Source organism: Perognathus longimembris, chromosome 8 (assembly GCF_023159225.1).
Source record: "Perognathus longimembris pacificus isolate PPM17 chromosome 8, ASM2315922v1, whole genome shotgun sequence".
Taxonomy (NCBI): Eukaryota; Metazoa; Chordata; class Mammalia; order Rodentia; family Heteromyidae; genus Perognathus; species Perognathus longimembris.
Genome location: NC_063168.1, coordinates 8,161,053 through 8,305,231, shown reverse-complemented (window position 1 = coordinate 8,305,231; position 144,179 = coordinate 8,161,053). Strand labels below are relative to the sequence as shown.

At 46.8% G+C, this 144,179-nt stretch overlaps 1 protein-coding gene and 1 long non-coding RNA gene across 4 annotated transcripts; one reads left to right on the top strand and one right to left on the bottom strand.

Annotated features, from left to right (window-relative positions):
• Window positions 1–75,576: 75,576 nt before the first annotated feature.
• On the top strand, window positions 75,577–142,657 carry Fhl2 (four and a half LIM domains 2). Of its 3 annotated transcripts, none has more exons than XM_048352479.1 (6): window positions 75,577–75,743; window positions 117,502–117,685; window positions 132,433–132,607; window positions 136,345–136,514; window positions 140,001–140,187; window positions 142,062–142,657. In XM_048352479.1, the coding sequence occupies exons 2-6, from the start codon at window positions 117,530–117,532 to the stop codon at window positions 142,211–142,213; spliced, it is 840 nt and encodes a 279-aa protein (XP_048208436.1). In that variant the 5' UTR covers window positions 75,577–75,743; window positions 117,502–117,529; the 3' UTR covers window positions 142,214–142,657. The 3 variants fall into 3 exon arrangements, with proteins under 3 accessions (XP_048208436.1, XP_048208434.1, XP_048208435.1); XM_048352477.1 differs by lacking the exon at window positions 75,577–75,743 and adding an exon at window positions 104,237–104,282; XM_048352478.1 differs by lacking the exon at window positions 75,577–75,743 and adding an exon at window positions 106,114–106,369.
• On the bottom strand, window positions 105,570–120,883 carry LOC125356132. Its single transcript, XR_007211824.1, has 3 exons — window positions 120,514–120,883; window positions 111,380–111,384; window positions 105,570–105,611 (listed from the first exon to the last, which is right to left on the bottom strand). It is a non-coding gene; the product is annotated as an uncharacterized LOC125356132 (long non-coding RNA).
• Window positions 142,658–144,179: the final 1,522 nt, after the last annotated feature.

Genomic DNA, 144,179 nt, shown 5'->3' with positions numbered 1-144,179 from the left:
CAACAGCTTCTCCGAGGGGTGGAAATCAATTCAGGGAGACTCCACAGAGGCAGCCAGGCAGTTAGGGGCTCAGAGACTTTGCAAGTGGTTGTTTTGCTTTTGCTTTTAGGTTTTTGGATTCCCTGGGCACCTCAAGCCCTGAGGTTTGCTTCCCTGGCTCCCAGCACCCAGCCGGTTCTAGCCTCCTCCACCAGCCACCTGCTTTCACTGCCTTGTTGCTTTCATATTCATGGGCTTCCAGGGGACAGACTCGGCGGGGGAGTGTCGTTTATGCTAAGGTTAAGGGATGCATATGCATGAGCATGCCTCCTCCATAGAGCTCCTAGATGTGGGCCTCTCTGCATCCAGCCCCAACCTGATGACAACATGTCCCATCCCCTGGGAAAGAGATCCCTGCCCGGGATGCTCCCTCCAGTCCCTGGCATGGGAACTGACAGGTTCTTGTCTGCAGATGTGGACTTCTGCTGCTCTCTTACCTCTCCCAAGGCACAAAAGATACTGGCAGCCATGTAAGCAAAATTAAACCAGGCTGACTTAAGTCAATGTTTAAATACCTGGGATAGGAATTCAAAGTGTTGTATGAATATTACGTTGGACTTTTTAGCTAAATTAATCATGCTGTGTATTTTAAGCGTCTTTGTTTGCTTGCTCTTATCTATCTGCGCATTCATTTTTATCTCATAAATATTTATAGTCTGATTGGTGCCTGGTGGGGACACTCATGGTGATCAGATGTGTGTGGTCCTCAGAGGGTTGTGCCAACTATCTCACAAGGAGCTGACTGCCGTGGCAAGCGGAGCCTGGGGCTCCTGGGCACCTAACCAGGCTTAGAGACCCTCTACCAGGCTTGTTTCCGCACCTCTACTTCACCATGAGCAAGACGCAGGGTAACAGCCTCTAAGGAGAACTGTGCTTCTCTGCTGCCTCTCCTGATGAAGCTGGGGCCGACGTCCCATCCGCTTCCCTCAGCTGAAGACCCCATCCAGCCCAGACCCACGGCTCTAGAGATGATCTCAGGGAAGGAATCAGTGGTTCCACGAACAGCCTCAGCTCTGCTCACTGCTTCCAGTCACCTCAATGCATTTTGTCAGGAGGATTGCCAGATCATTGACGATCCCAGAACCCACACATGTGAGCAGCCAGAGACCTACGTGAGGGAAGGGAGAGAGACAGGGGGAGGAGCAGAGGGGAGAAAAGGGCCGAGGAGCTAGACCAGTGGAAGGAGCAGAAGAAAGGACAGAGGGGAAGGAAAATAGGAGGGACAGGGAAAGGAGAGGAAGAGTGAGGGGAGAGAGAGTAGGGAGGAAGAACAGAGGGAAGGAAGGGGGAAGAGGAGAGGGACGAGGAGGGGCATCTGCCGTATCTGCCCCTGGCTGGATGGACTAGGCTGCTGTGGAGTTCCCTGGGGCTTGCCCCTGAGCACTTGCTACCCACTGTGTGTGCAGATGCCCACCAGGGAGGCCCTAGCTCTGCAGCCACACCTGCCCCCCAAAGGTTCCTCACACACCCTGTCCTGGGCCATTCTCAGAACCAAACTCTGGGGGTGGATATTAGGCTCATCATTTTACAGATGAGGCAACTGAGGTTCAGAGCTTAGTGACTTCACTACGATTTCACAAATGACCAAGAGCTGGGACTTCACTGCAGGCTTCTCAGATGTGTCATGCTCAACTTGGCCTTCATCTCTGAATCTCTGGGAAGCAGATGAAGGCAACGGCAGACCAGTCAAATCAGAGTCTCCAGGGACAGGACTCCATGCCAACGATTGCATTGGGTATCCGTAGGCTTCTGTTTCACCCCAACACAACCAACATTCTCAGGAACCACTGTAAGGCAATGGGAAGTCTTCTGCAAATGGTTTTCTCAGGGGGTGATTAAAATATAAGACCTTGATTTCCCTTGAAACAGAAGCACATCCTGAGTACACAGCAGACCTCAGAGAGAGCATGCACACACCTTTCCTGAAGCCCACCCCAGTAAAGACACGGCTGCGTTAGTTAGGTTTCTCAAGAGGAACAAAAGCCATTGGAGTTTTACATGCCCATGACGAGATTTATTATAAGGAATTGGCCCTCACAGTGATGAAGGCTGAGAAGTCTCATGACAACACAAACCCAGGAGCCCCAGGTGGTATAGGAGGAAGACCTGAGAGACCTGAGAGCCAGAAACGTACTGGTGTAGATTTCAGTCCCCGTTGGAAGTCCTGAGAACCAGGAATGCCAAGAACAGGACAGATCTGCAGGGAAGAAAGGGAAGCGGTTAGGAAGAAAGACCTTTTTGTTAAAAACTGATCCTGGGGCTTGAACTTGGGGCCTGGGCACTGTCTCTGGGCTTTTCTGCTTAAGGCAAGTTCTCTACCACTTTGAGCCACAACACCACTTTTGATTTTTCTGGTGGTTAATTGGAGATGAGAGTCCCACGGACTTCTCTGCTCTGGCTGGCCTCAAACCATGATCCTCAGATCTCAGCCTCCTGAGTAGCTAGGATTATAGGCGTGAGCCACCGGCACCTGGCCTGATTTTTTTTTTTTTTAGATAGCAGACATAACACATGGTAGATGCCATGTGGTCCAACATGGTGCTTCTTGTTCACAGAGTGCCTTGAGTGCTCCAATGCTTCTTCTTCCCACAATGCTCTGGGTGTCCACTCAACCAACAAAATGAGTGCTGTGGTACGTGCACAAGCCATTGAGCAATCAGCACAAAGCTCAAGGAAGAAGCCTCCTTTGGACTCCACTTTGGGGCTCTTCTCATCCAGGAGTGTCTCTACTTTCCTTTCCTGGCTTTCCTTTCACTTTTAAATAAACTTTCTCGGTCTGCCTTAAACAATTTCCTGCCTTCTAATTTTTTAATTGGAGGAAAAGATGAATCGTATCCCTGGAGGGCATCGGATCCATGGCCCAATTCTGTCAGTCAGGTACTAAATTCAACTTTCCTTCACATTTTGCTCTGCTTTTGTTCTTTCAATGGATTGGATGATGCCCACCCACACTGGGAAGGCCTCCTCTTCTCTCAGTCCACTAATTCAAATGCTCACATCTTCCAGAAACATCTTTATAGATGCACCCAGAAATCATTCTTAACTAGGGTCTAGGCATCCTTTGGCCCAGACAAGCTAAACCATCGCAATCACCATGCAGGGAGCTGTTGTGCTGATGAGCCATGGCCTCGTTGTCTCCGAATACAAGTTTATTTTCCTACGGCAGAGAGAGGCCAGTGAGCCCACTATAACCCTATCTGACTATAACGAAGCATGCGAGACAAGCTCATCTTATGAAGGAAAGAGGTCTACTTAATTCATGGTTTTAGAGGCTCAAAGCCTAGGATCGGGTGGCCCCATTGGTTTGCCTCTTGGCGGTGCCACCTCACGGTGGATCATCTCACAGCCAATCGGTAGGAGCAAGTGTGCCAGCGAATGACCCCATCACCACACGGGAAGCCAGAGCATGATCTCAGTTCACCTAAAGGTCTCCCATCCAAGCTCTGCCTTGCCACATCTCCCCACCAGGACCAAGTCTCTAACACACGAGCTATGGGAGAAAAGTGCACGCAAGCCATGGCATGCCGTGTGAAAGGAGTCCTTACTTGCTGCTGGCGAAAGTTGTGACCTCACGTCCCCTGGTAACAATGAAGACTAGGTGTTAACTTGGGGAGAGCCTGAGAAAGGACCCTTCCTTACAAGGCCTGGCACTGAGGCAGGTGCTCAGTGCCTGGGGAAGGTGTCTTGGATTGGGTTGAAAAAGGAAATTCAAGGCAACACCCAGCCCAGAGGCACTAGAACTTGCTCAACTGGATCCCAGTTCTATTTTTAATCCCCAGCTTTCTCAGATGTTGTGTCTGTCATGAGAGGGGTGTTGACCGTAAGGCCGCCCGACTGTACTGGACACAGATGATGGGGGAAAGCATCCCACAGAAGGAATGACTGAGTGGACCAGGTAAGGATTTTAGAAGTAAAGCCACAGCTCATACACACTGTCCTGGGGGCCACAGAGCGGTCCTCCCACTGAATGATCAAGAACAACCCTCAGAAACTGGATTTATTCTCCTCATTTTGCAAGTGATGGAGCCAATGGCCCAGAAGCCAGCGCTGAGCGTAACCTTGCAGAGCCAGTGAGCACAGCCGCCGGGAGCCAGGAAGCCCCCAGATCTCTCAGAATTGGGAACTAGAAGCCATGGGCACGTCTATAACCCCAGCTGCTCAGGAAGTAGAGCTGAGGTCAACCTGGGCAAAGCTAATGAGGCCTGCCTCAACCAAAAATCCCTAGCAAAGGTCTGGGATTGTGGCTCCGGGGACGGAAGCAGCAGCTGTCGGGAACTGATAGAAGCCCATACGCAGCTATCCACCCCTGTGAGCATGCCCACACCCTCCTGGTGGTGTGTGTTGCCCCATCCCTGCCCCTCCTGCTGGATAGTGACCCACAGTCCACCCCCTTTCATTGTCTTCAATTGCTCAAAGTTAGGGCAGGGCTCCCTGGCAGGAAAAACATCGCTACTACAGAAATACAGGCAGCGAAGGCACCCCGGGATGGCACTGTTGTTCATCACAGTAAGTAGACAAGAGCTCCAACAGTCACGTAGCTGAATGCCTTACAGCTGACGACCGCGTTCTCAGAAAGAAGGCGCCTGCCATTCTGCCTCTCACAAGTTGTAGTGTGAGATGACTGTACACCTGTATGGGGCGCGGAGTACTTGGGGTGTCGGTGGTGAGGGGTAGCGCTGAGCCGCAGAACAGAGAGCTGGTATGGAACTGCGGTGTGCATGTTTTCACGGTGCGTGCCTTATCCCCTCCAGCCCAGAAGAAGGTGCCAGACACATCGCTTGCGGGTTTCAATAAGGCTGTGGTTTAGACACGACCCAAGGGGTTGGCACGTTAGAGGGTTGGTCCTCAGTGCGGCGGAGCCTGTAAGAGGGGGAGCCTCGTGGGGAAGTCCTGATGGCACCCAGCTGCCAGTCTCAGGAAGGAGGCTCTCTTTGTGGGATCCTGACTTCATTTCTACCTTCCCAGGCCTCCGAGTTCTTGTGTGGCAATATGAGCTCTCCGTTTCCCTATGTGCGCACCCCGACCGTGGTGCTAACCCTGACGGCACCATGCCCTCAAATCTCCTGAACTGTGAGCGAGGAGCCTTGATTCTCTGTAGAGGGATCGGCTATTGTTTTATAGCAACAGAAAATGAATGAGTGCAGACACTGAGGCTTACCTCGGCTGTCATTGGCTAAAGGCCCTCTCTGGTTCATGGCAAAACCAGATGGCAAATTGGGCCTTCCTAACGGTGCTTCCCAAAAGGAAGGGACCTGGGTGGGGATGAGGTGAGGCTTGCAGAGGGCACATTGGGGGGGGGGGGGAGGGAGGCAGCAGGGCTACCAGAGCCTTTTTCTGAGGCTTGAAGCAAGCTCCCAAGGTCCCTAACGCCGGTCTCTATGCTGCCTGATCTCACCTAGGGCCCAGCTGCTGCTCCTAGCGGAGTCCACCTTCCTGCATCCCAAAGCCCACTGACCCACCCAGCCACCGAGAACACAGGGGTCTGCGCCTTTCCTGTCACTCCTGTCTCTGCTCCGAGCTACTTTGGGGGGATGGACCCCAGCAGGACCCAAGTGGGGATGGAGCCCTGCATCTCACTGGCTAGGTGGCCTGCGGCAAGTTCATGGACCTCTGTTTCCACATCTGCAGAATGGGCTGTTAGGCAAACCAGACAAGGTCATTAGAACCCGTGAAGCAGGGCAGGCTAGCTGTCAGGAGCTTGGCTTTGATGATTACCCCAGGATCCTAGCTTTGTGATCCTGCGTCCTCGGTGTCTCCATTGCAAAATGGAGGCCAACAGAAGTAGCTATTTCCTCATATGATAGAAATCACATACGGTAATGTACTTACAGCTCCTGGAGGCGTATCGAAAATGGGCCTTTGCTCTCTGGGAGAGTTCGGTAAGGTTTGTAGACATCTGTGATTGTCATGACTCAGAGAGGGTGTTGTCACTGGAACCTAGTGGCTACATTGAGATGTTGCTAAATAAACTGCTTTTGACAGACTGGACATCCCATGACAAAGATTCCTCGGGTCCAAAGTGCCAGTGGTCATGGTCGAGAAGCTGCGGCCCATGGACCTGGTACTCTGGTCCCTTTGTGTTGAAAAAAAAGGCTCCTCTGTTCAGACAATGGATATTGGTGCCGGGACTGCGCGTTCAGAGTGACCAAGACTTGAAGACAATGCTCCAAACACAGGTGCTACAGAACGCTCCGTCCTCGGTCTCAGAGAGCAGCTGCTCTAACTGGCTTGTTTACTGTGTTGTTACTCATTGTGGCTCTTGTGCCGCACACATGAGTTGCTTTCTTTCCTCAGGGCTCAGGGAGTCGCCACGGTCCCTGCTGTGTGCATTGCGTTGTCTGGGCCCCTTCCTGGGAGCTCATTTCTGGACATGGCTAGATGCACACATATCCCCAGGGGTGGGTCTCAGGACTCTGGACTCTGGACTCAGCCTCGGGAGCTGCTAAAGAGCCTGCAGGTGGCTAAGAGCTTCCTGCCAGTGGGCTCCAAGCACACGGCTCTAGCTGAAAGTAGAAAAGTCTTCTGCTCCCACGTGGTTCTCTGGAGAGCTCAGCTTCCTTACAAGAAGGGACTGGTAGCTCCTCTTCCCCCAGGATGCCTTACACTGACCAGGTTTTGTTGGGGAGCACCCAGAGGGCAGCTCCCTCTCACTGGGTGATAGAGAGTTCCTACACTGCTTGTTCCCATCTCTGGGCTGGGTATAGAGGCCCAGCAGGACTGTGTCAGAGGCAGTCCACAAGAGCCCCAAGGCCTGTCTTGCTTCCCTCGTAGCAAGATCCAGGAGATTGGCAATGCCCATTGAGGGTGGGGGATCTGGAAGCTGCCACAGTGCTGGAAGGAAGTAGACCCTGCGCAGGGCGGGCCCAAACCTTCTCCTACAGCACGCGACTCCTGCTGGGGGGCTGGCAGGATCCGGGGTCACCATTGAACCTGCCATCACTCTGGTCCAGGCTTACCGTGCTGGTGGGTACAACAGGTGGCTGCCCAAGGGGGAGGGGCGGCAGAGAAGAAGGACCCTGCAAACGTTAGGACACCAGCATTACCCTGTGAGCCTTTTCCCTGAGAAGCCCCGGGCCTCCTGAATAGCCAGACTGCCGGCATGAGCCCCTGGCACCTGGTTTTGGATACGGAATTTTCCCTCTAGAATTCTCTCCTCTAGAACTCTAGTTTCCGGGGTGTAAAGTAAGGCTGCTTCTTCGTGTCTGTGGGACTCCACCTTGGACGCGGACCCCTGCTTCATGCAGATTTTTCTTTCTCCATCTGAACTCATTTTTGGTTCTCACCCCCAGATTGAATCACATCCCGTTCTCCCCAGCTCCTGACCCCAAAGCTGGCCTACAGGAACCACGCCAAGGGTTCCCAGGCAGCCTGGCTTCTGGGGGAGACTGATCTGCGGGATGGGGAGGGAGCCAGTCTAGAGGGCGGGGAGGCTGGGCTTGTGTCACTCTCCCTGGGCCTTCTGGAAATGGCCTCCTCTGCTGCTCTGTTTGCGCTCTCCCCTTCTGGGCTCAGGTGCCCACTCTCTCACCCCTTTCCTGGGGGACCTGCAGCTTGGGGGCTCCCAGGCAAGTACTTGCATCCATAGCCTAGAAAACCATCTCCTGTCTGATTTGCTCTGCTTCTGCACCATTTGCTTCCTGCGTCCCCACAGAGGGGACGCCATCAGTAAAAGCCTGTACTGTTCCCAGGCGCCGGTGGCTCACACCTGCAACCCAGCTGCTGAGGAGTCTGAGATCATGGTTTGAAGCCAGCGTGGGCAGGAGAGTCTGTGAGACTCTTGCCTCCAATTAGGTAGCAAGAAGCCAAAATGGAGGTGTGCCTTAAGTGGTAGAACATCTGCCTTGATCAAAAAAGCCGAATGAGAGCATGAGTCGCTGAGTCCAAGCCCTAGTTCCAGCGCACGTGCGTGTGCACACAGACACACACACACACACACACACACACGCGCGCGCAGAATTTAACAAAGCGAGCTTCTTGATCCTTGGGTAAATTGCCTTGTCTGAGTTTCCGTTTCCCCACTGGAGAACGCAGAGGGCTCTCATGTGTATTCGGTGAGGTACAGCACACGGACTCGCTGTTGATGTGAACGCCTGAGTGCAGCTGTCCGAGGACGGACCTGTGAGTTTGATCACTCTTGCAGGCATCGCTGGGTACCCCTCGCTCAGCCCCGCTCGGTTTCCACCCGGGTCCCAGGTCCCCGCCTCCCTTCATCTGGCGCCTCCAAGAAATACATTTTCGATTCAACACTGCAGCCCTCCCAGAGGGCTTCAGCCTTAATGTGCAGCCACTTTGATATAAAAGACTTGTCAAGGGAAATGTTGTCATCCTGAGCATGCATTTCTGGAGAAGAGCTTCGATTCATGGATTTGTTTTTCAGTCCCTGGAGAGAGGTGCAGCAAGAGAAAATGGCCATGTTTGCTTTTTGAAAGTGGCACAGTCCGACGGTGCACTCATCTGAGGCTTAACTCTGGCCCTAAATTGTTGGGTTTCTTTTCTTTTCCTTTTCTTTCTTTCTTTCTTTCTTTCTCTCTTTCTTTTCTTTCTTTCTTTCTTTCTCTCTTTCTTTCTTTCTCTCTCCTCTCTCTCTCTCTCCTCTCTCTCTCTCTCTTTCTTTTTTTGATGCTGGTACTGGGACTTGAACTTGGGGCCTGGGCTCTGTCCCTTCACTTTTTCATTCAAGGCTGGTGTTCTACCACCTGAACCACAGCTCCACTTCTGGATTTTTGACAGCTAATGGGGATAAGAGTCTCATGGACTTTCCTGTCCAGGCTGGCTTCAAACAGCGGCTCTCAGATCTCAGCTACCTGAGTAGCTAGGATTACAGGCATGAGCCACTGGCAACCAGCAACATCACTAGGTTTCTACCTCTGAGCAAATCATGAAGGACTCATTAGTTACTCTTTATAAAAACTAAGGAGGGCCAGGAGCCAGTGTGGCTCAAGTAGTCAAGCATCAGCCTTGAGCAAAATAGCCAAGCAAGAGTGAGGCTTGGATTCAAGCCCCCAATATCAGTATGAGAGAGAGAAAGAGAGAGAGAGAGAGAGAGAGAGAGAGAGAGAGAGAGAGAAAGAAAGAGAGAAGGAAGGAAGGACAGGGATAAGATGGAAAGGGAAAGACATGGAATGGGAAAGAAGAGAAAAAGTGGATGCCTTCTCTATCTGACCTCACAGGAAGTACAACCAGCCACTTCTGCTGGCCGCTAATCCATCGGTGGGAAGGCCAAGCCAGCCGCAGCAGGTGCAGGGGCTTGGAGCCAGGCCCGCTGTAGACAAGAACATCTCACCTGAGCAGACCGAGTGACCATCATGCAGAGGCTCGGCTGGTCCTTGCCGCCCTCCTATTCCATCCAGGCCTCTGTAAGACTTTCTGGGCATACAGCATTAAAAACCACCACCATGACACATTTCAGCGATGACTCATAGGTTTATAAAGGTGTCTTGTACCAAACATAGCACACAGCCTCGGCAGAAAATTCCACAAGACTCCTTCAAAATAATCAGCAAGAAGCCAGGCTTGAGGCATGGCCCAAGTGATGGAGAGCCGCTTGGAGCCCCGATAGCAGGAAAAGGAAACACTCACAAAGAAGAAAATAACAGGTACAGAACTGTAGCCCTGCCTTGTTGGCTCTGTTTTATAACAGGACAATTTTGGCCAGAAACTAACAACATATTTGCATGTTTGCACTCATAGAAAATTTCAATCACTATTAATTAATTTGCGGGGGGGAGGGGGAGGCAGCCCATGGAATAAATCCCTTTCCTGCTGAAATAATGGACTTCACAATTACAAGTCACTTAGACGTCTAACCAACATCTATCTTGCTTTCATGATTAGCATTACATAAGAACCACCAGTAATTTTCACCCTCTCTGGTGAAAGTCAGCTGATCTTTTTCTTTCTTTCTTTGCTTCTTTCCTCCTTTCTTCTTTCCTTCCTTCTTTCTTTCTTGTACTGGCCAGTGCTGGGGCTTGAACTCGGTGCCTCATATTCATGCTCAACTTTCTTGCTCACGGCTGGCATTCTACCACTTGAGCCACGCCCCCAGTCCAACCTTTTGCTAGTTATTTGGGGATCGATTCGTAAACATTTCCACCAGGGCTGGCTTTGGACCTCAGTTCTCAAGTCTCAGCATCCTGAGTAGCTAGGATCACAGGCGTGAACCACTGGCGCCTGGCTCCTTTGGCATTCTCTCTTACGGCACTGCCATGATGGCTGGTCTTACAGCGAGTGATCTGTACGCTCCCTTGGCTGCCAGCTCGAAAGGAACCTCTGCCTGATATCTTGTTTTATGGTTTCATCAAAAACTCCTGGTACTTTCGTTTGTTTTGTGCTGATACTAGGGCTTGAACTCAGGACATTGCCCCTGAGTTTTTCTCACTCAAGGCTGGAGCTCTACCACTTGGGACACACCTTCACTTCCGACTTTTTGCTGGTTAATTGGAGATAAGTGTTTCACAAACTTTTCTGCCCAGGCTGGCCTCCAATTTCGATCCTCAGATCTCAGCTTCCTGAGTAGCGAGCATCAACAGGTGTGGGCCACCAGCAGCTGGCACGTATTGTGTCTGTGAGCGTGGGTATTCCTGTGAACTTCAGTGAGATCCGAGGATTGACCTTTAGAGCCAGGCCAGGCAGTCCAATCGGAGACTCTCATTTCCACTTAACCAGCCAAAAGCTGGAACTGGAGGTGTGGCTCAAGTGGTAGAGTTCAAGAAAGAAAAGCCAAGTGAGAATGCGGGACGCTGAGTTCAAATCCCGGTATTGGCACCCACAGGGCAAACAAGAATAAACAAATAAAAGTGAGCCTTTGTCCGTATGGTAGAGGGCCCAGACGGTGCCCTGGGATTCCCACGTGGGGAAGGCTTGCTCTGGCTGCGGAGCAAAGGGAATTATCCACTCAGGACCACCAATCAGGACGCAGTCTTCCAGGAGAGGTGATCATACTTTGCTCTGATCCAATCACTTCACTTCTAGCCTTTTCTTTCCCCTCTTCTGGTAGCTCATGGGGCTTGAACTCAGCGCCTTGGCACTGTCCCTGAGCTCTTTAGCTCAAGGCTAGTGCTCTACCACTTTGAGCCACAGCGCCGCTTCTGGATTTCTGGTGGTTAATTGGGGATAAGTGCCTCACAATTATTTTCTGCCTGGGCTGGCTGTGAGCCACTATCCTCAGGTCACCAGCACCTGGCAACTTCTAACCTAGTCTAGAACCTAGTTTATGATTTAAAAAGCAAGACTAAGACCAGTTAAATGAGTTGTAGTTTATTTCTGCAGCAGAGTGATAGCCAGTTGTTTTTGAATTCCACCGTGAAGACTTCGTTCTGGGAGCTGTCTGTGGGAAAGCCACAGCTGACTGAGTTGTCATTGTGCACTGTTCTACACCTATTGAATTCCGGGTTTATATCTTTCTATACCAACTAAAATATATACAGAACTTAGCTGGGAGCCAGTGGCTCATGCCCATAATCCCAGGTAACCAGTCTGAGAGCTGAGGATCGACGTTTAAAGCCAGCCTAGACAGACAAAAGGATATGATAAAAGTTAGGACTTAGGCAATGGCCATGAAGATGAAAAAGAATGAATCAACTGCAAATTAAGTCCATCCCACATTGTATCCTTATACGAAAATTGCAAAACCTACTCTATAAAATGCATTGCAACTGATAATTTGTCAATTAAAATAATATTGATTTTGAAATGAAATGAGCAGGTGTTGAAAGGAGCTGGGCACACGTCCGTGGGAGCAGGTGGAACCCGGGAAGGGCACTGGTGTTTTGGCTCGGGTGGCCTGGAGAAGAAACAGGGAATACGAGTTTGGTGTGTTTGGGAGTGGAAGGGTGAGGAGAAGCCAGACACAGAGCAAAACTCATGACCGCAGATTGGACGCCATTGAGCCGGCAATTGAGCCAGTGCCAAGCGGAGCTGGATGTTCAGTTGGGCCCTGGAGCGGAGGAGCGTGGGCTGGAGGGCAACGTGAAGTTCAAGTTCCACAGGAACACGGGTGTCTGTCATGCAGTAACCAACACCAGGAAGATACCACAGTCCTCCTGCCAGGATTTTGATCTAGGAAAAACATGGTGGGGAGTAGAATCCTCTCCCCAACCAGCCTCCGTCACTAAGCAAATCAGCATACACACAACAATGCACCGAAAATGCCCTAAGCCTCGCTTTGTCAATAAGAAGCTTCTTGGTGTGATGGTTAAGGTATTGCCGAAATCGGTTTCTATCTCATGGAAGGAAGGAGCTCGCCTCACGAATGATTACAAATGAAAGGGCCACAAGTTGGGAAACATTTATTGGCATGTTGAGGTTTACATAACTGGCTCTTTATGGCTGGATGTCAGTGAATGAGAGGCCAGGGCCCACAGGAAGGCAGGAGTTCTGCTGTTGCTGTATCTGGAAGTCAGGCTTCTTCAACACAACATGGAAAGCAGAACATTAGGAAGTGATTGGAAAGAACGGCACTAGGCCCCAACAACCTTGGCTGTCTGCACTGGAGCTGATTCCAGGCGAATTCCCAAGCCCAAATTCCAGAAGTTTCAGCTGTCAGGTCCAGCCATCTGATCCTGTACATGAAATAAAGACATGGTAGGCTAGGCACTGGCGGCTCGCACCTGGAATCCCAGCTACTCAGGAGGCTGAAATTGGAGGATGACAGTTAGAAGCTAACCCAATCAGGACAGTCTGTGAGGCTCTAATGTCCAACACACACACACACACACACACACACACACACACACACACACACACGAGATATGATAAAGGGCAGAGAAAGATTTTTTACGTGGCAGTCACAGGAAGACAGCACTTTGGCATACTCTTCAGCTGTCTTGGGGGGACGGGGGTGGAGGGACGGTACGGACTTTAGGTTTTATTGACGAAGAACTGGGAGCAGTGGGTGAAAAGTCTGCATAGATAAAACAGTCCTAAGTCACAGGTGTGTTCAGAGGTGGTAGGATGCGGTGTCAAAGGTGGTCTGTCCCATAAGACACATAACAGAACACACACTGAAGAGAAACGGCATGAATGTCACATCTGTAGGAAAGCCTTCAAAAGGCCAAGTGTCCTTAAGACACATAGCCTACTGCACACTGGAGAGAAAGCCTATGAATGTCGCACCTGTGGGAAAGCGGTCACTAGGCCATCTTCTTGTGCCACACATGAGAGAATATACACTGGAGAGAAACCCTATGAATGTTACTTCTGTGGGAAAGCCTTCAGTCTGCTATCTAATCGTGCAACACATGAGAGAATACACACTGGAGAGAAGCCCTATGAATGTGGCACCTGTAGAAAAGCCTTCAGTCGGCCACCTCATTGTGCCTCACATGAGAGAATACACACTGCAGAGAAACCCTATGAATGTCGCACCTGTGGGAAAGCCTTCAGTCTGCCATCTGATCGTGCAAGACATGAGAGAATACACACTGGAGAGAAACCCTATGAATGTCGCACCTGTGGGAAAGCCTTTACCACGTCATCTTACTGTGCTGTACATGAGAGAATACACACTGGAGAGAAGCCCTATGAGTGTCACTTCTGTGGGGAAGTTTTCTGTTTGTGCTCCAGCCTTTGTTACCATATGAAAGTACACACTAGAGAAAAAAATGGTGCGTGTCATCAGTGAGTGAAATCCTTCAGTATCTCATTTAAACTTTGCCAGGATGAGAAATGAGAGCAATCACACAAATGCAACCTGGGTGTGGAAGGTTTTGGTACACCGTGTAACCTTCGAAAGTAAGAGCAATCCTCTCGGAGGGAGAACTCAGGAGACTCATCTGTGTGGGAAAGTCTTCAGTCAATCAACGCATCTACGACAACACCATAGGACATATACTAGACAGAAACGACCGATAGAAACCATCTTTGTGAGAGGCTTTAGGCCTGACTATCCCCGGGCGAGAAAAACTATGAACATCGCAGCTCTGAGAAAGCCTTCGGTCATCATGGAGGGTTGGCTCCCTCAAACAACAAACAGCGGAGAGAAACCGTGAGTCTCACACATGGGAAATCTGTGAACTAATCTACTCCTCTTATATAGAATCAAACGTTGCACACTGATGAGAATCCACAAGAACATTCTTCATGTGAGAAATCCTTCTGTCTATAGTCAGCCTTCAATGTCATGTGGGAATACAAAAAGGAAAGAATATAGCCGTGTGGGGTCTTATATCTTGCTTGTATATTATGCACATAAGAACTATGACTATGACTCAACCTTTAGTGAAAATTTATATATGATGACCTAGAACAAGAAAAGCCACCTAGAGACCCAAACTCAGTTTGGCTAGTCAGTCCCTATGCACAAACACATTTAAAGATGTATGTGTGTAATCTGCTTGGATTCTAGCAAATGTAGGAATCTGTAGTTACAATGTTAGTTTCAAATACCCTAAGGGCCTTAGCAGGAAGGAAACTCCTAATCCATCCTTAATGGAGAAATCTTTCCATCTATGATGTTTGTGTGTGTGTGTGTGTGTGTGTGTGTGTGTGTGTGTGTGTGTTTTGGTTCTTTGTTGGTTGGTCTTCTGGCTTGAACTTGGTGTGAGGGTTGTCAACTATCCTTTAGCTCTTTTTTCTCTAGGCTAGCACTCTATCATTTGAGCCACGGTCCCAGTTCTGCCTTTCTAGGCTAACTGGAGAATTTACCTGGCCCGGCTGGCTTTCAGTTTTGATCCTTAGGTCATCAGCCTCTTGAGTTGCTAGGATTACAGGCATGAGCCACAACACTGGGATACAATGTTATTTGTAAGTAATAGGAGAGCACATCACTTGACATACCTCATTTGTCTATAATTTTGTGAACAAATATTTATCTAAGCAGCAGTTATGGCATGGAAAAAACCCTGAAGTAACAAGTTCTAAAAACACTTAAGTATTCCATCTAAATGAATGATGAACTTTTGTAATTGATAGCTTTTTTATTTAACAGCCAACTTTGTGGTATATGTAATGTTCCATATTACATATGATGTTTAGTGTCATGAGTGATGAAAATCTCTGAGTGAATAATAATGTATTTTTCAACAGTAAGATTCACTAAGGAAGCTTGATTTTAAAAAGAAAGTGGAGTCATTTCTGATTTATTGGATGTCATAGTAACTTTAAACAATATATAGATATGTACAAATATATATATATATACAATAGTGAGATTGCATAAAATTAATAAGAGAAATCATCACATGTAGATTTGGACGACATCCAATCCAAACTAAAGGTCAACCAGACAGAACCTAACTTGCAGATAGAATTAGGAATACAGATTTCAAATGACTGAGAGAATAGTTTGAGAAGATCTGACATTTATTTTGTTCTACTTTTTATCATGAAGTTTAAACCAGAACATTGGATCCGAACTCCTTGATAGGTGGGAAGATATTCGGCCCATACTTTGGGCCATCCCTTCCTTCAATATCCTTTCCACTGAGATAATTTCCAACTTCTTCACGTTAGCAGAAATCCCCAAATGTGCTGAGAAACACAGCACAGGGTTTTCTCTCCTTCCCACGTGTCTAGGAATGCCACGACTATGTCAAATGTGAGTGCCTGGGTATGCAGTCTAAGGCATTTGGGGCTCCTCGGTCCTCCTCAGTACATGGGTGTTATCATGTCTGTTGGTCAGGCCCTCAGAATACTCTTGATATTTGTCCTTAAACATCTCCTTTGGGCAGAGTAATGGTGGGAGCTCCTCTAAGTCAGATCATCATGATAGCCCTGAAATAACTCACATAAAATATATGGAAACATATGTCATTCACTTCAAAAGTGCCTTTCCATGGTGTCTCAGATATGTAATCCCAGCTTGTCAGGAGGCTGAGAACAGAAGATTATTTTTTGAAGCCAGCCCAGGCAGGAAGTCTGTGAGACTCTTACTGACTGCCCCAAAGTCAGCTGTGGAAACGATGGCTCAAGGGGTAGAGTGCTAGCCTTGAGCAAAGAAGCTCAGGCCCAACACACAGACCCTGAGCTCAACCCCAAGGAATCAACAGAAGACAAGAAACAAAATGAGAGCTCATTAATGAGAGTTTACCGATTTTATGTAAGTAGTCACTGGTGTAAAATTTTCAATAATGTGGAAAAAGTGTCCTTTTCAATGTAACTTCTCAAATTACCTATAATCAGGTTACTGATGAGTGTATCTTTACAAGTAACAGAAGATGCCTAGAAAGTATGTTAAATAGCATTATAGTTTGCTGTAAGGTGCATGCATATTTTAAAAATTAGAAATAAATGACCAAATGTCAAGATTAAAAAAAAAAAAAAAAAAGGTGGTCTGTCTGTCTGCTATCCCATGCTTGGTCCGGTGGCCTTGGAAACTGTAGGAGCCACTGATGTCTGGGGACACCTGGCACATGGTCCTTTTTGATTTCCAAGATGGCTGTAAAGCCACTGCATGGAAGAACTAATTGGGACAAAGTTCACAGATACAACATGGCGGAGGCTGGGTGTCCAGCCTTGATCCTGTTCCCAGTGAATTCGGGGGCTTCGGAAAGCAGCTTTTAAGCACTTCTTACTATTGAAGTTAGACTTTGGAGCGGCAATGGCACCCTTCATTTTGGGTGGTTAGGAAGGACAGTCGCGTCTCAGCCTCTCCGTCCTTAGGTGCTCGTGGGTGACCGCAGGCCGCCCAGGTCACCTACTGATGCTTCAGGCCCTGCCACGGGTAGAGGGCACCCCACCGCACTTCTTCTCAGTGGCCGGGCAAGGACCCGGCCTGCCTTGTGGTCAACTGGGCTCCTTGTTTGAGCAGCTGCTGCTTCTGGAGGACGATGACGCAGGTGCTTTTCCTGTGCACACAACCGACTGTGCGAAAGTGACTCAGGCAAAGCTCAAGTCCTCAGAAAAGTATCACCTTGTAAAATCCACGAACAAATACACAAACCTCATCTCTCATCTTTAGTATGATACTAATTAAAACAACTATGCCAAGATCCAAAGAACTTCAGATTCTGAACAGCTACAGTATCGATTTCTTTTTAAAGCATGCACTGATACTATTTGAATTTAACCTCTGTTCAGTGTAGTTAGAAACGCTTAAGCTGTATATGTATTTTCCAAAGACAGCCAGGAGAGGGCGCGAATGCTTGAAATGTCGCTGGCAGAAACTGAACTAAACAGGGGAACCGGGAGAGACAGAGGGTACTTCCTGGGGTAAGAGGGTTTTAGATCAATAGTCCCAGAATCCTCTCCAGAAAAAAAAAAAGAAAAAAGTTATAAGCCTTTTCTGGTTGAAGAAGCCATAAGAGAAGCAGTATAGACAGAAGGAGAAAGGGAGGAAGGGGAAATGGTGGTGCCATTTTGTTTCATGGCTGGTTGTGGGAGAAATGCATAGTAATGAGATGGGCTGAGCTTCCGGGACCGAGGGTCGTGACTTGGCCGATGTTAGGATGTGCAAGTTGCTCTCCCATGCCCTTAGGTATATGTATGAGATGTGATGCATATGCATATGATGCATATGCATGAAGCCTTGAGTAGGAGTTTATTTACGAAAGTCAGGCTAGGATACAAAGGGTTTGGCTGGGCAGGCTCCTCCGTTTGGTGAGGACCTGAAGTTTTTCTACCCCTGCGCCCGGGAGAAATGCTCACTGCAAACTAACTGCTCCCAAATCTGCAAATACTGCTTAGCAGTTAGGACAAAACAGACGATGAATAGCCAATGATGAAGCATCAGGTCTGCGCCAGGCCCTATCCTAAGCGTGATCTGAACTTACCTCGCTGTTGGGCCCCCGAGTCCCTTGTGGCAAGCGTCCCACTCTGTCTGGGATCCTAGCTGTGCATCCATCCTTCACCCGCCAGGGACCCCCCCACACACACACCCTCCATTCTCATCTGTCATCTGAATTACCTCCATCTCTCTCAGCTGTGGCTTGTGACCATTTCATTCAAGATCCACCAGGGCAGAATGCACCGACCAGTGTTCATGTGGGACAAGCTACAAGCAAGTGCTTGTGTCCTAAAAATCCAGAGGTTCACAGTTTCAGGCTACTCCAGGAAAGGCAAGGTCTCAGGACACCGTTCTGATCCATAGTTGGGTGTAGTGGTGCATGCCTGTCATCTCAAACAACATGGGTGGATGGTGGTAGGGGACATCTGGGACCGGAAAAGTCTGTGCGACTCCCATCTGTAAGGAGGGAAGCTGGCCACAGCGCCACCTACCTGTCACACCAGCAATGGGAAGAAGCCTAAAGGGCAGAAGTCAGCGCAGGGTAGGAGGCCAGTCCCTATCTGAGAAAGAACTAGTGGAAAAATAGGATGGCAGGGGAGAGTACCAGCCTAGCAAGTGTGTGACTCTGTTGTTGTTGTTACTGTTGTTGGTGGTGGTTGATTTTGCTTTGGTTTTTCTCCTTCTGGGGGGAGGTAAAAAGGGGATGCAGAAAAAAAAAAAACAGGAGGAAGGGTGAGCAAATGCAATCCTGCTATTCAGCATGCCCTACGGGAAAAGGAGCCAGGTCACTGTGGGCAGGGCTGGAAGGAGCCACGTGAAGGGAAGCGTGACATTGCCCCAAGAAAGAAATGTAGTTATGTTTGAAAAGAAAGGGAGGAGCTCAAGCTCAGCTCTCGGATGCTGGCCGGGCCTCCTGGGCGGTACCTTTGCCCTCTCAGCCCGAGGAGCCTCACAAGGTCACCGGCTTCATGGCGTCCCCTGGGCACGGAAAGGCTGACCTGGGAGGAGACCCCAGCAGGCGCGATCGGCCCGGCTGGCCGTCCATCTCCCGACGCCTCGGTCTTGCTGGAAACCACGCTTTCTCAAGATCTTGCCGCATGGTCGCTTGGAAGCATTTGTGCACTTGTTAAAAGCCAGGGTTTCTGGTTTGCGAGAGAGTTCTAGTGAGCAGGTTTTCTAAAACAACAGCCAAGCTAGATCAGTCTCCAAAATTCACATGTTAGAATAATGTTTCTCAAATTATAGAGAAGTAAATATCCGTTTGTCTGTTCTTTAATGGACACTGTTGCACTTAGAAGTGTTTGTCCAGGTTGGACTTGGACTCTAATCCTCCTACTCTCATCGCTGGTATTTGAAAATTTCATTCAATGATAAACAGGATTTTCAAATATTTCAAAAGTTTGTGAAATGAAATGTAATTTAGGGGCCAGGAATGATATAAAAACATGGTCTTTAAAAAATTAGAATTAGGTAAAAATTGGATGTAGTCCTTGCAAAAGACCCTAAACAGAACATATATCAGTGCAGTAACGGAATTAATTCCAATCCTCTGGTTTTACAAACCTGCCACAGTGTCAGAGGTCTTAGTAATGGTGTTGCACATTATGAAGGGGTATTCTTTGGGGGGGGGGTCTGAACATCATTTACTTTTGCTATTAGTATATGTTAATTATACAAAGGGATTTCACTGTGATTTTCCATCAGTGATGTACTTTGCATTCACTTGCTCTTTACTCTCTAAATAATTTTAACAGGTTTCATTATTCTGTTGTCATGTCTGTTCATATTTACCCCCTTTCCTCCTCTTCTTTCACACACACCCTACTTGTTTTGTTGTTGTTGTTTTACCACCAAACAGAACTTGTTTGACATTCTTGTCATTCATTTTGAGGAACTACATTCTGCATAGACAGAACAGACAATAGTGTTCTTCCTCAATCTGGCTTATTTCATTTAACATGATGATCTCCAGTCCCGTCCACCTTCCCATAAATGACACAATTTCACTTTTTTTTTTTGTCAGTCCTGGGACTTGGACTCAGGGTCTGAGCACTGTCCCTGGCTTCTTCTTGCTCAAGGCTAGCACTCTACCACTTGAGCCACAGCACCACTTCTGGCTTTTTGCATTTATGTGGTGCTGAGGAATCGAACCCAGGGCTTCATTCATGCTACGCAAGCATTCTACCGCTAAGCCATATCCCCAGCCCCAATTTTTATGGCCAAATAATTGTGTGCATGTAATGAATCTTATTTATCCATTCATCACTTGATGGATGCCTAGGTTGATTCTGTAGCTTGACTACTGTGAATAGTGTTGCAATCAGCCTGGGTGTTCAGAGTGTCTCTATTGGGTGCTGATTTGCATTCCTTTGGATAGATGCCCAGGCGTGGTGGGGCTGAATCACATAGGAATTCTGCCTGTAGAGTTTTTCAGGAACCTCCACATTGCTTTCCAGAGGGGCTGCCATGATTTACATTCTCACCTACAGTTTATAGGAGTTCTTTTCTGCTTTTCAAATCATTCTAAACCATGTTCCTGGAGCTCTCTGAGTGGTAAAACGCATGATAGAAAAGCTGTTGGTGGGGATGTCGGGCAGTACAAGTCATTCACAATCCACCTGCTAGGCATCTGCCATTGGCGCACCTTGGCTCTGATTTTAGGAATTGATTTTGTTTCCCAGCTTGAGGTCTTTGGAAGAAGTGCAGGTGGGGTGATGGGGGCTGGGGGAGGAGGGGGGCTCTCTACCCCGTGTGACCTGCTTTGGGTTGTTTTTGTTTTGGTCTGTTTGTCTGTGCTGTGACTTGAACTCAGAGCCTGGGTGTTATTCCCAAGGTTTTGTTTTGTTTTGTTTTGTTTTGCACGAGGCTGGAGCTCAACCACTTAAGCCACAGCTCTACTTCTGGCTTTTTGCTGGTTAATTGGAGGTAAGTGTCTCAAGGACTTTCATTCTGGGGCTGGCTTTGAACCATGATGCTCAGCTCTCCGCCTCCTGAGTAGCTAGGATTGCAGGTGGGACCTGCCCCTTGGCTGCTGAAGCGTGAGAGCCGGTGAGGCGGCCTGGAATGCGGCCTGGGCTCTGCCGCAGCCCGGGCCCCATAGCTGCAGAGCTTCTGGGCTGTGGTTCTCAGTGCTTCGCCCCGTGTCCAGCCTTCCCTCCATTCGCGTTCTCTCGGCGTTGTGTTGGCCTCTGTCTCAGATGAGTGCCCATCCACTGGAGCCATTGGCTTCCTGCTGTTTTTCCCTGGTTTTTTTTCTCTAGGTGACAGGGCACCCCCCCCGCCCCCCCCCCCAATCCTGGGCCATCAGGAAAGGGGTTCGGCTACACCATGATGTCTCTGAAAGGCAGAAAAGCAGAAATTATTTTAGAGTCATTCCCAGGAACAAGTTTTAAAAACATACAACAAGCTGTCTCACCAGGGAAGCGGAGGACTATGCATGAACCCAAGATTTCACTGACACGGGGATCCCTAGAAATCCAGCGGTAACCCAATTGACTCCTTGGGATTTAAAGAAAAGGGAAGCTGTAATGACCAGTACTACCACCAGGTGGCAGAGTTGGCTCTCCTTTCACTTAAAAAAAAATTTAACATCAGTATTTGCATTATCAGATTATCCTCCTTTCACTTAAAAAGAAACAAAAAGCAGATTGTCCCCGAATCTCTGCTCATTTCATTGCAGCCTGGTAGCATTTGAATGTCATCAGGCTCACAGACCCTCCCACATGAGTGTGGGCACAATGGAAAACGTACTCTTCCTAGAGGAGAACTCCAAGCAAAGCAACGGGTATGACTTGGCTAGCTCTGCTGTTTTGCCAAAGGGATAAATATTGGGTGTATCTAATGACATCTGTGGTTTTCAAACTGCTGCTTATTATTGCATCGTTTTAAATTTTCTAACACACTACTATACAATGCATTGGCCTATCATTCCCTTCATTTCTAAAACTATTCGGTTTCCCAACCACATTAAAAAAAAAAATACTATGCCTACTATCTTCACCACTACAGGAAAACGAAATAGTACTTTTCTGTGATGTGTGTCTTTCTTGTCTTCACTATATCTCTTCCTTATTCACCCGAACAACAAAAACAAAAATGCTCACAGGAAAAAAAAATTAACAAAAGTTATGTTCACTCTACCTACTGTATCACAATCTAAGCTAGACACAGGAGGCTCACGCTGTAAACCAAGCTGCTCAGGAAGCTGAGATCTGAGGATCAGGGTTCCAAGGCAGACCAGGCAGGAAAAGTCTGGCACCACTGTCCATGGCTGACCTTCCCGCAGTCTTACACCTGTGGGTACAACCTAGGGATCAACAACAACAATGAACTAAGTTTGCAGAGAGGACAGAATGGGCAGTGTTGGGGCTGGGAATATGGCCTAGTGGCAAGAGTGCTTGCCTCCTACACATGAAGCTCTCAGTTCGATTCCCCAGCACCACATAAATGGAAAACGGCCAGAAGTGGCGCTGAGGCTCAGGTGGCAGAGTGCTAGCCTTGAGCAAAAAGAAGCCAGGGACAGTGCTCAGGCCCTGAGTCCAAGGCCCAGGACTGGCCAAAAAAAAAAAAAAGAATGTGCAGTGTCACAGGCCAAAGGCCCTCTTCCTGTCCCTGCTGACCATGGGTACCGATCACAAGCATGGGGCAGTGACAGTTCAGAGAACAGGCATGGCTGAGGGCTCGGGCACAGCCTCTCTGTACCCCACAACCCCCAAGGGCAATGTGATGGCTGTCTCTCTCACTAGGTTACCCAGGAGTCTCCCAGGGAGTTGGGGACCAGTGCAGATCCTGCCCCTTCTGAAGTCCTACGTTTCTTCTCTCTGCGAGTCTGGGTCTGCTCCCTGGAGCCTGTCACTGCAGGGGGAATCCAGAAGCTCTTCATCCCGCTTGTCCTGAGATGCGGAGGCCCAGAGGGCCGAGAGGCGGCCTCTGGAGCTGACCCTGCCGCTCTGGAGCGGTGCCTGCTCTCTGGGACCTCCTGGCCCCGGCTGGCGGGGCGCAGCTGCTGGGCCTGTCAGCACCCCTGGACGGGACTGGCAGCCGGTCCCTGCGGACGGGGACGCGCACGCGCCATTCCGCAGAAGGCCGGCAGCGTGGCACAGGCCCAAACCTGGCTGCCAGGCCCGGGCACCTGTCCAACATTCTTCTAGCCCTTCGGCTTGGCAGGTCCCTCGGTGCCTGACAGACTTTCCCAGCAGAAACGCCAAGAAGCCATGCCTGCGCCTCGGAGGACGGCGTAAGGCCTTGCAGGAAAAGAAGCACGTATGTGTCTGCGAAGGCCAAGTCCCGGCCTAGACGCGCCCTGCAAAGAGGCTGCTCCCCTGAAATGGCATTGCTGCACTATTATCTGGACATCAAGGTCAGGACAACTTGTAGGGAGGGAGAGAGAGAGAAAGGGAGGGGAATGGGAGGAGAAAGGGAGGGGAGAGAGCATATGTGTGACACACACACACACACACACACACACACTCATGGACACTTTGTTGGGAGACAGATCTGAGTCTGTGTCTCTTGCTGGGGCCAGCCATGTCCCGCCAGGAGCTGGAGCTGGTCACGGCCATCCTTCTCTTCGACAGACTGCCTGCCATTCACATCTGCTCATTTGAAATAGTAGTTTCCTCACAGAAGTCTTTCTCCCTAATTTCTGTCTAGTTGGCCCATCCACAGGACCACGGAGCCGGGCTCCCACTTGCTCCTGAGGTGCCATCGGTGGGCCCGTGGCACACCCTGGTGGGCTAGCACCTAGCTCTGACCCCTGGCCTTCTCCTTACCGGGATCCATGGGTCCCTTTCCCAGCTGGTGCACTGGTTCCTCAATTCACACGAGGGCAACACTCACCAGCTGTGGTTACTAAGCCTAATAAACCTCTCTGAGACACAGAAATACTTGTTTCTGCTGGACCTCACAGGTGCTCCATTTGCTTGCTTGACTGGCACCCTACCACATTAGCTACGCCTCCAAGCAGCTTGGTGCTGGTTGTTTGGAAGTCAGAGTCTCAGATTTTTCTGGCAGGATGGCTTCAGATCGCAGTCCTCCATGCCTCAAGCCTTCTCAGTCGCAAGGATTCCAGGCCTGAGCTACTGCTCCCAGCTTCTCTCCGTCGTAGACATTTTAACTGCCGAGCTTGATCACGCGTTCATCGTGGTGGCCTGCGATGCCATTGCATGCGGCAGTCCGGGCGGCAGCAAACCCCTCTCTGTCCATTCGCACTCACACTCCCCCCCCACACCTAACAGAAGGGATCCTGGGAGGAAGGGCCCAAAGGGACGTCTGTTGAAAGTGCTGGAAGGCAGAGGCGCAGTCTTGGACGAGAGGAGTCTTCAGGCGCATGGGCACAACCTGCAGAAGGGCAGTAAATAACAACGAACCCCCAAGGAAGTTAGTAACTAAAGCCTCTGCATTTGGGGACCAATAGTTACTTGGGGGAGGGGGGGTGCTCTCCCCAGGACAGAGGGGAGAATGACACAAGAGGGCTGGGCAGGCTGTGGCACCCTGCACCCCAGCTGTTCCAAGGCACCCAGGAGCCTGGGGGGGGGGGGGGCGAATGGAAACTGCCGCCCGCGGCCAGGGACACGCAGAAGCCCCTGGAGCCAGGCCCAGGCTGCCTGCCAATGTCACCCGGGGTATGCGCAGGTCAACACGTCAGCTCAGCACCTGAACAGGGAGGAGAGAGGATTTAAGTCACCCCAGGACAGAAGTCCTCGTGCAGGGGGCTCCTGCCCCCCAAAACCAAATGCGCAGCTGGAAAGAAACAGCAGAAAGGATCTGAAACACATGGATCCGAATCCAGCACCGCTATTTTCAAGTATGTTTCTGACCTCAGGACTCCAGATTCCGAATCTGTACGGCTTGTATGATTCAAGGGAAGGGACGTGTGCCAGAACTCTACACGGAACACTAGCCACAGGCTTAGATAAGCTGTTATTATTCCTTACGGATGGGTTGATGGAGCTTGTGACAGTACTGGGGCTCGAACTCAGGGCCTGGGCACTGTCTGTTGGCTTTTCCATGGAAAGCCACTGTTCTACCAGTTAAGGCACAGCTCTGCTTCTGGCTGTTTTGGTGGTTAGAAATGAGAGAATCACAGATCTTCAGATCTCAGGCTCCTAAGTAGTGAGGATTATAGGTCTGAGCCAGGTTATATTTTATATATATAAGCTGCTTACATTGAAATTTAAAGTAGCTGGGACAGAAGAAATAGCTACTCTTCCAATGAACTGAGAATGAAAAGAGCTGCCATTTAGTTTCAATTTCCAGTGTGTTCAAATTGTGGTTTTGAACTCTTTCAAGGAGGCAGTCCTGGGGTTTTGAAACCAGCATCCTTTGTCTATTAAGCAGACACTGCTACTCACCTCTAGTGCATACACTAGATTTGTGTTTTGTTAGTTTTTTGGAGACAGGATGTCACTTCCTGCCCAGGTACATGCCTGTAGCATGATCCTCCTATTTTATACTTCCCATAGTAGCTAGGATAACAGACACATACCATTAGACCCAGTTCCTTCTGTTAAGATGGAGTCTCTGTGATTATCCTAATCCCAAACACCCATGAAGCTGGGAAGACAGATGTGTGCCACAATATCCAGCTGTTGGTTAGGATGGAGTCCCATGATTATTTTCTTTTTCCCTAGGCTGGCCTCCAACCATAATCCTTGGGACCTTAGCCTCAGCCAAGAGGCTAGAATTACAAGCCTGAGTCATTGGTACCTGGCTAAAATTGTCAGCATCACAAAGGTGCCCAAATAATCCAAATTCAGTACACATCAGACCTCAAATTGTGATTTTGCTTCTTTTCCCAGACTAGCAATATGGAGTTCCATCCTCGGACTCCTGGCTGTCTGTAGGACCGAGAGCTGTCATCCCTGCCCAAGTAGGCCTGTGACTACTGGAGAACTAGAGAGTCTGTACAAAGTTTCTTGTTGCTGCACTCTTGTGTTATACAGGTGCCGTGGAGTCGAAGTATTTTCAACTTAGGATATTTCTCACTTACAATGGATTTGTCAGGGGAAGGCGTCCTGGGGAAATTCGTTGGATCTTGGTGCCAGCAGGGGTAGGATGGAAACAGGACAGTATACAGCTACTCGTGCCTACTGGAGATGGAGAGGATCCATAATGCTTAACAGTTCTTTCTTTTTCTCTTAATGTGCAGATGCTGAGGCTTGAACTCAGGGACTCATGTTCTCACTTGGTTTTTTCATTCAAGATTGGCATTCTGCCACTTGTACCACAGTTCCCCTTGTAGTTTCTTGGTGGTTAATTTTAGATAAGAGTCTCCCAGACCGTTCTGTCTGCATGGCTTTGAACCGTGATCCTCAGATCTCAGTCTCCTGAGTAGCTAGGATTACAGGTGCCAGCCTGGTTGCATAACAAATCTTGTGGCAAGGGAAATCATTCCAAGTGCCCCAGATAGGACTCCTGGGAGATGATGTCATAGTGAGACCGGCTAACAGCTTCTGCCACTGTGACATCATTTCCGCAGGCAAGAGGCAGGGCCAGAAGCACCCTGGAGATGGCTAAAGCTCAGCATTTCCATTCCCTGTACTTGACACATGAGCAGCAGCATGGCAAGGCTTTAAGCCACGTGGACAGTAAGTCCCAAGAAAGTCAAGCAAAGAGGAAGAAAAGAACGACAAGAGATCCGTTAGAAATGTCAAAAAGCAGAGCTCCCATGGCTCATGCCAGCAAACCTATCTACTCAGGAGGCTGAGACCGGGAGGACTGAGGTTCAAAGCCAATCTGGACAGACACGTGGGAGAAATTCTTATCTCCCAATAACCAGCTAAAAGATGGCTAGAGGCATGGCGTACATGGTAAACCAGCAGGCAGGCAAGGCAAATGAGGGCAGAGCCCTGAGTTCAAGCCCCCAAATGGCACACACACACACACACACACACACACACACACACACACGAAGGGAGAGGAGAGGGAGGAGAAGAGGGAGAAAGAAAAGAAGAAGCAGAGGGACATGCAATATATAAAAGATCAGGAGAGATACTTATTTCAATTAAAAATAATTTGGGAAAGCAAGACACTACGAAGTGGGATTTGTTTGCATCGTTTGTGTCTGAGTGGGCCTGATGGACAGCCAGGAGATTTGACTCTATTTCCTCCTCGTTCAACTTCATTCCATGTCAGATGGAGGCTGGAAGCCAACCCTGTAAAAACCAGCAGAAGTCAACTGGGTTTGGCTGCCAGGCTCGGTGCCCCATCCATGAGTTCTGGGTGAGCTGGGGGCTCAGAGGGCTGACTCAGGAAGAAAGGCCTGCTTCCCAAAATGAGTCTGTCATCTCAGAGAGGCCACTGTGGGAGAAGCTCCGCTACACTCCTGGCCAGTAAAAAAAAAAAATGTGAAAACATGGATTGCTGGGATTATGTGAATAAAAGCAAAAGAACTGACTTCCAGCCTTTGTGTTTTGATGGCTTACTGAGACTCACTAAGTAGACAAACCCACCCTAAAGACAAATTTCCTCAGGATACCAGCATAGCAGAAAGTATCCTAAGCATCAGGGAGCTTTATATTTAGCCAATTTAAACTGCACACCATCACCAGGCTAATTTTCCTTGCTTATTATGAGATCTAAAAGGAGTGACTTTTATCTTACTCGATGGACTTTCACAAGAATGCTTGGAATAAGAAGTTAATTTGTGGGCTGGGGATATGGCCTAGTGGCGAGAGAGCTTGCCTCGTATACACGAGGCCCTGGGTTCGATTCCCCAGCACCACATATACAGAAAACGGCCAGAAGTGGCGCTGTGGCTCAGGTGGCAGAGTGCTAGCCTTGAGCAAAAAGAAGCCAGGGACAGTGCTCAGGCCTGAGTCCAAGGCCCAGGACTGGCCAAAACAAAACAAAACAAAACAAAAAAAAGAAGTTCATTTGTATGTTCACATTTGTCAGGTGAGATGTGTGTGAGCTGAACACAGTGGTGTGGGTCTGTAATCCCAGCCACCGCAGAGGCTAGGCAGGAGAAGCTCAGGTTCCAGGCCAGCCTAGGCAAACTTAGTGACACCTTATGCCAGAAACAAAATACAGACAAAAGGGCTGGAAGTAGAGGTTGGCTGAAGTGATAGCTCACATAGCATATACAAGGTTCTGGGTTCAAACTCTAGTCCCATAAACAGAGAAAAGAGACACGTGTAAAAGGTAAAGGAATGAAGGAGAATTCCTCAGCCTCAGTAGCTCCTCACTGTCTAGCATTTAGGTCAAGTTTTTCATGTCATCATTGCATACAGCCACGCACGTGATACTGATGTTTCGGCCAGTGACTGTCTGGGCCTCAGTGGTCCCTTAAGGTTTCCTTGCCTCATGAGATGGCCATTTCACTTGGCACACGTAGCAACGAAATCACCTCCTATTTCTCAGTGTAACCCCTCTTTAGACAGCACGTGATTTCCATCACGTAGGATCTACATCTCAATGGAAGACGGCGGAGCTTGACCAGCCATGACTTTGCACTAGAGAGAATTACAGAGCGAGGCTTCTGGAAGGAGTCGAGGGAAGTGTATTTCCCCACGAGGAAGGTTTTTGTACTTTCTGTTTTTGTGGGAGGGGTTGCAGGGAAAGGTATTATAAGTATTCACATCCTAGATAGCATACTACTGATTGAGTGCCCCAGGGTCCTGGTTTTAGAAAAGAGGAGGGATGACTATTATATGCCATAGAATCAAGACAAAGAAATGCATGTGTCCGGAGCAAGACTTGAAGGACAGCGGAGAGCAGCAGTCCTGCATAGAAAGAAAAATGTAGTGTATTTTACAAATAGAAATGAGAGCATTCCAATATTTCACTGCAGGATGGAATGAAAAGCAATAACATGTGACTTAATCAATATTGGCAAAATATTTTTGATGATTGAAGTACAGACAGACTTAGATGACAGCGATAGCATAAGTTTTCTGAGAATAAATAATATTAAAGAACTCTAAAAATATTGAACTATCTGGACAGAGGCAGTATTGCTTAATACAGATTTAATAAGTCAAGCGTCTATGTTTTAATCTGTAGAGGAACCACTAAATTAAAAGTACAGCAAGCCAAGCCTGGTGCAAGTAGCTCACACCTGTAATCCTAACTCACCCAGCCGAGATCTAAGGACTGTGGTTCGAAGCCATCCTGGGAAGGAAAGTCTGTGAGCCTCTAATCTCCAATTAATCACCCAAAAGCCAGAAATAGAGCTGTGGCTTAAGTGGTAGAGCCCTAGCCTTGGGCAATAAATAAATAAACAAACAAATAAATAAAAGCTCAGGGACAGCCTTCAAGGCCTGAGTTCAACACCCTCCTCCTCCCCTCCCCACCACAAAAAGGTAAAGCAAGCCAAGTGTTGGTGGCTCACACCTGTAAGCCTGGCTTCTCAGGAGGCTGACTGAGACCTGGGTAGAAAAGTCTGTGAGACTCCATTTCCACAATAAGCAGCAAAATCCAGGCTGGAGGCACGGCTCAAATGGTAGAGCACTGGCTGAACAAGCGTAGGAAATGTGAGGTCCTGAGTTCAAGTCCTGATACCTGCAAAAGAAAAGCCAATTAATGAAGTAGTGTAGATAAGCCATCTACAGGTGTGCAACTTGAGGTCCATAGTTGGCAAAACGATCTTTTCTTAGAGACTTCTTGAATAAGCCTGTTTTAGCTGCTCCAGCCATATGCTGCCTTTCTGGGGTGGGTTTTGGGAGACACCTTGAGGATTCTAGCTCTTCTGGATGTATATATAAGTAAGAGTCTGGAACATGGTGTGAGGTGCCTTCAGTTTGGGAGGGGAGCAGAGTTTCAGAGACGACATAGTCTGTGTAGAACCTTGCTAGCCTCCTGTTTAACAGTTCCTAGAAACACCCCGACTAGGATGTAGGGCAATGACCTACATAATAGGAACCGCTCTCGGTGGAGAAAATTAACCCTTCTGGTTTTTACTGCTACAATATCTCCTGCAGGAGGAGGGAAAGAATATTTTGGTTAATAACCTAAGAGGATGATAAGAGTTAGAAGGTGAGGAAATACATCCCCAAAGTGCATGTCAAGAAACAATAAATGGCCTTTTGCCATGGACTTGGGCCAATGCACTTCAGGGTTTTATTTTGCTAGAAAGGGTATGCTCTTTTGCAATCAGAGTTGAATTATCCAGAGCTATATAGGAGAGTTCAAATAGCTTTTCTTGATCCTATCCTTAACAAGACTCATTATCTCTGCTAAATATACATTCCACTCATCTTTAAGGAATATTGCTCTGAAGTTATTGGTCTGCCAAGTCTCAGCCTCTGTGTGCGTCTACCCTGGCGCTATAACACAATGCTTGTGTGTTGCTGGGTACGAGCTTAGTAGAAGAGTGTCTGCCTAGTATATGCAAGGATCTCACTTGGAACCCTATCACTCCCAAATACCTATATACTGGTCAGCTTCCCATCACTACAAGGGAACAGTTGGGACAATTACCAGAGAAAAGACTATTTGGGCTCGTGGTTTGGGATATTCCAGGATTAGGTTGGGCAGAGCCATGGCTTTGGATGGCCATGTTGAGAACCATGTGGGAAAAAAAAAAAAAGCTGCTCATATCCTAAGCCATGAAACAAATATCGGAAGAGTAAGGCATGGCTTGGATCCCAGTGGCTCCCATCTTGTAATCCCAGTGACCCTGAGTAGTGAGATCCAGAGGATTGTGGTTCAAATCCAGCCCAGGCATAAAAATCCTTGAGGCTTGACAGAAACCAGTGAAAAGCTGGCCTGGGGGTGTGGCTTACACCAGAGTAATAATTGTGCAAGCAAGTAGAGCAAGTGTGAAGCTCTGAGTTCAAAATCAACCCTGGTGCTAGTGAAAGAAAAGAAAAACAGAGAAGAGAAAGAATAGAGATGGAGAGCTGTAGGCTTACGATCTTTCTAGAATATTTATATGGCAGTTGGAAAAGGAAAGTAAAACATCTTTTCCTTGATTGGATTCTTTAACAATCCTTCTATTCTCTAGCTTATGAGAAAAGTGAGGACACAAGGAATTCTAATTTTTTTTGGAAGTTAAGGAGTAAGCCTTATTGTCATAATTTCAAAATTGCAATTGTTTCTAAAGGCATTCCTTCCAGGCTGGAGTGCAAAACAGACTCAGCAGCACGGCAGTGCAAACACTTTTCTTGAAACGTTGGTTACAGTTGCTGCTTGGGTGCTGTGAATACAGGTGCCAGGTTCTCAGCTATCACAAAATTGAAACTTGATTTCTCCGCTCTAAGATGGCTTTACTTACTAACAGCAGAACAATGAAACCTGCCTGGGATTTGACCCTGGGGTGGCAAAGCTGATCCCTCCCTCCCTCCCTCCCTCCCTCCCTCCCTCCCTCCCTCCCTCCCTCCCTCCCTCCCTCCCCCAGGAGCCCCCCAGTTCTGCCTCAAGCAGAACTGAAGTGGAAATTTGAACAGGAAGAATAAAATGCCTGCAGAAAATTCTCAAATATCCAGATGGTGGATGACAGACGCAGCAGCAGAAGATGACCTACGCAGCAGCGGAAGATGACCTACGCAGCAGCAGAAGATGACCTACGCAGCAGCAGAAGATGACCTACGCAGCAGCAGAAGATGACCTACGCAGCAGTAGACGACCTAGATAAAGCTCTGGAGCAAGGGTTGGAAAAGGCTTAAACTTCCTGAGACTTGCAGCATGCGTACCTCATGGCTCATAGGTATTAGGAACGTGAACCTCAATGTTTTACTTGAAACAAAAGCAACCTACAAGTCACCAGAACAACACTGAAACTTGTAAATGTCCGTAATGAGAAAGATGGAGAATTTTAAGAAAACCGGTGTGTCTGTAGAGGGAAAAAAAAAAAGTGCTGATTAGGTTATATTTAAAATAGGATGCATATCATCCTATCTACTCAGGAGGCTTTGATCTGAAGATCCGGGTTCGAAGCCAGCCTGGGAAGGAAAGTACGTGAAACTCATTCCTAACTAAGTGGGGCTGTGGCTCAAGTGGCAGAGAACCAGCCTGAGCAAATAAGCCAAGGACAGGGCCCAGGTCCTGAGTTCAAGCCCCAGGACCAGCACACAAAACAATGAAGTCAGCCAGGAAAATAACTCACAAGTGTAGGTAAGCTAAAATCTAGCATCGAGTGTTCTCAGAAAAATATTTGAGAGTTGCATAAAATATTGTTTGATGCTATTTGGTTCTCTGATCACCTATTAAACTTCTGTGTACTTCAGTTTTCCCATCTAAAAACTAGTAATACTGGGCTGGGAATGTGGCTTAGTAGAGTGCTTGCCTAGCTTGCGTGAAGCCCCGGGTTCAGTTCCTTAGTACCACTTAAACAGAAAAAGCTGGAAGTGGTGCTGTGGCTCACATGGTAGAGCACTAGCCCTGAGCACAGAGAGGCTCAGGGACAGAGTCCAGGCCCCGGGTTCAAGCCCCAGGACTGGCAAAAAATCCTAGTAATAATAAGAAGAAACCCATCTCAGACCATTTACAGAAAGATGAAAGAAAATGATGCTGCCTGCATCATCTTGGTACTGGGGCTCGAACCCAGAACATTGCACTTTCAAGGCAAGCACTTTGCCACTGAGCTACCTCGCAGCTGCCTGCACCCTTTATTTGGGATGAAGTTGAACTCATAGACATACAGTGGAATGAATTACCAGAGCCTAGGGCTAAGGAAGGGCTGAGGAAGGGCTGGGATAGGGAGATATTGAGCATTGGCTAACAGAGTTTCAGATGGACAACAGTGGTTTTGAGATCTATAAAACAGCAAGTGGACTGTGTGTACAGCCAATAATAGCACATTACCTATTTCACAATAATAGTAAATTCCAATATCTCATCATTAAAATGATCAAGAAGGGAGTGATACGATGCTAATTAGTTTGATTTAATTATGCCTCCTTGTATATCAAAACATTGTATTTTATAAGTGTAAAGCAATTAGAATCTGTCAGTGACAAATTGAATAAAGATACAATAGTGAGGACAATACAGAGACATGATACGGATCCAGCCAGCACAATCATGAATAGCTGTGATGACCACAATGCTAATAATCAGTGGTCAATGAATCACACCACAGCACATTACTTTATTCTCTGGCTAAAAGATGTGACAGAGGACCTCTGATGTTCTTTGACAACTTTGAAGAGTCTGGAAGTCATTCACAGCATCTAACGATCAATTCTCTCATGCTAGATTAATTACTCCTTAAGCCTGAGGATGGGTCAGATTCGCAGACTATGCAGCATAGGGCTGAGTGTACACCAGATGTTCACCAAATAGCTGTGAGAAAGCCTGTTAATGACCGAGGGCCATGTGTAATCCCAGTACCTGAGAAGGTAAGTACAGAACCATGGCTGCCAAAATAATTTGTTAAAAATAATTCCTACATGGGCAAGAAAAATTTCTCTCATAAGGATGATGACAGTGCTTTGCATGAATTACAGCACTTAATCATGTCACAAAAATCAAAGGTTAAATATCTCTCCACTTACCAGTTCATAAAAATGAGGTCCACACAGAAGAGGTAATTTGTCCAGATCAAGAAGGAAAGCCAGAAGCAGATGTCAGGCTATTTGGTGATAGATGCCTGTTTTCACTCACTGGCTTACACCTCACTAATTTATAAAGTGGTGTAAAAAATAAAAAGCAGGCAGATTGGTAGTCTCGAATAAAAAGCAACTGGAATCATAAAACGATCAGTGCGTTGCTCTCAGTTAATAAAAATAGAAGTGGTGCCTGAAGACTGTGGTGTCTTGTCTCAGGCGAGTATACACAGGGTGAGGTGGTAGGTTTGCATAAACATCTTGGACAGGCTCACAACTGTGAACCTGAGCTTGCTGGCGCTCTCGCTCTCGCTCTCGCTCTCTCTCTCTCTCTCTCTCTCTCTCTCTCTCTCTCTTTCTCTCGGTAGTCGGTGCTAAGGGATTCCAAGTGTGGTGATTTCAGAGATTCTCCACAGGCTATAAAAATAGGCGCCAAGGCCAGAAAGGACCTCATCATCAGGATGATATTGACGCATGTAACATCAGCACATGAGCCAAGGCAACAGAGCAGATGTGCACACGCGTGATCAAGACCAAGTGATCAAGGGACAATTTCAAAGGAGAAGGTGGGAACTTTGGTTTTCATGACTTGCTGACTCTTGTATCACCTCAGCTCCCCAACTAGATGCACCCTCTCTTCAAAGGTGAGGACCCTTGTTCTTCCATGGCTCCATGGGGGCCACTCTGCTGGACAGGTAGACGTTTATCACATACTTCTCAGCTGTTGACAGGTTCAAGAGAGGAAAAATAGACTTATACTGACTCAGAGGATTTCTTTTTTTAATTACCTTTAAATACCTGTACAAAGAAATGGCCATTTAGCAAAATCGTTTATGAATCCAATGCATCTTATTCAATGTCGCCCCTTTCAGCAGTCTCACCCACCCCTTCTGAACTACCTTTTCCTTTACTTGGCTTCATTTTGTAGTATGTACGTTGGATTCTCAACTGCATTCTCCACTTCTCACTAGACCTCACCCCTGTTCTTGCAAGTACATGTTTCCTGATACTTCTGTTATTCTGTTACACTATTTGATTTCTCCTTTGAATCTACCCTATTTCACTTAATACATTTGTAACCACTTGCATCCCACCCAACATGTTTACTTGTGGGTTTCTAGGCTAATTCTAGCTGCCCATGTGTAAAGGAAACTATGCAACCATTGTCTCTTTGGGCCTACTTTGCGTACTATAATTTTTCTCCAAGTCTTTCCATTACTTTGTAAATAGTACAATATTATTCTTTCTAGTGAGTAAAATTTCATTGCGTCCTCCTGTCGTAATTGTGCTGGTTTAGAACTTTCAGGTTCTATGCTGACCAGTCTAGTGATTGATGATAAGAATTTAAAAACAATTCAAGTGAGACTCTGATATTCTAAGTATTTAGCATCTGGTCAGCCTGAAACCCTGTGGGGGTAGTGTGGCTTCTCTCTTCTAGTGTCTAGGAGAACATAGTCTTGTGGACTCAGTTCTTCTTGGCTTTTTCCTGTGCAGTCCCTATTTTTTGTGTGTGTCAGTCCTGGGGCTTGAACTCAAGGCCTCATGTTCTTGCTTGGCTTTTTCACTCAAGGCTGGTGCCACCTCCACTTGAGTCATACCTCCACTTCCAGCTTTTTGCTGGCTAATTGGAATAAAAATCTCCCTGGGCTGACTGAAATCCGTGACCTCGGATCTCATCCTTCTGAGTAGCTAAGGGTACAGGAATGAGCCACCAGTGCCCAGATTTCTTTCCCTAAGTTTTAAATGACATAAATAAGTTTCCTATTTTTGTCCTTTTATGCTTGCTTTTGATTCTGAGCACCCAGCTTCTTCAATCTTCTCTAATTTCATACCACTGTAAGAATGGAGACACATCTTACCCTGGATTTCTCATTCCTCTGCCAGAGGATCTCTGCTACTATGAAGATGTCTCTTTTTTCCCAAGCAAATCAAGTTCAGAAATCTTCAATGTTCCAGTGTCTTCAAGGAATAGGAATGTATTGTTTTGACTGAATTTTGAGTCGATAAATCCATGAGGACCCACGTGTATGTCAGGGACTGGATGCCACGCTTTTTGGATGCTTTCCCTTAGGAGCATAACGGTGCTATGACAACCATACTGTTGCAAGAGTCAGGGGCCGAGGCTGGAAGGCACATGGCTTTTCTCCAGGCTCCCTGGTCAGTGCGGAGCAAAGCCAGGCCCCCCAGGTCAGGCTTCTGCCTCCCTTCCAAGCCATTCTTTTTGGACAATTCAGAAGGGACCCCCCCCCACTGGGCTCCCAAATAGCCCCTCAGCTTCGCTCCTTAGGGGTCTTGCCAATCCGCTTAGACCAGTTATTTTTCATGGGTCTGCACATGTTGCTTATCTTACCTCTTCTTAAGCAAGATAAAAACAATAGTCCTTAAGTTTTTCAGTCAAAACGAAAATATACTCATCATCTAAGAATTGGTGTCCAATTATTGACGATCTCATAATCTCATTGCTGAATTTTCTTGAAGTTAGTTACTGTTCTCTTCCCCTCTTCCCCCTCCTCGCCATTGCTCAAGTATCTAAACACCCCGATGGAGGAATGGGGTCATTTGTATTACGATCTCTGAGATCCATGAGGGATTTTCACCTCTTAACGGGGAAGGGGAGGGGCAGCAGTGAGCCACTAGGTTACTGTGATTTTAAAAATGATATAGGTAGTTGAGATAAACTCTTTGAAACCTTCTTCTTCAGGGGAGGAGGTCCTGTCTGAACGCAGGAGACGCCAGAGATTGTACCAACAGTCGGGAAGTGACTCAGTGGGCCAAATGTTGGCCCACGCTAACCTTCTGATGCGGCTCAACGCAATGACAGTGAAAAGAAAATGGGTGGAAAGCTGGTAGAGGGAGAGAGTAGAGTGGAACCACAGTGCTGTATTTATGGGGTTCACTCTACCTGAGCTCTCAGGCTAGGCAGGGCATGAAGTATTCATGATAGTGGTGAAAGTAGTTTAAAAATACTTTGGAGACCTACTTTAAGAAATACAAAAGGGATAAAGGTGTAAGTTTATTCTAGGAGATAATTTAACTACCAAAATGACAGGGTGAAGGCCCATAGAAAATGGTTCCAACAAACTCATTGGGGCTTCAAGTATTTAAGAAGGATGAATTAAAAAAAAAAATCATCTCCAAGAGGTCAATTTGTCAGAGCAACTGTGTGTGTGTGTGTGTGTGTGTGAGAGAGAGAGAGAAAGAGAGAGAGAAACACAGACAGAGATAGAGAGGGAGAGGATAGATGGACAGATGGACAGAGACAGAGAGCACAACTGGGCCCATCAAGTTTTCTCAGTACATAAGCCATCAGGTCCCCTCAGTCCTCATCCAACGCTAGGTCTGCCTGTGTACTCGGCGTTGATGACAGGAAAGTTCAGATACTTGAGCAAGTGAAAGGAGACAGAGCAGAAACCCAAGGCCGTGGACTCCAGAAGAGATGTCCTTACCCCCTCCCCCACAGCTCTGCAGCCAAGATGGCCACGGGCACTGTCATGCCTGAGAAAAGGCCGTGGAAAACTCCACATCCTGGGATCCAGCATCCCACCTGACTCTTGATGACAGATATTGATCAACGCTGCCAGTTGAATTCTAGCCCACCATTGCTGATAATTAAACTAGAGAGCACTTGAAACTGTGAGAACAGAGAGTGCAGACACAGCCTAGGACTTGCTCAAAATATCTTCCCCAGGGTCTCTTCGTAGGTAGCAGGCTGCCCTTTCCAAGAATGTGTTTATCAAAAAGGCGACTGGAAACTTTGCTTTCCTGAGAACTCTGTTAACATGAGATAGGGCTCATGCCTCTATTTGGAGAAGGGAGGCAGACTATTTATAATAATAATGGCCAGGACCATTGCCTTCCCTCTGGGGCCTGCTCTGCAGAAAGGTCAGGCATGTCCAATTGCCCCTTGCCACCAGCGTGAGTACCGTTTGCTACACGAGCTGGGGAAAAAGGAAACGCAGATCTAACTAGAGACTTTCTCGTCAGTGTCCACTGAACTGTCCATGTGGTCTGGGAAGACGTGGTTCAATGTGCTCTGGACAGGTAGTTGTTCCATCTCTATTTTCGTGGAGGAATCAGCCACAAAGTGGTTGATTTTTCTACCCCCGGAGGGAACAGGAATGAACTTGGCTGACTTCTACTACAAGAGGCTGTCAGAAGCCAGGCTCACGTCTGTAATCCGGGCTCCTCAGAAGGCTGAAATCTGAGGACTGAGGTTCAAAGCCAGCATGGACAGGAAAGGTCATGAGATGTTTATCTCCAACTAACCACAAAAAAAAACCCCCACAAATGTGGAGGTGTGGATCAAGTGGTAAAGCACCAGCCGTGAGCAAAAAAGCCAGTGAGAGAATGAGGCCCTGAATTGAAGCCACACACACACACACACACACACACACACACACACACACACACACACACAATGCTGACAGAGCATACAAGGGCCACAAGACAGCAAAGACCATTCTGTATTGATTCTGTGGTGGAATTTGAAAACTTCCAGTTGAGCCTTCAATTGGGTACTTAAACTCCATACTACAAGAAATAGAACCTTACACATTTATTGAAACTAATGGAATTAGAGGAATATTGTTTTTGCCATTTCCAGTAGCTCCCTCTCCCCCCCTCCCATTTTTGATAAAGGCATTCCATGCTCAGGTTGCTGTGTGATTACTTATCAATTCTGAATCTTCCAGGCAGTCGCAGACAAAATAAAGAACCTGGTCATTCAAAACGATAAAGCGATTAAGAAACACACAGGTTTGTCCTTGTCCTTTTGAGGTGGCCCAAAGCACATCCATGAATGTGTGTAAGGCAGGTGTCTTGTCCTTTTCTGAGCACAATGCAAAATCCTGGAAAAGTTTCGAAGCTCGGCACCCATGCCCAGAATCCGCTCCTGTGGCCCAAGATCTGAACGGTCATCACACGCAGCTCATCGCCTCTGAAGGACCGATAGCAAAGCGGCCCAACGAGAGCTCCCAGGAGCCAGCCGCCTGTGAAGAGGCCGAAGAGTGTGGATTTGTGAAAGCCACAGGGCAGATAACAGGCAATAAAAAGCCACTGCTGACTTAGGAGCAAGTACAGCGCAATTATCGTTAGAAGCAGGTCTTAAAATAGAAGAGCCTGGTTGATGTTTCAGTAGCATCTATGGAGAGCTGGTATTGAGCTGGTATTGTTAGACTGAGGTCCTGAGTCCATGAAGTACAAACTCACTTTTCAGAGTAGACATCACACCTAAAAACCCTGTTTCCATTTCTAGCTCTTTCTGAAGTCACCATCTATTCTCTCCTTTTTTTTTTTAAGGTCCAAGATGGGACTCGAACTCAGTACCTGACACTGTTGCTCATTGGCTAACATTCTACCAAAGGAGCCATGCCTCCAACCCAGTGAAGACAGCATCTGTCCAGCAAGCCATTTCCTCATCCTTGGAAGATGCTTTGGAATCCCCTGGGAGGCTGAGCAGTGGTCCAGTTCCTGGGCTTGAGAGTCCGGCAAAACTAGACTTGAACTCCACTCCCAGTGCATACTACTTCTTCAGTAGCATTAAACGTTTTGCTTTCCCTCCCTGAGCCTCAGCTTCCTCACCTACCAAACAAGAAAGTTACATAATAAAAACTGAACATCAAACGAGACCCATGAAAAGAATGCATCTCCCATGGTGCCAGCCTCTGCGATCCTGAAGGGCACTTCTGGCACTATCTGTGACCCCATCCCGCCTGGGGCCAAGCTGGCTAATCCGAGTCAGCAACTTTTGTCTCTGTCTCCAGAGTTAATCGCTAAGCATCCTTCCCGCCCCATTTCCCACTCTTTACTTTTCTGACACAGCCACAAAGCACATTTTCTTAGTCTCTGGAAATAAAAATGAAAATATCCTGAAAGGGACAGGCCCTGGGTTTAATATTCTGCACTGTAAAATTTTATGGTAAGAGAAAACATTGTACAAAGTTCCATCCGCAATGTTTAATTGTTTATTTATTTATTATTCTACCAGCACTGGCACTTGAACTTAGGGTCCTAACTTTTGTTTTTTTTTTTTTGTTGTTGTTGTTTGTTTTTTTGGCCAGTCCGGGGCCTTGGACTCAGGGCCTGAGCACTGTCCCTGGCTTCTTCCCGCTCAAGGCTAGCACTCTGCCACTTGAGCCACAGCGTCGCTTCTGGCCGTTTTCTGTATATGTGGTGCTGGGGAATCGAACCTAGGGCCTCGTGTATCCGAGGCAGGCACTCTTGCCACTAGGCTATATCCCCAGCCCCAGGGTCCTAACTTTTGCTCAAGGCTAGTGCTGTGTCACTTTAGCCACAGTTCCACTTCTGCCTTTTTGCTGATTAATTGGAGGTAAGACTCTTCATAGACTTTTCTACCCGGGTGGCTTTGAACCTTGATCTTCAGATCTCCGTTTCCTGAGTAGCTTATAGGTGTGAGCCACCAGTGCCCAGCAGCAATAGAAATTATGTGGTTTAACCTCTAGAGAGTGGAAGTTTTGACTCAAAATACTTTTCGAATGCTCAATGAAATGTGAATTACGATATAAAACATGGAACTCGGTTTTCTTTTTGAAGGCAATTTTGAATTATAGAAACTGAGTAATCTGTGTGTGCTGTTGGGAATCAGGGGGATTTATTTAAGATCTCTGAAGCCTTCAACTTTATAAATGTGTAGCCAACAAGCAAGGCTTTAAGGAAAATCTCTGGCATGAAAAGCAGCAAGTAAATTAGAGGATCAGGAAAAGAAGATCATTAGAAACAGAGAAAATGCAGAAGTAGAAAGGTATTTTAAAAATAACTAAAGCTAATAAGCTAAGAGATAAAAGAAGATATTGTATTCATGAAACAAGCTCGGGTTACAGTTGAGGGGAAAAAGCACTCAAAGACCATTATAGAACTTTAAAAAAATAAAATTACAACAGCAGAAATGGAAATGCAGTCAGAAAAGTTGAAAATTTAATTTTTAATCTAAAAACAAAGAATGAGAGAGAACAATGGAAGGGGTGAGTTTAAGCTATATTAAACTTATAACCTGACACAGGATTGTAACCCCTTTGTACAATTACTTAATAATATTTTTCAGAGAATAAAAATATAAAGAATGGGGGAAAATAGGTGAGAGAAAAAAGAGAAAACAAATGCACCCATCCATTTAATAAAGAAATTGCAGAGAAAGCAAACAGAGAAAAGAAGCAACAAGATAATGTGAGGGAAACATTCACCTCTGAAGAAGACATTTTGGAAGACTAAAAGAATAGGAAAGTGGTTCAAACCAAGGAATTTTATCATAATGAAATTTCAGGACACTGGAGAGAAATTCCAATTCCATACCAACCAATCAGTAGTTAAGGGACAGGCTAAGGTACCATTTCCCCTTGGTATCTGTGGGGATTGGTTTCAGGACCCCCTGTAGATACCAAATACTTTTGAGGCCTAAGTCCTTTATATAAATTAATGCATTATATATGTATATACATATATATAATCTACACACATTCCCCAAGAATTTTAAATTATACCTAAAATGTATACTTAATGCAATGTATATGATATGTAAATCACTGTTGTTATGTGTCATTTAAGGGATATTATGTATTGACAAGGAAAAAAATCTCTGGATAGCTAATAAAGATGTGATCTTTAAAATATTTTGGATGTGAAGTTGGTTGAATCCACAGATGAAGAGCTCAGAGATATAGAGGCGGAGGGTATTCCGCCATTCAAGATATTACCCATTTAGTGCCCACACACACATTCTCAAGGAGCTATGGAAGAATGTGTTCCCAGACGAGTATCTATTATAAGAAACGGGCAGGTGTAAACCCAGAATGGAGGGCCGTACTCCAGGAGAGAAGGGCAGGAGTTCTCAGGAACGGAGGTGAAGTATGGGATGAGCAGCTGGAAGGTAACTGATTCAGGATCACAGGGGTCATGAGAGGGGTGTTCAGAAAAATGAAGCAAGCAAGATCAAGGATTCAACGGACACATTACTCATTTTTATGGAATTGAACCTTCCCAAGTGAATTTTTTTTCTTTTATTTATTGTTTATGTGGTACTGAGGAATTGAACCCAGGGCTTCGTGCAAGCTAGGCAAGCACTCTACCACTAAGCCACATTCCCAGCCCAAGGAAACTTTTTAAATGACTTAATGATCATTTAAGAGTGCACTGGTGATCATTTGATAATGGCTTGATAATTTGAGTGCGATTTGATGATAAGCAATTGGGGGAAAACACAAGAAAACAGAGCGCGGGGATAAGGTAATGGGTAAATCTATGAAACACAACAAGAAAGGAAATAGAATAATGGGAAAGAACTGGCTTGGTGTGTTTAATATGTACAGTTAGGATCGTCCCTCCGGTACTGATCTGATGAACATGGTGTATAAAACTCCACTGAAAGGCTGAAATGGGGGAGGTGATGGGTTGGAATGGGAGGATGCCTTAGCGTTCACGGGAGCAAACAGGGAATAGGACCTGAAGGAAGTGTAGGAACCCAGACACATGTGAAAATGTTACAAATCAGAAATAGCAGGACAAGACGAGTCAGGTCAAAGATGGAGTGGGTTTTGTCTCTGGGAATTGTGTAGTAGAGCACGGGGCTGTGGTGTGTCATAATAAACTACATGGGGTTATGTAATGTCTGACAGCACTGGGACTTGAACTCAGGGCATTGCTCTTACCAGGCACGTATTCTCCCACTTGCGTCACACTTCAGCCCCCAAATTATGCAATTGCTAAGATGTGTACGACCTTGTTACACAGAAAAAGGGTTGACCTAGTTGCACACATGAAGAACATAACTAGCGAAATGCAATGGATGTAACCCTTTGTTCCCCTATGGCCTGCAAGTTCCATTAATGAAACCCATGAGGATGTTCTTGTATCTTTTGGGTCAGCATTGGATGATCAACACCGAAGTTCTGACCCCCTGTCACCTCATGGGCTTTCCTTGCTGTATTAGAACAGCCTAGGTGGGCTGAAGCTTGCCTGGTCTTCGCCCCTCCGCTGGGCACTCCATGTGGCATGACAGTGGCCTGCAGTCCTTCTTGCCCTTCTCAGTGCTTTGCGGGCAGGAGCCCGCACCGGGCAGACAGCCAGGGACTGAAACTGGAAAAGAAACAATGAATCGGGAGGTGAGACAGCTCGTGATTCTCTCCCCCATCCTTTCCATGACCTGTCAATCCTTGGGATAAGGTGAGGGACAAAGTGACACTTGTCACTTGTAAATAGCCTTGCTGTTGCTAGGGGATTATTTTACCACTTCAGCCCTTCTTTGCCTTAGTTGTTCTTGAGATAGGACCTCTCTTTTTGCCCTGGTCTGTGCCTGGACCCTGATGCTCCTGTGTTATGCATTCCACTGTCGCTGGGATGGCAACCATAACAACCATGCCCAACTTCTTCTACAGAGATGGAGTCTCATGAAATGATTGCCTGAACCGGTCTCAGACTTCCGTATTAGCCTCCCAAGTATCAAGAGTTAATTACAAGGGTGAGCCACCATGCCTGGATGATTGTCCTGTTGCCTTTTAAACTTTTTTCCTAAGCTTCCTTCTAGGGCCCTATATATATATGTATATATATATATATGTATATATATATGTTAAAAATAAATAAATACACTGGAAGATGCTATCTCAGGCCACTGTCTCAGGAGTTGTGGCTGTCAAGACCAGAACACCAGGTGGTGTGGAGGTAATCTGGCCAGCTTTACCAATAATAACCCAATATCTATGGGGTTCTTTCCCCATCATGGGGCCACATCCCAGAATATTCCTCTGCTCATTAATAATTGCATACGTTCCAAGCAGTTCACACGTGTGTGTGTGTGTGTGTGTGTGTGTGTGTGTGTGTGTGTGTGTGTACCAGTATTGGGGCTTGAGCTCAAGAGCTTTCTCAAACTTTTTTTTGCCACACTTCTATTTCCTTCCAGGTACTTCTGATGGTGACACGGAGTGTGTTCAGATCCCCTGGGCTTGGCATCTGACTACCTTGGTGGTGGGTGTGAACCTCATGCTCTTGGGCATTAGAACAGTTACCTCTGACACAGTTAACGTTGAAGGTCAGGGGAACAGCAGTGGGAAGACAGCCCGAGATTCACATAGTAAAAGAAACACTGAATCGGGAGGCGGGACAGCTCATGATTCTCTCTCGTGTCCTTTCCATGCCCTGTGAATCCTTGGGATAAGGTGAGGGACAGAGTGACACCAGAGAAGGCCTTGTATCTGTGACCACGTGAGGAATAGACTGGCCTTTTACCCCACAGATGACTGTCAGACCACAACCCCAGAAGGTGCCCCTATCCCTGAAAGCCTTTACTGCCTCTTACAAAACCTAAGCGACTGCAAGGGAACACTTGGAAAGGAAAAGAAAAAGAAAACAAGGTTTGGATAATTGTGGTTAGAAAAATAACTTCGGAATCATTTGGCTTGAGTGCTTAGAAGACTCAGAGGGCCAGAAGAATGCAGTGGATTTACGGGAAGAGGGGAGAAGGAACGCATTCCTTCAGAACGCCCAATTACCAAGTTTTCATTTGTTTGCTTGGAGCCAACAATGTCTGCAGAGAGCTCATCCCTCTCTGAGACAGGCTCCAAGGTCACGGGGAGACAAGACAAACGGGGAGGGAAGGCCAGCTAGCACTGAACAGAATGGTGGCTTCTAGCAAACCCTGACTTGAATTAAACCAGCAGGAGGTGAACAAGGAGCAGCCTGCTGAGGGAAGACCCCCACATAGCAACTTCACTGGGACTAAGTCTCTGGGGGGGGGGGTGTTACTTGGATGTACCCCTCAGCTGTCTCACCGGGAATGTAAGTGCTGTGATTTAAAGAGGTGCTCCTGACAGGGGGACATGAAGTGCTGATTTGGTCATCAGCCTGCGACACTGCTGGGAGTGACGGAACCTTTACGAGGAAGGGCTTAGCTGGAGGAAGTTAGGTCATCCTGGAGACACCCTTGAAGGGATCCCGGACCTCTTCTCTCTCTCTCTGCTCCAGCTACCACCAGGCAGGTAGTCTCCTCAGCTGCTCACTCCTACCAAGCCCCAAAGCAGCACGGACAATTGGTCCTGGACTGAAATCTCTGAAACTATGGGCCCAAGGAACCTGTTCATCCTTTTAAGCTGATCTGTCTCAGTTATTTGGTCACAGTGACAGAAAGCCAATGAGCACAGTAAGCTAATGATGCTGACTGAGATAGACTAGGACATAGAGGGGACTGGGGTAGGCTGGTAGCCCTGTCCAAGAGCAACGCTCATGGTGTGCCCTGTCCAAGAGCAAGGCTCATGGCCAATCTTGTTGTTTCCAGACAGACTGTAAGTGTGCGTGTGTGCATGCGTGTGTGTGTGTGTGAGAGAGAGAGAGAGACAGAAGGAGGAGGAGGAGGAGGAGGAGGAGGAGGAGGAGGAGGAGGAAGAGGAGGAGAGGAGGAGGAGGGGGAGGAGGAGGAGGAGGGAGGGAGGGAGGGATAGAGGGGAGAGGGAGGAGTGAAGAGGTACTGTGTGTATGTATGTGTGTCTGTGCAAGTGTGCCACTGGCATCACATCCCATCACAAGAAACCTGGACGTCCATATTGCTGGGGTCACCATTGGCCTCTCAAGTGCCCGTCCCTCCTTTCTGCACCGCTGAACTTCTTCTGAAATCATTTTCTTTCCACCACCACCCAACATTCTTTGGAGTATATTATTGTTAAGTGAGAGTGTTTGTTGAAAATGTCACGTCTGCATTATTTGTTTTTCTTCAACACTATAAAGATGTCATCCTGTTGTTGTGTGGTCCGCTTTCTGGCTAGACATTTTGGTGAAGCCTGCCATCAGCCTTATTGATGCTGCTTTGAAGAAAATGACCATGTCTGTTAAATGTTCCTTTATCTGTCCATTTCAACTATTTCACTAGGTGTGGCTACATATTTATTTGTTCATTTACTTTGTTATTACCAAGATTTGATTACCTCCAGGCCTCATACTGTTACCGGGCTTCCTCGCTCACCACTAGTGCTCTACCTCTTGAGCCACACCCCCAGCCCGGATTTTTGCTGGCTAATTGGTGGTAGAATCTCCAAGATTTTTCTACTAGGGTTGGCTTTGATCACCATCCTTCAGATCTCAGCCTCCTTAGTTACTAGGAATATATGCATGAGCCACTAGAGTCTGGCTTTTATATATTTTTTTATTGATTAGCATTCCCTAAGATTCTGAGATGCACAATTTATTGTAGGTTATTAATTTTTTATGTAATATTTTAAAACTATATACACACACATGTATATATGCATGTATACACACATAGATATGGCTTCCGACTCTCTTTCCTCCTCCTTTTCTGAGCATCCAATTGCTCACACATTAGTCCTTGTGTAGACTTTTCTGTTTTTGTCCTTTTCCTGACTGAAGTGGGGTCTGGATGTGTCTTCTTATTTGTCTTAGTTCTCAAGTCCTTTCTCAAGGCCATTCATATTAAAATCTCTGACTAAGAACAGCAGCTCTAAATTACTTTCGAGGCTTTTTGCTTCTTATGTGTTTCTTAGTTTTTAGTCATTTGGTCTTCATGTTGGCGTGGTTTGGGGTTTGTTTTGAGTTCTGGACATGGCCCGTGAGCAATGGCAGAGGCTCTGGGCGATGTCAGCTCCCTGCATGTTCCTTAGCCTCCCATCTGGCAGGAGATTGATCACCATGGCCCTGTCATGACGAATTTAATGCTCCGAGGATGGTCTAGCTCACTGTTTCCTTCCCTGTGCAGTGTCTTTAAGGCAGTCAATGGAAAAACATGAGTGGGGAGCAGAGCCCCAGGGAAGCGCAGAACTCGTCCCTTCACTCACTGGTGAGTTGCTTTTCCAGAGCATGGGAGGTGTGCAAAAAATAACCGGAAGAAGAAGAGAGGGTAGGAAGGAGGGAGAGATGAAACGGGAGAAAGGAAGAAAGGGAGGGGAAGAAACGAAGGAAAGGAGGGAAGAGAGAGAGAGACTCATTGTCTCAGGAACTTAGAGTGCATAAAAAGATGAATTTAAGTGACTTCATTTAAATAATCTAAAAACAAACTGATGACAACAAAGGAGAAAAGGCCCATAGCCCCTACAGAGGAGACCCTAGACAGTACCCCAGTCGTGACCAGAGCAGGCTTGTGGTGTAAACTAGGACCTGGCTTTGGAGATCTGATTCCAAATAAATGACACTGGTTCTTTAAACCTCAGGGGCATCGTGGGACGTGGACTCTGTGGACGTGGACTCTGTGTTGCCTTCTGGTTTAGGGTCACTGCACTCATTCATGTTCAGGGACCAAACTGGGGCACGGACCTTCCAGACGTAGGGCAGGGAAGGAGTTGGCTTGGCTACAGGATGGGAAGGAAACTCTGACACTTGCCGAGAGGTGGATGAACTTTGAGGACACTGTGTTAGTGAGGTGATCCAATCACAGACGCGCAGGTCTGCTGTGCCGGTACCACCCTTTGACATCTAAAGAAGCCCATCTCATAGAGACAGTGCACGGTGGCCAGGGCTTGCGCAGGGAAGGAGGAGGAGTTGCTGTTTAATGATGATGAAGTTGCAGTTTGGAAAAATGAGACTAGTCCTGAAGACAGAATGGTGCCGGCGACACATGCTGAGTATCTGCATGCCATTGAAATGTACACCCCCCCCAAAAAAAAAACAACCCAAAAAAACAGTTCAAAAAAAAGGTCAACTTTATATTGCATATATTTTGCTACCTTTTCAGAACTGAGGATTGAACTCGGGACCTCATACCTGCTTGCTTAGGCAGGCTTTCTACCATGTGAACCGTGCCTCCAGCCCTTTTATTCTCAGGTAAGATCTTGACTAATCCTCCTCCTCCTCGTACTATCCTTGCCCTTGGGGAGGCCAGGTACCCACCTCTGCGCCCAGCCATTTTTCTTCCCACGTGTGTGGGGTGACAGACACGGGACACCTCGCTCAGTCATTGCCTGAGATGAAGTCTCTTGAACTCCTTTTTTGACTGGCTAGTCTCACTCGGCAAACCTTGATCCTCACCTCCTGGGTAGCTAGGATGGTAGACTTGAGCCACGAGGCTGATATCACATCATTTTCAAAGCCATAGGTGGGAAATGGACTGATGTTTTCCCACTTCCTGTGGTCCGTCGGTGATGTCTGTGTTAATCTGGTGATGCTCTATGTGTAGCAGAGAGTAGATCACAAATGTGTCTAATAAAAAAATGTGAATCCCTCAGTGGTCTTTATGTCCATCACGTAAAGGAAACAAGGCTGTAAATTTGTCTTCCAGTTTGTTAAAAATAGATATGCGAACCAAGCTGATGTTCTGATAGTTCTGTTTACTTTCCATCTCAAAGAGTTCCTTCCTGTTTGGGGCGAAGCATGGGAACATTGTTTTCGTACACTTTCATGTTTCCTGAACCTGAGGAATATGACTGAGGATGGTGAGAGTTTCAATCGCCAACTTCTTAGAAGGGATATGTGTTTGAACTTCAGACCACAGCCTCCCACTGTTTTCCTCACACTCCAATACCCAAACATAACCACCAAGTTGAGCCAGGGCACCGTGCTTAGCTTCGTGATTCTTCTCCCATACCCAGGTCATCATTTCTAAGCTCAGACTTTTCAGTGATAGAGACTCATGAGAATGGATCAACGGAAACACGTCATAAAATCCAAGATCTTAGAGCCATCTCAAGAAACTGGCAGTCCGACTTTCTATACGAAGCCGAAGGAAAATGTTCCTTGGGATCAATTTTTAATGTGTGTGCCCAGCCTGCGACTTGAATTCAGGGCCTGGGTGCTTCATTTGCTCAAGGTTAGCTCTCTACCTTTTGAGCCAGCGAATGGTGGCTAGTTGAAGATAAGAGTCTCACGGACTTTCCTGCCTGGATCATGCCTTTCATCTAGGATCCGGGCGTGAACCACCTGCGCTAGGCTGTGATTGGATGTTTTTTATATGGTTTTCCGGTTTTAGTGACAGAAGAGCCAGTGTGAAGCAAGCAGCGTGTGAGCTGCTCGAGGGCTTCCTAAAGCAGAGACTGGAGGGAACCTGGGCATGTGAGAAACTCCCAGCTTGTCCCAAGTGCACCATTCACAGAATGTTTTGAGTTCTTCTGTTCCATTCCAGAACTGAGGCTTCAAAAGAACTATCTCCTCTGAGCTAAAGGAGAGGACCACACCCAAAGAAGAATGATAGACTCCCAGTAGAAGAGTTGAGGTGGAGGCCCCTGCAAATATGTGGGCAGTCCCCTGGAGCTTCCTGCATGCGCCCAGTATGTGTGGTTGAGTGAACTCTAGGAGAAAGTCAGCGTGGACAGTGCTTAGTGTTGAACAAAAGTTCTGACACCCCCCTTCCACATAGGGTACTCATGTGTCAACTCAGATCCTACTGGCTTCAAAGACGTGTCCAGTGACCACATAATCAGCCCAGGTCCCCAGCTCTACCAAGAGAAAATTAAAAAGTCAAAGATACAAACATAGAAAAATTCTAACAATATACGATGACACAAATTTAGGCAAATAGGGTGTCTCTTGTAAGAATCTAAACAAATACAAATACTATGAGTATGGGTGATGACGGATAACAAATTGTGGGGAGCAGCACACAGATAAAGAGAGAGGGATGGCTGGGCACTGGTGGCTCACACCTGTAATCCTAGCTACTCAAGAGGATGAGATCTAAGGATAATGGTTCAAAACCAGCCTGGGCAGGAAAGCCCATGGGACTTTTTATCTTCAGTAGCCACCAGAAAATCAGAAGTGGAGCTGTAGATCAAATTGGTAGAGCTCAGGGACAGCACCTAGGCCCTGAGTTCAATCCCCATGATCTAGAATAGAGAGGGCGGGGGTAGAGGGAGATAGTGCTAGCAAGTCCTAGATGCTTCCTAAGCCCAAGGCCATGGTCTGTGGACTGGAGAAAGGGATGGCCATAAGGACTAACCCAAACACAGTGCAATGGCCTGTGCAGGAGAAAGTATTAGTAGTATTATTTCTACTTGATAGGAGCCAGGGAAGGAGAAAGTATTATTTCTACTTTATATGGGCCATAGACATATCACCTGTGGGCTAATTACCTGCAGTTGGAGCAGCTCTTGGAATCCACTGATTCTGTCATGAATTGGAGAAAATGCCCTGAACACCTCCCATTCATGAAGTGGAGTGCATACTCTAAACACCTCCCATTCGTGAAGTGGAGTGCATGATCTAAACAGCTCCCATTCGTGAAGTGGAGTGCATGATCTAAACACCTCCCATTCGTGAAGTGGAGTGCATGATCTGAACACCTCCCATTCATGAAGTGGAGTGCATGATCTAAACAGCTCCCATTCGTGAAGTAGAGTGCATGGTCTAAACAGCTCCCATTCGTGAAGTGGAGTGCATGGTCTAAACAGCTCCCATTCATGAAGTGGAGTGCATGATCTAAACACCTCCCATTCATGAAGTGGAGTGCATGATCTAAACACCTCCCATTCGTGAAGTGGAGTGCATGATCTAAACAGCTCCCATTCGTGAAGTGGAGTGCATGGTCTAAACAGCTCCCATTCATGAAGTGGAGTGCATGGTCTAAACAGCTCCCATTCGTGAAGTGGAGTACATGATCTAAACACCTCCCATTCGTGAAGTGGAGTGCATGATCTAAACACCTCCCATTCGTGAAGTGGAGTGCATGATCTGAACACCTCCCATTCGTTTAGTAGAGTGCATGATCTAAACAGCTCCCATTCGTGAAGTGGAGTGCATGATCTAAACAGCTCCCATTCGTGAAGTGGAGTGCATGATCTAAACACCTCCCATTCGTGAAGTGGAGTGCATGATCTAAACAGCTCCCATTCGTGAAGTGGAGTGCATGATCTAAACACCTCCCATTCGTGAAGTGGAGTGCATGATCTAAACACCTCCCATCAGGCCCCATCTCCCAGCACTGCTGCACCAGGGGCCTGTGTCTGCTGCACAAGTGTTTGTGGGGTGTGGAGAATGGCAGCAAGCATGTCATACATTAACCCACACTGTTTCCACACACAGAGTGTCCTACCCGAGTCTCCTAGAGTCTCTGTTCTCCAGTGGTCTCCAGCATGCAGCAAGAAGAGCGAGAACGTGCAAGGTAGGAGACTCTGCAGGCCCTTCGGGGCAGTATTGTTTGGGCATTTTGGGCTCCTTTCTGACCTCTAGGTTTAAGTGAATGGATGCAGGCAGGACCCAAGACAGAGCACATGCAGATCCTTGGGCCCAGCCGGCTTTGGACACAGCATCCACCCTCCTGGTAACAGTCCTGCAGGGTTAAGGCATCACTGTACCTTCAGATGACTAGAGCTGCTGGCCTAGAACCAATTTCCAAATGTGAGTGCCACCTGCCCCTCCCCACATGCAGTTTGTTGGCTACTTTTTGAATGATTGGCATCTTCCTCCTTGCTTGATCCTGTAGATTTCCCCTCTCAGCTATGCTCACAACCCCTCTGTGCCTGTGTTTAGTGTAGGCTGTCCTTCTGACAAGCACTTAGATGAAATTGTTGGCAGAAGGGAGAGAGCAAGAGAACCTAACACCAAAATAGAATGGTTAGCTAGTACAAAAATACTCCGTGCTGAATGTTATCTGAACAGGGTTATCTGGAAGCCATCCGCTCCCAAAAGAATTATAGAAATGTTAGAAACTAATTTTTTAAGAGTTCAGTGGAATCTAGGCGCCAGTGGTTCATACTTATTATCCTGGCTGCTCCAGAGGCTGAGAACTGAGAATAGAGGTTTAGAGTCAGGCCAGCCAGACAAATCAAGGAGACTTATTCTCCAATTAACCAGCAAAAAGATAGTTCAAGTAGTAAAGCAAGTCTTGAGCAAGCAAGCCAAACGACAGCACAAGGCAGGCCCTGAGTTCACAGCCTACCACCACCACCCCCCAAAAATAATAATAATAAACTAAATTCAAAAAAGAATTCGTTGATAAAGTCTTGCATGTCCAATCTAGAGAAAGAGAGCCTGGTCCACAAAAAACTACCCTGATTATCAATAAGCCCTCTAATTTCTGGATTTTCTAGCAAAATGGGCACAGTGACTATGCTTCTAGCTCATGATGTAGGGGAAAGCAATGCAACTGTAGAAGACCCTCTGGGGGTGAGAAGAGGAGGACGTGAGCAGAGCTGGCTGACCCTGCCGCTTGCTGCCTTCCCTTCCCAGCAGGCCCATCTGGGCCTTCTTCATACCTGCCATGAATTAATAACTCCAGGGCCTGTCCCCACTGCCTTGTCCCAGGTCTCTGTCTCCGGGACCACATTTTCCTCCCGTTCTCTTGTGAAGACACCAGCAGCTACCAAAATTTAGGGTCTCCAAATACATAAGTAGCTGTGCAAAGGCCCCGTTCCAAACAAGGGCACCTCCAGAGGTCCCACGGGAAATAGGTTTAAGGGCCAGTCAGTATTCAGCTAATTTGTCTGAGCCGGTTTTATGTTGCTGTCACAGACTGGGTAAGTGATAAAGGATAGAACTGCATTTCCTATGAAATTATGGAAGTGAATTATGGAAGGTCAAGGAGGGGACCTTTATGCTGTGTTATCTCATTTCCAAAGACAGAAGGGCAAGAAAACAAGGGGAGCAAAACTCACTTGCGGGGGCAGGGCGGGGGGAGGGAGGAGAACATGAGGATTTGAACTCAGAGCCTCATGCTTGCCAGGTAAGCTCTGTACCACTTAAACCATGTGTCCATGCCTTTTTTTTTTTTTTTGCGTAGTTACCTGCCAGATACCTAAAACATGGCAAATTTTTATCTGGTCTGGTCTTGAATTATAATCCTCCTACATAAATCTCCAGGATAGTTGTGATTACAGAGATACACCATTATGCCCAGTTTACTTGTTGAGGTAGACCTTCCTATGTATTTGCCCCTGGCTGGCCTCAGATCACAAGGTTCCCAATCTCTGCCTGTTAACCAAACCTCCTTTTCCAATAACTGATCCATTCCTGAGATAAGATCAATCCATTCCCTAGGGCAAAGCCCCCATGATCTAAACTCCCTTTATTAGGTCCCAACTCCAACCTTGTTGCCTCTGGGAATCAAGTTTCCAATTTGGAGGTTATAACGGACCACAGGACCTCCACACTGACTTTTTAATCTCTTGATATCTAGGTTTCCTGAAGATAAATGTTAGTAGACTGATGGAGCAGACCAAAGTGTGAAGAAACCCAGCCTCTCCTGCACCACAGACAAGTGTGTAAACCACTGAGCTGGACCCCATCCCCAATGGTGAGTGATGTTTTTATCTATAAATTAAAATACGTAAATTTTTATTTTACTTTACTTTCATGTAGGTTTTCATTTTTACTATGAGCTCCCATTCTACCTAATGAAGAACAGTTTAGCTGGTTTTCTTCCAGATGGGTCAGTCTTTTACCCAGTAGTTTCAAAGGGAAATACACTGAGATCGGCTTTCGTCTGCATCCTCCTGTCTAGAGCCTCACTCTTGTACTCTTGCATGGTCCCTCAGGATTGAACACAGGACTTTGTGACTATGGATTCCTTGGCTCCTGGCCACAGTATCCCCACCACAGACCCTGCAAGAGCTTCCTGAGTCCCTGGGTCATCTCCTCCCTCTTGTGTCTGGTCCTGAGGATGAGGGGCAAGAATAGGAGGAGACAGGCTGCCCCTGTGTGATTGTGTTAGATATAAATGTTTCCTCCTCAAACCCGAAGATGGGGGTTGGGGTTTGGTTTGGTTTTTGCTGACTTCCTTAAAAGAAAACAGCTGTCTTTTTGCGCATGCCCACTTCCCCTCGAGAGAGAGGGACAAGATGTCCTTGTCCCTGCACACAAGGAGTGAAGTTCAAGAAGCCATTGTGGGGATAAGAGCCCCTGCCAGGAGTCTGTCTGATGGTATGATACCTCCATGGGCATGAGATGATCGCCATCAGCCCTCCATCCTGGCACCATGGTGCCTCAGAAACTGTCCCAGAGCTGCTAAGCCCAAAACCAAGCAAAAACCCCACCGGCTCTATTAATTAAGTAGTTACGATCAAACAACTTGGTAAGTATTTGTGCCCTAAAGACATAGTAGATCTTTGAAAAACTGTAATTGAAATAATAATGATTTATTTAATCTCTAATCACCACAATTTCTTGCTTGGATACATACTTGTTGAGGAAGCATCGGCTCTTTGAACATTCGAATCATATTGGACATGATCTATTATGGACTTGGCGTCCCTGCAAAATTCAGTATAGCTGGGTTGGAGCTGGGGCCTTTAAGAAGACAACTAAAGTTAAATGAGCTCACAAGCACGGGGTCAGTCCAATAGGATTAGTGTTTCAATAAAAAGAAGGGAAATGTTATGTAGTTAAATGGTAGATAAACTTACCACATCTGTACAAAGCCCTAGGTTCAATTCCCATAATTGCGAAATGTTTTTAAAAATTATAAGGCCAGCTGATTATGGACTAGAGCCTCTGAAACCATAACCCAAATAAATCTTATCTTTTCCTAAGTTGATGGTCTTGGATATTTAATAAGGAAAAGTTGTCTAGCACAACTCTAACCTTCCCTCTAGAACTAGAAACCTCCCAGGTGCTCTGATGGTTTGAGGGACACGCTATCAAACAAACAAAAAAGCTAGTCATTCTCCTTTAGGTTTTAAACCTTCACAGGCTTAGTGATATTGGGTCCTCTTGTTACACATCTGAACTTATTAGTTGGCTCTTTTGACCAATAACTTTTACCTCCTTATAGTACTATAAAACTTTATGCTTCTAAATATTTAATGTCAGTCTATGGGCAAAGCACACATACTGAACTGAGACGGTCAAAGACGATAATAGAAATGTTATGCATCCTCTAAAGAGAATCAGTGGGACCGCAGTAAAGTTGTGAGGTGACAGGGAAGAAGGATGAGAAATAGACGCCGCCCTTTCCTTGTTGAAAGTTACCATCACGAAGCAGAAGAATTGAAAGAACTATTCCAATGATTTGGATCATGTTCATGTGATCCCCCCAAATCCATTTGTCACAGTCTCGGAGCAGCAGGATTGGAAGATGGAGGTGGAGCCCAGGAGGGGGGGTCCTTAGGTCGCTGGGGAGCTGCCCTTGGAAGGGAACGCATCTTTCCTAGTGGATTCTTGAGAGAACTAGTTATTACACAAGGCTGCGCCTGAGCCTGGAATGTCTACTTCTGCCCAGCCTTGAGATGTCTGCTTCCTGCGTACTTTGGCTCTGTGAATCCACCCTGAGGTCTTCACCAGAAACCAAACAATGAGGCAGCTGACCTCAGAGCTTCGGCCTTGAAATCCATGAGCTGAATAAACTTCTCAATCTTTATAAAGTCCGCCCATCTCAAGAATTTCATTATGGTAACCAAAGCCAGAGAAATACAAATATTTTTAAATGGAGAGAGAAAAGAAGATGGGGCAAGATGAGCCAAGTTCCACTCTTTCACTGCAGAAAGTCAATGATATTGGCTATGTCTGATAGATTACCAAGAGAGGGGTAAAACTATGTGCTTCTAAATTGTTCTAAAAGCATAGCTAGAGACGTGGTGCAGGTGGCTTTTCCCAGAGACCACTACTATGTGTTGGGGCTCAAGTTGAAGTGTGATTCCTATACTTTGTGTTTGATGCCATTCTGTTTTATTTGAAATGTTTTTATATTATTCAATTGTGCTCATAATAGTTTCTAAGAAGGAAATGTTCACCCAACATTAGATGGAAGAAATATCCAAAATAGAATATGCAGGGCGATTCTAGGATGCTCCAATTGATTAGCCATAATAGTTAATAGCAAACTTTGGACACAGGACAACTCAGTGCCCCCCATCTCCCAGAGAAAGGAAGCCCAGGGGATTCCAGGGCCAGCCTAGCCAGTTCCCGTCATAATAGCCCTGCTAAATCAGATCAGAAGCCCAACTTCCCGAACGTGCCAGCTAAAAGTTCCAGATAAAACCTGAAGTAGAACCTTCACTTTCCTTAATCTGGTTATTTTTGTCATCTTTTGCTTACTTCTTTGCTTTCCTCTTTCTGGCTTCCCTTATCCTTTTTCCTTTCAAATTAAGCAAAACCAACCTTGAACTTCTTTCTTCTAGAATGCTACTGAAAACAGCTTACTCAAAAAAGCTGACTTTTCATAAATATCCTGATTTAGGAAGGGGAAATAGTATGCAGACATTCCTAAATTGTTTTTGTTTGTTTAGCTTTCCAGGGACATAGTCACCCAGTGTGCACAATCTTTTCAGATTTGACCACAATTCCTTCAGCTAATGGGGTCTACAATCAGTGTCCTTTCAGGCCAATGGACAGAAGTAAGGTAAACATTACCCACATAAAGAATAAGGCATCAATGACATGTAAGCTTGTGGTTCCTTCTTATGGCTATACCTTCCTATGTCAAAACAAGGGCGTAAAACAGAAAATTTTAATTATTTATGTGGATACCTTCTCCCACCCATCCATGATGTATTCTCACTGTAGGATGGAGGGAGCCTTCAAGTTTCCCCAAATAAAGAACTGGTGGAGCACTTGGATCATCAAGGGCAATTTGATACCAAACATGGAATGCCTCCCAGTCTTTAATTAAATGGCTTCTCCCTATTGGGTTCTGGAGCTCTTGAAGGTGACCCTTGACCTCCTCTACTCAAATTGCCAACCGCCAGCTCATTCATCCTTTTATGAAAAGGTGATTTTTGTTTTAAGAAATGGGATGCTTTTGTTGTGCTTTTGTTTTTATCATCTGACTTCCTACTACTTCCTACCAACCTTAGGGATTTCACAACAGAAAACAAAATTTTTCTTAAAGCCCTCTCTGTGTAGCTCTTTCATCATGACTTTTTCTTTCCTTATTTTTTTTCTATTTCTGTACTTATTTTGCAGCATTATGAACTGAACTCAGGACTTTAGGCATGCTAGGTAAGCGTTTCGCCACTTGATGTATGCCCCCAGCCTTATTTTTCAGGACAAAATAGATATGAAAAATGGAAAATAGGGTGAATTTTAAGACTGTATGAACACAATTTTTCAAAGTTTCCACCATAGTCATGATGAGTTTGAGGAGATAAATGCTTAACCTGCTCTAAGCATTATGCAATATATACATGTATCAAACACTGCACGTTATCCCATTAACATGTACAATTTTATGTTATGTATCCATTAGAAAAAAACATTTAAAAATTAACATTCTTATTTCTAGAAAAAAGGAACGCATGTATCAGAGCAGACATTATCAGTAAGTCACTGCTATTTTCTTTTTCATGAGACCTGCACGCTGGTCCAAATGTTATGTCTCCCTCAAATGCCTATGGTTAAACCTTAATCTCCAAGGCGATGGTATCAGAATTGGATAAATATTTATTATCCAGTGCTCTTAGGCTCTCTAGCACCCAAAACTATGAGTTCTGTTTCTGTTGTGTATCAGCCATCAGTCTGTGATGGTTTGTCATCACAGGTAGAACTGACAAGACAATCTATATGCAAGGAAGTAAGTGTAAACAGGAGAAAGAATTCCTGAGTCCCTTCCCCAGGACACACTTAAGAAGGTTGGTCACCTACTTTTTTAGGAGAAGCTCCATCCCTTGCCAAGCTACTGTTGAAGGGCTTAGACACATTCCCCACAGAACCTTTATTTTCTGGGTATCATCTTCATCAGGGGCAGAAAGACACTGCCTCTTTCTTTGTGTCTTTCTCTTGTTCCCTCCAACGTGGTCCTCACTGTCTTCCCATCCTCCTTCCCCTCAATCTTCTCGTTGTGCCTGTAACTATCCTGGTTTTAGGCCTAAGCCCAGAGTTTGTAGAATGACAGCAGAAATCTACCCTAAACTAGTCAATGATGGCTCCTCTGTGTCCTAACTCTTCACCTCTCCTGGGCGAGCATCACGACGCCTCTGTGGAAACATCCTCACAATGGGACCAGTGAAGCACTAACAAATCTCTGAATGCCAGGTCACTTGCTGTGTATATGGATGCTTTTATGGGTCCATCAGGGTTGGTTTGAAACCTTCCATAAGTTCCAGTGATTTACTCAGTGCAGCACTGGAGAACAGGGCCTCTCATGTAAGGTAAGAATTCATGTGGAGGGGAAGTTAGAAAATAGGGCAACATCTTGACTTTGTCAACTGTCACCATTTATTTTCCAACTATTTTTAGGCCAGCAAAGCCAAATCCCTCTCTTCCTGGACTTTTTGTAGCTTTTCCTGTGATTGCTGAACACCACTTGCACTTAGTTGAAATATAATCCTCATATTTCTCCCAGATTTTTACTTAATACAGCCAACTATTGCCTTTTTTATATCCAAGAATGATTTTAGGAGATTTGCGCAAACATCTTTTAAAAGACTCTCTTCCTCCTAAGCCCCCCAAAACAGGACGCAGCGTTTTACTACGGACATTTTTTTTTCTTATCATTTCTGAAGTTCAGGTGTAGCTCCACAAATAAGACTCCTGAATGTGACAAGATTTGTTCTATTCCCTCAGGCTCAATAATACACATAGATGAAAATCCCAAACAAGTTTGTAATACTGAGTCAATAAATAGATGTGCATAAATATATCAAATACACTGTGCATCTCTGTGTCTCCAGTACAGTGCTTTCGTTGGAGCTTTGAGGCTAAGCACTGTTCATGAGCATTCGATCTGCGTAGGAGCATCATGTCAAGACTTTGACATGTAGCCAAGCATGGTGGGCCACCCCCATAATCCTTCCTACTCAGGAAATTAAAAAAAAAATCAAGACTTAAATTTGAGGCCAACCAAGGCAATAACTTCAGAGAAAAAATAAGAGAAATAAAAGAAACAGAGAGAGGGAAAGTACCTGCCAGCTGAGATACTTGGATTGGAGATGCTTCTCTCTAGAGCCTCTAACATTGGAGTCTTATGGGGGTGGAAAGAGTGGGTCACACCACAAGCCTGTTGTGATTCCTCTTAGCTCTCAACCACAGGTTGATGCTCTTTGTGGAATGCCTTAGGTTTCCCACTTGGCTGACTACAGTTAGGTTCTTTACAACCGAGCTATATGCACTCCAGATGTCTAATTTTTCCCCTGGACCCTCAAAGCTGCTGCTCCCTCCAACAAGCTTCAGGGACGTGTGGGAATAGGCAGGCTTTCCCTGACCCCATAGAGCCTCAGTCTGCACCCCTGGGGACATGGCAAATATCCAAGCCCCAGCATGTATCCAAAAGGAGGAGGAGGGTGTGGAAACCTAGTCCTACCACACTCTGTCCTGGAACTCTGTTACCTCAGTCCAGCCCCTGCAGTTAACCACACGACTGATCTCACTCATTGTCATAGCGCCTGAGGACAGAAAGAGCCATTTACCAGCCGTGTCTCATTGCTTAGGTGTCATCACAAGTTTCTGAGACCATGTTTGTCCCCATGACTACCTGTTAGGGTCACCTTTTACCCAGTCATTGTGGCAAGGTCTTCCCGAGCATCCTGAATTGTTGTTGTTTCGTATTTTCTGATCTTTGGAGTAGTCCTTAACAATAGGTCCCCCTTCAAGATGGTACCCAGCTATTTGGGGGGAGCAAGTGGCGTGGTGGATTTGTTCCCCGAAGCTGGCTGCCATGAGCGGCAGGCCTCACCATCACAAAGCATTCCATGTAAGGCTTGAGAGAGCAGCAGATTCCTCCTGCAGCAAGAGCTACTAGTCTGTTGTGTCCACGGCAACCTCAACTCCCAAACTTACCATAGTGGCCCCCAGCCAGGAGCCCAGGATTGAAGCATGAACTGCTTGCGACTTGTTCTTGAGTCAGTGACTATCACACAAAGGGTACCTTTTATTTCACAATCTTATCACCAAAGAACTCACCTCTGAATTATGTGGCTCAACGCAATGTCCTCCTGCACTGGGCTTTCAGTTTCCTTTATCTTCCTTTTTTTCAAGATTAGGAAAATATTCCATTTGGAGAGTCACAATTTGACAACGGCTGCCAAATTCAGAAAACTCTATGTGACTTCTTCTTACCTTACTATTTCCCCTCCTCATTGCCTGCCTGCAGAGCCAGTTTCCACCCCCATTCCTAAATTCCCCTCATAGCGCTAAAGGGATCAAAATCAGTCCTTCGCTCTCACCGTAATTATAGAAGCTCTCCATCAGCGCTTGGCCCAGCCACTGCCAGGAGTTGGGTTACCAGTTCAGTGCCAGGAGTAACTCTGACACGATCACAGAAAATAAACATCATTATCACAGCAACTGCGGGGAGGCTGTGCTCCCAAGATACCTTTCTCACTTGGGCCACATGTCTTCCAGTGTGCCCATGCACAGAACATAGGTGAATGCTAGCATCGACTGGCCAGAATGGTAACCCCTCTGGAGCCTGAGATCTGCCAGTAGGTTTTGTTTCCATTTCATCTGCAGGAGACAGGAGGTCCCAAAGTTCCCTAGACCTAAATTTTTAATTCTACTGTACAAAGCTAAAGATAAAAATAGTGTGATTAAAAGTCAAGTACAGGGTCAAGAATAAATCACTAAATGTAGATTTCATCTTTCAACTTTTTCCTCAGTGTGGAAGAAGTAATAGATGTGTGTGTGTGTGTGTGTGTGTGTGTGTGTGTGTGTGTGTGTATGTGTATTGCCAGACAGAAATCAAACTCAGGGCTTGCACTTGCCAGGCAAGTGCTCTACCACTGAGTTACATTCTCACCCCATATGCAATGGCTTTGAACATGAAAGGCCAGTGTGAAAAATGAATACTTTATAGCTGTGTGCAATATAACAAAAATCTGTCTTTTTATTACTGAATGAATAAATCTTTTTGTTGGATAGAATAAAACTCACATAATCTATCAGTAGCAAGTTATAATCAGGGAAAAAGCACCAGAGGTTCTAATCTCTAATTTCTACAAATATCCTTAAGGCAAGACCATTAAGCATGTTCTTCAGGGTTATCAGAGGGAGAGTTGGGAAATGGGGGCAGGGGCTCATTACAACGACCTGAGCAGATGGTCTTCTTTCTATGGAGGTTTGAAATCAGAGGCTCACGCCTTTGAGCTACATCTCCTGCCTAGCTTTAGGCCAGTCATTTGGAGATAGAGTCTCTGGACTTTTCTGCCTAGGCAAGCTTCAACTGACAACCTTCAGATTTCAGTCTCCTGAGTAGCTCGTATTACAGTTATAAGCCACCACACAGGGCTCGGAGCCACTTTTCTAAACTGAACACCTCTGCTTCCTGCTGGGGTAATGATATGACGGTCCCACTCCCCCATCCTCTACCACACTTAGAATTTCTTATCTCCTAGCTAGTAGCACTCACTCCTCTGGTGACACGACTCCCATCCATTTCCAACCCAAGACATACAATGAGAATTCAGCCTTCATCCATTCAGGAGGCTGCATATGTCTTCTCCCGAGCTAGCAGTAGCATTCCATCGGCTTCACCCCCTCGTCGCCATCATTATATTCTTGTTGATTTCTTATTGTGATTCCATGGAAGGCAAAGGAACAGAAAACACGCAGTGTGGTGTACTGAGGAAGAGTTGAGTGTTCGACGCCTCTTGTCTCTTCAGCACTCGTGACTGGGATGGCTACGTTTAAAGAGATAGTCAGGAGAACATCTTCCTTCCTGCACCTATGTATTCAGGGGCATGGGAGGAAGCCTTGGGAACTAGCCTAGAAACTGCAATCCACACTGGCCAGAAAGGGCTTAGGTATGCTCTTTATTGCCAACCCAGATCTCAGATCTCCTATGGACTCACCCCAAGTCCCAGGAATTCACACGTTCCCATCTTATTACCACTAACTAAACTTAGTGCATTCTCTTTCCTCGCATATAGTAGATTTTCTTCTAGCCAGTATACCCATCCAGCCGCTGTTTACCGCGATTCCTTCACACTTAGCTCTGCAACATTTCCTTCACACTTAGCTCTGCAACATTTCCTTCACTGACCCAGGCTAAGTACAGTTATCCTTTAATATCTGTGGAAAACAAATTCCAGGATTTTTCTGTGGATATCAGTCTGAGGATTTTTTTTTTCTTGATACCTGGAGAATTCTTAGTGAAGACTGCTGCTGCCCTCTGCTCTGTCATCTCTGATTTCCACACAAAGCAGGTGGACTCCAAGGTTAAGAATACACGTTTAACAGGGCCAAACATGTGTCGATAGGGAGACTAATGACTATAAAAACTCCAGGAATCGTTTCAAAGATCTAAAGTAATTGAAGCAGAGAGAATTTCACGCTGGGAACTGGGGACATGAGCTGGAGGGGCTGAATCGGGGAAAGTGAAGAGGAAGTCACTGCCAGTGGGCCAGAGCGTGGGAGGGGGACCCCACAGAGACACCACCAGGGAGAAGGGGCAACACCTGCTTCTCCCTTCCTCACCCACAAGCTTCCCCAGGGACCAAGTTCAGGGTAGGCGCCTGGGGTGGCCTGTACCCGGCAATGCAGAGCAGAAGAGGTAGGGGGAGGGGTGCAACGTGGACAGGGGCCAAGCAGGAAGAGACGACACAAACTCCAGGAACTCCCGAAGCATCCAATCTGGGCTTCTCCCCAGTGTCTACTGCCCTACCTGCAGTGAGCAGTGAGAGAGGACTGCCCTCATCAACAAGATTAGATAAAGCATCTCCTTATGGACGTGGTCTTAGGAATCCTGCAGTGTGTCTATTAACAGGCCAGATAATGATTCCTAAATATATCCACGACTTAAGGAATGAAGAAAGCAGAGTGAAACAGGGGCTCAAGTGGCAGAGTGGTTGCCTAGCAAACCCTAGGCTCTGAGTTCAATCCCCAGTACAGGCAAAAAAAAAAAAAAAGAAAGAAAGAAAATCAAAGAAAGTGATATTTCTTGACTGCCCTCATTTCTAAACTAGTACACATAGCTACTGACCTGCTGTGCTGTAGATACAACCCATCCTTCTGACGTTTCTCCTAATTGAGCTTCACAGGCTGAGTTTTTCTGATCTTGAAATCATGCGTATACTTCTTTATGCTAAAGAATATCAAGTTATTTTATAAAGAAAATAAATATTTTCCTTAGGGAGCCCAAGTGTCTATTGAAAGATGACTGAATAAACAAAACGCAGTATATGCAAGGAAGGGAACAGTAGTCAGCCTGTCAAAGGAAGGAAATTCTGGTGCATACTAAGATGGATGGGCCTTAAGGAACTGTTGCTAGGTGAACAGGGCCAATCACCAAAGGACAAATGCTATATGACTTAAAGAAGACACACAGAATAGTCAAATTCTAAACAGCAAGGGCTGCCTAGGGCCTGAGGGGAAACCAAATGGGTAAGAGTTTATTGGGGCAGAGTTTCCATTTGGAAAGGTTAAAAAAAAAGTTCTAGAAAAGGATGATAGTGTATATAGGGAAAATAACATAAAATATGTCCATGGTTGTACAATGGTATAAAGGTACTTACTACTTCCAAACGATATATTTTGTATTTGTGTGCTGGTACTGGGGCTTAAACTCAAGGCCCAAGTGCTGTCCCTCTGCTTTTTTTTTTTTTTGCTCAAAGCTGACACTCTAGCACTTGAACCCCAGCCCCACTTCCAGCTCCTTGCTGATTAATTGGAGATAATGGTCTCAAGGAATTGTCTAGCTGGGCTGGCTTTGAAGCACAAAGATGTGAGGATTTCAGATCTGAAGATCGGAGAATCCTCTGCGGATCTCAGCCTCCTGAGTAGCTAGGATTGAAGTCATGAGCCACTAGCATCTGGCTCAAATTATAAATTTCAAATGGTTACAATGGCCAGTTGCTGCTGGTGGCTCACACCTGAAATCCTGGATGCTGAGGAGGCTGAGATCAAAGTTCAGCGTGGCCTCCGAGCAAAAAGTCCATGAGATTCCATCTCCAAAATAACCCACAGAACTGGAGATGTGGCTTCAGTGGCAGAGTGCTAGCTAAGCAAGTGAGAGTCTCTGAGTGTAAACTCAGGTACTACTACAGAAGGGAAAGAGGGGGCCAAGTGTAGGTAGACTTATAATAAAAAAAAAAAAGAAATAAAATTCTTCCTGAAGACTGGACATTTAGGCCACTTGAAAGCAACATTGGTAAGTGCATTATGAGTCAAAAGCAATATCACCTTACAATCAGTTGGGTCTTTTGAAATCAGAGAGCTGCCCTTTATCCTTGACCCATGTGGTCCCAGAGGGGGACTGAGTAAGTGAGCACTGGCTCTCACACAAGCAGCCAATCCGCATCTTAGTCATCCACGAAAGGCAAGTCCTCCCCTGCCTAATAATTCAGGCCGAGCATGGCACCAGGTCCGCTTCCTTTCTCAAAGGCGGTCCTGGGGGCAGATGTGAGGCACTGGGTGTGCTCAGTGGGGAACAGGTACCCCCCCCCCCCGGTCGCCCTGGATACAGCCATCTCTCCCACGCATCTCTGGTTCCAGCATTCTGCCCTTATGACGTCAGCTCCTTGGAGGTACCCCTGGCTCTCAGGTAAACAAGAGGGACCCAGCAAGGTAAGCCGCACCTGCGCACCGGCGGGCTTCCGGTTGTTTTCAGACTCCAGGCCACTGAAGATTGGAGATCCCCTTGGTCTCCTTAAACAAACGAAGAGTGACAGTATGGATGGCAAGCATTTGCAACGCTTCCTGAAGCTTATTCTGCCTTCAAAATCCTGTGTGTTCCACATAGCCATCATTGACAGAAGGGACACGAAGGGACACGGCGTGGCATCTGGAGCATGGTTTAAAAGATGGTGCTCTACCACTTGAGCCACACCTCCACTGCCTTTTACCTGGTTAATTTGAGATCAGTGCCTCATAGACTTCCTTGCTCAGGTTGGCTTTCATGGTAATCCTTAGATCTCAGCTTTCTGAGTAGCTAGAATTCAAGGCATGAGTCCCTGGTGCCCAGATGTCCATTTCTTTATTGCCCTTGACACCATTTCATTTGAACTCTGGACAATCACTCCACCAGCACAGTAGGAAAAAAAAATCTCTCCCTGGCATGAATGGGGGACCCCAGTGCACCCTCACTTACTCTGCACCTGAATCAAGGCTATCTATTGCCTCCCCAGATGGTACCGTTCAATCGTGTTGTCTGAGCAGGGCAGGGTGCTCACCCCTCAGAGATCCAGTCACCTCCTTTTCACTCCCAAAGAGAGTGGGAGAGGGAGAGGGTGGGTGTGGTTAAGCCTGCTTCTGAACACACTAGGCCTATTCCTCTGCTTCAGACAGGCGTTCCCTTGGCCTGCTCTACTCAGCTATAACAGAACACCACTGAGTGGGGAACCTATAAACAATAGAAGTTTATTCGGCTCATTATTTTAGAGGCTGAGAAGTGCAAGATGGTGACACCACACTTGGTAAAGGGCTTCTTGCTGCATCATGTATCGTGAAGGCATTTCATAGCGAGAAGACAAAAAGCAAGAGGAGGCTAGCTTCAATTTTGTAACAACTCCACTCTTACGATGCCAGTCCATTCAGGAAGACAAAGCCATCCTGACTTAATCATCTCCCCAGACCTACGGACACTGTTTCATTGCAAATTAAGTATTAAAAGAACACATGAACTTTGGGGGACACATTTAAACCATAGCAGTGTCTAACTATGAAAATGAATGCCACACTTATCCCAGGTGATTGTAGGTGGGACTAAACCAAAAAAAAGTACAGTCAGCATTCAAAGAAAAAAAAACCAAGGGACCGTACAGGACCTTAAATCTGACAACTATAGGAGTCATCCTACCCCCTAGGCCTTAGGGACAAGGAGAGAGAGGTGGTTGTGAATGAAGCTGCAGCCTTCCCTGAAAGGGACACAACCCGCCTACCTCAATCCTGGAGGAAGTTCCTCAATCCTTCTGCATACCAGTCTCTCCCGGTTCCTCACATCGGCTAAGCCCAGCGGAAGCCCAGCAGCACATGAGCTTTCTGATACCCATGAGTAGGAGACAACCAGGAATCTCACTCCAGAAATCCCAGCCCCCCTTCTAACCCCCCTGTACCCAGGGATTAGGCCTTTCCCCAGTGATCTCACTATAGGACTATTTTAAATAACTTAGAATATTTGCCGTAGTTACAGCCCATTATGCAGGTGGGGCATATCTGGGGATGATTTCATGTACAAATTCAAGGACTAAGAAAGCATTCTGTCTGCTCTAAGATTCTCTCAGTTCTCTACTATTCTACTATGTTTTAGCAATCACTGTCTATTACTTCATCCTTTTGACTGAAAATGTTAGTCACTATTGGAATACACATAACTTGAGGCAAATTATCACCAAGCCGTGAACTGGTATAGATGAAGACTCTGTGAGTAGATTTGATTGATGACAGAAAGAACGAAAGTACCCAGTGTCAGCATATGACTTGGAGCAAAATTACACATAAAATATACAGTATCTGAAGTGCAGAAACCTTAGGGACACTCAGTTGTTTTTGTCTTCTTCATCCTCTTCCTCCTTTTTTTTCTTTCTTGTGCTAGGGTTAGTTAGGGTTTGAACTCAAGGCCCGGGGCTCTTAGCTAGCTTTTTTGCTCAAAGATGGCATTCTATCAGTTGAGCCACAGCTCCACTTCCAGATTTTGCTAGTTATTTGAAGATTCGTCTCTCAGCTTCTGCAGTCCAGGCTGATTTCAAACCACAACTCTCAGATCTCAGCCTGCTGAGTAGCTAGGAATACAAGTGTGAGCTATTGGCAGCTGCTCTCTCCTTGAGGGCATTATTCATATGGTTCCTCTTTCTTGTCCATCGTAAAATGTTCACACGCAACACCTCACAACAGAATCCAGGTTAAGAAATTAATGATGTTGTGATTTGGGTATTCAGTGTCTTCCAGGAAGCCCAAGTACTGACGGATTGCTCTCAGGCTGGTAGTGCTATTTAGAGGTGAAGACTCCCGGGGAGAAATTACAATAGTGTGGAGTGTGCCTTTGAAATGGATATTGGGACCCTGGTTCCTAGCTGCTTATCTCAGATATTTTGTCAAGGGACAAAAAGCTGAGTATCACAGCAAGAGGAAAGCATAACAAATTCATCGTAGTTTGATGTACCACAGGAACCTTCAGATTGAATTCCCAAACACCCAAAGTGAACCACCCACTTTTAAGCTTAGGTTCGATGAAGCATATAGAAAGCCAGGTAAAGATGTGATTGTATGAAAGCATATAAGATCATTGAAATAGACTGACAGGGAACTCAGGAGGGCCTGTCTATATTCTTGTTGCAGTGGTGGAACTCATGCATTACTAACAGCACAGAGAATTTGGACAACCTCTACACAGAAAGGCAGGGGACGTGTAGAACAATATTTTTAGGTCTTTGGAGAGATGTGTTCTGGTTTCTGTGGATAAAAGGAATGGCTTGCCTTGGAGGAAAATGAAAGGTAAGAGACCAGAGAGCAGAAGGTCAAGGGGAAGTCTGCTTCTGAGGCCGTTTCTGAGGCCTCCACTTTGGAGCATCGTTTCTGAGCCCAACAGTATGACAGTTTAAGATAACACTGAGGCTCCAGTTAGTACTGCGTTTGCTTCCTGAGAGGGTTACGTGATTCATTCCCTCTCCAAGTGAGATCGGTCTAAGCCATGTTCAAAAGTAGCATGCCTGGATTCTGTCACACCAACAAATGGTAGTGTTATTTTTTCAGACTGAAACTTCCCAGAACTGTTGTGGATGGATTTACACCATTGGACATTTCTGCAGCTGTCCTTGCTTGTTTATTGTTCTGGAACGTGCGGAAGGAATGTTTATTCAGAGCTTTCAGTATTAGCAAATGGGGTGGTTAGGCCATGAAAGGCATTCACATGGAAGGAAGCTGAGTTGTCCTCCCAGTCTCTGCAGTGGCCCCCTTAGGGGCGACACATTCCATAGCTACTCACCCTCCTTCCCCAAAGTCACAGTGCTTCTGCATCTTCCTAGTCCAAGAAATACAGCTCTCCGAGTTCCTTTCTCTTCTCCGCTGGCAAAAGTGGATGCGTTCCACGCCATTCTTTCTTGTTCCCCCTGGATTTCCAGCCCCACACTGCTTTACCTTCCTTCTCTGGCTTCACTAGTAAACTCGGCTTCCCAAGTCACAGAATCTCCTTCACACCCATTCAGAGGGGAAGTATAGGAGTAAAAATGGGATCCACGACAACAATGATAACAACAAAACACATCTGAACAAGAGAACAACAAATTAATTTAAGCAATATCTTTCATGACACAAGACTCTTCAGAAATGAAGACCCAAAGCCCTAGGGAAAAACATCTGATTTTAGGTTTAGTTTCCATAAGGCTTGGGCAAAAGGGTGTCAGGTAATGGGAACAGACTGAGGGAGAAGCCAGCCAGACCTACCAGTTCCGATTCCTCCTGGCCCCTCCAGCAGCTCTCCTTCCTCCCAGGTATGGGGCAGGACCCCTCTGGAATAGAGGTCTTCGAGGAGAAGGAAGAAGAAAAAGAGAGGCTTTCAAGGGCATATGGATTACTTTGGGAGAGGGGGATTCTAAGGTTAAGAATCGAACTTGGGGAAGAGAAATTTCAATTTCTGTGACATAGTCTAGGGAAGAATCAGGGGTCAGAGATGGGAGTTCAAAAGGTGAGAAGAGTTCAAAGCACTCCGTCTGCCAAAGCCATACTCGGAAGAATCATTTTTCTGAGCCCTAACAGAGGAGAAAAATGCCCTCTACCCAGGGACTGTGTGCATCAGTCTTTCCCACAAGAGAACTTGGAAGAGGGCATCCTCAGCAGCAATCAAGGGGAGAAATATGCACCCTACTGGCCTTCAGCCTGGATGAGAAGCTGCAACTCCACCTAGCAGGCTTACAGGGGGCCCAGCACTTGGAGGATGTCCAGTGTCTCCCTCATCCAGTGACTGGACCAGGCAGTCCATCATGTTTTTCTCCACAGCTCAGCTCTGGCAGACTCTGGGACCACAGAACCAGAAAGTTAAGGCTTCCTACCTGAGAGCCAGGAGCAATAGTGAACATGACTTCCTCCAAGATGACAGTGACAGCTGCGGTGCTGAATGGTATCTACAGTGACCTGGGAAGAAATGGGCTCAGAGACAGGTGAGACCCTGGGCAATGCCTGCAGATAGTTCTGGAGTTGAGTAAAGCGTTCCCAGCTGGCTTAGGACTGAGGCTTCATGGTCCTGTTCAGTGCTCAGAGAACAGTGCTGAGCAAAGTGGTGAACAAAGGAATTTCACAACCCCACAGGTCTGTCTGCATGCACAGCCATGGTGGGCTATCGGGGGGCTGTCCCTAGTCCATGCTGGTAGCTGAGGATTTACTGTGGGAGCTCATGGCCACCCTGGTCTGTAAGCTCTTTGTCTTTGTGCCTGAAAAGTCTAGTTCCTGTGGAGGATTCAAGACTATTAAATTCAAATTAAGTACGGGAGACCATTGTGTTGGACTAAATCCCTGTACAGACCAAAAACCAAAATGGTGTCACCCAAGCTAAAAGCTCCATCACCCAACTGAAAGGAAGCTGCTTATCTGACCTAATGAGAGATCAAGATTCAAAAGTTCACCAATTTTTCCAAATTGGCATGACAATTAATGTTCTCTTAATCCTTACATGAAAAAAATAAGGTGACCTGGTGTCAGACTCAACTCTTTTACTCATGTTTCTGTCTCCCTGTCTCCTTCCTGGAATGAAGTGTTGGTTCCATACTGATCCAAAATAGAGCCAGTTAAGATTTCTAACCTATATTGTTGTAGTGTCCTTTCATATACGCATTTCCCAAGTTCAAAGGTGCTGATTCCAGACCTACCTGTCTTGTGACGTTGGTCTCCGAGTTCTGGAAATGCCATCCAAGAGAATCTGCCTGCCACTGTGATGTGAGAGTTGAGCATGTGCCATGTTAGTGACCGCTTCTCTCTGGCACAGCAGGTCCTGAGCACGGAGGCTTTCATCCTGCCAGCAGATGCTGTCAGGATGGAGTGGGAGCAGTCAGAATCCCTCCGCCCTGGGGCTGTCACCTCCCACTCACTCCCCCGAGGCTATGCGGCCGAGTGCGAGGAAATCACCACGTGCTTATTCGTTTCTGGGACTCGGGGAACAGGGCTGCAAAGCCCGGCACTCTGGGCCTCAGAAGAAGCCTCAAAGAGCAATCGTTCTCAACTTCCCCAGCCCCCCTTTCTCCCCTCCAGGCAAGTGGTAGAAACTAATATCTCTCTTCCCTAAGGCAGGTCACAGGAACCAGAAGAACTTCTTTACCCCCCAAACCAACCATGAAGCGTGAAATTATTGCTCTCATTCCACACCCACCCATTCATACACACTTAACCATCTTAGACATGCCGTAAAGAAATTCTATGATACACCTTCCCTAGTAAGAGACTATCAAGACCCCTATTCCAGAAGGGTCCTGCCCCACGCACAGGACAAAAGAATGCCCCAGGGAGGGACCTGGAAGAATCTGGACTGACAGGCCAGGCTGGATTTCCCCCAGTCAGTAAACTCTTGGTCAATCTCCTACCTTTCTCTTTCTTTTCTTTCTCTCGTCCTTTCGTCCTTCCTTCCTTTCTTTCTCTCTCTCTTTCTCTCTTTCTTTCTTTCTTTCCTTTCCTTTTTTTTTCTTTTGGCCAGTCCTGGGCCTTGAACTCAGGGCCTGGGCTCTGTCCCTGAGCTGCTTTTGCTCAAGGCTAGCAGTCTACTACATAAGCCACAGTGTTACTTCTGGCCTTTTCTGTCTATGTGGTACTAAGGAATCAAACCCAGGGCTTCATGCACACTAGACAAGCACTCTACCACATTCCTAGCCCCCCACCCACCCTTTTTTTCTGTAGTACTGTACTGGGGCTTGAAGTCAGGGTTTGGACACTGTCCCTTCGCTTTTTATTCAGGATTGGCACTCTACTGCTTAAGCTACACCTTCACTTACAGCTTTTTGGTGGCTAATTGGAGATAAGTGTGTCTAGGATTTTGAACTGTGATGCTCAGATCTCAGCCTCCTCAGTAACTAGGATTATAGACATGCACCACTGCTGCCTACTGGTCAATCTCATCTCTAAAACACTCTCCATGCTTGGTAGAACCCACATACAAAAACAGTTTCCCCTAAGCCTTGGGGTCTTTATTTCAGAAGGGTCTGGTACCATGTAAACTCTGATGTCCTGTATTTTTTCTCTTGTTAATCTCTTGTCAGTCATGACCCTGGATGAGGGAAAGTATCTAAAGTTCCTCCCCCTTAGCATCCAAACTCAACGCCGCCCCCCCGCCGGCCATTTTCCATGCTTTCTCTGAGCATCCCCTTATAAATGAATTTCCCTTGTATGCTTCTTTCTTTGTTTCAAGAGTCAATGGCCTTAAAACACCAAATATCAACTCTCTCTTTGAGACTCTCTCTAAACATCTGCTTACCTCTCTGACATTTCTTATGCATGGAAAAGGACCCAACATTATTAAAGTTTTGCTTGCTATTCTCTTACTAGTTTGTCTTTTGATCCAGAGGATCCAAGTTAAGAACTGAACGAGGGTAGATAGCACATTATTTTTCCCCTGTACTTGAGCCACTATAGCCTTTCGGGTAAATCCCTCACTCAGTACCTCAGTGAGGCTGAGGCTGGGGCTCCGTATGTGAGCACAAGCCCACCTTCCCCCAAGAGAAGCCCTTGCTCAGAGTTCCTCAGTTCCCATCTCTGCCTTCCTTCAGAAAACTCCAGCTGGGGTCCAGACTGACCTCCGGCCCGAAGTCCCTACTGCTAAGGGATATTAAGGAATGAAAAAGGATTGTCCTTTCTTCTGTCCACTCTGGCCAATATTTGTCCAAACAAAAGATAAATAAGAGAAAAGCATATAGATGTACTTGATCAATTTGACATGATATGAAAACTCAGAGGCCCAGGGTACACTATTATTCTGCTTAGGTGGGTGAACCAAGGAAAGCCATATGGAAATGGAATGGAACAAAGGAATCTATGTTCTCGGAAGTAAGGAGGGAAGCCCTGCTAGGCCTGGCTGTCAGGTTCTTCCTGGCCACTGCATAGCACTCCTCTTCTCCTTCTGAACTGGGAGTTTCGTGATCTCCTATCAGACAAGGTAGGTCAGAGAATTTATTAGTTTTATCTTCAAATACTTGTACACAGGAATTACAGCTTAGCATGTCCATTTTGTGTGTACAGTGCACCTTGATCAAAGTTACCCCTTCACCCTCCCCTCCCCCACCAGTCACATCAAGTTTCCCGCTTACTTTTTCACAAGTATACATTGAATAACATGACAATACTTGGTCCTCATTCTCTTTTCTATTTATCTACCCTACCTCTTACTACCCCTCCTATTCAAAACATGTTATAGCTTCCTGATACTCATTTTGTAAAACTGTTCATTATTCAAAGGGGTTACATCATAGAGTTTTACTCTCACATATACTTTAGTATATGCTTGATCATGTGTATACATGCATATAACCCAGCGTGTGTTTACATGAAATGTTATGTATTGGATCTAAGATTGACATATGAGAGAAAATATGCACCCTTTGTCTTTCTGGGCCTGGCTTACTTCACTGAATTTTTTTTCCAGATACATCCATTTCCCTGTAAATGACATAATTTCTTTCTTCTGATGGATGAATAAAGTTTCATTGTGTGTGTGTGTGTGTGTGTGTGTGTGTACATTTATCAGTTGTAGAATATCTAGGCTGTTTCTATAACTTGACTATTGTGAATAGTGCAGCAATAGACCTTTATTGAATCTGGTCTTATAATCCTTCAGATAAATGTCCAAGAATAGTATTGCTGGTTCTATCTTTAGTTTTTTGAGGAATCTCCACACTGATTTCCATAGTTGTTGCATTAATGTACATGCCTACTAACAGTATATTAAAATCCCTTCTTCCCTTCATTCAGAGGGTTTCTGTATGGACACCTATTACCTGGAAAGGCAGGGGAAATTACAGTATGGCTTTTCAGGTTTTATGGCTAGACTTAGGGAAAGGGGGTTCTGGTTTGGATTACCACCCATGGGGATGAGGAATCCCTGTTTCAGGGCTTGTCTGTGGAGTGGATGAGGAGTGAGAGATAGAAGAGTAGGAAAAGGTCAGGGAAATGTCAGGGAGAGGTCAGGGACTTTGCTTCTGAGGACCTCACTTTTTGGCAAGGCTTTCTGAGCTCTGACTGCCCCGTGAAGGAAGACTGAAATCATCTGACTGAACTTAGAGGCTGGAAGCCAGAGGCAACACCGCGAAATATTAAAACAGGCCCAAACAGGCTTTGACACCTCATATGGAAAAGAATCCTCCTGAGAGCTGAGGACTCCGAGCTGGGAACGTTACAAGGCCAACTCCACAACAGCCATCGGACACAAAAACTCCCTCGTTTGATGATTTCCACTGTGTTTTCCTCACAGGGAGGAAGCTCCAGGCTAGCACCTGTGTGCACAGAAAGGGTATAGGACTCTCCACACTAGCAATCCCAAGAGCCACATTTGGGGAAGGGAAGCCTCTCCTTAGGTTCAGGTAGCAGTGTGGGTGAGTACTGTCTTCAAGGGAGTCATTATAGAAGTTAAGTCAAAACCACGAAATCACCATCAGAACATATCCCTTAATAAATTGTGACTTACGTGCTTTGCTATGTCCTGACCAGAGCACAAATTGGGATGTGGTAGGTCAGATACAAATAACCTGAAGTGACAGAAATAATGATGGCTATTATTAAAAAAAAAAACTCAAGAAGTTTTTGCCTGTTCTTTCTTTCTCTTGATGTTCCCTTCCTCCTCCCTTTCTTCTCCTCCCTTCCTCTCTCCCTCCTTCCCTTTCTTTCTTTCTATTTTTTGCCTGGAAGTTTCTATAGGCACAGCTACATCATATTCATATCATTGATACTTGCATTAAAAAAAAAAGCTGCTGACCCCACATAAATTTTCCCCAAGACTGAGGAGATCCCAAACAATTCTGTAATCCTAAAATAAATAAATGTAGATTAGTGCAGAAATAAAGGAAGTTGTCTTCTGATTCTCAAGAACTTGCCCTGAGGTTTGAAGTCAAAGCCTCCATATTAGGCAAGTATTCTAACCTTGGGCAATTCCTCTACGTCCAAAACTTTGATTTTCAATAAAGATAGTTTTCTTTCAAATGGAAGAAATGTAAACTTAGATTTTCAATAAAGATAGTTTTCTTACAAATGTAATACTAGGCTCTTGTAAGCGATTTAGAGATTGTGTATAAGCCAAAAAAGGAAAATCATATCCACTCTCCATCCGTCAGCACCTCTTCATACTTGGTGTTTGGCCTCTCCGAGGAAATCCTATGTGTAGTAACTACCTGTTATACACTGCCCCATAGAGTGGGCTGTGTTTTTATGACTGGTGCAACACACATTGTTTCTATGACATCATTCTTCTGTGATATTTCTAAAGGTTGTAGAGTGTGTCCCCTTAGGAAACTCTGTGCTTCATTGTTGGTGCTCAGGACTTACAAAATACCCTTCTTTGGCATATTTTGAGCTGGCTCCGAGAACCTTCCATGTCCCAGACAACTCTGAAAAGCTATTCTTTTGTAATGTATGTTTATAAAGGGAATTCTGCATGAATAAGATTCAGTTCACATCCCCCAAAGCCATCAGTTCCAGGACCCTCGGAGACGGCAGGATCTGCAGGTGCTCAGGTCCCTTCTGTAGGATGGTATGGTGTTGCAACCTCTTGTACACTTTAAACCATCTCCATATTACTTAAGGATCCTGACAAGACAAATGTCTATACATGACTTTGGCAGAGATGTTATTTTTTTAGTAATACCTTAAGTCTACAGTTGTGTGAACCCAAGATGTGAAACCTGTAGATAAAGAGGACCTGTAGATAAAGCGTTCCAAGGCACACTTCTTCTTTCCTCCCTCCCTCCCTCCCTTCCTCCCTCCCTCCTTCCCTCCCTCCCTCCCTTCCTCCCTCCCTCCTTCCCTCCCTCCCTCCCTCCTTCCCTCCCTCCCTTACTCTCTCCGTTCCTTCTCTCATTCCTTACCTTCTTCCTTCTTTCCTTCCTTCCTCCTTCCTTTCTCTTTATTTTATGTGTGCGTGTATGTGTGCGCACACACACATGCACACCAGTACTGAGCTTGAACTCAAGGCCTTACAGTTTTGCTTGGCTTTTTTACTCAAGGCTGCATGCAGCTTTACCACTTAAGCCACACCTCCATTGCTGACTTTTTGCTAGTTAATCAAAGATAGGAATCTCAGGGAGCCAGGCTCCGGTGGCTCATGCCTGTAATCCTAGCTACTCAGGAGGCTGATACCCGAGGATCATAGTTCAAAGTTAGTCCAAGCAAGAAAGTTTGTGAGGCTCTTGTCTCCAGTTAACTTAAAAAAAAAAAATCAGCTGCATGTGAAGGCTGTCCCAAGTGGTAGGGCTTAGCTTTGAACACAAAAGCTTAGGGGCAGCACCCCAGCCCTGAGTTCAAGCCCTTATGTTTGGTACCCCCCCCCCCCCCGGCTGGCTTTGAACCCAGATTCTCAGATCTTAATCTCCTAGTAGCTAGGACTACAGGTATGTGCCACCCACAGTGGCCTTCCAGCTCACAGGCACCTTTCTTTATCTGGGAGACAGATGCATGATAAGACAACCTTTATCCACTATCCTTTGCTGCCCCCATACTTGTCAACACCACCCCAGAGACCCTTCCCCCTTTCTTTCTGTAGCTCAGGAAGCCCGGGATGAGATTCCATCGTCCAACCCTCTTCCAGCCTCTCTGCCCTAGCGCACAAGCAAATAACTGAGATGGTTTTCCTTCTATTATCTGTCTAATGTCAATTCAACTTGTAGCCCGTCCAAGAAAACCCAGAACGATGGAATGAAAACATGCTTCCCTCCCATACATTATTGAGTCAGTCAGCTCTTCCTCGGCACTGAAGTTACTCCCAACTTCCCCTAATTACAAAAGAAGATCTGCAAGCGTTGTCCTTGGCGCTACCTCTGCTCACATCCATTTTTTCCCTTGGGGTGAATTCCCAGGCCTGGATGATTGTGGGAGGGGTAGTATGAGTTGCTTTTTCAGCACTTCCATGGGCAGGAAATCCCGGGAGCAATCTGGAGCCAGGTCTGCTCTTTCTTCTTCCAGTGTATGGCTGGAGAAAGGCCCCAGTGAGGTTTGTTTTCAAGCCATAAAGAAAACCATGTGTGGCTGGTGGAACTCTACCATCGTGTGTATAATGGGGCGGGGGGGGGGGGGGGCGTAAACGTGCTCCATGCGCCTGGCAGTGACCGAACCCCTGGATCTTTCAGAGCTCTCTAGAATCCACAACCAAGCAAAAAAGCCTCATCCTCTTAAGCCAGGGAGAAAAAGGTCAGCAAGTATTTCCCAAGAAGCAGTGCTAGAGAGCCATGCAGCCAAGCTCTGGCGTTCCTCGCCCACGGAGGCCTCCAGTGGCGGTGAGACGTGCCCTCAGCCATGGCCAGGCTCCATCCCCCCCACACACTGCCCGCCTTTGGCAAGGTGACATTTCCTTGCTGGCCTTGGTGGCCTTCCCCCCTTCTGTGGCTGCTCTGTGGCTTGATTGAGCATGCGTGAGGCCTGGGATGTCCTTGAGGCCGGCTAAATGGGGACGCAGCAGCCCCTTCCCATCTGGAGCCCGAAGCTCCTTGCGTGGGGAGACCTTAAAAGGCATGCAGGAGCTAGGGCTGGGATCTTATCTCCTGGGCCCGGCCAGTGTTCTAGGCGCACCTTATTTATAGTGCTGCTGACAGGCGCCCATGGGATCTCGGCCATCCAACAAGGCAGGTGGCCTTCATGGCCGAGACCACTGTCCCCACCATCCCGGCCGCAGGACAGAGAGCAGAACACTGACACCACAGGTGAGGGCCACGGCTTTCTGTCTCTTTCCTCTCCATTGCTATCCTTCCCAGCCCGTGTCTGCAGCCAGGCTCCGAAGCCAGCTGGCTGGCTCCCTGCTCCATGGAGCAGCGGTGTCCTGCCCCTGGGAGGGAGTTCCAAAGCCCTCCGGGGGGTACCCCATGCTGTGCTGGTGTCTGCCCTGGACCAGAGAACAGGGAGAACCCCCTGCTCATCTGGCCCCCTCTTTGGGGGATATCAGTTGGGGAGGCAATGGAACACTGTTTGTAAAGGAGTAGCAAAAGAAGAAGAAAAGTCACAAGCCTAACATTGAAGATCGAGAAACCGCAGCACGCTTGAGCCTTTTCGCTCCCCGCCAGTATTTCCGGATGGCCCCGGGTGAGAAGGCAAGCTACCCGTGGGTCTGATTGCACTGGGAAAGTATGTTTAGATAAGAAGGGCTTGTTAGGGCCAATGATTTGAGCGTCCAGGGGGGGCTGTTTCGTGTTTTCAAAAGGAAATGCTTAAGTATTTTTTTTTAATTTTGAGAGCCAAGCGTAGGCTGAGATGTACAGTACTGAGGACTACTCTGGCCCATGGTGGAATATTCTTAAAAACTGACAAGATGACACAAATGAAAATGGATATCATATATATATATAAACATCCTTGAATTGGACTCTGTGCAATGCACTTTATCAGAGTATTAAAAAAAGATTGTCAGTGGGGGCTTAGCTCAAATGGTAGAGTGCTTGTTTGCGTAGCACAGGAGAGGTAGTGGGATCGACCTCCACATCCTCGCTTTGCTTTGTTGGAGGTACGGCACTGAGTTCAAGACCCTGTGCCAGAAAAATAAAAATTGCCGAGATTGGTTTGGTTCCTGAAAAGTAATTCTGAAATGCAAAGAGAAAAGTGCCAGTTGCAGGCTAGTCTGATTTCATCTGGGGTGTGTGTGTGTGTGTGTGTGTGTGTGTGTGTGTATTTGTTTATTGTTTTTCATCATACTTTATTTCACTGACTTTTTTACTTATTTTTTTTATTACCTTTCAAAGGATGTTCAGTTCCACAAATCAGTCTACAAGCCTAGCACATCTTGATCAAAGCCATCCCTTTCTGGGGGAGCACAGTCGCTGTCCTCAGAGCGCGTGTGTGGTGTGTGACGTGTGGAAGCAGCTCGAGGACGTCTGTGGGCTTGGGGAAGGCGGGAGAGAACCATCAAAGGAGTGACCTTGCTAGGCTTTGACAACCAATTGCGTTCCAATGAAGCGATGTGGTGGTCCAGACTTCTTCACAGTTCTTTTGTTTTTTATGGAATAACTGAATAATTTGATTAAGTAATCTGCTCAAGTGATTGCATTTTAAGAGACGCTTTCTAACACTAAGATACTAAGGAAAAAAATGTGATCGTAACTGAGATCAAACCCAGAGCCTTGTGCAGGCCAGTCAAGGGCTCTATCGCTGAGCCCCCACCTTAAGAATACGCCATAATGTAGAACCTTCATGTACAGTGACATATTTTTCCACACGGGGTTTCTTGACTGTTTACTCAACATTTTACCTGTTTTTTTAGCACATTTTGCTATTGTGATTTTGTTGTTGGCAGTACTGGAGTTTTGAACTCAGGCCCTTATACCTGGTAGGCAGTTGCCCTACAACTTGAGTCATGCCTCCCACTCTTTTAGTTTGAGCTTATTTTTCGGATTGGTTCTCTTTTTTTTTTTTTTTTTTTTGCCTGCATCAGCTTTGGACCGGGGTCCATCTGCCTGTGTGCCCCGTGTAGCTGGAATCTCAGGTATGCACCCTGACCCCTAGCTTATTTGTTGAGATGAAATCTTGCTGCCTTTTTGCCTAGGCTGGTCTCAAGTTTTCCCAGTCTCACCTCCGAAGTAGCTATAGCGAGGATGACAAGGGTGTGCTACCACAGATGTCTGGTCTTACTTTCTTCAAGGACTTTGTAAGATGCCTGTCAAAGACTTAAGTAGCAAAAGAGCTGTTCTAAAGTATATGAAATGGAGGAGAGGGGGTGATAATATCCATGATGATAAAACTTGAGAGAAGTACTTGGGACAGGGATACTATATGAGGGGTTGTGGGAGGAGGGAGGTAATTGCTGGAATGGAGAAAGTAACGAAGGCTAGGAGTACTACAGGTCGGTGGAACACCAGCAGTCCAGAGGTAGACACAAATACAATTCATCTAAAGATCTAGAAAATCTACTCCATTTGGGCTGGGGAGGAGATAGTGACTTGAGGATATGGGCTGTCTCACTATCTTTGTTCTTTTTGAAATATTTCTAAAGCCTAACATTTTGTAAGAGGAAATAAAGAAGTCCCAAAAGGAAAAGGACAAAGGAAAGAAAGGGGGGGAAGAGGAGAGAGAAACAGGGAGGAGGGTAGAGAGAACACTGTATTAAGGAACAGGAATTGAGATTAGCCCAAATTCCAAAGTTAAAGGAAGCTCAGGGTCAGAAGGAGCCCTGCACCACTCTTGGTGTGGCCAGCATTGTGTGTGTGCGCGCGCACACACACACGTGCATACACACACATATACTGTGACCCACCCAGCAGCTCAGTAGCTCTCTGAGGACCTCTATCACTTCAGCTCACACCTTTCAGGGCCCAGAAGCGGAAAGAGGAAGGCAGCCGAGCCTGACGTGCAGTCGAGTGCTGCCCAGTGAGCCCAGTGCGAAACTGCTGGAAAGACAGGTGAACGAAAGCTCTCCATTCGCCTTCATTTTCCTTCCGAATCCTCCCTTCAGACCAGCACTTTCCCACGGCAGTCATCCTTTCAGATTCTCCTTGGCTTGTACAGTCACTCCCACGGCTGCCTAGAGGTATTTCCAGAATTAAACTGCAGCATTCCGTTTAGACTTTGTTCTAGAAGGGTCTAGAGTCCAAAGCAGAGCTGCTGGACGTTTGCCCTGTTAGCTGGTACTTTTCCTTTAGCGATGCTGGCTGGTCAGTTCCTGCTCTTCTGTGTACGCTACCAGGACATGATGCTCCTAACAATGCTTTCAAATGGAATTTTTATGGGGCAATAAATAGTCATATTTGGTGATAATGTGTCCTCCAGAAGGAGCTTCTCTAACTTGGAAGTCTCATTTTCCACAGTAGGGATGGGGAGAGAGGAGAGGATGAAATTTGAAGATAAAGTCAAATGCTGAAAATTTCTTTTTTGAACCCTCAATCAGTTTTATCCAGAATATCTCAAGTAATTTTTAAGAGAGCGCATTTTTGCTCTCTTTAGGTGTAACTAGGAAATGACAAATCAGGTGAGAGAGAAGACAGTAATGCCCCCATTTTAGTTGCACTGAAATGGGGCCCCATGTGCCAATGTGTTGCTCTTCCAACTCAAAGACAAGAGGGCTACAAGTAGTGACCCATGGGAAATTACCCAGCATGCAACATATGCAGAGCGAAGATTTTTGGAATGAAAAAATCTTAGTGCCAGTGGCTCATGCCTGTAATCCTAGCTACTCAGGAGGCTAAGATCTGAGGCTCATGGTTCAAAGCCAGGAAAGTCCATGAGACTCTTATCTCCAGTTAACCACCAGAAAACCAAAAGTAGCACTGTGGCTCAAAATGGTAAAGCACCAGCCTTGACATGAAGAGCTCAGGGACAGTGCCCAGGCCCAGAGTTAAGTCCCCTGACCAACAAAACAAACAAACAAACAAACAAACAAACAAACGTGTGTAAGAGAAAGAACTCATCTTCGTTGCTCTTCCTCTAGTCTTGCAGACTGAAAATACAAACATCTTATAAGCAGGTGCAAAATTGTAGGCATTCATTCACATTAAGCCAGCATAGGCAATCATCCAATCATCCAAGTGGGTGTGGGCAGGGAGTATTCACCGTCCCAGGATCTGCGTTGGGAGGCAACCGGGAAAGGTGTGGGTAAGCGTCTAGTTGTATACAGAAAGAGGAGTTCCGCAAGCCGCACGTTCGGGAATGCCCGGTGCCATATTCCGCCTGGTCTCAGGAATGGGATGTGGACAAAAGAACTGATAGGGTTTGGGCTGCCATTTTTGCAGTCAGAGCAGCAAATCAGCTAGGCCTGGGTCAGCTCTGGTAGGATCCGGACACCCTGCCCGCTCTGCAGTTCCTTCTTTTGTACGGCAGCACCTCAGTCTTTCCTGGGGAGTGCCAGCAAGCCGCCAGCCCAGGGCAGGAGCAGCCAGGCAGTTCCAGAGGCTAATAGAAAGTCTTTTTTTTTTTTTTAACCAGTCTTAGGGCTTGAACTCAGGGCCTGGGTGCTGGCCCTCGGCCTCTTTGTGCTCACGGCTAGTGTTCTACCGCTTGAGCCACAGCGCTACTTCCTCCAGCTTTTCTCAGTAGTTCGTTGGAGATAAGAGTCTCCCAGGGACTTTTCTGCCCAGGACGACTTTGAACTGGGATCCTCGGATCTCAGCCTCCTCCTGGGTAGCTGAGGAGGCCATTTTAAACACAAGCTTTCTTGTAAAATTTATGATTATATTTGTAATTTAAATCAAAATACCTCTCCCCTTCCCAAATCAACATAAAATTCAAACGCTAGCCATAGTACATGCATAGCTAGATGAGCTAACCTCCAGCAATCTGAACCGACTCCTTTCTCTCCCCCCTCAGTTACACTGCTCCTACCCCCTGGGGCAAATGCAGCCTTGTGTCAGGGCCTTTGCACTTACTAGTGTCTCTATAGATCACGTGTCCCCCTTATTTACACTACAGCAAAGACCTCCTTTCACCTCCCAGCTAAAATTACATTCTCACTTTTTTAGGTCCTTACCCCAATTGTTTTCCTCCTTGATTTACTTTTGCCCAAAGCACTTACTACCTCCCACATACATGCCCATGTCAACGTTACATATCCTGTGCACATGTATGCATTTTGTATTTATACGGTTGTCTCTTCATGTACATGAGGGATTGGTTTCAAGACTCTTAGAAATACAAACCTTCACAAATGCTCAAGTCCCTCGTATAAAATGACACCATACATGCATAGAACTTACACATATCCTCCCACATTCATTATATGAATCACCTGGGTGATTGAGAACAGGTAGTGATATGTAAATTATATGCAAATGAGTGGCATGTAGGTGACATATGGTTGGGATACCCGGATGGCAGGTAAATGATGTGTAAATGGCGGCCCATCTTTACAACTGCCAGGCACTCTTACAATTCTTTGTTTTCAAGTGAGGAAACACACTGAACTCTAGAGCAGGATTTCATTAAGGAGCAACACGGTGGCCACACTCTTTTCCTCCCTGAATGATGTCTCTCCCTCACTGCTGTAACAAGTTAGCCACCAACTATGTGGTCAGAAAGTACCAGGATCTATATGATCTTACAGTTTTGAGGGTCAGAAGTCTGCAGTGGATCTCACTGGGGTAAAAATCTCCTGGAGACTCCAGGAGATAACGTCTTTGCTTGACTGTCCCGGTGTGTCTGTCTACAGCCTGCCTGCAATTTGGCTCATGGCCTTTGCCTCCCTTCCTTCCCGAGCAGCAGTAGAGCACCTCCAAATCTCTGTCCCTGACTTTCCTGCCTCTGTGTTTCACATGGAAAGATCCTTGTGAGTACAGTGACCACCCCCTTAGCTATTATCAGGTAATCTACCCACACCCTGATCCTTAATCATACCTGCAAAGCTCTGTTTTTCCCTAAAAGATGTCCCAGTCTCAGTTTCTGTGATTTAGGAGGTCCACATTATTTTGTGGGGGGTGGACATCATAATGCAACCAGTCACTGAAAGGCAGAAGAGTGATTAATTGACCTGGTAGTGTGCAGAACGCCTTCTGTATCTAACACATCCTCTTCCTCCTCTGTTGTAATGAGAGGAGGATGGAAAGCTCTGGTTCCCAGACTCTGATTTCCTTCTCCGACATTAAACGGCACGCTCATACCTTCTGCCCCCATTCTTCTGCACTACAACATGCTAAAGGTTCCCAGCTAACTCTAAGAATTGTTTTTATCTCACCACGGGAAGCATTTAAGTAATCATCCTCATCACATCCCCAAACATGTTATTGACTTCTGAGAGACCACAGATATGTAGTACCGTCGATTTGGCCCTGCTGAGACAGGCCAGCCACCTCCCACCAAGAGCCAGGTGCCATGCACAATGGAGAACAGCAGCTGGACACACCCAGTACCAGGTACCCCACAGCCAAAGAAGTAGGTGAAAGGAGCAAGACAGACCGAGGTGACCTAGCTGAGGTACTCAGTGCTTGAACATGGGTCAAGCCGGGACAGACAGAAGTCCAAGGCCAGCCCGGCAGATGTAATGTATCTATGTGAGTGAGTAAGTGTGTGTGTGTGTGTGTGTGTGTGTGTGTGTGATCACTGATAGAAGGAGAGGAAGCTAGCCAGGCCTGTGTGTCCGGATTAGGTTCGTCTGGCCTCTCTGGGCAGGACCCCTTTCTCTTGGGTATAGGCCAGGAGGGTGATCTGAGGTGCTTCTGTTCTGCTCTCAGACAAGGAAGAGCAGAGGACTTCTCTATAGACGGCTCTGAGACAAAACAATTAACCAGCAAAAATTCAGAAATGGAGGTGTGGCTCAAGTGGTAGAGTGCCAGACTTGAACAAAAAGTCAAGTGAGACCATGTGATGCTGCATGCAAGCCCCATAATAACAATTATGATGGTCCCGTAAGATTATAATGGCTGTGAATGATTCTTCTCATCTAGTACTTTTACTCTACCTTTTCAATGCTCATATGTACTTAGATACACAGTTCCTTGGTATTGTAACACAATTGCCTGCCATACTCAGTACAGCACCATGTTGCACAGGTGTATATTGAGGAGAAAGGCTCTTCCATATGGCCTAGGGCTATAGTAGGAGGTACCGTGTACTGTTGGGTAGGTACATGTTTTGATAGCCTTACAACAGCAGTAGCACCCGAGGTGGCTCTCAGAATGTGTCCTCCTCATGAACTGATGTGTGATTGTATGTCAGGTCCGTGGGTGCATGTGGACGTGTCTTTCTTGCTGCTGCTGGAGGCAGAGCAATCTTTGGCCCCAAGGATTCATATCAAAGGCACCAAGATGCCAGAAGTGCTACCTTAGTTATAAACACAATCACTGCAGAGCGGGAGAGGAGCCCCCCTCTGTTCAGTTGCCTGTAGTCTTAAGCCTTTTTATTCTTTTCATGTGGAAGATCAGAAGTTCTAAAGCCCCATTTCTTACAAGTGGGCTCTACCACGACCCCTCACGGTGTTCTCCATTGGAAAGCCAGTGTTGACCGGGATGCCACCCGCGGAGAGTTGTGGGCACCCCTGTTGGCTGGCTCTTCTTTTGTGACACTGCCCTAAAGTCAGGGCTCTTTGCTTCCCTCCCGTGTTGTCTAGCAGGTCACAAACACTCTTCTTTGTCAGAGTTGGACAGCATTTTTGGACTCTGGCAGTTTCCCAGTGTCTTGTGAGTGTCTTGAAAGCGGCCTAGCAGCTAGAGACGAGCATGGAATTAACAAAATTAAATAGGTGAGAGTAAAAGGAGGTGGAAATCAAGAAACAGCACATCTCATCTAGGAACAGGAACTCTTCCGTGAGGGTAGATTATTCTAGGCTGTATGTGGGAGGTGTGAAGGGGGTGTGAGGGGCAGGCTGCTGTAGAGAGCTGACTGTCTCCGGTGGGAGCTGCCTTCAGGCTCCCCTTCCCCCTGCCTGGGCCCTTCCAAGGCTCCGGCTACTCCTTTGCTCCTCTCTTGGGCACCCTCCTTCTGAGCATGGCTGAGTTCAGTCCTTTAGGTGAGAGCTGATGACATGGCTTCTTCATTGATCACAGAAAGCCGACATAACAGAGCAGCAACCAAAACTTGCTGTGTCATCACAAGGGGAGAAGGCATGGAGGCTGAGGTCTCTGAGAAAACCCCCAAAGCACATCTGCTCATTGGTAGAAGCTCCGGCTGCTGCAGCATCCCCCAAAGGCACCATTGGTGCCACTATGCGCATGTGCCAAGAGATTGTGCATGTGTGCCTTCTAACCAACTTCCAGTGTAAGATAGTGCTGCCCTGCTTGGGCATTGTCTCCGGGTGCCATTGCTCTTTTCCTGTCATGGGCTAGAAGGCAGTTGCAGGAAGGGACCTCCCAAACCAAAGCCTCCTTTCCTGACTGCTGGATAGGGAAGGGGAAGAGGAGATCCTGGTGCAGACCAGAAGGGGCCAGCCCTTGGCAGGAGGTCTGCAAGGAGAGATACAGCCAACTGCAAAATACCCGAGTTTCCATCACTTAGCATGTGTTTCTCATGACCTACTTGGGTTACCTTGAAAATGGAGCTTCATTAAGGTAACTCTCATGTAAATACTTTTAGACATAACAACAACAACAAAAAAAAAACCAATGAGGGTGGGTTTAGGAATGACCCATAAGTGGCTAGGACAAGAAGGCACATTGTGTTTTCAGAGAGCTGAAAGATTCTTCTCGTCTGGGAATAGCCTGCTTTTCCCTGAAGCCAGAGGACTTTGACTAATGGAAGTGGTTGAACACGGCATCCAGTCGGGAAGACAGCTCAGCATGGTGACACGTGTGACTTTGTACTACTTACTCTTTGAATCAGAGGGCAAGACACAGAGATAAACATACTTCCTTCTACAGAAATGCAAGGACTTGGGCTGGGAATGTGGCTTCGTGGCCTAGCATGCATCAAGCCCTGGGTTTGATTCCTCAGCACCACATTAACAGAAAAAAAAAGAAGCCGGACTTGGCACTGGGGCTCCAGTGGTAGAGTGCTAGCCTTGAGCAAAAAGAAGCCAGGGACAGTGCTCAGGCTCTCAGTTCAAGCCCCAGACTGGAAAAAGGAAGAAAGAAAGAAAAGAAAAGCAAGGCCTTACTCAATTACTGCGGCTAGGCATTGGTGGCTCCTGTATGTAATTCTAGCTACTCAAGAGCCTAAGATCTGAGAATCATAGTTGCAATCAGACTTAGCAGGAAACTCTATGAGACTCTTACCTCCATGTTATCAGCAAAAAGCCAAAAAAGATGCATGGCTCAAGTGATAGAGCACTAGCCCTGAGCAGAAAAAGCTAATGGACAGTGCCTAGGCAGTTAGCGCACAAGCCTGGTATTGTCCATTTGTTAGCAAAAAAGACTGAAATACTGCTAGGAGCAAAAAAATTGTGTGTGTGTGTGTGTGTGTTGACACACACACCAATAATTATACCTGAACTCAGGACCTGGGAACTGTCTCTTATCCTCTTTACTCAAGCTGGTGATCCACCACTTGAACCATAGCTCCATTTCTGGTTTTTTGATGGTGAGTTGGAGATAAAAATCACATGCATTTTTCTGCCCAGACTGGCTTTGAACAGTGATCCGTAGATCTCAGCCTCCTGAATAGCTAGGATTACTGGTGTGAGCCTCTGAGACCCCCTAAAAATAATCTGTTCTTAATATTACCAGAATTTTCATGGAGACATTAAGTAAGTGCCTCCTCTAAATAAAGATAATCGTGCTTGTAAATGGTCATTGTTAGAGCTATGGAAAAATTTCTAAGATCTCCAAATAGCTTCCCAACAACACAAAGGTAACAAGCAGTGGTCAAAACGCTGTACCTGGGTGACCCTGTTGCTCTATTGAGTGTTCCTGATATCTGAACATTACCAAGGCCTCGGGTCTACAGTCAGCTCTCGCGGTCCCTCACTCTGTCGGGGGCAAACACAAGAAAGGGAAGGAAGGAGCCGGCCTGGGTTCTGGCCATTGGGAGCTCGGCCTAAGTCAGGCCCAGCACCACACAGCGCCCTCCAATTGTGCTACCCAGCATTAGCCACTAGAGCTTTCTACTTGTTTCCGAGACACTTTGAGGTGCAGGGAATAGCAAAAAATAAAAATAAAAAATAAGAGTGTGGAGAGAGAAAGTGTTCTGACATGGATGTCAGTCTTTACTATGGTTTCCTAGTTAGCTGAGATAGATGATATCCATTGGTGGGGAAAAAAATGAGCTGTTTGCCAGCTGTGCATGCTTATAATCCTAGCTACTCAGGGAGGCTGAGATCTGAGGATTGTGGTTCAATGCCTGGGAGGCTTTTATCTCCAATTAACCACCAAAAAAGCTGGAAGAGGAGGTGTAGTTCAAATGGTAAGTAGGAAAGTCGAACAATGGCATGAGGCCCTGAGTTCAAGCCCCAGTACTAGCACACATACACTGATACAACAAGGGTAAACTGTCACTTTAAGGAAAATACTGAAAAGTATTTGTTTTCAAAGATAGCTACAATTGGAACCGTCAGGTTAAAAATTGGCATTTGGGAAAACTTCCACCTGCCACTGTGAACTTGGAAGTTCATATATAAGACATCTCTGATTAGATGGATGTAGAAAAATTAACTACTGTGATATACTGATTATTGTTTGTGCTAACATTTGGAAGACCTGATGAGCAATATTTTCTGAATATAGCATGATATAATGTAGGGAAGATAATCCATTTAAAGGTCAAAATAAACCAAACGAGTTTTAACATAACAGAATATGTAAAGTTCATTGCTATGCTTTCAGATTACCGCTACTTGTCAAGTTTTGGAGTAGGATCAAACACACACACACACACACACACACACACACATACACACACACACACGATCATCAAAGTATTTCCAATTACATGTCTGTGTAAAGAGATATACAAAAGTATACAACCAAGCCATTATTCTCATGGGCTGTTTGGGGGGGAAAATAGCTGCTTTTGCGTGTGTGTGTAAAAAACAGTCTGTTTGGGGGTTCCAGTGACGCAAGCCTTCATTGTAGCTACTAAGCTGAGATTTGAGGATCTCAATTCAGGTCAAGATCAGCCCCGGCAGAAAACTCTATGAGATTCTTATCTCCAGTAACCAGCTAAAAGCCAGAAGTAGAGGTATGGCCCAAGTAATAGAGCACCAAGCTTAAATGGCAAAGCTAAGGAACAGTGCCCAGGTCCTGAGTTCAAGTCGTAGTACTGGCACACATGTACATACACACACATACACGCACACACATACACACACACATACGCACACGTCTGTGGTAATGTATAATGGGTTTGATATCATTTCTGAACCAATTACTTCTTTTGTTTCTCGGTTTGAATTCCTTTTGGAGAGGGGTACTGGCCTCACACTTGCTAGTGGGGTGCTTTGCCACTTGAGCCACAGCCACCACTGTTTTTGCTCTGGTTATTTTTGTCTTTGCTCAAGCTGGCCTGGAGCGGAATCCTCTTGATTTCAACCTCCCAAATCGCTAGGATTACACAGGTGGGCAAGCAGCCGATGCCCACTTTGAAGTTTTAATCCACCAGTGGATATAACCTACAAAAACAAAACCCCGTGGGACTCTTCAGACCGTTAAAGCACATAGAAGGATTCTGAGTTAAAAGGAAAGAGAATAGGCGGTTTCATTAAATGAGGTTGATGGATTATGGTGCAACTCTCCTCCGTGTTACTCATCTGTCCCTATTACGTGAAACACAGAGGCAAAGATATAGTTGTGGCATAACTAATTCGGATGCTTGCGTAATGGAGGACTGGGTCCTCGTGGAGAAGCTGGTGCTATTCAGAGCACTTGCTGCCTATCGTGTGACCGGGAAAATGCAGTTTAGAGGTGCATGCGTCGCTGTGCTTTTAAGGAATTTGCTTTGCTTACTTTTTTTTATTGGTTCTATTTTAGGAACCGTTTTTCATCAAGTTCATTTTTCCCCCAAAAACACTCTAATGTGATTTCACAGACATAGTTTCTGCTCCTGCAGATTCTGTCATGGATTATTCCACTGTCTAATGCAAAGCCACTTTTGGTCTCTTGTGTTAAAATATTGACAAGCCCTATTATTTAAAGACATGATGGCTTAAACTGCCTTTGCTGTGATAGGTGACATCATCTTTATTTATTTTATTTATTAATAGATACACATGGTGTAAAATTCAGAAGGTACAAAAGGAGAAGTAATAGAAAGAAGCTCATATTACAGTTTCCTTTCTTCAGTCTTGCAGCTGTGGCTAGAAACAGCTTCATTGCTCATTTTAAACGCCCTGCCTAGCCTTCCAGAGGTGCTGTACACATGAACAGCCCTATGCCACCTAACACTAGGGACAGTTCTGACAGATACATTGTCACATGGCAGAGTTTGGTCCTTTGTGCTTCTGACACAGATGTACTGCGCAAATCTGCTTGCTATCAGCTTTGACACGCCGGGACTATGTGTTTGATATGTGTATGCTCAGACATATGTATATGTTATATGTATGTGTGTGTGTATATGTGTTATAGTCTACTGCTCCTAGAGCCATAGGAACATGAAATTAAATCTAGACAGGTGCTATCAGTGCATTCCTGTAATCCTAGCTACTCAGGAGGCTGGGGTTGGACTTTTCTCAGGAAGCAAAGTCTAAAAGACTCCATCTTCATTTAACCAGAGAAAGGCTAGATTGGGGTCATGGCTCAAGTGGTAGAGCACTAACCTTGAATAAAAAAGCTAAGGAACAGCAGCAAGGCCCTGAGTTCAAGCCCCAGAACTGGCACAGAAAAGTTAAAATTAAATCAAGCACAATAGAGAATACCCTCTGGGAAACAGGAAGTATATGAAGCTGCTGTTGGTATAGACAGTATACTGGGTTAGGGTTTTTTATTGTGACTATAAAGGTGATGTACAGAGGGATTACAGTTACATAAATCAAGACAATGTCATCCCTTCCCTCACTCTCTCACAGTTTTTCCTTCTGTCCCAACCCACAAGTTGTATAGTTCATTTTCAACATAGGATCTCTGTAGTGAGTACCAACCACTGCCACATTTGTTCACTCTTTGTCCTTCTGTTTCTGTGCCCTCCCTTCCTCTCTCAAAGACAGATTAATGAACAAACAAGACAAAAAGGAAAGAAAACAATAACAACAAATAAAAATGCTCGTTTCCATTTCTTGAACTTTATTTCGATATATATTACTTTATATGATCATATGCACATAGGCATTATGCTCCTATATTCCTTGTCTAGAGTCCTATGTAGTTTATCATGTCCTGGGGTATTTTAGACCTAGTTTCCACATAGGAGAGAAAACATTGCCATTTGTCTCCCTGAGCTTGGCTTACATCACTTAACATGCTTTGTTCTAAGTCCGTCCATTTCCCTGAAAATGGCATAATATTCTTTCTAATGGCTGTGTAAAAAAATTCCACTGTTTAGAAGTACCACATTTTTTCATCCACTCATCTATACTAGGGCATCTAGGCTGTTTCTACAGCTTGGCTATTGTGAATAGTACAGCAATGAATATAAATGTACAGGTGTCTTTAAGGTATCCTGGCTTATGATGTTCTAGGTAGATGCCCAGGAGTGGTATGGTTGGGTTGTAGAGAAGATGGAACCTCCAAACTGATGGTCAGAGCGGTTGTGCTAGTATACATTCCCGCCAACAATGCAGTATCTCAGCGTTGTCTTGATTTGCATGTCCTTTATGGCAAAGGATGTAACAGCATGCTGTTTTCTAGTTTTCCAGTAACTTTTCTTTATGCAAGCAAGAGCACACTCTTCAATAATAACAAGTGTAGGATAGAAAACATACATACCAATAGCATCATCGTTTATTAACATTATAGAGTGTTATGGTCTGTACACAATTGTAGGTGCTACACTTTCATACTGCTGGCACATAGTATATTCATATCAGCTTCATCCCAGAACACAAGGAACACATTGTGCTATATTACAACAGCTATATCAGTAGGATTGTAGTTCAAAGCTCTTGGGCAGGAAAGTCCATAAGACTCTTATCTCAACATAAGCACCACAGAAAGCCATAAGTGGAACTGTGGCTCAAATGTCAAACACTAGCCTTGAATGAAAAAAAAAAACAAAAAACTGAAACAGCCTCCAGGCTCTAAGTTCAAGCCCCAGTTCTGTCTCTGTGTGTCAAGTTTCCAGCTCCCTTACTATCTTACTTTTTGTGTGTGCTAGTTCTAAGGTTTGAACTCAGGGCCTGTGAACTGTCCCTGAACTTTCGTGCTCGAGCTCATGGCTAGCACTCTACCAGTTGAGCCATAGCTGCATTTCTGGGTTTTTTGGTGGTTGATTGGCGATAAGCAACTCAGGAACTTCTCTGTCTGGGCTGGCTTCTAACAGCAGTCCTCAGATCTCAGCCTCCTGAGTGGCTAGATTACAGGTGTGAGCTACTGGTGCCTGGTTACCATCTTTGTTTTATGGGACTACCATTGAATACACATAGCTGGCCATAGTGCAAGGCGTGATCATAAAATGGACACATTTTTATTATGTATGAAAGTAATGATTTTCATTTTACTCTTTTCACCTACCACTATCTTAGTGATTGTTACATATGGTCAGATTCTGCCATATTGTTAAAACTCTCTAGTGCTCCACTGTATGGATTAGTGATGAATGTGATTCTTCATCTATAGACATTTACGGTGATTCTCCTGTTTTGCTATCACACGCAATGGTTTAATTTCTGTATATGTTTGCATTCTGTACAACAAATACACACAAATAGAACTTTCTGGTTCAAAGAGTTTGTAAGCCAATATATCCTTTGGGCTAGTTATTTGTATCAGAGAAAGTTGTAAAAGTCACAGGTTGCCAAGGGATTGTTGCTTTAAAGCAGCCAAGGGGCTGCTTTAACTGTGAGATATGGGGATATTGGCGTAGTTTTTCCTGATATTCAGATCCTAAAGTCCTTGGAATCTCTAGAGAACTGACTGCTGGTATGCAAACGAGATGCCTGTTGCCCTGGGAAAACAAACACAAGCTTAGAGGATACTGCCAGAAACACCTACAGTCTTTGGAGTAGCACTTTCTCCTGCCTTCAGTACTGTCTATACAATTCATTCTGGCCCTGGGACAGGTATTTAACAGCCGTGGGCCTCTTATCTGTGGAATTCCTTATCCGTGGAATTTAGTAATATTGCTTCTTCCCCACCCCCACTCCCACCCCCACCCCGTATACCATCTAGCAATCTCTGCTCCTCTGTAAGACCTTATTCATTCTATTGGCTTCTTTTATCACTTAATTTGTGTTGTATTGGTTTTTACACAAAGTTTGGCTAACTGCCTGGCCCCTCTAGCTCACACCTATAATCTTAGCTACTTCAGAGGCTGAGATCTGAGAATTGGAGTAGAAAGCCAGCCTAGGCAAGAAAGTCTGTTAGACTCTTATCTCCAACTAACCACCAAAAAAAGCCACAAGTGGAGCTGTAGCTCAAGTGGTAGAGCATTACCCTTGAGCAAAAAAGCTCAGAGGCAGTGCCAAGGTCCTAAATTCAAGCCCCAGGACCATACACACACACACACTCACACACACACACACACACACACACACACACACATACACACACAAAATGGCCAATGACCCCCATGTAAATACTATCAGAAGTTTAGGAAATTTTGCTCTTGGAATGCTGGCCCCAAAGCACTTTTGTTTTAATTAATCGAAGCTGAGTGCATCCTCTATTGTGAATTTATTTGTGTTTGTTGAGGGTTTTTGATGTTGGTAATTGTTCTTGATGCTAAATTCACACCTTTCAAGCGATGTGGGTAGAATTATCTTACAGTCATCCTTAATGCCCAGTGATCAAATTTTCTATTGATTTTACAGCCTTACAAAGTCTGGAATAGATGATTTCCAGTGTCTCACACCTATAATCCTAACTACTCAGAAGGCTGAGATCTTTGGATCTGTGGTTTGAAGCCAGCCCAAACAGGAAACTTTATGAGATTCCTGTCTCCAACCAACCAGCAAAAAAATGAAGGTGGAGCAGTGACTCAAGTGGGACCAACCTTGAGCATAAAAACTAAGGGACAATGTCCAAGCCCGGAGATCAAACCCCAGTACAGGCATGCACACACACACACACACACACCACACACACACACACACACACACACACACACACAGCATCTAGTCTGTAATCTGACCTTGTCAGGACACTGAGTTCTAAAGGTTGCTTAAGCCTAGGACTTGGAGGCCAGCCTGTGCAATACAATGAAACTGACTCTGTGGGAAAACACACACACACACACACACACACACACACACACACACACACACACACCACACACACACACACAAAACCCACGACCTTGAAACAGATACACTCCCTGTAATCCTATTATTCCTGCCCTTCTCCTTATCTTGTCTGCTTTTCCTAGGCCTGTGAAGCCTCCGTCCTGGGCTAGGTTTTCAACTGAGGTGTGAGCTTTGAGACCATGACTATAATAAGGAGACACTGAGAAGGACAGCGAAGGTGCTGAGCAGGCTGCGGTGACCCAGGGTTCTTAGCTTCATTCTACCATATCTGCAGGATTTTGCCAAGGGAATCCCAGGAGAAGGAACTTTACAGCGTAGGGCGGTCTTCATGGAAACTCAGAGAACCTAGCGTCTCATCCACAGCCATCTTCTGCCCCCTCAGTGATTTCTGTACTTCAGCTAGATTCCACCTCCAAAACCAAAGAACTTTTCAAGTCTTCAAATAACCCCCCAATCTCCTAATAGCACTCTATGGAGATTAGCTTCCTTCCACGTCCTAAGAGGTTCTCATTAGATGGAGGGTTGGGGCTCTGTCAAAATACTGCACTTCTCCTGAAGGTTCACATGGTGTACCTTGGCTCCCTTGCTGAAGAATCCTGCAGAAAGGACAACTGTTGGCTCCCTCTGCCCTGGGAAATACCAGGCCTGGCTGCTCTGAACCTGGAGCGTTTGTGGATGCCGCGTCCCGCTTGAGGCGCCTCGTTGCAGGCTGCGGGCTGCAGAGCCAGCCACTAGTCCATAGATTAAGCTCCTTAGAGCTTTAGAAAAGAAGGTTGTATCAGCTAACAGGTTACTTCTTCAAATGTACCCAAGAAGAACACCAGAACTTAGGCTCATGTCCTCTTCTTGTCCACATTTTAGGGTAACGTGGATGTCAGCCTGCCTTAATTTTATGATCAGCTTTTATCTGATGCCTGAATAATTGCATCTGTGTGGGAGTGAGGAACCTTTTCTAAAAGGGGCCATACGGATATTTATAACATCGTCCATGGACCATACAAAATTATCCATGCAGGAAGATGGCTATGGTCACCCAGTGAGAAGCATATGAAAAGCGTTAGTCTGGCCTGTCAGGTACCACAGGATTTCGTGGGCTTTATATGGCCCATGGATGGGATGTTCTCCATCCTTCAAAAGGTAGCTCCCATGTAATTCTTTGATAGTGGGCTAAATACAAAACAGCGGCCACTTTGTAAGTAATGAGGAGGACTTTGAACCAGAAGGCCGTTCTCTGCACTGGGCCCGGGCATCTCCCTGCAGATTAGGTTTACATCCAGTGGGGAAAGGGAGGCTTTGCTACGTCATGGAGCTCCCTCGGGGCTAGCAGCTGCAAGGACATAAGCTAACACACGAAGACATTTACCGCACACTCCTGTCTGCCTGCCTAGGCCAGGAATCCTTACCGCAGAAGCAGGGCCAAAGTCTGGTTTGGAACAGCATAGCACAGTGTGTCACCTATTTCCCACAGGTTAGCTGTCAGAAGTGACTTCAAAAGACCTCACCCTACTACTTGGCTGACAGTGAGTTTTACCAACACAGAGAGTAAAACTGACAGAGAAGCCGGTATAATAAGAGGCATGAACCTAAAACATGCTATTAAAAGAGACTGGCATTCAATTTGTCCTCTCCCGAACAAAAATCTCAAATCACCCATTAACATAGATGTTGACCAAAGACGCTATTCCCATCCTATTGCTTCCCACTCTGCTGGGAAGACTAGCTTCTGAAGCCCCCTCCCGGGTCCCAAAGGTCACACAAGGGCATTCCCAGTCTCCAGTGCCAGTGCTCAGGGACTGTCCCCTTTGCTTTGTCTTCTGCACATCTAATGCCCACAGGATATTGAGCTCCCTAAAGCTGCTTCTGCTCCTAACAGCACAAGATGGGAGGGGAAGAACTAGACTTAAAGGATTATGAGTCTGACCCCAGTCTTACCTTCCCATACTAAACATGATACACAAGTGGCAGTCAATTTTGTAAAAAGTCAGCTGCTGGTGGCTCACACCTGTAATCATGGCTACTCGGGAGGCTGAGGTCTGAGGATCAAGGTTCGAAGCCATCCCTAGCAGGAAAATCTGGGAGACTTTTACCTCCAGTTAACCACCCAAAAGGAGGAAGTGGAGCAGTGGCTCAAGGAAGTGAATGTCAGCCTTGAGTGAAAAAACTAAGGGACAGAGAGAAGGAAAGAAAGAAAGAGAGGGGGGAACGAGGGAGGGAGGGAGAGAGGGAGAAAGAAGGAATGGAAGAAAGTGGGAAAGGAAGGAAGGAAGGAAGGAAGAAGGAAGGAAGAGAGGGAGGGAGGGAAGGAAGGAAGGAAGGAAGGAAGGAAGGAAGGAAGGAAGGAAGGAAGGAAGGAAGGAAGGAAGGAAGGGAGGGAGGGAGGGAGGGAGGGAGGAAAGGGAGGGAGGGAGGAAAGGGAGGGAGGGAGGGAGGAAAGGAAGGAAGGAAGGAAGGAAGGAAGGAAGGAAGGAAGGAAGGAAGGAAGGAAAGAATGGTAGTAATAGCAATGATGAATGATTGAACCACTTCATGTAGGATCAGGAAAAGTGTGCTGGTCAGCTTTTTGTTACTGTTACAAAATACACGGAGAGATGGAGAGATGTCGCACAGATCCTCTCCTTACTCTGGGTTGCAGGCTCGGCTCCCCTGGCCGTATCAATTTCTAAATATATTCTTTAGAAAAGAAAATCTTTTGGCCTTTTTTTCCTCCATCTGCTTTTAGCATGACCTAGGAACTCAATGGACCAGTAGCGATACGGCAATGTGGAGAAAGAGTTGCTGTGCTCCAACAGAGTGGGCGAGAGGCTGGAGTTCACACCATCATAACCTTGTTACCATGGTCATGAGCAAAATGGAAGTGAAAATTTCAAATTGGAGAAAAGATGTCCAAAGAGGGAAAATAGCCATGGAAAAGATTCTATATTGAGTTTAAACACAGGCACGTGACTATTTCAGATACCCAACTAGGATTTGCATGGAGGCCGCCCAGCCCGGCGGCCTTCCCTGGAGGTCGACGTCTAATCTCGCGTCTAATGCGCCACATCTCACTGTGCTGAAGATTCCAAAGATAATGGTACAGTTCCTTGGCCTAGAATCAGTTTTTGGCTTCTAGCCAAGTGACCTTGACAAACACCTTTTGTTCTAGCGATGTAGGAGTCTGAGATCTGAGGATTGTGGTTCAATCCAATCTGAGCAGGAAAGTCCTTGAGACTCTTATCTCCAATTTACCATCAAAATGCCAGAAGTGGAGCTACAGCTCAAATGGTGGAGAGCTAGTCTTGAGCAAATAAGCTCTGGGACAGTGTCCAAGCCCTGAATTCAAGCTCCAGGCCCTGTATTTAATATATATATATATATATATATATATGTAAACATAAACATGTTAAAATATATATGTAAACATGTATATACACATATATATATATATGTCCTAGCAAATAGTACTGTAAATAGTACTGAGATATTAAGGATCAGACATCTTAGGGAATACTTTCCTATTATTTCAGCGTTCAACTATTCATTGCAATGATGAAGAAAGAAGCTCAACAGCTGTTCCAGAAGGCTCTGGAGTGACTCAGGTCCAATTCTGAGGCCTCTTCTAAGATAGGAGGAAGATAGTCTTAAACCTGATTTGTGGAAGAACGTAAGCACAGCTTTGCATCACACAGAAGGGTGTACTATTGTGTAGAATTACCCACAGAGATCTGGGAAATTTTCAGCCGTCAAATAGCTATAAGACTGACTGGTGATTTGAAATTAACTCTTTGAAACAGGAAGAGAAGTTATATACCTTGTTTCACAAATAAGCTGAAGACAGAAAAGGGTGTAGGTACTTACGTGTGGCAAAACACACTGTTCCTATTACCATTTGGGGCTTATTTATTCCTCTAACTCCCCTATATTAAAACCTGGATCACAGGAGAGGCGTGTAGCTCAGTGGTAGAGCACTTACCATGTTCAAGGTCCTGGGTTCAATTCCCAGCACGGGGTGGGAAGGGTTCGGTTCCCGATGTGGTACTATTAAAATTAGGGACCCTTTAAGAAGCGGGACCTCATCTGAGGTGTTTAGGTCATTGTGGCATGTCCTTAAAGGGACCTTAGACGCTTCCTCTTTGCCTTTTACTTCCTGTCTAGGAAGTGAGTGACTTTGCCCTGCTCCATTATGACATTTGTCTCATCACAAGCCCAAAGCAATGGGGCTCACTAATAATGGACTGGAGCCTCAAAGCTATGAGCCAACACACACCTTTTCTCTTTATAAGTTATCTCGTGTCTGCTGTAGTGGCAGAAAGCTAACACAGCCTCCAAAATAGTTGCAAGTCCTAGAACTCAACCCCTCCCTTGCACTAGCCAGTTTGGCCCCAGCCTTTTCCTTACTAGGCCATTCAGCTTTTCTGCTAATGAACTTTATCAATGGCAAAATAGAAATAATATGAAATGACTCCGAGTCACTGTAAAGGGAGTAGAGAGAGAGCTTGGGATCTTAAAAATTGACCCACAAAATTAATTCATAAAAACTAACAGATTTTAGCGTGGTCTCAGTAAATACTCTGAAAAGGAAGCCAAGCCTCACCCTTACTCAAGGCAAGGATGCCAGAAGAACGGTCAAGGCCACAAGTCCAAAATGCTTGGGTTGGTTTTTTTTTGAGGGGGGAGAAAAAGGGGGAGAAAATGAGGGAGAGGGTAACACTGTTCAAAAAGAAAGGTACTCAGTAGCTTACTTATGTAACTCTAACCCCTCTGTACATCACCTTTGCAATAAAATTTAAATTTAATATAAACAAAAAACAAATAAAATGTTTTCAGGTGTTTTAGGGAGGCAAATAGTTGGTGCACAGCAGGATTTGGCCAGGTTTGCAGTGGACTTCACACATTTGCGTGTGTGCACTGATACCAGGATTTGGACTAGGCTTCACACTCTCAGCCTTTTTGCTCAAGGCTGGTCCTCTATCACTTGAGCCACATCTCCATCGCTGGTTAATTGGATATAAGAGTCTCACAGTTTTGTTTGCCTGGGCTGGCTCTGAATCCTCAGATCTCAGCCTCCAGGGTAGTTAAGATTCCAGGCTTGAGCCACTGAAATTCAGCATTTGTTTTAAAGTGGACTTTGGAATAGTTGACACAGGAGTAGAGAGGGTGTGACTGTCAAAGAAGACAAACAGAAAAAGGAATGGAAAGAACTAAGATTAGAAACAAGGGATCTCAAACCCTGAGTGAGTTTTACACATTGTTTTTTTTTCCTCAGGGTCTATGTGAGACATGTTTGTCACTGAGTGAGTCTGGAATCATTTGATAATCGAAATGACTGTGAGTTTCGTTGGTTTCTTTCATTGAACTGTTCAGCCACCAAACAGAGCCTTTCTAAATGAGGTACCAAAGCCACAGTGGAAACTTGTATCCAATGCTCCAATAAGCTTTAACCACCCATGGAAAAGTCAGAATCATAGAGTCGTTTGTGGATTTGGCTGCAAGTCAGACATGTTTTGAGGTTTGAAGCACTATTTGTATCATCAAATTAAGTTTGTAAAATAAAAAAAAAAGGGGAGAGAGAGTGAAGAAATGGAATATGGAAACTCTGTGTCTCATAAGAAGGAGCCAGGCATTTTCCTAACCAGAGCCTGGCAGATATCTGGGGGAAGGGAAGGGCAAGACATTGCTCTAAGGAAAGCTGGGCTTTTCCTCAGCCTGGCAGGCAAAGGAACCGCTTGGATTCTACAGCAGTAGTTGTAACCCTGTTGCTGGAGGAGGTCTTTGTCTCCGTGTTTGCACAAGCTCAGGGCAGGCAGGTGAGTACTATGTGCTGACTCACATATGTGGTCTTGCTGCTGATCCGGGCAAATAGCGCTTTTACACCTAGAGGACCTCCATATTGGGGTGTGATGTGGAAGCACACCAGAGACCTTGCTCCTGACCCCATGTCCAGAGGGGCAGAGCGGTGGCCCCTTCCCCCAGCTCTCTGCTCTGAGACTCTTACTCACCTTCCAACCATGTGAGACAATTAAGAATGATTAGCTCTGAATCAACACTGAGTCACCCATGTTTCCTGCCCAGCTGTTGTGGAATCATCCCTTGGGAAAAATCCCCTTGAATGGGACCAAAGAAGTTTCCAAATCTCCAGGGTCATAATGAGTGAGGAGACACAACCCCTTAGTCTTCTTGGCTGTTTTTAAATTGTGTCTACCTTAAGGGGTACACCTAAGAGGAAAGGGTAAGAAAGTCGGACTTCCTGGTGATGAGGAGGTAGGCTCAGTCCTCCCCCCGCATCAGAGCAAGGAGACTCACCCCACCCTGCGCAGCTAGGCCTGCAGCTAACACTCCAGGATCCTGCCACACGGTGGTGATCTCAAGCATTCCCCAAGTTCTTCATTTCGCCCTGGGCATCTCAGGGAGAATCAAAGTTTAGCATGGAGATGAGCAAACTGCTCCATGAAACTCTGAAGTTTCCAGCTTGTGTTTCCTCCCATGTTGTTGGATTTCTGAGTTCCCGAGTTCGATCTGATTACTTTACCTCCATTCCTTTCTCTGTCTCTGCACCTCCCCCGCCCTCCCCTTTTCTGGGATTTATGGTAAATCACTGAATCCAGAATCCCCAAGAGGTATTGTTATGGGCTATTAGAATGACCTCAACGGCTGGTGCACACAGGTGCAGCCTGAGGGTAGGCACTTCTAAGAAGTTTCCAGAATCCTGAGCTGCTAGGCAACTTCTGTCCTTAGAACCTCCAGCTTTCCCAGCTGTGATCCCCCAGAGGCCAAGGAATGGAGAAGTTATGGAGTGGAATGAGTGCTGAAGGAATTACAGGACTAAGCAAGAGAAGTACTTGAATAACTGATCACAGGCATGCTTGAGCCTGTCAGGAAAATGATTTTCTCTCTCACTCTCTGACTCTTCTCTCCCCTTGTTTCTTTCCCTCTATCCCCCCTTCCATGAAATAGCCTTTTATCTAGAGAGTTTTTCTCTTAAGAAGAAAACCTTTCATCTTTAGAACAAGTTCTGAATCTTAATTCTTCCATTGGATGAGAATGAAGTCTATTTTCTTATTCTGGATTCATTTCCCCCATAGACTTGGAAAAACAAAAGCAGCTATCTACTGGAAATCTTACAATATAGGATCCTCATATGACTGGTCCTAGAAGGTTTACAAGCAGCATCTCTAAAGATCTTCACAACAATCTTACAGAGTGAATGTTAGGAAACTGTTTTTCAAATGAGCAAAATGAGGGCTAAGGAAGTTTGAGGCTTTCTGGGCTCACTGAGCTGGTCCTAAGTAGGAAGATACTCAGATGCAGGTCTGAATACAGGGGTTAAACTACACTGGAATCGGTCTTATGCTTTCTAGAACACTATAATTAATTACAAAGGAAAGACTTGTCATCAATTGTTCTTTATTTCTATTCCTTTATTTATTGCTTGAACTAGGGCTTGAACTTAGGGCCTGGGTGCTACCTCTTAGCTTTTTTGCCCAAGTCTGGCATTCTACCACTTAAGCCATGGCTCCACTTCCAGCTATTTGATGGAAGTGGAAACTCCTACGGACCCTTCTGCCTGGGCTGGCTTCCAACCTCGATTTTCAGAGCTCAGCCTCCTGAGTAGCTAGAATTTCAGGTGTGAGCCACTACCAGTGCCTGGCTACAGTTCATTCCTGAGTGATGGCTTATTCATCCACCCATGTTTGTTTTCTTACACATTTATGTATCAGGCACTATGGTTAAGTCCTTGGAATGCAATGGTGTGTGAGATAGGACTTTTCAAAGTATGCTTTCCCAGATTGTCTAATAAAATTATTTTTGAATAGTTTAATCTTTGGAATTGTTCATGTAAACCCAGAAGTGCTGTCTAACTTCCTCTACTCTTAACAAACCTCCCTTGACAAAATTGTTTCCTATTTTTTTAATAGCTGCTTGTGCCGCATTTAATTGAAAACCATTCCTATTTTTTTTAAGTATCTAACACACTTAGATAGCCCCCAAAATCACAGGACACAAAAAAGTATAAAATTAAAAAAAAGAAAAAAGTAGCTTCTCTCCATCCTCTGCCTTGCTCGCTACACCAAAGTCACCACACAGGTGTCATGTGTCATTTCTCTACTTTTGGCTCATAAACATGAACGATTAGTTATAATCCGTGGAGTGTCCTCTTTGTATTCTTCTTGGTTGATCTTGGAGCTCATGCCAAACAGTTAACGTAGTTACCTTCTTCTTTTTAGCAGCTGTATACACGAATAATTGTAAAATGTCCCAGACTGTGTTTAACTAGGCGCTTGTTGATGAAGACATAATATAGCCCAGGATTTGCTACTACAAACAATTCTACAGTGACTACTGTCAGAGAGGTATCATTTTACACAGAAGCAAGTGAGTGTCCAATATCATTCCTGCAGGAGGAAAGGCTGAGAACTGTGAGTCGTATGTACATTTGTAAAGTTAAAACCTTTTTCATTATGGAATTGCAAAGAGAGGGAGAGAGAGAGAGAGAGAGAGAGAGAGAGAGAGAGAGAGAGAGAGAGAGAGAGAGAGAGAGAGAGAGAGACTACTATAAAGGATTCCTGATGCCTTAGTCATCCACATCTGGAAATGCTTCATACTGGCCCCATCCATTCCCCCAACCTCCATTTATCTTAACTCAATCCTTTACATGATGCCATTTCACTAGTACACAAACAATTTATTGCTACCAGCCAATCCCTCAAGTATCACATACACTCTCCCACAAAGTTGTTTGTTCTTTTATCAAAATGCAAATAAGCTCCATATATTACACTTGGTTGAGTCCTTTATACTTTTTTTTTTTCCAGTCCTGGGTGTTTGAACTCAAGGTTTCTCTTATACTGAGTCACACTTCCAGCCCTGTGTTTTTTTTCTCTCTCTCTCTTCTTTCTTTCTTTCTTTTTTTAGGATAGAGTCTCATTTTCCACCTAGGCATGAGCCTGAGCCACAATCAATCTAATTTTCTTTTTTTGGTGCTGGTACTGGGTCTTGAACTCAGGCCCTGGCAACTGTCCCTGAGCTTTTTTGCTCAAGGCTAGTTAGTGCTCAACCACTTGAGCCACAGCTCCACTGCTGGCTCACAGACTTTCCTGCCTGGGCTGGCATTGAACCATGATCCTCAGATCTCAGCTTCCTGAATAGGTAGGGTTATAGGTGTTAGCCATTGGTTCCCAGCCAATCTGTCAACTTTCAAACTCCCTGTTGTTTCTGGGATCCCAGATGTAGGCCAATGCAGCCAAAGTCTGCGGTAGAGACAGTGTATGGACTTTTCTTCCAGGCTGGCTTGCCACCAGGATTCTTTCCAGTCTCCGCTTTCCACAGAGCTTGAAATGACAGCCACTCATCACTTTGTCCAGCTGTGAATTGAGAAAGGGTCTCTTGAATTTTTAAGCCTAGGCTGGCCTCAAATTGGGATTCTCCCATTCTTAACCCTCTCAAATAGCTAGGCTTACAGGGATGAGCCACTGGTGCTTCTTTTTTTAAGCTATTGTCCTCTCTCTTCCTTTTCTTTGTAAAGAACTGTAGAAACGAAGTCTGTTTCCAAGGACTGGGTTTTGCTGACTATATCCCCCATAGGTTATATCCCCCACAAACTAAAGTCTAAAGGAAAACAAAATTAAATTGTAGATTTTTATTTTCTGGTATTGAAGCTTGAACTCAGGGTCTAAAGCTCTTGCTCAACTTATACTCTATCATTTGAGCCAAACCTCTAGCCCAGTTTTTGCTGGTTAAATGGAGATGGAGTCTTTGAGTCTCTCAGATTTTTTTTTCTGCCCATTCTTGCTTTAAACTGTGATCCTCTAATCTCAGCCTTCTGAGTAGCTGGAATCGTAGGAGTCAGCTTTCAGCACCCAACCAGAATTTCTTAATAATAAAAAATATATAGCAAAACAGAGTCTGTGTGACAGGGTTAAAGCAGCTACTAGAAGAAAAATTATAGAGGTAAATAACTACCAACAAAAATAAATGGATTAACACACAACTCTGAAAGCTAACAAGAAGCAAGGCAAAGGCAATAAATAGAAAGAGTGTGGGTGCAGGAATGTTTTAATATTTTACAAATGGGAGCTTAACACTCGTGATTTGAGAAATTGGGAGATCATCTGGCAACTTATACCTGTATAGAGAAGAAATTGAAGCCATTTTACATAGGCTATTCTCTCTCTTTTCTTTTTTGATGCTGGTATGCTAAAACTCAGGGCCTTGAACTCTTGCTTGGCTTTTTCTGCTCCAGGATGAGGCTCTACCATATGAACCACAGGTGGTTGGGTCCCTACTTCCTACTTTTTGCTGGAAGATCAGGGTCTCTCAGATTTGTCTGTGGCTGCCCCCTTTGCTTAGAACTCTGATCCTCACATCTCAGCCAACTGAGTACCTAGGATTACAGGCCTGATGAACCAGAGTCTGGGGGCTGGAGCTAGCCTTTTCCATCCAAGCTTTGCTCTCACTTTTTAGATACTGGCCTGGCTTTACTGTCAGTGGGAGTCTGGGTAGACAACACAACACTTGGCTTCTTGGTGAAACCCTAGGTTCAGCAGTTAGAGAAGGTGGTATGGAGGAGAGGGAAAGATCCCACATCCATTTACAGCATTACAGGCTGTAGTCTGTGGCAAGTCTCAGCCCTCTGTGGGTCACTAGACCCACTGATGGGAGACAGGGCATTTCTGATCCTATCAAGTATTTGCATGGCCTTGCTGTCTGACAGACGTACTCATTAACACCACTTAGGCTACAGCAAACCTGTGTAAGCTAAAATGTTGTCCCTGTAAAACTTAGCCTAAATAGTTGAGGATCCAGTAGATAGCCAGTGGGCAGGCAGAGCTGGTACTGGGAAATGGTAGCTCCCAATCAAAAGCCCTCCCATGGCTCTTTCCTACTGTGGAGGATGCCCTTCCCTGAGCATACTAAATGTTAGAAAAACGAAGCACTGGGCTGGTGTTTCACACCTATAATCCCAGCACTCCGGAGGCTGAGACAGGAGGAGCAGCAGTTCCAGGCCAGCCTAGGCTATATAACCAGACCTTATCTCAGCAACAACAAAAATGAAACAAATTGGGCAAGAAAAGGTGGCTCACACCTGTAATCCTAGTTACTCAGGAGGTTGAGATCCGAGGATAGCAATTTGAAGCCAGCCTGGGCAAAAAGTCCAGGAGGGATTCTATCTCCAATCAACCCGACAAAAGCCAGAAATGGGAGTTATGACTCAAGCCATAGAGCACCAGCCTCCAGCCTTAAGGATGGGACCTAACTAAGCCCAGAGTTCAAGGCTCAGAACACACACAGACATAGTCACCCACAAGTACACCCCCTTAACATCTCTGTCAGTTACATGTTCACCATACTTCCCGTATCTGACCACGCGCTCCTCTTCCACCTGTCTTTATGTGTGCTGGCACCCCTCCCGAGAGCAAACAGGCCCCTTCCCCTGGGAAGAGACTGCTCTGGCTTCATGTAGAGGGCTTGGTCTTTTTGTGTGGAAGGCAACCCTCCCTCCATACACCTGTGCTTCCAACCCTTGGAGGAACCAGGAATGGCTATCTGCTTTCTCAGGCCTTTGAGAAGTGTGTTAGAAATGGCTGGGGAAGTTGGGATGTCAGGTAGGCCTAAAGACACCCACTTGAAAGGAACCAGGCAAGACAAAATTGACTTCTGCAGAAGGGTGTGCCACCAGCCAGAGCTCCGGCCAGCAAGCAAGCACGCACCTGGGTCAGGCTGCTCCCTTTTTATCCCTCACCCAGCAGGCCCGGCCCCTGGGTTCACATTGGCCCAGCTCAGGTACACTATCTGCAAGAGGATGTGGCTTCATTCACCGTGCGCAATTAAAATTCAAAGTAATTAACAAGGGCCAAGCCACCTGGCCAAAGCAGACCCTGGGGGAAAGCCATTCCCTCAAGAGTCACCGAAGGGAAGCCCAACGGTGGGACCTTCCCTTCATTCCCTCCTTCCAGGAACAAAGATCCTGGATGAATTCCTCGGGGTCCTGCGCAGGAGGCCTCGGCCAGGTGAGCCCCCAAAGTGTCCCCAGCGCGGAGGCGCCACGGCGCGCTTCCTGCCTGCTCCGGGGAGGAGAAGGAGCTCGTCCATCCTCCCACCCGCGGCTCCCGCTCGGCGTCGGGGCCCCGCAGACCGCGTCCCCCCCCCCCCCCCCGCCCGGCCCGGCCCGGCCCCACTCCGGCCACGGCCCCCCAGCGGAAGCTCGTTCCCGAGCCCGCGCACGAGTGCGGCCCGCTCCGGGGAGCGGCGTGCGCCCGGGGCGCCCGGGAGCCCCAGAAAGAACGGCGCCAGGAGACAAAGGGATGGCCCGGGGAGGGGAGGGGGGGGCGCGGTGCCCGGGGGGCGGGCGCGGAGACGCGGCGACCCCGAGGCCGGGCTGGGGGCCGCCGGTGCCAGCCCCGGCCCCGCGCCGCCGCCGCCCCGCTTCCCGCGCTCCCTCCCCCGGCGGCGCGCGGCTCCTTATTTGGTCAAATGACTCGGCGGGGGTTCTCGGGGGCGGCGCCCGCTCCGCTCCGCTCCGCTCCGGTCCTCTCCGCTCCGCCGGCCGCCTGCCCACCCCGCCGCGTCCCGGAGCTCCGCGCCGCCGCGCCGCGCCGTGAGTGCCTCTCCCTGCCGGGGACCCGGGCGGTGGGGGGGGGGGGGGGGTCTCCGGGGCGCCGCGATCGCCGCGCGCGGGGGGGGCGCAGAGGGACCCCCCGAGGGCGCGGGGGGTGGGGGGGCGAACGTGGACGGAACACCCGGGAAAAGGGGGCCCTGACGGGGGTGAAACGGGGGGGGGGGGGGTCGGACTGGACCTGTGCGTTCGGAGGCTCCGGAGAGGAGCTGAATCGTGGGGAGAGGCGAGCCGAGGTGGGGGTGGGAGTGGGATCGAACCGTGGAACCAGGAGGCTTGGGAGGGCTGCTGATCGCGAAGGGGAGACAGACGGGACCCACTGGGTGGGGGGTGGGGGGGCCCGAAACTTGGGGGCGGGCTGGAGCCATAGGAGTGGGGTCTTGGGGAATGAGTGAGAAGCCGAGCCCACGAAGGGAGACCTGGAGAGACCCGGGATGGGGGAGGACTCGATCCTGGGAGAGGGGAAGGCCACGGGAAGGGAGCCTGAATCCCGGAGGGAGGCGTGGGGGAGACCGAGCCGAGCGGTGGTGGGAGGAGAGACCCAGAGAGGAGGGCTCAGGATAGAGTGGACCAGAACCGCGGTGGGGAAAGGTGAGCTGAGCCGGGGTGTGCGTGGCCGCGGGGGGGCAGGCGTGGACCCAACTACCCAGGGACAAGCCCTGGACCAAGGTTGCACCGAGACTGGTTGTCCATCGGAGCCTCTGACTGTCCCGCGTCCTGTCTCCTGGCCTGACCACTGAGAGAACTGGTCTTGGCGTGGAGCCCAAGGCAGCCGGTGCGTAGTATAGTTTGAGGGCACTGGAGGCTCACTTCTGTAATCCTAGCTGCTCAGGAGACTGAGGTCTGAGGATCAAGGTTGAAAGCCAGCCCAGGCAGCAAAGTCTGTGAGATTCTCATCTCCAGTTAACCAGTACAAAGCTGGAAGAGGGGCTGTTGCTCAAGAGGTAGCACACCAGCCATGAGGAGAGCGCGTGGAGACACAGTCTAGGACCTGAGTTCAAGCCCCACAGACTGTCGGTCACCTGCCCGGTTACCTCCCAGGGTGACTCCTGCAAAACTTCAAAAAAAAAAAAAAAAAAAGAACCAACTGCAAAGTTAACGAACTTTCATTTGGGGATGGGAATATGGCTTAGTGGTAGAGTGCTTGCTTAGCATGCATGGAGCCCTGGGTTCGATTCCCTCATACCACATAAACAACAACAGCAAGAAAAGCCAGAAGTGGCGCTGTGGCTCCACCAGCCTTGAGCAAAAGAAGCCAGGGACAGTGTGCAGGCCCTGAGTTCAAGCCCCAGGACTGGCAAAAACAAAAAACTTTCATTTGTTTTCGGTGGAAGGGTTGTGATGTGTGGGTTGCCATTGTGGAATAGGTTGATTTTAAAGGAAGAGATGGTCACATTCACTTTCCAGTCCCCGTCTGGGTCCACTGGCCCGAGGCAAAACCGTTTGGGTGAAAGGTGTGTGGTTTTTTTTCATGGCAGGCAGCCTGTGGCCTGCATTGTCTTGCATGGCTAGGGGAAAGGAGGAAGTCCCAGCTCAGGTTTAGGAACAGAAGAATTGTCCTCAAAACACTATTCTACAGGAACCTCGCATTTTTTTGGTGCTGACTGTGCATGCGTCTACTTTATAATAATATATTAGAGGGAGGAGGCCTGTGGTATCAGGAAGATTATTTGGACCAGAAAAAAAAACATTTGTAGCAAATATTACATGTACAGAAACTCCTAGTCCATGAGCTATCAGTAAACAGAACTCAGTGAAAAATATTTCGTTGCGCTGGTGGGAATAATATAGTTTTCACAAGTTTTCCAGATTGAACGAATCCCAAATTTGTAAGATTATCAGTCAGTATAGATAGTTGGATTTCGACCCTGTTTATTCCCTTGTGCTTTAACACGCACTTTCTGAGCGGCACAGTGATGGGAGTGTCATGCCCACCAGTTCCTATGTGGGGCTCTTCAACCTCCTTTCAGGTCACAGACTCACGAGTACAGCACCAGCGCATGCACCCAGCCTGGAGCTAGGCTGTTGAAATGCCCATCTGGGATGCCCATTAACCTGCCAAACCACCGGTGTCCTCGTGCCTCTTTCCTCAAGTGGGAAGGCAATACATGATGCTTCTGTGGTAGCGTTTTTAAGCCTGTATGTCATAAGCAATGTATATAGATTTGGTGATCTCATTTTCACAGGTAAACTGAATACAGAGAGATCAAAATAATGTTCCCCAAGGTTTCTTAGTTGTAAATATTGGCCATGAGAACTGTCACTTAGTGGTCAGCTTGACCGCTAAGCTTCTGACCATTGAACTCTTATGAGGGTACACTGAATATCTTAACTGAGGCCTTCTGCTGCGTGCTTTGATATAAAATTTGCTTGTCAAACCATATCCAGTACCGAGAGATACACAAACTGCAGACGAAAATGCCACGCTGAATACAGAGCGTCAAGAGGCCTGGGTTTTGTTTCTGTCTTATACCAAGGGCCTCTCTCCCAGTGGCTATGACTCAGGCTGCCTCGCTTGTAAACAAGGAGGACTGCTCTGGCTGGGATGTGCTCTGACCTCCAAAGTTCATGTGCTGGGAGCTTGGTTCCCTGTGTGGCAGTGTTAGGAGGTGAGCCCTAGTGAGAGGTCAGTAGGTCAGTTGGTGTCATTGCCTTTGGAGGAGGTTATGGGACTCCATTCGCTTCCTTTTGGCAGTGTGATCTCTCCCATCTTACCTGTTCCTGCCATGGATCACGAGGTCCTAGCCAGGACCAAGCTGATGCCCTAGAATTTTCAGAACTATGAACAAATAGACTTCTTTTCTTTATAGAGTTAGTGTGCTTCAGGTAGCTCATTAAAATAATGAAAAGTGAATTCATACAGGGCTGGGATAGGCAGACTATTCTCAGACTCAGCTGCCAGGAAGTACATACAAAATTCCTGGAGCCTGGTGAACCAAAACGTTAGCTATGAGATATTTCTGTGTTGTAATAATAACTTAAAGCTACCTTTACTTATCAATTATTTCAGGTAGAATTACATTAGGGGGCTACTTCCTCCAAAAGCCCATCTTAAACAAAATGTACATACTTACCCAGGCTTTCTGTGGTTTCAGGTCACTAGGCTGGCATTTTAGCTTTGAGAAAGTCAAGTGAATTTTTTCTGTCATCCTGAACTACAGATTTCAACTTTACCTCCTGTAATGTGTCCACTTGATTGGCTCTGAAGGTGCCCAGATAGTTGGTCAAATATTTAGGGTGTGTCACTGAGAGGGTTTCTGGAAGAGATTAACATCTGAGTAAAGCAATCTGCACTGTCTAGTCTGTGTGGCCCTTAGCCAGGCCATTAAACACCTAAATAGAAGAAAAAAGTAAAAGGGAAGTCCTCCAATGGGGACTGTGCCTGGACACGGCTCGGCTCCTTTCTTCCTTTGGTCCAGGCCTGAAACATTGGCTTTTCCTGGGTCTGTTCAGACTGGAACGTTTGACTCTATAGGTCTCCAGCCTGCTGACTCGAGATGTTAAGGAATTCTGTTTCCAGCTATGCACTAGTGTTTCGTGCCTAATACTAGCTACTCGGGAGACGATCACAGTTTAAGCCAGCCTCAGCAGACAATCCATGAGACTCATTTCCAGTTAACTAGGAAGAAAAAGCTGGAACTGGAGGTGCAGCTCAAGTGGTGGAGTGTCAGCCTTGATCAGAGAAAGCCTTGTGAGAGCACAAGGCCCTGAGTTCAGAAAGCATGGTAAACAACTCACCAGCTTCCAGAACCGAGTGATCCAGAATCCTTCAATAAGTTTAGTTATAGATGATCCCCAATTTACAGTGGGGTTAATTCAGATACACCCATCTGATGTTGATGGAATTGTAAGCTGGAAGTACACCTGCCCTCTTGCATGTTCTAGCTCAGCCATACAGCCCCCTGTAGAGTGACAGTTAATTCCTCCCATGACCTGGAGCTCCTTGGCTGCCCAGTATAAGACAAGATGCTTGAAACCACATAGTGCTGGTTCATATTCAAACCCAGGTGTTGTTGGCTCCCATCTGTAACCCTAGCTACTCAAGAGGCTGACATGTGAAGGATTGTGGTTCAAAGTCAGCCTGGGCAGATAGGTTTGAGAAACTTATTTCCAATTAACCAGGAAACAAACAAACAAACAAACAAGACAGTAGAGGTGTGGCTTAAGTGATAAGAGTACCAGCCTTGAGTGGAAAAAGCTAAGTAAGACCATGAAGCCTTGATTTTTGTGCCAAATACTAGTGTTCGTGCACACACATACACAATTCACATTCAAAATTTGAAGTAGTATCTACTGGAAATAGATCACTTTTGTATCATCAGTATAGTAAAAAAAAAAAAATTACAGGTAAGCTTGGCCCTAGTGGCTTATGTCTGTAATTCGAGCTATTCAGGAGGCTGAGAATCAAGGTTCAAAGCCAGCCCTGTCAGGAAAGTCCATGAGACTCTTGTCTCCAAATAACCAGTAAAAAGCCTTGAGCTGTGGCTCAAGTGGTAGAGAGCAGCCATGAGCAGGAAGAAAGCTAAAGGACTGAGCCCAGGCCTTCAGTTCAAGCCCCCTCGTATCAGCACATACACAGAATCACAAGTCATGGACCGTCCGGGTATATATCCATTTATCTACTACTGGTTCATCTTCTAAACCACCACCCCAGTAACATTTGTAAACACCCCCACCCCCACCCCAGCTCTTACTTGCACCTGTTTAAATGCTCTCACTTCTTGGTTCCTGATAGGCTAGGTTTGTTGTTGTTTTTTTTTTTTTTTTTCCTTTTGCCATAAGGTGAGCTTCTTCATGGCAATGTGCTAAGAGGTGTTGGTCAGTCTTGGGGCTCAGCCCTGGTGTAACACCCATGTGTGCCTTTCAGTCTAGAGCTGGACATCTCTTGTGTTATCCCTTGTCCTTAGCCTTCATGCCCCATCCCCAGTCTGCTCTGACGTGGCCGGGAACTTCAAGACATCCTCTTCCGTGCGTACGGGACTGAGTAAGGCAAGTAGTAGTCTGGGCCACCAGGAGAAGCAGCCGCCCTATTTTGATGAAAAGTAAAATTAGAGTATCCTCGGAGTCTGCAAATATTGAGACCCTCTGTTCTCAAGGAAACAGACCTATGTGGGATGCTGTAACTCTTGAATTAGGCCTTCAGTCATGGAATGGAAGAAGTGTGCGAGCCTAGCTCAGCAGGCTGATGCAGTTGCCATGACAACCCCACCCGGGAGTAGGGCTTTGCTGAGAAGGAAGAGACAGAGGTGGGTTCTTGTGAAAGCTGAGGGATAGCAGAGGAAAAGGCCAGTCTGGAGAGGATCATGGGAAATGGAGGCCAGGCCGATGGAGAGGGAAAAGGAAGAGGGAGGTCAGGTGGTGTTGGTTGTGTTGGTGGAGAGACAGGCTCACTTGTACACGTGCTCCCAACGTAGGAGCCTTTGGGTGGAGTCTCCATCTGTCCCCACGCCAGAGTGAGTTATGAACTTGAGACAGCCTGCCCTTCCTGCCTGAATCACTGGGGTTGTCTTGTATCTCCTGAAATGGCATGTTTGGAGATTAGCTGACAAGATAGAATCTTAAAGATGATTTACATTCTTTGGCGCTCCAGCTAGAGCAGGACGCGTTGGAGATGGTGTGTGTGTTCTCAGGTTCCCAGCACCTACCACGGTATGTGGGATGTCCCGATTACTCAATACACCCTCACCGGCCGGATTAAACAGTCTAATGCAGCTCAGAAAACAAGTGCAACTACTCTTTCACTCGTGGATTCAGGTCAGAAATTTGACTTCTATTGTTTTCTCCCGTTTGACTCACCATTGCAAGGTAAAGAGCAGCTTACCTCATTTGAGCATTGTCTCACACAAAATGTATCTTAGAAATCTCCTAGACAAGTCAAGAATTTCTTTTTAGTTTGAAAGTTACTACATAATAACACATCCTTTCCCCTTGCCAGTAGATACATTCTATAAGGGATCATTAAATGAGCCCGTAAGTATACAGTGGTAAGCATGGGCAAACTTATACCTTACAATCTAAAATGGTATGTAGTCCAAATGTCTCGAAGTTGGTTTTGAGTGAATTCCAGACATATTATTCCATTCCTAGATACAGCAACATCCCTTGCGCTGATGTCTTTTCTCCCTTTTTTTGTTTTTAACCAGAATTTCTACTTAAAAGAAGGGACTCAAGAGAACCGGGGGTTGGAGCGAGTCTTGCTTTTGTTATCAAACCGGCACATGTATTCTTTCACCAAGTCAGGGGTGTGAGTCCCTGACGGGGTCTGGGCAGAGCACTTTTGATTAGAGACTCTAGAGTGTCTGTACAGAGTACTCAGGGCTTTGGGTGGCCCAGAGCCCATGCTATGCTGGGGGATGGGCACTCTTCCCAGAGCCTGAGAGCATCTCCTGGCTGGCATTTTGCTTTTTGACCTGCCAGGCCTTGTGAACTGTACAGCTGTGTGTTCATATGAGTCCAGAGTCCAAATACAATAGAGAAAGCTCTCCCTGCTGTGGAAGCCGCCATTTGTCTGGGAAGAGGAATGACGCTGTTTGGAGACAGAGAGAATAAAGTTCAGGATCTGTCACATTAGCGATTTTAATGGCATCAGATGCCAAACCACACTACTTTTGGGGTTTGCTAAACAGAGTGGATTGTGCACATGATGCATTCCACGTTTTCTGGCTTGATTTCTGCTCTCATGCTTTGTACTCCAGGACGTTTGCATTTCTTTCCTCATTTGTTCTGCAAATGTTTACAAAGGCCCTATGTATGTTACCTGTTGATGGGATCTCAGTGGCCTGTACTGCCACCTGCCCAGTGCCTGTAGTGGCTGGGGGACTCAGGCAGTTAGAGTGCGGTGTGGTGTCAGGAGAGCATTGCCTTTTTAGTGGGGCACCAGTGGCTCACGACTGTAATCCTACCTACTCAGGAAACTGACGTCTGAGGACCATGGTTCAAAGTCAGCCTGGGCAGGAAAGCCCATGAGACGCTTACTTCCAATTAACCAGAAGCAGAGCTGTGGCTCAAGAGGGAGAACTCTAGTCCTGAGTGAAAAAGCTAAGGAACAGTGACCAGATCTTGAGTTAGAGCCCTAGTACCTATGCTCACGTGCACATGTATACACATACACACACAGCATCGCATTTTAAAAACCCATTCTTGTGAAGAATATAGTAGACCAGCTTTACAGTAGACCAGCTTTATTGATTCTTTAAAACTCCGGTTGGTTGTTGATAGCATTGGCATGTCCCATTGGGTCTCTGGCATTTAAAGGTCAGCATAGTGGAGCTGGATATGGTGACACATGCCTATAATCTCAGCACTTGGGAGGCTGGGCAGAAGGCTGATACGCTTGAGGCAAGCCCGGCCTATATAATGAGATTGTGTCCCAAGGAAATAAAAACAACAACCAAAGAAAAAGGAAAGCCAGCATCACTTTGTCCAGGGCTTAGCTAACTGAGCTGCTTTTGCATTTGCTGTGAAAAGGGCTTGGAGACGTTCTAGATTTCTCTTCAGGAAACGGCTGCATCAGAAGCTTATCATGAAGCTGAACTAATACAGAGAAACTCTTGGGGATCTGAAGGGGAAGAAGAAAATGGTCTCTGGGCATCAGATGGAAGTATGGATATGAATACAGGGCATGACACGCCTGTAACCCTCGCTCCTCAGGAAGCTGAGCTCTGAGAATCATGGTTTGCAGCCGTCCGGGTGTGAGAGACTCCAGTTAACCCCCAGAAAACCAGAACTGGCGCTGTGACTCAAAGTGGTAGAGCACTAGCCTTGAGCATAAAAATAATCTCAGAGATAGGGCTCAGGCCCTGAGTTCAGGTCCCACAGCCAGCAAAGAGGAGGAGGAGGAGAGAAAGAAAAGAGGCAAGAAAACAAGGGGGGCGGGCATGAAAACCATGGTTTGTGAAGATGTTTTTGCAAAGCTGGCCTGGTGTGGCGGCCCTCCAGGTTTCTCCTTTGGGATGGATGTGCTCCTACTCACAGGCCCTGGCCAGTGGGCCAAGATGAGCCTGCCCACTGGGTAGCCCTTTCCTGGGTGCTCAGGAAATCCTTCTAACTCCTAAACACAAACGTACTGAGCATGGTGGCACACCACAAGAGAATCGAGTTTGAAGCCAGTGTGGACTCCATAGCAAGACCCTATCTCAAAACAGCAACTCCTCCACGTCAGCATTCTCTAGCTCCGATTGTGCTGCCCTCTCTCCTCCCTCACCCCCCCCCACCCACCCTTTTTCCTACCTCTCTCTACTTCACCTTTATCCTCTTTCCATTTTCCTCCCCTTTCCTCCGGTCTCTCTTCTCTTTGTGGCTCTGATGCTCTCCTCTCTTTATACGTTGACAGCTTTTAAGTCTGGAGATTTACACACCCTATTTAGAAACCCGTGGACGTATCTCGTTTTATCTGTAGCTTAATTGAGCCCCGGCACCCTGGCTCCCTTGCTTTCTGAACCTGCGTTTTGCCACTGACTGGAGGCCAGGATGATGAGAGACGAAGAGATCAAAGCCCTCAACTCCCGTCCAGTGAGCTGCCCCTGGAACCTGCCTCACCTGGCCTCAAACCTGTTCCTTAATGTCCAGGTTATTCAAATACTCTGCTTGCTCAGAGCGAAGAGCGGCGGGGGCCTCAGGAGGCTGCTTTCCTTGGGAAGAGGGAGAACTCCAGGACACTGTAATTTGGATTTGACTCAGTGAATCCCATGTCAGCAACCACACCTAGTGTTTGGTTGTCTCCCTGCATGCCCTTACTCAATCCTTACAGCATTCCTGAGTGCCAGGTAATGGGGAAAAACTAATATAACCTTGAGGTGCGGTGTAGGGTTCAGAGAGGGTGGCGGGAGGGGAAGAACCTTACATGTCTCCTCCATTTATTGGGAGAAAACATTTCAGAACTGGACTCTGACAACATGACATCATTTTTAGGAGTCACTGACCCTGTTTGGTCCCCACCCCCACCCCTCTGTCCCTGTCTTACATAGGTGGAGTGGCTTCCATGCAGTTAACAATTACTGGAGCCTCCCTTCACCCCTCAGCACTGCGCTGTTGCAGGCTACGGAAGGCAGGCAGGCAGAATCCTGTTACCTACCGGGAACACCCAAGTCCATGAATGAACAGAGCACTCTGACTCTTGGCTCGGCCCTTTGCTTTTTGGTTGCATCTCTTCCTATCCCTGCCAGCAGCTCTTCCAGCTTCCTGGTGTGCGCCTGTCCTGCCTCTGACCTGGTTTTCACTCCCGTTGCGTGGCTTCCTTGTCCCTTGACCTCTAGCATCACTTGCTCATCTCTTCCCAGCACAGGTGCTTCCCTTCCCGGAAGTCAGCCCTGGCCCACCCGGGACTCCTCCCTGTTCCTCTGAGATCTTTGTTTCTCTTGAGCTCTCAGCATGGAGGTTTGCCTTCTGGCATAAGGTGCTTGCCCTCCCTTAGACCACCTGCCCGAGTAGAAAGCCCTGAATCTCTCTCACCGTTGTTATCTCCAGCTTCGCCGGACATCCAGCATGCGATTCCAGCTTAACCAACCAATGTTGCTTGAACAAACAGGTGTTTTGTAGGATTAAAAAGTGCACCAGACTAGCTCATGCCTATAACCTTAGCTACTCAAGAGACGGAGATAGGAGGATTGCGGTTCGAAGTCAGACTAGGCTAGAAAGACCACGAGACTCATATTTCCAAATTACCAGCAAAAAGCCAGAAGCAGAGATGTGGTTCACATGTTAAGAGAGCCAACCCTGAGTGAAAAAGCTAAGGAGTAGAACCCAGGCCCTGAGGCCAAGCCCCAGTATATATATATATTCCCAATAAAGAAGGCTTACGATGGATACTATAACTTTATACAGTTCTCTAAAAGGAAATATTCTGGGGCTAGAGATAGTGGTAGGATACATGCTGAGCATTTGGGAGATTCTAGAGTTCAAACCCTATCCTCTTCCTAAAAAAAAAAAGAAAAAAATTCTCTTTGGTAGGAGGGATGGTCTTGAATCCTGTGCAGCCGAGTGAAGCTTGCAGCTTTCTCATTAGTTGAGACGGTCAAGGAGAGTGCTTCTTTGCAAATCCTTAAGACAACCTTGTCAGATAAAAGTGCCTTTGCTGTGCTCCAGTTTAGTGGTGGTGGTTCATTTCTAAACCCTGCCAGTTGGATGTTGCAGAAAACAGTTGTGATCTCGTAGCAGAGATAAGGAATGTGACAATCAGAAATGACTGTATAGAAATGGGGGCCTGGGCTATCAGCCAATTTGGACCCTGTGAGCAGGTCAGAACTGCTGCGCCATTCCTGTTGGAACCCAGGGTCAGCGATGGTGACCTGTAGCACAGTCATACTGTAAGTCCTGCTTATGCTCATGTTTCACCCTTGGATTATTTTTCTACACCGGACACAGAGCATTAGAGAAGGTGGCAAGGCATATAATGAGGATAGGATCTTCTGAGCATGACCTTGGAGGGAAGGGGTGCCTCTCAGAGGCTTCAGTCACAGATGTGGTCTTCATATAGCTGGCTACACAGACTACAAATGGCCTCCTTTCCCCCTGCAGGGCTGGTACTTGTCCAACACCTCAAGGAACCACTCCTGATTAAGACTCAGTGTTCTGCTGGGTGCTGGTGGCTCATGTGTATAATTCTAACTATGAAGGCTGAGATCTGAGGATCACAGTTTGAAGGTGGCCCAGGCAAAACGGGGTGAGATTAATCTCCATTCACCACCAGAAAGCTGGAAGTGAGTCTTGAGTGCAAAGGCTGAGCAAGGATACAGGGCCCTGAATTGAACCCTCCCCAGTACCAGCACACAAAGGAACAAACAAAAGATTGGGAGCTTGTTTCTCCCAAGTGCAAGAGCTGTGGGAGAGAGCTCCTGAGGTGACTCCTGGTGGCTCGTCACTCCTGGCTTCAGTTTTTCCATGTGTAAAATGAGGTAGTTGTAGATAATCTCAGGATTTGTTTCTAGCTGTCCAACTTCCAGAGTTACAGTCCTCTCCCATATCTTCATTCCTCTGTGTGAAGAGAACAGGCTGTCCCTCGTTCATTTCTCTTGTTCAGCTAAATGGCAGCCTTTATTGGGAAAAATACCTATGTTGGCATGACAAATTTCAACTGGAGTGATGTCAGCGATGGCCAAGTTCAAAACTAATAACTTAAGAGTTACAAGAAAGCCCGGGATCTTCAGCCGGCAGAGTGGCAGGCCTCCCGGATGACCTCAGCACAAAGGCTGGCCATATGTTGGGTTTCAGAATAATAGCTCAATGCTCATGGGCCCCATCTTGTGATGTTATCACAAGAATGTCCAGACAGTGTTTTCTTTAACTCTAGGAAGAGGACTGAGGAGAACATCTTGCCACGTATATCCAGCTGCACATCTAATAGTCTTGGAAGGAAAGTACTCTATAAACACAGATATAATGGAGGATGAATGCTTGAGAGATATTCCCTTCTCAGCTTATGCTTGTCATAACTTTCTATATACAAGAGTATAAAATTGATAAACACTATTAAATTTGCTATAAACCTAAACCATGCCACAATATTTTATATGTTTCAGAGTGTCTAATTCTGGAAATTCACTCCCCGGTATTTTGAAGTGACTGGAAATTGAATTGAATTATGAAGCATTTTCTCAGAGTTACAAAGCTAGCCAGTGTGCCTGTTTTAACAACTTAATGAAGCTTTTTCCTTTTAGCAAATTAATTTTGGTCACCTAAGAAAATTTCCCTTAAGAAGAATCAGTCCTTGATAAGAAGAGGTGACATCGATCAAGATGCATGGTATTCATATTGTTTTGTACAACTACTTAAAGATAAAAAAAAATTAAGGATTAGCTTTGAGTCTTCTTCATAGTGGACTTTCTCTCTCTCTTTTCTTCGGTAATGATACCGGGACTTGAACGCAGAGCCTCAAAGCTCAAGGTCGCAGCTCTACCCTTTACGCCGTATCTCCACTTCTGGCATTTTGCTGGTTGATTGGAGATGACGCTCTCAGAATTTTCTGCTCAGGCTGCCTTTGAACTGCCATCTGAGGATCGCAGCTGGAATGATAGGTTTGAACCACGGTGCTCTGCCCCTGGTGGACTTTAGTTATCTGGAATGTTATGGTCATAATCTCACGGGCATGGAAAGTGAGACCTACTAGCTTTCCAACCCCCACCCCTCAGGCCTTCCCTTTGTCTCTGCGCATATTGTATTCTGATCCTGGAAAAATGGGACATGTCTGGAGGCACATTCTTGTTCTTCTTCGTGACACTTGAGGTATTGCCTGGAGAGCCCCTGGCAGTTGCCCCTGCCTTTTGGATCAGGTGCTAATCCTTATTCCTGGAAGGGAGCCCTTCCCTTTATCCTGTGCTCTGGGGACAAAGAAGGGTGCTGGGCATTTATTGGGAGAAAGGACTCTCTCTGAGGAACCTTGGCTGTTTCTCTAGGGTTTGGGGCAGATTCTACTCCCTGATGCAAGGCTGGGGTATAGGTCAATGCTTTCTTCTCGGATTTCCCTGTCCGATATCTCCCTCCACCCCACCATTGGTTTCTTCCTGTTCAGATGCATGAATCACAAAGGGGAGCATGTGGGAAATCTTTTTATAGCACTGGACATATTGTTTCTACGCCTGCATTTCTATTTTGGAGGTAGCGAGAACACAAAGAGGCAAGGCAGGGTCACACATCGGTAGTGAGCCCACAGCCAGACCTGGCGGATGGGGGCTCTGACCCTGGCCTCCCTGAGTCCGGCATTCTCCTGTAGCCAGTCACGATTGGGACGTTCACAGTGGAGTGCTAGCCAGGTGCCACTGTCTCGCGCCCGTAGCCCTAGCTGCTCAGGAGGCTGAGAAGTTGAGGATTGCAGTTCAAAGCATGCTTCGGCAGGAAAGTCCTTGAGACTCAGTGTCTAGGCCCTGAGTTCAAGCCTCAGTACCAGGACAGAAAGAAAGAAAGGAAGGAAGGAAGGAAGGAAGGAAGGAAGGAAGGAAGGAAGGAAGGGGAGTACGTTCAAACTGAAAACTGCTCAACGAATGAAAATAAGTGAATCGTTAAACATTAGTTGCATAGCAAGGTTGAGTTGAATGAATCCAGGCACACACACACACACTTGCACATGTGCAGGCATGCCCTTGCACAAACACTCTTGCCCTTGGCTGGATCAGACAGGACAGACAGATGGGTCCCGGCTCACGCCTTTGAGTTTGTGACTGGTGGCGAGCGCTCACTGAGGCCCTTTCCCATCTCCTCTTTTTGACAGGTTGCTGTAAACCGGGGTGAGTGTCACCATGACTGAGCGCTTTGACTGCCACCACTGCAATGAATCACTCTTCGGCAAGAAGTACATCCTGAGGGAGGAGAACCCCCACTGTGTGGCCTGCTTTGAGGCGCTCTATGCCAACACGTGTGAGGAGTGTGGCCAGCCCATCGGCTGCGACTGCAAGGTAGCTCCCTGCACCCCCTTCTGGCCACTCCGCTATGCCCTCTGGGTGTTCCCCCAAACCAGGGTCTTCTAGCATGATTTGTGCAGAAGACCTTCTTATGCCCCACTGGGCCCTGCCTTCTGATCTCCCTCTGATGCCCTGGGACCTTTCCTGGGGCTTTGCCCATCTTGCTCAGGTGAGTGACACTAAGACGCCTGGGCTCAGCGTCCCAAGTTCACTTTCCTGTTCTCGTTATGAGTGCCTTTATCTTTCCTCACTCTCTGGCCAGCACTGTACCTTTCTTCCGGGCAGTGTTCTCTTGCTCCTGTCTGTTTGTTTCTTGGTGACTAACTGGGAGCAGGTGCTGCCCCGTAAATATTTAATGAATGGATGTGTACACGAAGAACTGGAGCCAGCTCCTAGATAAACGGACACATAAAAGCACCAACGTCCTGGAGGTACTTGGGGCTCTATTCCTTTTAGTGGGAGAAGAACAGCACCTTCTGTTTTGTTAACAGTGTACAGAGAAGGGATTAATATCTCCCCATGGGTGGCACAGTTGGTTCAGTAGAGGCTGCTTCCTCCCTGACTAGTGGTTGAGGGTCAGGCCCTAACCGATACTGCTTAGCATGTCCTTAGGCCAAGCTAGACTATACAAGGACACTGGGGGGGTCTGTGTTCGTCAGCTCTACAGTACTGTGACAGCATGCCTGAGGTACAACAACCTATGAGAAGATTTATTTTAGCTCACAGTTTGAGAGGTCTCAGGCATTGGTCAGTTGATGGCATGTAGCCAAACATCCCGAGGAAGGAAAGACTGAGACATGAAGGCACCAAGGGTCCCAATAGCCCCTTCAAGGGCATGACTTCTGGTGATCGGAATTCCTCCCAAATTCCACCTCCTTATTTATTTATTTTGTCGGTTGTGGAGCTTGAACTTGGGGCCTGGGTGGTGTCCCTGAGCTCTTTTGCTCAAGGCTAGTGCTCTACCACTTTGAGCCACAGTGCCACTTCCGGTTTTCGGGTGGTTAATTGGAGATAAGAGTCTCGTGGGCTTTCCTGCCCTGGCTGGCTTTGAACTGCATTCCCCAGAGCTCAGCTTCCTGAGTAGCTAGGATTACAGGTGTGAGCCACCAGCACCTAGCTGTTTCCTCCTCCTCCTCTCAATAATACCACACTGAGAACCAAGCCTTTAACACATGGGCCTTTGAGGGTCATTTCAGGTTCACATTCTGTCAAGGGCCATTTGTGTCTCTAGTATCTTTGTTTACCTGTAGAACTGCTGTAAAAATGGAAGTGTCCCCAGAGCCACAGAACTGATTACGCGTGGGCCTCCCTCAAGGCTTTGTCGGACTTAATCCACAGCATTTTACTATGGTTTGCTTCCATTTCTTTGTATTTCTTTGAGGTCTTTGCTGCGCTCCTCCACGGTTGTAAATATCAAGACAGAGCTGAGGAGGAACTGACTCAGGCTGTGTGTGCAGCTGGAGACTGATAGGTCCAGTGTGTGTCCCTTACCGTCCTCGATCACCTCATTGCTAGAATCCACTCCCGAGGCTTCCCCATCCCGATTTCGGGACTGAGGGGAGGTTTCTGTCTGGTGACCTTTGCCCTGAACAGAAAGTGTGGCTATAGACCTGGGCCTCTGGGAACCAAGCTGTAGAGAGTTTAGCTTTGGGAGTGGCATGTGCAAGGTTAGAAAAGGAAACTCAGCAGTCATACCATTTCACCTTTGAAACACACAGAGGATTGAGAGAGAGGTGACCTGGCTCGATTGACTTTCTTGAGTTTTTAACTGGTGCATCTTGCTACAGCTGAGAAATATTCTTTGTCCTTGTATGAATTGTTTTCCATCACTGTTGACAAAACCCTTTAGGATAATTAGCTTAAAAAGGAGAAAGGGTTATGTTGGCTTTCTCCCATGTAGTGGATAGTATATCATGGCGAAAGCATGGGGCAGAGCCAGAACTGTTTATATCACCACCCAGAGAGGAAAGAGAGGAAGAGGAGGGGCCAGGGTCCCACAGTGCCCCAGTTGCCTAAGAGTCTCTCATGAGGCTTCATTCAATCTAAACAGCTCCACTCTGGGACCGAGCTAACACGTGGGCCTTTAGAGACATTTGAGATACTGACTATAGGAGTCTCTTTTCACTTAATAGGCCAAACACGAGCTGAGCCACCAGCCCAACGGCCTAGTTGCAGTCCCGGCTGAGTTGTCTCACTAGCTGTTTGAACCCAAGCAGGCTCCCTCACTCCTCTGTGCCCTTTCCAACCTCTGTGAAGTTGAGAGAGAGTGGGAGGCCTGCTTCACCAGAGTTCCTACCCTAAGTCCATGCAGAGTCTTCGCACTAAGTGTCAACGGTGAAGCCACAGACTCCAGGCTTGCTCCTCCTCCTGACAGCTTCCCTGTTCTTTTTGTAACCATTCCCTTCACGGGATTCTGAGAAGCCTCTCCCTTTCTCCTTCTCAGTTCTCCCAATGCAAGCATCAGTAAAGACGTCCAGTAGGAGAATTACTAGGTAGAGGAAGTCATCGTGATTTTATACATGGATAGCTTATACATTATTACATGGATGTTTTATACATTATTTTTTTACCTGGATAAGAACTATGTAAGCTGGAGCTGGGAATGTGGCTTAGCGGTAGAGTGCTTGTCTAGCGTGCATGAAGCCCTGCGTTCAATTCCTTAGCATCACATAAACAGAGAGAGCCAGAAGTGGTGCTGTGGCTCAAATGGTAAGGCGCTAGCCTTGAGCAAAAAGAAGCCGGGGACAGTGCTCAGGCCCTGGGGTTCAAGCCCCAGAACCAGCAAAACAACAACAACAACAACAAGGAACTATGTAAGCTACTAAGAAGCCCAGGTGTCTGACACAGTTGTTCTGACCAGAAACCGCTCCAGTTGAAAAGAAAGAGTCTGTCAGTTCCGCTTGACCAGTGGCCAAAGTACAAACAAAACCAACCCCACTTCTCATGTGTCCAGTGTGATTTGTAAGACCCATCATCCCTGCAGAGATGTTTTATGAGCAAATAAACAAGAGTCTGCTTTGTGGGGCCAAAATCAACTCAGCTGCTGCAAAATTCAGGAGGTAATCTCTGAACTTTTCAACCCAGATTCATGTTTTAAGATGTGCTGATTTACTCCACATGACATTCTGCATGGTGGACCAGAGAGATATGTACAATCAAAGTTAGTCTTTGCTATTTGGGGACTTCAGAGTATTTGTGATAGGTTTTTTTTTTTTTTTTTTTTTTTTTTTGCCAGTCCTGGGCCTTGGACTCAGGGCTTGAGCACTGTCCCTGGCTTCTTCCCGCTCAAGGCTAGCACTCTGCCACTTGAGCCACAGCGCCACTTCTGGCCGTTTTCTGTATATGTGGTGCTGGGGAATCGAACCTAGGGCCTCGTGTATCCGAGGCAGGCACTCTTGCCGCTAGGCTATATCCCCAGCCCCAATGTGATAGTTTTTTTTGATGTCTAAAAATTATATAGTTGGGGCTAGGAATATGGCCCAGTGGCAAGAGTGCTTGCCTCCTACAGAAAAATTATATAATTGACTATGTGGAAGAAACAATGATAGAAAAGTTGTTTCTGTTATTTCAGGAAATAAAACCAAAACCCCAACAGCAGGTAAGGCGCTGCTTGGTATAGCAACTGAGCATGCAGCTCTGCTTGTTAAAGGGTCATGGTACTTAGAAGTTACTGGCCAACCTATATTTTCTTGAATTTCTAAAGCCAAGATCTTAGGCAGACTAAAAGAAATCTATAATACACACACACACACACACACACACACACACACACACGCATATTTTGCTAGCTAGGCATTGGTATCCCATGCTTGTAATCCTAGCAACTCAGAAAGTTGAGATCTAGGGATCATAGTATAAGAACAGTCAGTGCGATAATGATCTCAGAACAGGAAAAAGCTGGAAGTAGAGCTGAAGTGATAGAGAAGCAGCCTTGAGCAAAGGAAAGCAGTGAGCTAAAGCCTGGCTCTGAGTGCAAGCCCTGTGACCAGCACACACACAATAGAAAATGCTAATATCAACAGGCGTCCAAGAAAATTTCAAGGAAGGTGTAATGGTACATGATCACAGAATTTTATTTGTATTACCTCTTTTCAGCTCCCTTACTGGCCATTCAAATCCATGCTTTGCCCTTGGAGATCACAGGATTTCCTTATAAATTACTAGAAATGAGAAATGTAACTGAGTGCTTGAATAGAAACAGTATTCAGTATTGCCATTTTGATCCCTCATAGGGAATAATTAGCACAGGTCTAGGCTAGTCACAGCAGAGGATCACAAGAGCCTAATAGCTATGCCCCTATGAACGCATAAGATGATGCTAAGTGAAATGAACTCCATGTTATGGACACGACTGTTATATCACTGTTGTAGTCGCTTTCAACATGCCATGTGAAACCATAGCTTCTATTGTTGATGATCCTCTGTATCCCCTTCCTGTGGTTGTATCTGCACTATCACTGTATCTCATCTGAGTATGCTGGATACTGTATATACTGGTATTAGAACTAGGAAACTGAAAGGGAATACCAAACTCGAGAGACACAGGGAAAAAAGACAAATGACTACAAAAGCAATGCTTGCAAAACTGTGTGGTGTAAATCAACTGAACAGCTCATGGGGGGAGAGGGAAAGGGGGAAGGGGGAGGGGGGAATGAGGGAGGAAGTAACAAACAGTACAAGAAATGTACCCAAGGTCTAACGTATGAAACTGTAACCTCTATGTACATCACTTTGACAATAAATAAGAAAAAAAAAGAAAAGAAACAGTATTCAAGTATGCAGGGTAACTGGCAACAGACTAAGTTTTATTTGCTGCATTTAAAAGTTAGTCACACAGGGCTGGGGATATAGCCTAGTGGCAAGAGTGCCTGCCTCGGATACATGAGGCCCTAGGTTCGATTCCCCAGCACCACATATACAGAAAACGGCCAGAAGCGGCGCTGTGGCTAAAGTGGCAGAGTGCTAGCCTTGAGCAGGAAGAAGCCAGGGACAGTGCTCAAGCCCTGAGTCCAAGGCCCAGGACTGGCCAAAAAAAAAAAAAAAAAAAAAAAGTTAGTCACACAGCCTCAAGAGGTTGAGATTCAGAGGATTGAGATTCAAAGTCAATTTGGACAGCAAAGTCTGTGAGACTTCATCTCCAATGAGCCATCAGAGAGGAGTGCCCATCAGACTATCAAGTACTTCCATGGATGCTTGGGAAATTCTTAAAAGGCAGAAAACCTCAGAGGTCTTGTGGTAGAACTTCTGTGGGGCTCTGAAGTGGAAGATTGGGGCTCTCACCTCTAGGGTAGCTCTAGATGTACCTGCTGTGTTTTGGAAGGTTCTTGACCAAGGCTACACGGGCCTCCTCCCTGCTGACTTTTCTAGGCCATTCCTCTCCTCTGCAAAGAATACCTGCTTCAGTCATACAGCCCTACTCACCAACCTGTCACTTGTTGGGATGATTTTTAAGTTCCGAGTGTGTGTCGGGGGGGGAGGGGGCGAGGGAAAGAGGTGGAAGAGGGAGAAAGAGAAAGATCAAATCTAGAGCTTCATGAATTTTTTAAAATTAGTCATGGGGCTTGAACTCAGAGCCTGGGTGCTGTTCCTGACCTTTTGTGCTCAAAGGCTAGCACTGCCACTTTGAGCCACAGCTCCACTTCCAGTTTTGGGGTGGTTGATTGGAGATAAGAGTCTCACAGACTTTTTAGTCTGGGCTGGCTTTGAACCTTGATCCTCAGATCTCAGCCTCCTGAGTAACTCGGATTACAGACATGAGCCACTGGTGCCCAATGGCTTTGTGACTTTTTACGCCATAATGAGTAAGTGGTATTTTTAGATTTTCCATATAGAATTGATTCATGGAGTTTGTAATAATAACCTTAATGGACAGTGGACTCCTTACCCATGAGGGCCCATTCCAAGAGCCCCAATGGGTTCCTGAAACCTTATGAATACCATGACGCTCCTCCAATCCATCTGAAAACTGAGATGGGCCTTGGGTGACTAAAGGGAATATACATAGGCAGTATGGACACGCTGGACACTGCAATGTTCCCACCCAGGACAGAGTGGGGTGACTCAAGATTTCATTAACTTCTCAGAACGAGGTGCAGTGTCATACTTAGGGATTGTTTCTTTCTGGAATTTTTCATTTAAGATGTTCAGGCCTTAATTGGCCACAGTTATCTGAAAGCATGAAAAGCAAAACTAGTGCATGGTTAGTGTTCATATTTAAATGTCCTCCAGTAAGAGCAAACTGTGTGTGGAAATTTATCAAGCACAGTCACTAAAGTCGGGAACAAATTTGACCAGGTGGGTTCCCAAAGGACCACTTGGCCTGTGAACCCAAAGTGTCACCTTCCACGCACAACAATAGAGATGGACAGCACCCCAGAGTGACAACACACAGTCAGGGCAGGAGTCTGGAGCTAACTGATTTAGAGTGAGATCTGGTTTCACCTTCAATGAGTTCTGTGACCCTAGACCGGCAATGCCGCCTACGAGCCGTGGACTGCCCGGGGAATTGAATGGGTTCACATCCACGGACGGCAGGGACAGCTGGTCCAGTGAGAGCTGTCCTGTCTACTCTTGTCCATTCTTCCAGACTTGGGGCAGATCTGGAAGAACACACAGCTGGAAACATGGCTGCCCGACAACCTCAGAACCCAGATGATCTTTTCAAAATGGCGGGCATGACTGACATGGCAGTCCATTTACAAAGGGAAACGGTATGGGTTTGAGAAACAGTGATTTTGAGGGGAAAAGGAAGTACAAGTATCTCCAGCTAAATAGTGGCAATTGAGGTGATTCTGATCCCCACAAGCATATCCATTTGCTAAGGGGCTTAGGTCCCTTCTGGCTATTTACACTATCCCGTGGCTCAGGCAGAGTTTCAACAAGGGCACATTTAGAATCAAGCAGCAAGCATGCCCTACCAGAGCTGTCCCTGAGGAGGAAAAGTAGAAGAGCTGTGAAGTGTCTGGTGTGAGCTTCCATGTTTATCAACATTGCCCTGCAGTTTATGACATTTAGCCATGGTATTTGCTGTAGCTGGGAAGTCTTAGAGATTTCTTCCTTTGTAAAGATCTCTCCCTAGAGTGGGGCCTGAACCCAGGGCCCACGCAGGCTAAGCATTTGCTCTGTTACTGCCTAACCTTGTGCCCGGTGACTCAAGAGGCTGAGATAAGATTCAGGTAAAGCCAGCCCCAACGGGGAAGTCTGTGACTTTTTTTTTTTCATTTCTTTGTTGTTAAAGTGATGTACAGAGGGGCTTACAGTTTCATACATAAGGCAGTGCGTACATTCTTATCCAACTTGTTACCTCCTCCCTCATTTCCCCCCGCCCCTCCCCATTCCCCCCTCCATGAGTTGTACAGTTGGTTTACACCATATAGTTTTGTAAGTATTGCTGTTGCATTGGTTTGTGTTTTTATCCTTTATCTCTCAACTCTTATCTTCAGTTAACTCCCCACAAGATGGGAGTGGAGCTGTGGCTCAAGATGTAGAGTGGCAGCCTTTAGTGAAAAAGCTAAAGGGTAGTGCCCCAGACCTGAGTATAAGCCCCAGTACACACATGCGCGCACCCTCTCTCTCTCTCTCTCTCTCTCTCTCTCTCTCTCTCTCTCTCTCTCTCTCTCTAACACACACACACACACACACACACACACACACACACACACACACGGGGGTTTGATTCAACATGTCAGTTTATGAGTACAATACATCTTGGTCCGTGTCACTCCCATCTTTTACCCCATGGGTAATTTTGTGCATTTTTTCGATCTACAGTTGGTTGAACCGGAGGATTAAAAAATTATAAAAAATTATTATTATATTGGGGCTGGGGATATGGCCTAATGGCAAGAGTGCCTGCCTCATATACATGAGGCCCTGGGTTCGATTCCCCAGCACCACATATACAGAAAATGGCCAGAAGTGGCGCTGTGGCTCGGGTGGCACAGTGCTAGCCTTGAGCAGGAAGAAGCCAGGGACAATGCTCAGGCCCTGAGTCCAAGCCCCAGGACTGGCCAAAAAAACAAAAAAAAAAAACAAAAAAAAATTATTATTATAAAGGTGATGTACAGAGAGGTTACAGTTAAATGTCAGGCAAAGAGTATATTTCTTTTTGGACAGTGCCACCCATTCCCTCATTCTCTCCTAATTTTAATACCTACAAGTTATATTTCATTTTCAATATAGGGTCTACTGAGAACCACTGCTTCATTTGTCCCTCTTTGTCCTTCCATTTCTGTGCCCCCTTACCCTTCCAAAGACAGATAAATGAACAAACAAGACAAAAAGAAAGCCAGGCACTGGTGGTTCACACCTGTAATACCAGCTGCTCAGGACAATAGCTGAGATCTGAGGATTGTGGTTCAAAGCCAGTCCTGGCAGGAAAGTCTGTGAGACTCTTATCATCGGTTAACCACTCAAAAACCAGAAGTGGTTCAAAGGAGTAGAGCACTAGCCTTGAGCTGAAGAGCTCAGGGACAGCTCCCAGGCCCAGAGTTCAAGCCCCACTTCTGACCCCCCCCCCCAAAAAAAAAGATAAGAAAACAAAAGCAGCAAAAGTCTCTTGTTTCCATTCCTGGAGTTCATATGATCAGACGCACATAGGCATTGTACTTTGGTGCTCCTCTTCTAAGCGTACCCTCCTTTGGTCTCACTGTACATGTATAATTTATTATGTTCCAGTGTATTTTAGGTCTCGCTTTTGCATATGAGAGAAGACATGCATCGTTTGTGTCTCTGAGCTTGGCTTACCTCACTTAATAGGATTTGTTCTTAGTCCATCCATTTCCCTGCAAATGACATACTATTACTCTTTCTAAAGGCTGTATATTGTATATTCCATTGTGTATAGGTGCCACATTTTTGGATCCACTCATCCACCGTACTGTGTCTGGGATGTTTCCATAAGAACCTGAGTATAGTTAACCCTTGAATACCCAGGGCTGATGGTACCAAAAATGTACGAGATTAAACTTGCCAAGATTGCCATGGTAGTGATAACTGAAGCTAAGACTCTGTTTGGAACTGTGAATGAGAGATGAAAAAGGTCACTTGATACCACGCTAGTCCTCCTGTTGAACACACAGAGTGCTTGAGGAAGGAAGGTGGGAAACAGGTTTCCTGGAGAGGCTGAGGCTTGGCCACCATGTGGAGATCCTCTTAGAAAAGGACTATTGTGCCAGGTGAAAAATACGAACTCAGTTTAGCTTGTTGAGTCAATGAAGATGGAAGGGCAATGGGAAGGCTGTCAGAAATAGAGCTTTTTTAGCATTCTTATACTAAATTTGTTCATGCATGAGATAAAAGAGCAATGTCTTATTTTGTACAGCTGATACCTGGCTGCAAATGGGCAAGAGGAATTCAGACACATAAGTTCAGATTTAAAAGGACTAATGAACGTTACAAAGCTCTATACAATCTGGTGCCAGTGGCTCATCCTTGTGAGCCTAGCTACTCAGGAGGCTGAGATCTGAGGATTGTGGTTTGAAGCCACCCTGGTCAAGAAAACTTAGGAGGGCTGGCCTAGTGGCAAGAGTGCCTGCCTCGGATACACGAGGCCCTAGGTTCGATTCCCCAGCACCACATATACAGAAAACCGCCAGAAGCGGTGCTGTGGCTCAAGTGGCAGAGTGCTAGCCTTGAGCGAGAAGAAGCCAGGGACAGTGCTCAGGCCCTGAGTCCAAGGCCCAGGACTGGCAAAAAAAAAGAAAAGAAAACTTAGGAGACTCTTGTCTCCAATAAACTACCAAAAAATTCAAAGTGAAACTGTGGATCAAGTGGTAGCGTGCTAGCATTAAGCAGAGAAACTCAGGGACAGCACCTAGGCCCCATGACTGGCACAAGAAAGAAGGGAGGGAGGAAGGGAGGGAGGGATTGTTAGGAAAATGGAGAACAGAAAAAGACTAGACTAGACTGAATTGTCAATAGGCCAGAAGTGTTCGTTGCCAGCGAGGGGCACAGAGCTTCCTGCGAATTTGGGGTCAGTTTTATATGGGACTTGACAAGGAAGCAGAAAATTTCAAAAGGGCAATGGTCAATTGGGGGCCAGGGGCGGTGTTCCTGGCCAAGCCCAGAGCGGAATGCTCTGCCTGGGGGTGGGGGTGGGGTCTCCAGGCTCTGCCTGGGGTGAGAGGGTTTCAGCTGAGCCCAGGTGGGGATGACCTGCCTTAGGACAAGCAGGTGCTTTGTTTGACCTGGGGGGGCAGGGTGGAAATAAGACGGGAGTCATTCCTCCATATCCCATCTTTAGACGCATAAAAAGATGGGGCACAGAGGGGAGAGGCAAGTCCTTCAGGAATTTTTATGATTATCAGGAAACTGTCGCAAGTGACACTTAGAGGAGACTGCATGATTAGCTGTCATCTGAGCAGTGGTTTATGCTAATGTTCACCCAGCCATTTCCAAGTATCAGCGACGTGAAGAATGGTTTGCCAGTCTTAACTCCTTCCAGATGACAGCTCGTAGTTTGTGTTTTCCGGGTGAGCTCCTAGGCTGACTTGCTCTCTGTGGACCAGGATTTGCTTTAGGGGTCTCAGAGGTCATTCGGCATAGAATGGGGGTCCCAGGGTCCCCGAGTTGCCTGCATGGCCCAGGAGTCCGTCACCAGCTCCCACTGGAGCAGGGAGAGCTCCAGTTCTGTTCCCACTGAGGCCCCACCGCCAACAGGGCTGAGTCCTTAGTTAGGAGAGTATTTTTATGTATGCTACGCCACCAAATTTCATCAGAGGTTGCAGTTTCTGTCGGAAGCCTTTGAGAATGATCAAATGTCCTCGACTGACTAAGCGAATCAGAAACTATGCATATTCATCAGCAGGAAAGTGTAAGCAGGAGCTATGCATGCAGGAATGTGTCTGGGTGTGGCCAAGGGAGAGATGGACTTAGAGATGAGCTAAGCGGACGCCAGCAAGCATAATCAACCATCTGCAATCCAGCCCCACTCAGGAGGGCACAGCTGTGCAAAAGGCTCTAGCTGATGTTTCTTATATAATCTTTGATCTACGCCCTTGACCCTGATTGCTCGGGTGCACTGAGGAGTATCCCAGCATTCCCTGGACTCCAGCCTTTTCGGAAGGGCCCTGGAAGCAGCGTAGCAGGTCTTTGTGGGGGAATAGAGCGAGCACTGGGAGACTGGGTCCAAGAGAACAAGGCTAACCTTGGATGGGGGGGGGGGGCACAATCCAGATTGGGGACTGGACCTCAAAGGTCTTTCATTGATGCTTCTATCCACAGGCCAAGGGCACTCAGGGAGGCTTCCAAGTGTCAGCAGTTGGTCTGCAAGTCAGTCTTAACCCTGTAGCTATTGTCTTCATGCTAAAAATGCAATCCCCGTCCTCCCACCCCCCCCCCCCGGGGAAAAAAGAGGAATTTGAGAAAATAGGTTTCTATATAAAGCCTTTGATCCACAGGAGCATTTGCACCCGTTTTGCTGAGAGAGTCTGGTTACCCAGTTCACCAATTACATTTCCCCCCCAGGGGACTCACTAACTAGGGCAGACTGACATCTGATCTTCACTTCTGTGAGCTCAGCCTTGAAGTTTCCTTCCAACAACCCATCTTTCCTCTTTGGGTTTTTTGTGGTGGTGCGGGGATTTGAATTCAGGGCCGTACGTGTGCTTATTCTGCTTGCTCACTACCAGTCCTCCACCATTTTGAGCCACATCTCCAACTTGCTTTTTGCTGGCTATTTTAGAGATGGAGTCTCTCAAGACTTTTCAGCCCTTTGAATCTTGAAGAAATCCTTCAGATCTCAGCCTCCTGAATAGCAAGGACTCCAGGGGTGAGCCACTGGGGCCTCTCTTTTTTAAGGTTAGCTCCCAAAGGCAACTTTCCTTGAACACACACTTCTGTTCTTTTCACTAGCAAGGTGTGACCCACCCTGCCATGCCATGTTTGGTGACGTTACCTGGGCAGAGTCACCGCCCTGAAACAAGAGCTCATGTTCCCTACTTCTCTCCCTCCTCCAGGCAGTGATTGCCCTGGGGAAACAGCTTTCCGGTTTTGCCACCCAGGGCAGGACTTCATAGGACGACTTGTCTGCAAGGGAGCCCAACTAACTTGAGAAAGAAATGTGTTCTACCTCCTGTGTCATCATCGAAATTGATTGTGTGTGTGGGTGTGCATGCGCACACACGCATGCCAGTACTAGAGCTGGAACTTAAGGTTTTTTGACTCAATGCTGGTACTCTACCACTTGAGCTGCACCTCCACTTCTAGAATTTTTTGGGGGGAGTGGTTAATTGGAAATAAGAGTCCCATAGACTTCTGCTCAGGCTGGCATCATACTTCTTCACTCCTCAGATCTCAGCTTCCTGAGTGGCCAAGATTACAGGTGCGAAGTGCCAGTACTCAGCTATTTTTAATTTTTTAAGTAGCGGCTATACTGGTTTTTCCATATAAAATTAAACCCTTAAGAACATCATTCCACTTTTCATCTCATTATCCCAACCCATTATTGAATATTGAGGCTTTGTGAATTAGGCTGATTAAGTGTTCCTGGTAGACAGGACTTGGGGTGATTCGTTTGGCTTCCTTTATTCAGAGTCCGACATGGTGAGTTTGACGTTTGGACAGGAAACATGGCGTTAGAAGTTGTGAGGGTCTTTTTTTTTCTGAATTCTTTCATTGGGTACACCCAGGTCTTATGGAAGATACATTTTTCTGAAGCAAAGAGCAACTCCGGCCTGACCAGGATCTCAAAGCGATTGAATGAGGATTTGAGCCGGAAGCCCGGCTCAGCCGCTGCCCCCGTGGGAGGCTGGCAGGACTTCTAGGAGCATCAATAGTAACAGCGGCATGGCAGGGCTGAGCACTGTGTGAGATTTCTCGATAGATTGTTGTTGTGTTGTTGTGTGTTTGGTTTTGCTTTTGATCTGTTACTGAACAACCTTCCAGCCACTCGATTTTTTTTTGTTCTTTTCCTTCTCTCTGTCTCTCTGTCTGTCTGTCTCTCTCTCTCTCTCTCTCTCTCTCTCTCTCTCTCTCCCCCACCTCTCTCCCTTTCTCAGCACTGGGGTCTGAACTCAAGGCCTCCCCCTTGCTGGGAGATGCTTCACTGCTGAGCCAGGCGGGTGTGTTTTTGGGGCACAGAGAGACTTGAGGCCGTAGCCACTCATCCCGAAGGATAATGACACCCTTGCACACGTGACGAGCTTGGCAGTTTGTAATGATTTGAAATAAGACACAAACTCGACGCAGTTTATACTTTCACTTATCAAAGCAACTAATAGAAGACAATGCCTTTTTTCCCCCCCAAATTTCTGAAAATACTTTAAAGATTAAAATATCAACGACAGAGCCAGGTGCTAGGCGCTGGTGACTCACACCTGGAATCTTCTTATGAGGCTGAGATCCGAGGGTCAGGATTCGGGGACAGCCCACGGAGGTAAATCTGAGAGACTCTTACCTTCAACCAGCAAAAAGCTGGAAAGTGGGGGTGTGCCTCACGTGGTAGAGCACCAGCTTTGAGAGTAAAACATAAGGGAGACTGTAATGTCCTCGGTTCAAGCCCCAGTACCGGCACACACACACACACACAGACCTCAGCGTGGTGACAACGCTGTGGGAGGTGATGTCTGATGTTCACCCACGCACGAGCAGCTCCCACGCGGCGGCGTTCAGGATACCTTCCGTCTGGAAGCTGGCTCGGGAGACCACGCACCGGCCTGCAGCTCTGTTCCCGCCTCGTTAAGCAATGGATGACAGCGACGACCGCGACGGGGCAGCAGCCTTTCTGAGGCAACGCGGTGAAGAGACCGGTCTCCGTTGTGTATTGGCGTGTTCGAAGCTGTATGTGATTTCAAGCAGTTGACGATGAGAAGCAGACGCTCTCTGACCTTGTTCCTCATGCGAGGTCAAAGGTCATGTAGAATGGCACCGTTTCCTCTCTCTTGGGCTCGTTTGCCTTCCTCCTCCTTACCCTCCTCTTCCTCTTCCTTCTCCTCCTCTAATTCATTGGAAGTAAGAGCCTTGGGAGTGTTCTGCCTGGACTTGCTTGGGACTGTGGTCCTCGGCCTCCTTGCTGTCTAGGATTACAGACGGGAGCTACGGGTCTTTTGCATCCTTGCTAAGAAGAAAACTAGGGTCTGTGTTCTCCATGCCTCTTCCATCCGTGCCATGTTTGTGACTCAGATACAGCCCAGAGCAGACCCGCACTGTCCCCAGCCCTGTGCTGTCACCCATTTGTCATGCCCCATCTTTCCTTGCCTTGACCCAGGCCTTCAGGAGGAACTGGAATCCATGTTCTCACAACAAGAGAACCTACTTCCTGATGCACCTGCTTGTGAACTCTTTCAACTCCGCCCTTCAGCCTGACACCTAACACCCCATTACCCCCCTCTCCATCCTTCCCTCCCCATTTCCACTTCTCCTCACCCCCCCCCCAACTTCCTTGCCTCGTTGTGAGCAGCTACACTGAACCAGTGCCCCTTCAGAGGGATTCTCCTGAACCGCCCCCCTCCCCCCGTCCCCACCATTCCCACCAGCTAACCCAGGGTCGTGCCTTCAGGGCTATATATAAAGGAACTCCGTGTCGTCTACTTTTCGGTATCTGCGTCTGTCCCTTTCACGCATGCGCATGCACACGTCCGCAGTGTGGCGGTCACAGTGCGTGAAGGCCCGCAGGCCTTCCTCCCCGTTGCTCCTCGGGCCCCTGTAGGTTGCACAGCGCCCTGGGATGGGCGTTAGCTGTGAGGAGCTCCGCACACCCCCCCTGCCCTGCCTCTGACCACCTTGTGTGTCCGGCTCCGCAGGACTTGTCCTACAAGGAACGGCACTGGCACGAGGGCTGCTTCCACTGCTCGCAGTGCAAGAGCTCACTGGTGGACAAGCCCTTCGCGGCCAAGGAGGACCAGCTGCTCTGCACCGACTGCTATTCCAACGAGTACTCGTCCAAGTGCCAAGAATGCAAGAAGACCATCATGCCAGGTGAGCCTGCGCTCGGTCCTCACGCGGGAGATGCCACGGGGCCTCTCGTGGCGGAGGGGAATGCGAGAGCTTGCGTTCGCGAGGCGAGCGGGCCGCCACCGAGTCACATCCCCAGTCACCAGGCCATAGCTGAGGGCCATAACCGAGACGTCCCGGCCTCTCAACTCAGATCCAGGGGGCCTCAGACACTGGAATCGACACTCTGGTGTTGTACTCCCTGAGCTGCAGAGAAGAGTTTAAGAGATCGAAGAAGCAGGGGCTATGGGTAGATCCTGGGCCTCTGGAGAGGGGTTGAGGCTGGATCCCGGGAATGAAGGACATCTTTGTGGTGTTTGACACAGCTGATGTTTAAAAAACTCAATCTAGTGTTTTAACACAGTGTCTGGGCGCTGTCCCTGAGCTTTTTTTGTTGTTGGTGGTGTTGGCATAGTTTTCCAGCTGTATTTAGGTTTATGACAAGAGATATGTCCCAAGTGAAACCCCCCTGTCAACCCCACCCCCCTCACAGATCAGTTTCTTGAAGGCAAGACAAGATTGTATCGAACCGTTGTTGTTAGCCATGCCTGGAATTCTAGCTACTCAGGAGGCTGAGATCTGAACATCACCACTGGAAGCCAAGCCCAGGCCGAAAATTCCTCAGGACTATCTTCAGTTAAGCAGCAAAAATACCTGTGGTAGAGGCGTGGCAGCATGAGTGAAAAAGCCAAGTGACAGAGTGTGAGGCTCTGAGTTCAAGCATGACACACACATACACACACACACACACACACACCCCTAGAAGAGATGTCCGCAGATGTCTTGGAGCAGGCTCAAGGATGGACACCGTCCAGACCCTCACCCAACTAGCTTTCTGTTTCCTTGCCTGCCTCATAACAGACTCACACCACTTCCTCCACACACGACTTACCTCCGCTGGAGACTGCTCGCGGTTCCTCGTCTTAGCGGAGGTGCTCTCCTGCCTTCTGCTGGCAACCTTGTGTAATAACTTCAGGACTGTAGGACCCGCACTCCAGCTCTTAGATTGCCTCCCTGAATTCACCTGCCCAGAGCCTTCCCTACAGGGAGACTTTCCCAGCACAGGTGTTGATAGGACATACTTCAGAGCACACCAAGGATGCACATTAGTGAGGACCGTAACTGCCCCCACGTCACCAATCCAATCCTGTGGTTTTTGGCCTGTCTGACCAGAGTGAAGGTCAGATATTAAAGGAGTAAGTGATAAAAGCCTACATGGGTAAAGAAACCCCAGAAGGCTAGGGAAAACCATCCTGAAGTGTGTGTTACACTCCCTCCACCATTTTTACGTGAATTCCAGTGGCTGGATGTAGTATTTGTATCAAAACCCACCCCTCAGCTTTGAGGTTACAAACTCAAACTCCTGCTCACACCATCGACACGCATCCTGCATATTGTATAGGTATCTATGCGTGGTGGAGACTGAATGTCTGGTATTGGACACTTGAGAAAGTGGCCGAAGAATGACACCTCACAAAATAATCCTACAATAAGTCTCAGCACATTCCTGGGTTCCCCAAACACAGAAAGCTCCTATATCTTAACCAGCTGGAATGCAGTCTTAGTTTAGTGTTTTGGATCATCTCTGTTATGTTTGGATTTCTAGCTGAATGACTAGTTGATAGACTCCCGAATGCTACCTGTGTGTGTCTAAGGCACACATTCTCATTACTCCATTCCAAGTTGAAGTCTTACGAGTGTCCCCATCCTGCCACAGTCCCTATCCCTGACGTAATGCCAAGGCTGTGCATGTTTTCCATTCAGAACAAATGTTCCAGGAGTGGTGGTTCATACCTGTAATCCCATCACTCAAGAGTGAGAGGCTGGAGTATCTCAAGTTCCAAGCCAGCTGTGGCTATAGTGAGACCCTGTCTCAAAATAAACAAAACAAAGTACCACCCAGTTGAGGCTTTTCAGACTGCACGGTGTCCGTCACAACTACGCACCATAGCTACTCCGTACAACTGCGTGACAGTGCATAACTATCCAATGTCTCTGCTATTGTCGTGTGAAAATAGAAGTAGATGGGTTGGGTGTTAGCATTCCTCCCATAAGACCTCCTTGACGGGGCCTCTGAAGGGCTGCAAGCGTGGGGCAGCAGGAGAGCCCCTGCCTGGTTATGTAGGAGGTCTAGGCTCCATTCTCAGTGCCACAGCACAACCACAACACATAATTAAACCACAAAAACTAAAACCACTGAAAATGCAGGAAGGATTTTAGCCATTCCAGGTGTGAGAAACACTGTTCTACCACATTCTTTGCCTCAAGTCTCTCCTTACTTATGCTTTATACAGTGTGTGTGTGTGTCTGTGTGTGCATGTGTATGTGTGTACGTATGTGTGCATGTGTCCACCCTCTGTCTAGAATTAGCTCTTTCTATAAGTATGTATACGTTTTTTGGGGGGTGGAAGTATGAAAAAATACCGGTTAAAATGTGGAGCACTTGCTGCAAGCCAGAGTAGATAGTGATTCTGACGTGAGCCAAACAATGTTTCTCTTTAGGACTTGGCTGGCTTGGAGGAATGAAGGATGGAGACGTATCAGGTGGTAGATGATACCCCATGGCACAGAGCCTGACACACAAAGCTGCATCACTACTTGGTGTAGCCAATTGCACAAAGCAAGTGTTGTAGAAATTCCTCAGTTCATCCACTCCCCAGCCTCTTGCATCTTCCAGGACATGTTTATTAATTAACAAACGTGCATCAGGAACATGCACATTATCCTCCCTCCCACCCCCATGGGAGGTTCTGTTCCCTGAACCCCAATGGATGCCTGGAAAACAGTACCCAGCTCTGCCGGCTAGGTAAGGCAAGGTTTACACGAATACAAGCAGTGTGATACCATGGTTAGTTAACCTGATAACGAGTTGGCCAAGTGACTAAGGGTGGCTAGCACGTACGGCGTGCATACCCTGGACACATGGACCGTTCAGGTCTCAGGCAAGACTGGGTAGGATAATATGACATTTCTTCACACTGCCTAGAATGGTGTGAAATTTAAGAACAATTGGCTCTGGGCACTGGTGGCTCACACCTATAATCCTAGCTACTCAGGAGGCTGAGATCTGAGGACCATGGCTGAAAGGCAACAAGGGCAGAAAAGTCCTTGTGAGACTCTTATGTCCAATTAACCTCTCAAAAACCGGAAGTGGAGCTGTGGCTCAAAGTGATAGTGTGCTAGCCTTGAGCAAAAGAACTCACAGACAGCACCCAGGCCCTGAGTTCAGACCCCACAACTACAAAACACACACACACAAACACACACACACATACACACACACGCGCGCACACGGAATACTTGTTTCTTGTTTATTTGGATGGTTTATTTCTGGAATTTTCTGTTTACTATTTTCATATTGAGACCGGTTAGAGATCACTGAAGCCAAAATGCCCTGTCTGTCAGGTTGTCCCCCACAAAGGCTAGTCTGAGCTGTGCCAGATTCCTCTTTGTATTTTGTAATGCTGAATCAGACTTTTTTTTTAATTAACCATATTGAACAATCACTGTCAAGTGCTTCCTACGTACATGCATAGGAGGTAAGTATATAGTACTGAATCAAAAGACAAAGCCCTGTCCCCCACATTTACATGAAGCATTTGATAGCTGAAGAGACTTGCCTCGGCCTCAAAGCCAGACATAGCCAGCCCTGTATTGACGGCAGATTGCTGGGACTACAGGCCAGTCTGGGGACAGCGGTGCTGTTTTCATTCTGACTGCAGGCACTCGCAAGATGGAGTACAAGGGCAGCAGCTGGCACGAGACTTGCTTCATCTGCCACCGCTGCCAGCAGCCCATCGGAACCAAGAGTTTCATCCCGAAAGACGATGAGAATTTCTGCGTGCCCTGCTATGAGAAGCAATACGCCCTGCAGTGCGTTCAGTGCAAAAAGGTACGGCAGTGCTCCCTGGGGCCCGGCTTGCCCTGGTCAGTTGGTGCTCAGGGTCCATGGTTATGTCTCCTTCTGGGCTCCCATGCTTTCCTCAAAGAAGCAAGCACTGTGATGCTCTGTGAGAAAAATTATTTAGCCTGCCTTCTTCTAGAACATTCCAAATTTCAAGTCACTCTTATGACCCGATGCTAGATAGCAGCTTTGTTCCCAAAGCTTAGTTAAGCTGGTGGGAAATAACCCGCTAGGTGCTGGAGGCTCACGCCTGTAATCTCAGCTATTTCAGGAGGCTGAGATCTGAGGATCGGGGTTTGAAACCAGCCCAGGCAGACAAGTTTATGAGACTCTTACCTCCACTTAACCTGGAAAGAGCTGGAAGTTGAGCTGTGGCTCAAGTGGTAGAGCACCAGCCTTGAGCAAAAAAAATAAAACCCAAAAACTAAGAAAGCATCCAGACCCTGAGTTCAGGCCCAGTACCAGCACGTACACACACATACAGAACCACCTTGGGAGACAGAGACAGGGGGTGGGTGGTTGAGAGAAGAGGGAAAGGAATAAGGGGAGAGAAAATGGAGTGAGAAAGGAGGAGGAGGAGGGGGGGAGGGGGAGGGGGAGGGGGAGGGGGAGGAGGAGGAGGAGGAGGAGGAGGAGGAGGAGTGAGCATGGGAGACAACAGTGCCGTGTGGGGAGGGGACAGATCTTTATTAAATGATCAACTTGAACACGGGCCGCTCCTGTCATGGCTGCCGGGCTAAAGAAAAACGAGCTGCACACCCATAGAACAACATGTCACTCCTGCATGTGTCCTTCAGCGGGAGGCCTGGTTCCCTGCTGGGTTCTCTGTGACTCACACACACCGCTCCGAGGCTGGCACGGCGCCCGTGGTCTCCGTGTCGTTAGGCTCTGTACCAGGTCTTGAGCTGACCTCCCCTCTGCATTTGCATTTGTCTTCTGTGGGATTGATCCCTGCACCGCACGCCTTGGTTCCTGCCACGTCTTCGGGGGTATCTTTTTGTGTTGCAGAAGCAGCTTTTGGTTGGGGCACAGGGTGGTTTTCTCTGGTGGAGGTGCCTGTGTGGGGCTGCATATGTCCGTGAGCTCAGCAGGTGCAGTGGGCAGCACATCTGGGCACTTGGTTCCTCCAGGTGTGTGTACATCTAATTCTCGAACGTCAGTGTGCCGTCTGCATTTGTAAGAATGTAGCCCGCCGTTTGGCATGCGGACGCTGCCCCCATTCTCACGTGAGATGGCGCGCATTGTGTCTGGACAGCGATGGCTTTCAGACCCTGGATGGTTTGGGTGATTTCTCTGGCCCTTGTTTACACCCCTCCCCCCTTTTTAACATAGGACCTCATGATCTCCCTTGGCTTTTTCATTCAAGATTGGCACTCTACCACTTGAACCACACCTCCGTTTCTGGCTTTTTGCTGGTTAGCTGGAAATAAGAGTCTCACAGACGACGCTGCCCATGCAGACTTTGAACTTGGATCCTCAGATCTTGGCCTCCGGAATAGCTAGGATTGCAAGCATGAGTCGCCAGTGCCTGCCTTGACAGGCTTTCTTAAAATGAACCTCTTAACTTGCATGGTTTTGTGAGGTTTTCTAAGCCAATTAAGTAGCCAAAATCATTTTCCCAGTTCACCTCTGGCCGCCGACAGGAAAAGCAGTTTTTCTCCTCATCTTGCAGGGATACTTGGTGCTACTTTGCTATTAGGAATTCTCTCCTCCGTTCCTCTTTTCCTCACCAAGCTCCACCGGTATTATTTCCACAGCCCTCCTTCCCGTCATCCTGCCCACCTGTGTCGGATGTTCGCTTGCAGAAGCGCAGGCTGCATGTTCTCGTGGGATGTACGTGGTGATGCGTGCGTCCCCTCAATCTTACAGAGCATTCCTGCACACTAGAGCCATCTTTGAGCAAAGCCCTGGGGCAGCAGAGATGTAAATGCAGACACGATACTCGATTTTGGTCTAGGTGGAGTTCACTGTATTGTCCACACAGGCTGGTGACCATTGACAGTTATCAGTGACCTGTAGTAAATATATTGAAAGGACCTGGACTAATCTGTGGAGTGGAGGCTGGGAGTTTTGGGGGGAAGGGGGGACTCCCTAAAATAGCAGTGCCTTCTGGATTCCTGTATTTTCCGTAGATCTTGGTCCTTAGGTTACAGACAAGTGATTTGTGATGTATGGTTTCATGAAAAGAATACAGAGGAACGGGGGCCCTGAATTCTAGTTCTGACCTTGTCACTAGCCAGCTACGAAATCATTCTTGGGAAGGTCACTGATAAATTCCTATGGATATGCTTGTTTCTCTGTAACATGGAAATAAGGTCTTACTTCACAAACTTTATTAAGGACCTAAGGAGTCACCAGATGCTACCAATGTTCAGAAAGTAAAAACCACGTGTGGACCTGAGATGCTGCTACTCTTCTGTTGCTGAGCCTCCTCACTTGATCTTCCTCTGTTCATCCCTTATTTAAATGAACATGAAAAGTAACTGTATAGGTATGCACTGGATTACACACCTGTAGTCCTAGCTATTCAGGAGGCTGAGATCTGAGGATTTGGGCTTAATGCCAGTCTGGGAAGAGGAGAAGAGGAACCTATGAGACTCTTATCTCCACTTAGAGGCTTTTATCCCCAGTTAACTAACAAAGAGTCGGATGTGGCCGTGGCTCAAGTGATGGAACTGAGTGAAAAAGCTTTCTGTACCCTTGCTCTTGTATATAAATTTGTCTGGTTTGGGGAAAGGAAGGGAAATCACAGAAACAGGGAACCAATGGATGAACCAATTCAAAAGGGATACTCACTGGACACTATGGTGGAAATGAACTTTACAACTTGAGGGGGTTGGGGGAAGCTGGAGAAAATGAGGGGGTGGGGGAATAACACTGTTCGCAGGGAAATGTACTCATTACCCGACTTATGTAATTGGGACCCCTCTGTACATCATCTTTACAATGAAATTTTAAAAACTGTAGGTCCATTTCTTAAAGCATTCAGTGTTTTATCAGTTAAAGGATTCCAAAGTTTACAAACAATTTAAGAAGCTATTAATTTAAAAAGCTTAAGCAAGAAGGGGAGCCCCCGAGCCAGGCTTTGGTGGCTCACGCCTGTAATCCTAGCTCCTCAGGGAGGCTGAGATGTGAGGATCTCAGTTTGAGGTCAGCCTGGAGAGAGGTCTGTGAGGCTCATCTCCAGTTAACCACCAAAAAGCTAGAAGTGGAACTGTGGCTCAAGAGCCTTGAGCAACAAAGCAAATGTAGCGCACAGTAGCCCTGAGTTCAAGCCCTACCCCTGGCTTAACAAAAAGAAAAAGGTCCATGGCGGGTTTCGATGGAAGGTAAGGTTTGTAGAAGAGCTTCTTCACGACTTTGAACAAACTGGATATTCTTGGAGCGAGGCTCCTGCGGCGTCCATGTCCAGCAGTGGAGGCAGAGGGGGTCCGGTGAGGACAGAGCCACCCTAACTCCCGCTTGTCTCCTCAGCCCATCACCATGGGAGGCGTCACTTACCGGGATCAGCCTTGGCACAAGGAGTGCTTCGTGTGCACAGCCTGCAAGAAGCAGCTGTCAGGGCAGCGCTTCACGGCCCGGGACGAGTTTGCCTACTGCCTGACCTGCTTCTGTGACTTGTATGCCAAGAAGTGCGCTGGGTGTACCAACCCCATCAGCGGTGAGTGTCCTGGGGAGACCCCCCCCCCCACCGCCAGGCGTGCGTCGTCTGCTTCATGGAACTGTCCGAAGGTCAAACATGGCCTCTGTTTTGGTGTTTGGTGGTGTTGATACACCAACCCTCCCCCCCCCCCCGCCCCCAGACCTCCTAGAAGTTCCTCCCAGCATCCCTTGCTCCTTCCTGCTTTCCTCTCCTTGGTACTTTGCGTACACATCAGCAGGTAACGCCTTCCCGTCTAGCCCACCTGATCGCTGGAAGCCTGTGGCCTGCTGAGCACAGGGAAAACGCATTCTCAAGTTTAGCAGCTGAGCTGGCTCTTAGGAGCGTTTTATGGCCGTGTGCGTGCGTGCGTGTGTGTGTGTGTGTGTGTGTGTAACTGGTTCTTGGGCTTGAACTCAGAGCCCTGGCATTGCTTGGCCTTTCGCTTTTTAATTTGATTATTTGGCTTCAGGGTGGTCAATGTTACACTGCACTTGGCCCTGATACTGTAGTGAGAGGGCGGGCACCTTACACTTTGGATGGAGAGTCATCATCAACCATTTCCAGTCAGCAGTCAAAAGGAGTTACTATCTTGGTTAAAAATAATGGAGGCAAGCAGGGCACCGGTGGTTTATGCCTTATATTCAGGAGGTGGAAATCTAAGGATCGTGGTTCAAAGCCAAGCCTGAGCTGGAAAGTCCCTGAGACTCTTCTCGCCAATGAACCACCAAAAAGCCAAAAGTGGACATGTATGTGACTCGAGTGTTAGCTCAGGGACAGTGCCCAGCCCTGAGTTCAGGGCCCAGGACCAGCATGTACACCAAAAAATATGGGAGGTAGCCTGGCTCCAGTAGCTCATGTCTGTAATCCTGGATACCCAGAAGGCTGAGATTCAGAATCACTGAGATCCAAGAATCACATTTCAAAACCAATCTGAGCAGAAAAGTCCATGAGACTCTTACCTCCAATTAACCACCAAAATGTTGTACATAGAGCTGTGGCTCAAGTGATAAAGCACTAGACATGAGCAAGAAAGCTCAAGAACAGTGCCCAGGCCCTGAGTTCAAGGCTGGGGTGTAGTTCAGGAGTAGAGCATGAATGTATTTGGCCTTGAGTTCCATCCTTAGCAATGCAAAGTTAGACTCTGGTGGCTCACATCGGTAGTTCTAGTTACTCAGGTATAATCCTAGCTACTCAAGGAGGCTGCAACCTGGAGGACTGTGCTTCAAAGCCAGCCCAGCCCCCCCCCCAAAAAAAGTGCACAAGTGTCCATCTCCAATTACCTAGCAAAATGTTGGACTGGGAGCATGGTTCAGGTGATAGAGCCCCAGCCATGAATGAAAAAGCCAAGTGAAAGTACAAGACCCTGAGTTCAAACCCTAGCACTGGTGGGGAGGGGGAGGGGGAAGTCTTCCCAGAGCTAGCACTTCCTAGTTAGCTCCTCCTGGGTCAGCAGTCCATCTTCCGCCATTGAGACCCCACCCCTCTTCCTCGTCCACCTGTGTTCCTCCGCTCCTCCTCATCTCAGGATTGGCCCTCTGCAGGGCCAATCATTTCATCATTTCAATCATTTCTTCATTTCAGTGAAGAGGACAGGAAGCAAACAAGCAGAGGCAGGCACTTTTTCCTAGCATTTACGCCATCCTTTCCGAGCCCATTTCTGCATCGGCTTCTAAGGTCTGTGAGCTCAAGGCTCGGCACAGTAGCTGGTTCTCTCTGAATTCTCAGCTCACAGGCACTAGACTAAAAAGCCACCCTATTCCCATCACACTCCAGAAACACTGCCATGGAGCAACCCAGAATTCCTTTCTGTGGCCCAGTTGCCTGTTCTCAGTCCTAGGTCCACACCCTGCTCATCCTCCCCTCACCCACTGTGAACTCTTCTCTGTCCGCAGGACTCGGAGGCACAAAGTACATCTCCTTTGAAGAGCGGCAGTGGCACAACGACTGCTTTAACTGCAAGAAGTGCTCCCTGTCGCTGGTGGGGCGGGGCTTCCTGACAGAGAGGGATGACATCCTGTGCCCTGACTGCGGGAAAGATATCTGAAGGCCACACGGAAGTCACCGCTGTGGTCTCACACGCCACCTATAGGTTTTCCTTCTCAACCAGGCAACATTGTGTTCCGTTGCTCACCAGCCCCCTCAAGTCCTTCCTGTCTCACCACCCAGCTATCTTCACGTGTATTGAAACCCTTTTCATCCTTTGTTCGACTTCTGGCCCAGGGAGAGAAAAAGCCCTTCTGTAAACCCGGGGTGAGGAGATGGTTTGGGATTTTTGTAATCAAGGAAAACAAATCCAGGTGTAAAATCCCTGTTGAGTGATGTCTTTAGAAATGCATCTTCCTTTCACTGCCTATTTAATTGTTTAAGTGCAATTAACATTTGTCACAAACTTGAAAGTTGCCCAGGAGTTGGTCTCCGCAGCTCTGTAACGTCCTATTATGTAAAGCCTAGAGCAAGAGTCTATGAGTTAGAATAAAGTTATTCAGAACGAATTTTTTTGTCAGCGCAGTGTGTGAAATAGTGACCAGATGGTGAGGTTCCCACTGAATCAAATAGCTCAAGGCTCTGAAAATGCCCGTAAAACCATACAAAAGACAAAAACACACATTCAGGAAAACCTACCACTAACTCTCAGCAAGAAGAGTAAAAGTCTATATATCTAGCCTTTAAGCCACACCCTGGCCCTGGCCCATACCACTGAGCTCCACGGGCAAGCTGGTCCCGAGGTGGGTAGGCCAAGAAGGAAAGGGCTTCCTTTCCTCCCAGCTGCTAACCTTGGCTCTGCTCTAGCAGTGACAGGCCTACGGTTCCAACTGCCGTGCCCCAGTCTGCTCAGGGTGGAGGTCCCCTATTGGAAGTAGCAGTGTGAGAAGCCCCGGGACTGTCAGTGCACACAGTGCCACTTCAGAAACAGGTTGCTGCCCAGCCCCCAGGGAGAGGCAGGCCCTCACAACTCCACTCAGCCCGAGGGGACTGTTTCTGGGTTCCAAGAACAGAAAACTTGGTGCCTAAGGAGCTTATCCAAACAAAAACTGATCTTGGTGGCAAGCAATTCAGTAGGGGCTGGTAGAATGGAAACTCCGTGACAGAGGCGAAAAGCAAAATGGCAGAGCCGGTGGATAGCTCTGTTCAACATTACCAGACAATACTAAGTTGTTGTTGTTTTTTTAATTAAATGAAGTTGTGGAGTTGAAAAAATGTTAGCAGAAATGAAAAAGTCCCTTAGAAGGGAAGAGCTCAATAATAGATTTGAGTTGGGAGCAGAAAAAAAGAAACCAATGAACATAAAGACAAACAATAGAAACTATAAAATCTGAAGAAGAGCTCCTTAAGAGAAATAGAAGAAACTACATGTGAACCAACAAGTAGACCAGGAGAGAAGAGAAAGAGACAAAAAAGGGAAAAAACCCAACACCTGAGCAAGCTGGAAAAATCCCCAAATACAATAAAAACCTTTAACAAACTCAGAGGATAAAGAAGAGATATTAGCACCCTGGGGAATGCTTATCTTATTGTGGGATAACATTTTGACTTGCTTTTAAATGATACTGTTTTGTGGTTAATGTGTTACATTGTATAGTTGCACATACATGTGTACATGAAAGTGCACAAACACTACAGGCAAAACAAAGCTATGCCAATAAAAGTTAATCACAAGGGTTACTACCTCTTTGGAAGAAATACAAGAGCCTTTAGAAAATGCTAGAAATGTTCCATAGTGTGGGTTGGCAAACTCTGGCTTGTTGTTACATCCAGCCATAGCTTTTTGTTCACCAAAGCCCTACATTTTGTGTATGTGTATGTGCCAATATTGGGGCTTAAACTCATAGCTTTGAGCTCTCCAAGTTTTTGGGTTTGTTTTTTTTGCATTTGAGGTTGGCTCTCTACCACTTGAAGCACACTTCCAGTTGCAGCTTTTTCTTGGTTAGTTGGGAATGAGTCTCAGATTTGTCTGCCCAGGATGGCTTTGATCCTCAGATCTCAGTCTCCTGAGTTGCTAGGATTACAGT

What these genes read in the sequence shown, in the direction of transcription:
- Fhl2 (XM_048352479.1), top strand. Translation starts at nt 117,530, where the DNA reads ATGACTGAGCGCTTTGACTGCCACCACTGCAATGAATCACTCTTCGGC. An exon ending in CAAGAAGACCATCATGCCAG is followed by an intron (nt 132,608 to 136,344) that starts GTGAGCCTGCGC and finishes TTCTGACTGCAG; the next exon opens with GCACTCGCAAGATGGAGTAC. An exon ending in GTGTACCAACCCCATCAGCG is followed by an intron (nt 140,188 to 142,061) that starts GTGAGTGTCCTG and finishes CTCTGTCCGCAG; the next exon opens with GACTCGGAGGCACAAAGTAC.